Here is a 144179-nt window from a genome sequence, read left to right as displayed (position 1 = left end):
GAGTCTTTATCTATAAGAAAAATCCCCCCCCCCCAAAAAAAAAAAACATCATTCAACAACACAAAGTGATATGTATGATGTACATTACAAAAAAACCAAACAAACTAGACTCCAAATATTGCAAATACTTTCACTGTAATTGTTTCCACATTTTTGAATTTTTTCACATCTGATTTGCTTTTTGATTTGCATTTTTTTTCCTGCATCCTCTATCATGCAATTTATATTAAAATCTAGCAGAAATAAGAAAAACCAAGTACGCCAAAGAAATTCAAACTACTCACTACTTATACTGGCACGTCTGCTTTGAAAATGGAGGGCAAAGTTCGTATTGAATGCCTTTGTTTTTATCTTTGCAATCACTCTTTACAATGAAGACTTAATTAATTTGATACATACAGGATTTTAATTGTCATGGCTTAGGTCCGCCCTTCTTCATCTTCATTATCTATAATGCTTTTCTTTTACGTCATCGTCCAGGACTTATTCTTCGAAATATTGGACGATACTTCAAAATTAATACTGATAAAAGCACTGATGATGTTGAAAATACACAATATTTTGTAGCTTTTTCATAAAATTTTTAGTTTTAAAGGTACGTAAAGAAGATTAGGCATAGTTGATATCATAGTCGAGGGCCCCATTCATTTCAAACTTAATTACTTAATTAATGGCGGTCTCCTGCATTCAGTTATCTCTGTTATCTGCTGCAAAATACTATACCGTATACCTTATTTTACGTTTCTGTATACAATTTGTATGTATACTGCTCACTGCAATTGCTATGTGTACATTGTGTAATGTTTTATTATCGTTTTGAATCACTGCACTTATTAACCTTTGCCTTTGTGCTTTTGAAATTTGTATTCAAATTGTATTTGATTGAATGCGGAAATAAATAGAATAAAATCTGTTCTTTTTCATGAGTCTCGAATGTGTTCCTATGGACTTTTATCCATACAGCGCTGAAGGGAATTTACCAAATACTTTGAAGCAGTTGTGAAACCTTTACCCAACCTTTCCAGATATCTTTTCACCGGCTTTTTTTTTCTTCTTCTTCTGAATCGATCGAGTGGATTTTCGTTGCTCCCGGAAGCGTCGCACGTTACTCGGACACCATCGTATTTCAACGTGACATCACGTGAGGAGCGAGCTGGCGTCCGATACGTTCGTCGGCCGCTACTGTACATGTGACTCCCAATATCATTTGTGCCGGTCCAGTTCCTGCAAATTATACCTCTTGAAGAAATAATATGAAAGATACGTTACAATACATCATATCTGGTCCCATGGGTAGATTTAATAGGCCGGTGGGGGGGGGGGGGGGGGGGGGGAGGGGGGTGTTATGCCAAGACTCTATACTGTGAAGTCACAACACCAGTTCCTCAGTTAATTCATCCAAGGCAATGAGCCAGACCACACCCCATGAAGAGATGCACTGTTTCTGTCATCTTCGTGCTTTGATTGCCGTAAAATCAATGACACTCAGAGTCAATATCTTGCTTCCCATAATGTCTTAGGCTGTATACAATAGGGAAATAGCTACTATACTTTGAAAGAGTGGTGCTGGCCCAACCTATTCATTTCCAGCTCACACGTGATCAAAGCTACCAAATAGGCCTACTATAAGAAGAAAATTCATGTTGACCGCACCGAAACATTGTACTTTCAAACCATGTGTGTCTCGAACTTCAATTAGGTGCTCCAAACGGGAACACTTAAAACACATTGAGACCGAGAAACCACATTCCTGATCGTGTTGTGCGTTTTCAACATACCGTTTTGCTTTTTATTGCTTGTGTTCCGCACAGTAGTGCATGTAAAAAAAGAGAGATACTCACATTTTAGCCGTTGTATGGCATAGATAATGCCACTGAATCCGCAAATCTGTAACTATACTCCCTATTTTCAGCAACACATTCAAGAAGATTTAAGTGTATCCCTCTCATATTGACGATTATGTTAATTATCTAATTTCGTGTATATAGATTTAATGAATTCAACCAATTCTATCATTTAATGTTTCTCAAATTCAAAGTTGCTAATATCTCGACAAACATTGCATGAAGATGACAAACATTGCTTGAAGATAAGATCGTTCATACGCAAAGTGTAAACCCTGCAACGCACCTTCATTTTTTTTTTAAAGACAAACGATAATACAGCCGCATCACCGTCAAACGTTTGGGAGGATAATCTAAAAGAAACTTTATCACACATAAATAAAACAAAAAGAAACTTTATCACTCTAGTACCATGATCTCCTCTTTGTCTCAATTCTTTCAAAAGGATTTTTCATCCTTGTGGGTTTTTCCCGAATTATGTGTGAATACACAATGTATGTAGTCATATTCATGACAAGAGGATAACTTCTGTGATAGCATTTTCTGAACTCGTCAAATCTTAATAATTAACACTATAGGGATAAAAGGTTTTAACGGACGACATTTTTTCTCTCACTATGAAATTATAATTATTCATGTATGTACAATCATAAGAGCACCTTCTCCTTTTCCATTATCAAGAAATAGCAAAAAGAAAACAACATGAAATAAAATGAAATAAAATAAAATAAAATAAAATGAAATGAAACATTCAGCATAATCATTGCGATCTTCCCGATGAGCTATCTATTCATCCTTTTGGTGTGCAAAATTTGACAAAATTTTCATGCTTATTCAAGTTTATTCCATTCCTTTCCATGTATGTTTTCCACTTGATGTTAACTTCTCTGTTTTGCTTTGTTTTGGTATCTATAGTCCATTATTTTCTATTCTGAAAAATTATGAACTGTGTATCATGAAGGAGTAAAAGTTGGTGAATTATATAACAGAGAAATTTTGGTGTATGAACCAACGGAAGAGCTGTTTGGAGATCCAGCTTGGTTGAATGCACACCACTAGTCGATGTTAATACAAACAGACACTGCGACTTCTTGAGAAATAACTTCGAATTTAGTTCTTCATTATTCACTTGCATCAAACTACTGTTTCACCTTGCGACATGTTTAATTCTTTTTTTTCTTTTTGTGGAAGGGATGGAGGGGGACACACACACACATACACACACACACATACAAGCACACACTTACCCGCATACACATATTTTCTTTTGCGTCAGTGGTATAAAGATATGTCATTATTTTTTTCTTCGAAACTTGTTGGTTGTTACAAGATTTATATGTATACATAATACATTTTCTCGCTGTTCAGTCAATTTGTTGATGTTTCATTAGTATCGTGCAGGAATGTACGCCGTGACAAAGCGAGCGTCAAAAGGTCGTATTTCATAATCAAGCGGCCTGCAGGGTTCGATTAGTCTTCCCGGCTGCCCCGCAAAATTTATCATCAGATGGCAATATCTTCAGAGAAACTATTCGTCAAATGTAACGCAAAATAACGACTCCTTGGGCTATATGACATTATGCAGTAAGTGTGCGAGTATACTGTTGTTGCTTCTGTTGTTTTGAGCATATTTTGGTGTCTTCGAGGCAAAATGTTGATTACAATACTTTCATGCAATTCAATTCGTGTCCTCAGCATTCCCAAGCTCCTCGTGGTTCGGCTGCAAGTTGTAATAGTAGTATATCTTAATCGTAGTATATCGAGTCGTCGATACCCATTAGCCTCTTACTGATCGATACAATATACTTTCCGCACTTTCCGCGTATATGAAGAGTTTAGTCGCAAAACAAGGTAACTCCATTCTTGTTAATTTGAAACAAGTTGCGATTTAATCTTTATTCAAGCAATCAAGTTATCTAACTTTCTTTAAGCAATAAAGCCATTTTTTTTTCATCCTACGTTTAATTATTTTGCCGTGATCACATGAAATATTTTTGCGTACTCACAATGATGCCTCGCTCGGATGACTACTTTTTTTGATCAAATTGCTACTTTATTTAGCATTGATACCTTAAGTTTAATCATGAACGTAATATTACATTTTGTACGTTTTGTAGACTTCATTATATTCTCGTGTGTGCATGTTTGTGCATATTTCGTCATTTTTCTTCATTGGCATATTGTAAACGTTTATATTATAACTTTGTAACCTACATCCTACAAGTTATAGTAGGTTTCTCATATTACACATCAAGTGATACATTTTTACAACTTTATTTCAAATTGACTGTTGTCATGGTTGTCGTATTTCTTTAATCAATTGGAATACATGTATAAAACTTGTAGGAAATGTGGAATATGGAACAAGAATAAAAAACTATTAAAGCAAATGATAACAAATATCGGATATTTTTATCATAACTTCAGAACAATTCTTTTCTTTAGGTATCATTGACGAGGTTTTATTTTCCTTTATCTGATGACGGACTCACTGTAAAATGATTAAAGATGGCGCTTGATTTGTTTGCCAATCAAAATCTTCACAGCTATGTATATGAAAAATAATGATAAATACCAGTAAGATGTAATGCAAAAAAAAGAAGACATCGCATACAAGTTTGAGAGCCAAATTCTCCAAAGACAGACAAGGTCACAGATTAAAAAAAAAAGCAGAATATTCATCATATATAATTATGTAGATGGACTCACATCCATCTTTAAGATATAGATGAAAAGAAAAACAAAATTATTCACACCCACCTTAGATCATGTGTTTCCTTGCCTTGGGTCCTCTCTTTGCATTCAGTAACTTGTGTATCAAATTTTCCCCCGGAGACAATCAACGTTAGACACACACTCAAACATAAACACACACACACACACACACACACACACACACACACGATGAATAATATGTGTGTGTGTGTGTATGTGTGTGTATATACACTAATAACTTTTATCTACAGCACGTTAAAACGATCAAAAGGGACAAACCCGGGAGAAAGAGAGGTTAGGCAAGGTCGGCGGAACCGGGGCTTGGACTCGGGGCCCCCTCACTTTTTTTTTTTGCACAATACATAGAAATACATAGGGTGTCACCACTTTGGTACCAGAGCGATTTTTTTTGTGTGGTTTATTTATTGTTTGTTTGTTTTTTTGCCAGCCGATGAAATCTTGAAGGCCTTTTGTTTTGTTTTGTTTTGCCCCCCCCCCCCCTCTTAAAAACGTGGCGGCGGCCATGTTTAGTTCCTATAAAAATATAGGCCATTTTTTATATTCGAGCAATTTCGTCCAGTTATGACATATTAATCATTTGCCGTGTTATTATTTTTTTTTTGGCAATTCTTGCGTACAAGCAAGTATTATGTATGTAGTATCTGTGTATGTGTTGTTGTTTTTTTGTGTGTATGATTTCATGTCAGTGAAAAAAATATAATAAAACGGCAAACAAAAAAGAATTTCGTGTATGTATCATGTTTGGAGGCATGAATATTGATGCAAACTGCACCTGAGAACAGATAATGTGGTCAATGCACTTCCTTTCGCGACATCCGCCGCCTGGGATATCGTGTTTCCGATTGCAGCTCGGTCGTGCCCGGCCCTCCTTCTTCTTTGCTACGAGCATTTTCGTAGCAGAGTGCTAATTTCCGTTCCTCCCAGCCATGACTGTTCAGCTTTCCAGACAGAGGGTAATTATTGTACTCACAAGAATAACAACGCCAAAATGATTGCCGGGGGACGCAAAGTCGAAAGAGGAAATATATTGTCCAGCTTTCAATACCCATCCCTTCCCCTAATTCTCTCTTCTTTTTTTAAAATCAAATTTCTTTTCTAGAAGACATTTATTTTCACATTTTCTTTTCCGCAATATTTTGTTTGACTTCGTTTAGGAGGTTACATAATAGAAAGCGGATGGTTTCTAGAATCGTTCATAACACGCCTATAGAAACATCCCGCATTGCGTGACCATTGTGAAGTGGAATATAAATTGACAAGGGGTTCGTGTGACGCGAATTGGTCATGGTCATCATCTGGTGCGAAGGTGAGAAGAAGGAGGAGGAGGAGAGGAAGCAGAAATAGAAAAAAAAGGAAGATGAAGGAGAACAAGAAAAAAGGGGAGGAGAAAAAAAGAAGATGATGAAGAAGAAGAAGAACAAGAGAAAAAAGAGAAGCGGAAGAAAAACATGAAGAGAAGAACAGGAGGAAGTAGAAGAAGAAGACGAAGGAGAATAATTAGAAGGATGAAGAAGAAGAAGAAGAAGAAGAAGAAGAAGAGATAGAGGAACAAGGATGAGGAGAAAGATGTAAATGAAACAAAACTGATTTTTTTTCACCCTGTGGAAGCACAAATTCTTTCAGCAAATATAATAGTAAAGTATATGTCTATACAGCAGTAAGTCAAGGCCATAATCACAAACACACTCTTTATTGACAAAGACAATTCGACAAACACCTGATTTTTGGCACAATGTTGTATTTTGAGAGTGATGCAAAGTAAGAAAAGGATAGAAATATGTGTTATCGTTACTTTTCCCTAGTGACTAAAGAAGAAAGAAACCGTTGTTGTTGTCGTTTGTTTGTGACCACATGCAACAAGGGGGGGGGGGGGAGGGAGGGGTAAAGAAACTAATTCTGAAGATCAAAGGTAGCTCCTATCGAACAAGAGGAGAAATTGAAATCTTGCGCACTGACGTGATTGTACATTCTAATTCTTAGCAAAATTCTCTCGACGCACGTGTCTTTGATATTACATTATTTGTTCGCTGCGAAGTAAACCGCAGGCAACTCAAAATCAATACGTCTGCATACATAGTTTTAGGGAGGATAACATCATTCCATCGAGTGTGAGATTATCATTAGTGTTCTCAAAAGCAAAGGCAAACTAACCATTTTTTTTTTCGATTTCATGTTACAAAAGCTTGCTGCCAACTTCCCGAGTAGTATCACCTGCATTTTGAATACGAAGAAAATGCAAAAAAAAAAAAAAAAGTGGCGATGAGCAAAACACGAAAAGTTATTTCCTTTCTTTGCCGACATATTTTTGATACCTGATGTAATGGTTTATGGAAGTCGTCCATGCTACTTGTAATCCTAATAATCATGGGCAGCTGTTTCCGATACCGAAAGGATTACTGTACAGGCCAAGTTGAAAGAGGAGGCAAGATTATCAATGCCTTTCCACCCAATTGAAAAGATTAAGACAGCAAGGCTCAATTGGGAAAAAAATCTTTGACGTCAGGACATTTTATATTAAAGCTTCTTCACTTTCTATTTGTAGTCTATTTTCTGTATCATACACTAGCTTGTTGATTTTTTTTTGCGCCAAAACCAACCTCCTTGGAATTAATCTTCACAGCAGGACTACTTTCCTCAGTGCCAATCAGTCCGGAGGGAATTTTGATGTCTATTTTTACTTTATTCAATGGCATTTGTCACTGAAGCACATTTCAATCAATTTGTATGTTTTATATTCTCAAGTGTTTTCTCCTTGCATACGTTTTCACCTCACAACATAAAACTTCTCAACAAACTCAAGTGTATACTAGTACCTTCCTCGACATTCTTACCGTGCATCGAACTAAACGAAGCAAAGATTCCATTTTCATATCTACATTGTATGAGCGTGGCTCTATGATCGATTTGATATATTCCCTTTTCATATTTGCATCAATGATGATGTCTTCGTGTTGAGTGTAAACTATTCTCCCGACTTAAGGCGACGTATAGCGCATCACGAGGGCTGATCTTAAAAAAAAAAAAGCGTTTCGTAAGAGCGAAATTTCGCCAAACGGATACAAACACACACGCACACGCGCACACACTCCAACTCACGCCAGCTCGCCAATTCCATCAATTCCCCGGTGTGTCGGTTTAGAGAACATGATATAGACTAAGGTATACCTCGAGACTGATTCAAGTGCAATTGGAGACAAATCGCAAACCCAAAGACTCCAGCGCAAATATGCTGTGTAATCGCAGACAGAAGTTTGGTGACCCCTCTCTTGAGAATCCGAGGGCTGATGCTAATATCGGTGTTTGTGCCGTGCCCGGAGAGTGAGAGAGTATTTCGAGAGGGGGAAAATGCGGTTTGCCGGGGGTAGCGTGTTCCCGTGAAATGCAGTTTATCAAGTTCGTCAGTCAGTAATTGCTCATCCATTACCCTCTATTGGTCAACATGAATTGGATGTTAACGTTAGTCACTCGTAAACTAATCCCAACGTCGCCCAATCTCTCTCATTCTTTTGTTTTATTATCATCTCCCTTATTATATAATTATCTTTATAGATATGCATTCTTACTTCATCGTTATAGTGGGGGACACAGTGGAAGACGTTCAGACATTCTTTCAAGTACCCATTACCATTTTCGTCTCAAGAGCCTTGCTCGCTAATCAGGGCCAAATCCTCCCAACGTGTTCCCAACATCTCCACCAACCACCAACCGGCGTCCCGAATCTCCCCAAAACCCACCGAGGGAACAAGTTTCCTCGTCAAGAGGAGCTGCTATGGATACCAAGGTTAACTTCATTCGATGCGTCAACTGATCAATCTCGGATCCAGTGGTCCTCTCCATTATCTATCGTGGGACGACATCCGAGATGGTCGTTCTCCAGAGTGAGGAAAACCCACCTGTCTCTCGCAATTACTCCAGAAGGAGGATCGCTAGCCAGACAAACACCAGAGAGATTAAGAGGCTCTTTGGCTTTAAGTCCTGTACAAACTCCACATTATCTCATTAAGAGTCGAGAGCGCTACATCGAGAAGCCGTGTAAACAACATTCAGTCAGCAGTGGTAAAGACAACGATAATGCACTATATACAGTCTGGTTATGTTGCTTTGATTTCGTTCCTGAGAGACCAACACAAACATGAATGTAACGACTTCGACTTATATGAAATGAAGTATAGATTGGATGATATCATACAAAATGAAATATCATACAATGCAGTGATTTGTTGTTGTTGTTGTTGTTGTTGCTACGATGGAGTGATTCAGTATCTATACGGCACGTGAGACCTACACATACTTCCGAGCTTACAAGATTAGAGCAGAAATCATGTGTAGCAAAACAGTGAAATTTAAACCAATCCGAATATCAATATAATCCATTGCAATGCGTCGACTTTCAGTTGGTATTGTATTGTATCACGAACGAAGAAAAAAAATCACTGTTTTTTTAGTTTGACTTTTATTAGGGCAGGGACGACTGGCAGGAAATTGGCAACTTCTTCGTTGTTGGACCCATTCCGCCATGATCAGAGTTAAGCATTATGATCGCAGGACGCAGTAGGAGTTTTGTCTTGATGATTTGTCATTACTAAATAAGGAGCTGACATTTGCTCATGTGCACGGGCTTCATATTGTGTGCTGTAGAAAAAGAAATAAACGTGATTATTCTATAGTGTTAATCAATGAAGAGGATATATTTTGCGGAGAGAATGTTGCTGTAAATATTCCTTCTTCTGCCACTCTATACGATACCCCAAGTAAGATCGGACTCTCGGACCATGCTATTATAAACATTGCGTGGGATATGAACGCTTATCACCTGAGGTAGAACAAAGTATGTATATCAGTACCTCTCTCATTTTTTTCTCCTTGTCTTATAAATTATTCGTCACCCAGCATTTTAGGGAGGCATGTCTTAGTCTATACAGTATCTGTAGTTGTTTTACGAGTAGCTCAGGACGTCGACATCTGCGTTTTCAGAATATTCGTTTCACAGAAGAAGGCGGAAAAGTGGGAACATTAATTCAACTGCCACTTCTATCTTTTGAAGATGGGAATTCCACGCCGGAACGATTCGTTTGAAACCGTCTCCTATAGTACCAAGGGAGTCTTTTTACCTTGATCAACTCACTTCCTTTAGAAACAAACAAGTTGCAAAAAGAAATACAGAAAATTGGTCGGAAAAAAAGCCATCGATAGCGGTGCTTTGAACTGTTTAATGTGCTCGCAACTTTTCATTCTAGTTCTCCCGGCATCGGCATCGGATTTTATAGCATTATCTCTATTTTGGTCTTATTTATTTATTCATTTGTTTTAGCAGAAAGGAAAGGGAAGATTAACGGTGGAAAGGCGTGGGTAACTTAATCAGAAGAGTGCAGTGTCCCCTAAAACTGTCTTTTTACCCGCAACACTGTACATTTAAGCGGTTAATGCGTTCCTTCATGCATGACTTTGTGTTCCACCTTCGCTGTTGGTTCACTGACCGCTGTTCCATGCCCCCTTTGTATAATTGAAAATTATTGCCTCCACAGGTTCTAATTCTTTACTTTTTACAGACTGATATAGCTTCCAATAATTGTCGTATCGGCATGTTATCATCAAGTGGAACGGAACCACAGCGTCCATACTATAATTAGAGACAAACCTGTAGTGCATCTAAGGACTTTGGTCAGATTTGGAAAGGGTTAAATGAAGTAGACAAAATGATTTGTAGATAAAAGCACTTGCATTATTCCCTAACAAAGTAAAGCTGCGAGATAAAACTCAAATTCTTTTGGTGCTGTACAGTAAAATGCTTTCTCAAAACACTGTTGAATATCACATGGAAAGTTTGAAATATTGCTTCTGCGGTCATGATGCTATGCACTATGAGAGTTTTCAGACAACATGAAATATCACATTTGGCAGTTGTCATAAACAATCATCAAGCACATTGACCGTCGATTAAACTTTTATAACTCTACGGACATGAATTGAATTGAATTGAATTGAATTGAATTGAATTGTATTGTATTGTATTGTATTGTATTGTATTGTATTGTATTGTATTGTATTGCATTGTATAGTATTGTATTGTATTGTGTTATGAAGAAGGTAAATGCATCTTCAGCCCTTCTTTGGTTCTTGGCGAGGATTGCAAGCTCAAATGTTAGGAGCTTAAATCATGTATTCCCCCAGTGTAGCGACTCACGTGGTAAATGGGTAGGAAGACTTTATGTCTCTGTACATGTGCAATATAATCTAAAAATACAAGTTAATACGTCTACGTTTCTTCCACATCTTGCATGAAACATATAAACCGAAAATGGCCCACACAAGCTTGAAACGAAACAGACGATAAAACGTACCTGGGAACGCAGAGGTATAACAATGATCTTGTCATGATGCTTCGCGGAATTACGGTCCCTTTCCATGCATGCCGCAGAAGCGATCTTAACCCATTTCATACTGAATTCTGAAATGCCCATTAAGACTTGATACGCAGGCCACCAGGTTCCCGTAAGGAATGGATCAAAGGAACTATGCAATGTAAATGCATGTTGACTTATATCAATTCATGATGCCCTCAACATCACTAAGGTGGTCAAAAAGAGTGTCTAAATACGTGCCATATATTGGGTTTTTTTGTCTTATTTTCCCCCAGATTATACTTGGATACACCCACAAAAAAAAAAGAATTCAAAAACAAAGTCTTGCCAGTCACATCATCTGTCGATTGTTGCTAAAGTACTAATATGAGTAACAAAAGGCATTGATATGCACCTTCCCAAAGACTGTTCATAAGCATAACTTGTCTGTTTCCATATCACTAGTGAAATTATCAAGGACACACATTACAGGTAAACTTGCAAGTTCTCGTCGGCCTAGAATAAAGTGCATCCCTATATCTTTTGATAATCATATTAATATAAAAACTATACTTGGGCAGTGATTTACAGATGACATCACTGTCAGAAAATTGGTTTGAAAGGATTTTTTTTTGTGGACGTATCCAAATAATCTGAAGAAAAATAGCAGAAAACCATCATAATGTATGACGCATATTTAGATATTCTTCCTCAAATTGGCCACATATATTAATGATTATTAGAGTATCATGCATCACAACAAGTCAATATGAATTGCATAGTTCCTTTAATAGATTTGCTTGACCCAAGCTCCCGCAAATTTGTATCTTCAAGCTCAGTACAACTGATGAAACAACATAATTTCCTCTATATCTCTTTATTTCTATTACATTCTCATGCATTCTCTTAGTCTGTCTGGTATATCTATCTTAATCTCTTCATCTTTCTATCTTTTTTTTTCTCGCCCCTCCCTGTCTGTTTCCATCTCCTGATGCTGCGTTATTACATCTTGTCCTCGGGATGAAAAGGGGGTGGGGGAAGTGATGTTAAAAAAAGTCCATCTTCATCGTGAAGGCATTCCCCTAAATTCTTCTTTATTTCCCCGCTAAATTATTGCCTCCACGGGTTCTAATTCTTTACTTTTTACAGACTGATATAGCTTCCAATAATTGTCGTATCGGCATGTTATCATCAAGTGGAACGGAACCACAGCGTCCATACTATAATTAGAGACAAACCTGTAGTGCATCTAAGGACTTTGGTCAGATTTGGAAAGGGTTAAATGAAGTAGACAAAATAATTTGTAGATAAAAGCACTTGCATTATTCCCTAACAAAGTAAAGCTGCGAGATAAAACTCAAATTCTTTTGGTGCTGTACAGTAAAATGCTTTCTCAAAACACTGTTGAATATCACATGGAAAGTTTGAAATATTGCTTCTGCTGTCATGATTCTATGCACTATGAGAGTTTTCAGACAACATGAAATATCACATTTGGCAGTTATCATAAACAACCATCAAGCACATTGACCGTCGATTAAACTTTTATAACTCTACGGACATGAATTGAATTGAATTGAATTGAATTGAATTGAATTGAATTGAATTGAATTGAATTGAATTGAATTGTATTGTATTGTATTGTATTGTATTGTATTGTATTGTATTGTATTGTATTGTATTGCATTGCATTGTATAGTATTGTATTGTATTGTGTTATGAAGAAGGTAAATGCATCTTCAGCCCTTCTTTGGTTCTTGGCGAGGATTGCAAGCTCAAATGTTAGGAGCTTAAATCATGTATTCCCCCAGTGTAGCGACTCACGTGGTAAATGGGTAGGAAGACTTTATGTCTCTGTACATGTGCAATATAATCTAAAAATACAAGTTAATACGTCTACGTTTCTTCCACATCTTGCATGAAACATATAAACCGAAAATGGCCCACACAAGCTTGAAACGAAACAGACGATAAAACGTACCTGGGAACGCAGAGGTATAACAATGATCTTGTCATGATGCTTCGCGGAATTACGGTCCCTTTCCATGCCGCAGAAGCGATCTTAACCCATTTCATACTGAATTCTGAAATGCCCATTAAGACTTGATACACAGGCCACCAGGTTCCCGTAAGGAATGGATCAAAGGAACTATGCAATACAAATGCATGTTGACTTATATCAATTCATGATGCCCTCAACATCACTAAGGTGGTCAAAAAGAGTGTCTAAATACGTGCCATATAGGGTTTTTTTTTGTCTTATTTTCCCCCAGATTATACTTGGATACACCCACAAAAAAAAAAAGAATTCAAAAACAAAGTCTTGCCAGTCACATCATCTGTCGATTGTTGCTAAAGTACTAATATGAGTAACAAAAGGCATTGATATGCACCTTCCCAAAGACTGTTAATAAGCATATCTTGTCTCTTTCCATATCACTAGTGAAATTATCAAGGACACACATTACAGGTAAACTTGCAAGTTCTCGTCGGCCTAGAGTAAAGTGCATCCCTATATCTTTTGATAATCATATTAATATAAAAAATATACTTGGGCAGTGATTTACAGATGACATCACTGTCAGAAAATTGGTTTGAAAGGATTTTTTTGTGGGCGTATCCAAGTAATCTGAAGAAAAATAGCAGAAAACCATCATAATGTATGACGCATATTTAGATATTCTTCCTCAAATTGGCCACATTATATTAATGATTATTAGAGTATCATGCATCAAAACAAGTCAATATGAACTGCATAGTTCCTTTAATAAATTTGCTTGACCCGAGCTCCCGCAAATTTCTATCTACAAGCTCAGTACAACTGATGAAACAACATACTTTCCTCTATATCTCTTTATTTCTACATTCTCATGCATTCTCTTAGTCTGTCTGGTATATCTATCTTAATCTCTTCATCTTTCTATCTTTTTTTCCCGCCCCCTCCCTGTCTGTTTCCATCTCCTGATGCTGCGTTATTACATCTTGTCCTCGGGATGAAAAGGGGGAAAAAAGTGATGTAAAAAAAAAATATCTTCATCGTGAAGGCATGCCCCTAAATTCTGCTTCATTTCCCAGCCAATGCTGTGCATCAAACAATGGCAGTCATAGATTCGGGCGACAACCTCTTAAATTATCCATAAGTTTCGCCTAATACTCGTCCTCGCTCTTATACGATGTGCTTTGTTTGTTTTGTTATTGTTTTCTCCTCTCTAATCCATCAGTTCAGTATCTTCCATTTTTAGTCACCTTGTATGAAAGTCAAAAGGCTTCCCTACAGTGCCCTGATGGGAATGGTTCCCAAAGGTATGTGCAATGTCGGATTTGTCATTTCGAATAGTTCATCTGCCAGCAACGTAATGTAAAGGAGGATGATATACTGAGTAGATGTAGCATACTTAATTCGGATTATGTTTCCTGGCGTGAAGAATCAGAAAGTGACATGAAATAGTGGGGCATGCGTTTGTCATGATTTACGGATTCTGTGAGTTGCTTAAGGTGGTGTGTGTACGTGTTAAAGGACAAGTTCACCTTCATAAACATAAGGATTGAGAGAATGTAGCAATATTAGTAGAACACATCATTGAAAGTTTGAGGAAAATCGGACAATCCGTTCAAAAGTTATGAATTTTTGAAGTTTTTGTGCAGTAACCGCTGGATGAGAAGACTACTGCAGTGTATGAAAAACTTAGATGTCACATGCGTACAACAATATAAGGAAAATATAAAGAGATTTTCACAAAATTTCTTCTTTTGAAAAAAGTACACATTCCCTTGACTCGTTACCGACATATGTTATGGGTAATATTATTCCCCCTGCCCTTTAGAAAAGGGCAAGTCAAGTGCTCTTTTATTATGCGAAAAAAGTGAAAATATGTTAAATTTTCTTTACATTTTCTTTATACTGTTTTACGCATATGACTCATAAGCTATAGTAGTCTCCTCATACAGCGGTTCCAACACAAAAATTTGAAAAATTCATAACTTTTGCATCGATTGTCCAATTTTCCTCAAACTTTCACTGATGTGTTCTACTAATATTGCTGCATTCTCTCAATCCTTATGTTTATAAGGGTGAACTTGTCCTTTAATGGGTTACTTAAGCTTTAAGCTTTATAAACTTCTTTCTCTCTTTACTTGTTCATGATGCATTGCCGATGTAGGGAGTCATCATGCGCTATAATCGTCCATCCTTCCCACATACAATCCCTCAAGACAGAACATTTTTAGCACCAAGAATTTCTGAAAGGATGAACTCCTGCTGATCTGACATTTGCCCGTTTTTCCTAGTTGACGAGAAGGGGCTTTTGAAAACGGTGCATTCCACAGGAGAATTCACATTAGTCGTATGAGCAAACAACGGCTCAAACAAAATTATCGTATTCTTTCTTATTCACCCTGAGAAACATTAGCAATGAATATAGTTAAAAGTTATAATGAAAAGATACCGCAACACTACCGAGGATAACATTTGACTACCGAAAACTCCTTAAAGTCATTCCTTCCCTTTATTTCGACCGCCATATTTATTTTTAGCCGCTCTTGTTTGTATTGTGGAGTCATTTTTATATCATCACTGTTGTTGTTTTCGTCACTATCGGTTTATTTTGTACCGCTCTTTGTGACTGAAGTCTTCCCCTTTTTTTATCAGCATTAGGATGTCGAACCAACACTGAGGTATTGAGTTTGCTTTAGAAAAGAGCGCGATAAAAGCCCGTGAGTGGTTCCACGTTCGGATGCATTACTGTCCACCATTGCAGAAAATCAACAGTTGATAGCTGCCCTCGTTCAGGGCAGTATTTTCATCAAACGTGACTTTTACAGGTGAAATTTCCACAAATAGCACAAGTGTATAGCTCGTGTGCGGGGGAACCGCACTATTAAGAAATATGCATTCACCCCTTCCAAAAACAAACACAAAAAGCAAAACAAAAACAAAAACACAAACAAAAAATACACGAGTGTAAACCCACACACACATAAATGTATATCCCCATATATATTCACTCACAGACACACACACATACGATACGATACACTAAGGTCTTGATCTAATCATATGCTTTGTTTTTAGTTGGATTCAATCCATTTTGGATTTTAATCAATGTAAAGTTTCATAATACAAATCGTATTTGGAAAATATATTACTAGCAATGATAATAGCAATCCATTTGTATGGGGGGGGGGGGGATGGAGAGTTTCATGATACCCTAACCTAACCTAACCAAGTTCGTAAGTAATGATTTTCAACATTCTGTCAATCTGTTCCACTTTCTCGGAAAATGTAAATACCATATATATGTTCATAATTTGCAGATACGATTTCCCACGCGGGGCTCGAAATTAAATTACCACCTATGGCTAAATCTCATCCTATCAAGAAGACTGAACGAATCTTGCCATTTGATAGATTATTACACTCTATAATGTGATAAGCATGCAATCAAATGGACATATCAAGGATGCCATGGATGATAAAAAAAGAGAGATTTTGAACGATCAACGTCAAAGAAAAATAAGCACTGGTTGATAGTACATAATCGAATTAAGAGATGGGTGTGTCTGAATTGATAGATATTTTCGTGATTCATATTTCACGCAATTCCTGGAATGGCTGGCAAGAAATTCTGTTATGACGGTCTATTAAGATATCGTACCATGCATGTACGGATGTGATGCTCACGCCCGTTAGATTTTGTGCTACATCTTACGACATTCCGACTGTCCTCGACTGTTCATCACTTTCTGGCGGGAAACTGAACAATTTATGTTGAAGCTGACTTTGATGAAAAAAAAAGTGATTGGAATCAAAGAAAAACATAAATACATTTCAATAAAGTGAGACATTAAAATGAGGACGGTATGGAAATTTTAACATGATGTTATCTCAATCCAGTCAATCTTTTATCATACCTTTAAAACAAATTCAACATTATTTTTTGAGAAAAAAGTAACATAACAATTGCATATCATGTAAATTAGACTTGGCAGCGGTGTCATGGCCTCTTACTCTCCAATTTTTGTCGATAACCACACAATTCTATCACCTCTCCTTTACAGGATTATTATTGCCACCCCGTTATAACTTTGGAATAACTGGTACTGACGAAAAAAGAAAACACTCTTTATGTTATAAATTTCACAACCTCTTTAAATTCTTTAACTTCTTCAAGTCAACTTTTATACAGAAAACAAAAGAAAATTTTTGAAAATTTTCAAGCGAATTTGAGGCTTGTGGCATGACAGCATCTGCTTTGTACTGTCACGAATAACTATTCTGGACAAAAAAAATACCAAAAAAACCAAACAAAACATGCTGAACCTTAAAATCCAAACACTCATATTGCTCCGGTTTAAGTAATATCTCCTTCTCTCTCTCTCTCTCTCTCTCTCTTCTCTTCTCTCTGCATTCTTCTCTTTCCGCACACAGATTATATGTTTATGTATCATACACTGTAAACTAAATTGGCTTTTCGGTATTGCGTAATTTACTTTTTCCTATTTGTATTGCCCATGTTGAATTCCATTCATTGAGGTTTTGCCCCAAAGATAGAAAAGCAAGAAAAGTGTTTTTAATAAAGATAGTGTCTTTCGCTTTATTTTGGCACCCACAGAACGCGCAGATTTCTCTATAAACAGCGTATGCATTACATTGGCCTATACCCAAGTGGAAGAATTTCGTGTTTAGGTGTTCCTTCAATACATGTAGGTCTACTACTTTATATAGCTGGAGGAATAGACACGGTACATGTAATACCAATTATTATTGTGGATTAAAAATACCTAGATGGACATTGATCCGATTTGTGTATAATATGTAAATACCTGATGTCGATATGGTTTTTAAAGAAAGCAGGCAAAAGATAAAATGAATAGGATACCGAGATTGGGAAAAAAGGGATCTTCTACCCGAGAGAGATATTGACGCAAGACGTTTTAAAATAGCATTTTTAGGGAAAAAATGGTCAAAAACGGTCAACAATGGCGTCCTCGGAGGAACACTACAAGTAGCCGGTTGGAGCCTTTAAGGCTGCTGTAAACACGCCAGTAATAGTTATGCAAGCAAACAAGTTCATTTCTGAGCCACTCCGGAGCCGTTCTTGGTTTGGAGTCCATTCTGATTATCATGCTCTATAATCACAAAGCTGAATTTCATACCTACTGCAAGCTTTATTTCGAATCCCCAAACAGAGCGCTTAGGATTTAATAGAAGCAAGATCAGGCTGATCACTGCTTTCAAATCCGTGCTTGAAATAATGACCTGTTTTGAATTTTCGTTTGATCGTTAGCCATGATAACCAGAACATTTTACTTAAAAAGAAAAGGAGAAACGTAGGCACTATACATGTGTGATTTTTTTTCATCATCTAATAATATCGATGCTGAGCTGATTCCATTGCATAATTACTATAAATGATGCATCTAACGCGTTACAAGCTGTGTGTTGAGCGTTTCCTTACATTATCATGTACCATAGCAGAAAGGTGGTATGGTCCCTGTTCGCGACGGTTACAGCTCGTTGTTCCGAAGGTTCGTTATTCCGAAGGCTCTTTATTCCTAAGATTCGTTATTCCGAAGGTTCATTGTTCCGAATTTCATTTTCGGATTAACCAATTTTCGGAATTACGAACCTTCGGAATAACGCCACAAATTTTCGGATTAACGAACCCTTTTTCATTTTCGAATTAACGAACCTCTAGGTATAGGGAATTTGCGTGTTTCGGATTAACGACCCTTCGGAATAACGAACCTTCGGAATAGCGAACCTTCGGAATAGCGAACCTTCGGAATAACGAACAGCACCCGTTCGCGACATGTTTGGCAAGTGACTCAGCCAAATTTGAATGGAAAGTGCAAGCTGCTTAGATTCTCATCCATGTTCGCGACATATTTGGCAAGTGATTCGGTGAAATTTGACATTAAAAAAATGAAATGTTGTCTATCTATTGATTTTCATGAAAACTCACCATGGTTCCATTCATCGCTTTTTTTTATAACATGACACCATGGTTTTTAATCATCGATATTTTGCGACAGAGCAAATTTGGGCATTATCTCGCATTTCTTGTAGATTTTAGACCGCATTTGGCGAGGCGGCAAACGCAAAATTATCTGCCGGTAATCACACAGCAGCATGATAAATTTGCACTCGCACACGTTAGAACGTAAATTAAACCGGGACAAATTTCCATGTGCCATTTGGGGTTTTTTTTTCTCTTTTCTTTTCTTTTCTTTTTTTTTTTTTTTTGTTTGCAGCGCGTTGATCGCAAAAGCGATTTCGGCGCCTCTTTCAATATTTCGTGTCAACCACACGTTCGACTCCCAGATGTGCCTCCACGCACCGCGAAAATGATATGGCGCGAAAAGGAAAGTTAAAGAAGATTTAGAACTGTGTATAGTGTAACGTGAGTGTAAACATGTGTGTACTTTGTGTCCGAGTGTGTGTGTTGTACTTTATACTTATAGGTCCAATATGAGTTATGTTTACACATTCAAATGAAATATCGTTTCCTAAGCCAACATTTATTCGAACCCATATATTCAAGTGGTATATAATCCATGTTCGCAAAAGTTTCGTTTTATTACTGTTGTTGAGTTGGTTGGACTTATTGATTTATCACTATTATCGATGTTAAAGGTTACTTGGTGGGATTTTGACTGTGTTACCACGTTGTTGATGTTAAAGTGAGAAATTAAGGCAGTCACTGCAAAAAGGTGTGGATTTTGTCTGCAACTGTACTTGTATGTTTTTTTTTTAAATATATATTTTGAATCCGAACGGATTGTTTACTTACGTTTATGATTTGAGAATAAAAGCAATAAGCGTCAAGGAAACATAAAAAGTGTGCGTGTGTGTAAGAGTGTGTGTGCGTGTGTGTGTGTGTGTGTGTGTGTGTGTGTGTGTATTTGATAAGCTAGTAACAGCTTATGTTAAATTTTATGCATCTTGCTTGTGTTTCAGTCTGGGTGGAAAACAATGGGTGAATCCACGACGGCTGTGTAGCTTGAAGAAAACGAGTAGAACAATTACGTGAGAGAAAGATTGAAGGCCATCGCAGAATAGCATTTTCCAATGTCAGCTCGTTTCCAAATGTTAGTTTATGTGCGCTTCTGCGTGATCAATTCACTGTACTCCTTGTGTCATGCGAACCGTTGCTATGTATGCTTGCATGACAAATCCTTCATATGAATGCTTTAACCCTTTGTGCCCCATGTTTATTTCCTATACGTATATACATATAGGTATGTTTGTTACATTACTAAGTGTGCATGTTTGACTCACTGGCACAAACAAAGGGTTAGTATCTAAGGGTGTTTGCAGGCTAGCGTGAAAATAGGTTAGGAAGGAATGTTTTCGTCTCTCATTCCTCTTCTCTGTGTCTGTCTGTCTGTCTGTCTGTCTGTCTCTGTCTCTGTCTCTCTCTCTCTCTCTCTCTCATCTTTTCCCCTTTGTGAACTATTTCGAGCTTGCTAAAACCTGAGAAGAGGGTCAGGGATAGGATAGTCTCCTTCGAGACCCGAATGATGTCAGAGTATCGCTGTCAGTGCCCTAGGGGAGTTCACATTCATGTTCAGAATTTGTCGCTGCTTTTCTCCGCGGAATGGTATGGCGACACGATGATTGTGCCTTTTGCGTCAGTATACAACAATGGGACACTTCGATGCGGGTATTTGGTTTCTTTTATTATTTGGTTGGTACAGCTTTCGTCCGAAATAAGCAAGCTTAAGTAAAACAGAATATGAATAATGTCTCTTTTTTTTCTCTGAGAAGTAAAAAGTGTTTTATGATGTTGCTGTTGTATCGTTAAGAGAGATTTGCGCAAGGCACTATCTTGTAGCGGTGATGCTTTTTGCTTGAATCGGCTCATTTCTGTATGTTTTTATTTTTCTCAGTGATTAAAAGATCGAATTTTTTGGAAACATGTGTACATTCAAGGGAAATAAATTGCAGGTGTTTGTCAAAAGGGACCAATCTAGAAGCCAATTTCCGAGAAAAATAAAGAAAAGAAAATAATGATCTGGAATATTCATAGACAGAAGAAAGTAGGCCTGTAGGGTCAGCAGCTGAAAAGTCCCTCGGATAGGTAGTTAAGGAGAATAACATTTTTTTTTTCGAAATGACGGCATTTTGCATTTTAATTTCGGTCGGAAGGTTTGTGCGTCTATTTCCCGTATTTTTTTTTTCACCTTATTTCTGTCATTTCTTTCTTTGCCATATTCCAATTCTCTTCATGTCTTGATATTATTTGATTCTGTTTGTCATTTTTTCTTTTTTTTTTAACTGTCCCTCCGTTTATTCAGTTCTTTACTCTTTCCCTGATTACTACACTGTAAAAACAGCGGTGTTAGATTTAACACCACGGGTGTTAAATCTAACACCGATCAAACTTCAATAAAGGACCACACCCACAGGTGTTGAAAATGCACTGTGATGGTGTTAATTAAAAATGACACCACATGGTGTTGATTTGATATTTGTTGGTGTTAATATCAATGGTTTAACACCCGTCCAGCTTCAATAAGAGACCACACTAGCTGGTGTTACTTTGGTGTAAATTTATTTTCACATTTTTTTCAAAAATCTAGTATTTTAATGTAAAATTCTTGATCGTCTTGTTTAAATTAAAAATCAACAAGAAGTGCAGTTACTAAGAAACTCTTCAAAAAACAGTTAAAAATTTGGAAGTGACACCCGGAGGTGTTAATTTAACACCATAAATGAGCACCGAAAATCTAACACCAGCTCGGTGTTCACTATTTAACACCGGACTTTTTGCAGTGTAGTAGTTCCTAACTTTTGCAATGATTTCTTTTCCCTTTCCTTTTTGTATTTCATACTTGTGTTCGTCTTTCTGTATTTTCGTCCTCTTCCCTTCTTTATGTTTTCTTTTTTGCTTTCCATCTTACTCGATCCTTATTTCCACGTATTCCAAAATTGATACTTCAGGGCTGATGCTTATACGGTAACTGGGTTGGATCTGCTCGCGGATCAACGATAGAACACCCTTTGATGCCGTGTTGTGTATGCTGCCACCGTATTATTGTATACCGGGAATCGCAGCGGGGTTCCCCGGGGTAATTTCTTTTGCAATGGAAATACGCATTCTTGACTTACACTTCATCTGGCCTCTCACACGCAGCGCGGAAAAGCATGCAGCGACCACCAACGTGGTGGAAAATGTTTTGACACTAGACCGCAAATATATCGTTACATTTCATCTAATGTCCATAATCTATATGTCTGAATTTCAAATCTAGGTAGATATTATCACCTTTTCGGAAAATAAAAGGATAAAAATGCAAGTACGGGAGAGATCGACTGTACACGTACAGAACGAAATGGGTTGACGCTGGCATTAAGTCATATAGGAAAGCGCAATCGAGCCAAAGGCGTTAAAAATACACGATTGCTTTACGGGAATCAAAGATCCAAGAACTTACTCGATGTGCAAAATGATATCAGTTTCAAATAAAATTATCTTCAAGTTCATTCTCTACTTCTTTGCATTTGAAAACAAACCGGAATGTTATATATGTCGAACAATCACCTCTGCAGAATGATATGTGCATTTTGTCACTGTCCATGCTCCTTTATGCGCTTTCTTCGTGATATTTTATATCTCCACCAAAAAATATAAACAGCAGTGATAAAGAAGGAAGATGTAGGACGCATCCTCACTTCGGACAGAGCTCTCCGTGGAATTGGAGTTTTGACATTTTCGCCATGAACATTGGCATAGAATTTCAACGGAGGTGGTATAATATACAAGGGAAATTCGTTTGAGAGATCTCGATTGTCCTCTTGAAAAGAGAGCAGAAATCTTGAAAGAAATAAATGGTAGACGTAAGGAAATACCAGTAGGACATACTCCCTAACTACCTTATTTTGTTCTCTTTGGTGGGGGTAGTCCCTATTTCAAGATCTCTTGCCCGAGTATTCAATGGATAAGTTCGCACACAATGCACGCTTGAAGGCGTTGCAGTTTGTGTTTTTCGTGTTTTTGTTTTTGTTTTTGTTTTGTTTTTTTGTGTTTTTTTTTGGGGGGGGGGTTGTTTTATTTTCGTTTTCTTTTTGTTTTCTTTTGTTTATGTTTTTTGGCCCATTACATGTTTACTGTGGTGAAGGAACATAAATTATATTCCAAAGGGTAATTACGGGACTGTTATGATATGCGATTGGCACTATCGTATAAACAAGAAGAAAAGGAGAAAGAGGGAGTTTGCGTGTTTGTGTGTGAGTGTGTGTGTGTGTGTGTGTGTGTGTTTGTGTGTGTGTGTGTGTATGTGTGTGTGTGTTTGTGTGTGTGTGTGTGTATGTGTGTGTGTGTTTGTGTGTGTGTGCGTGTGTATGTGTGTGTGTGTGTATGTGTGTGTGTGTGTTTGTGTGTGTGTGTGTGTGTGTGTGTGTACGTGTGTGTGCATGAGGAGAGTGAAAAAGTGTGCGGGAGAGAAAGGAGACAGGAATATCTATGAAAAGGAAGTGAAAAGGGAGAGATAGAAACTATTGAAAGAGAGGCGTAACATGCAGGAAACCAATGTGGAAGCTGGATGCCGTCCCCAGACATTTTGATCGAGTTCTCGTGTATGCATTATTATACAAATAGTGAATGGTCACGAGTGCAATGGTACGAGATTTCGCACGAGGTGAAAGATAGAGGCACTTTATACAACACCTCAGAATGATGTCGAATTGTGATTGGCCAAGAACATGTCACGTGACATTCAATAGAAAATACCTATCAAACTCATTGAGAGTGACAGCCATGCAATAGGCCCCTGGCATGGGCCTATTGCACGGCTCGAAGGTACTATAGCACGGCTTCGCGGGGGGCTACTATTGCACGGCCGCTCACTGTAGAGTTCTGTGGCTCACACTAGCAAAGCGCCAGCAAACTACATGTACGTGCTGGTCGGCTGCGCTGCGCTGCCGGTAAGTCTCACAGACCAGGCGCGGCGGAGTACTGCAACGTTAACGTGTACGCGCAGCTACTTTACCTAGCTAGTTGCATGTATTGCGGCCTTACCTACTGTTGTGTTTTTACTTTTGACTCTGATCTGCTACGTGGACCACAGTGATCCCAAAATCAAGACTTCATTTCAAGTTGAGAAACCGTCATTTGATTATTTTTCTGTGTTTTTATACAAAATCATTTTCGGAAATAGACAAAGTCTAGACCTACTACTAGATCTACCGACATCGCAGATCGGCCTAACAGTCAGGCCTAACTCGATCTAATGTTAGTGTAGAATGGGTATAGACCCTGCAGAGTTTGTGATTCCTGTGACTGTGTGGTCGAATCATGACGAGTGTTTGAAAGCAGTACACAGTGTGGTTTACAATTCTCAGCCTAATTGTTACATTTATATTTGGGCCTTCCTGAGTTGGCGGTCACTAATTTAGTACTGTGATTGTGAACAAGGTGTTGTGTAAAACGAATAATTCATGATTTTGTTCATGAATTGGGGCACGTAATATCGCACTCGGCGCGAGATTCGCCACTGGTCTATTCAACGCGGCGCTACGCGCCTTGTTGAATAGACCAGTGGCTTATCTCGCGCCTCGTGCGATATTCGTGCCCTGATGCACTCACAACTCATAAATTATTCGTATACTATTTAACGAGGCGAAGCCGAGTTGAATAGTACGCCTCATCTTTCACCGAGTGCGAAATCTCGTTCCATTGCACGAGTAAAGACCATACACTATTTGTTTTATACAACGTCCAAGTATAGATCTTTTTGGTTGGAGGATTGTTGGGTAGGTCTAAGTAGGCCTAGAAGTCTATATATGTATGAAAAATATAGCCATACTTACATGTGGATCCACTTCGATTCTCTTTCTGGCTGGCTTGTACAATCAATGTAGATACAGGTAGCTCATACACATACACTAGCACTACGTAGGCCTACCTACGCGCATGCATGTACCGCACACGTACACTGCGCTAGCTGCATGCGATCCTCAATATGCAACACACGGTACATGCAGTACCGTACAATTTCTCGAACCGTGGAATAGAACGAAAAAATCGAACCAAGTTGCACGCAAAAATAGAACCAAAATTGCACGGCGCGTTGAATGGAGTACTTATTGAATATCACGTCACCAACAATCCTCCAATCAAATTACAAGGATCTACTTGGATGTTGTATAAAAATTATTTTCGTCTACATGGAAGCACGGGCGGATCAAGGAATTTCGTAAAAGAGGGGGGGGGGGATGCAAAAATATTTCTGGTTCCACTTTCGGGTTTCATCGGCTGACATTTTCTTTTTATTTCTTTTGCTTTAACAAAAAAAAAAAATAAAAGAATAAAGGAGGGGGGCCCGGTGCGCCCCCCCCCCCCCGGATCCGCCACTGATGGAAGTATATGTTTCTGCACATGCGACGTTCCAGGGCGACATTAGATAAAGCCTGATGCAATATCGAGCGACATGCAGATACTATTCAGTATCATGTGATGAAGCCAATGATGTCCAATCCCCGCCCCCCCCCCCCCCCCCAAAAAAAAAGGAATGAAAACGTAAAAAGTACCAAGCCTAGATTAATGGCGAAGAAGTGCAGATAGTACGACAAGCTGCTATGTCGTTCGAGTTAGTTTTACGAGATCAACGTTGGTTAGAACTGGGGGAACATTACACCGAGTTGATACCAAGATCATGTTCTCTCTACAGGTGTTCTCATCCTTTCCGAGTGTTTCTCTCATCAAACGATCGCGAGCAGAGAGAAATTCTAGCTCAATGTGTAATCAGCTAATCGCTCTCGTAATTCTATTTCTTACTCCATTACAAACAGCCCTGTGCTGACAAGTAGCAAGAGAAACTTGTATAGGAGAGGTGTAAGTAGGCCGCTAAAATTGAATTTAACGGGAGACATTGCAAGCGGAAGGCTGCTCAAGCGGAAACGCGAGATGGAAAAATGTGATCAGAAAATTACATTTCACAAATCTTTTTTTTTTTCTTCTTCCTTCTTTGTGGTGTGTGTTCGGTATCGTTTCCGTCTGTTTGTGCAACCCATTTTTATACCAGAGATGAAACTTATATTTCGGCTTTCCTGATGAAGTCAGCACATATCTCCCCTGAGATTGAGGATTACATGTATTACCATAAAATGTCGCCCATCCTTCCTTGTCCACACTCTGTGTAAAGATATCACCATTCCTTCCATCAATATACATGTATAATTAATTACCAATCATTGACGAGGAATTACCAATTGTGCGCCATGCCTGTGTGTGCAAGTGTATGTGTGTGTGCGTGTGTGTGTGTGTGCGTGTGTGTGTGTGTGTGTGTGTGTGGATATCGCTGTATGATTTCATTCTAGTTTTGTATAACGTTCTAGTTTTCCAGTTTTGTATAACGTATTTTTGTTACTTTTTTATGTATATACCCTTGTATATATATACCCTTATATACTCGATTTATAATCGAGTTGTTCATGTTGAAGAGAGATGATTGGCAGTGTAAGTATACCATAGTCGAAGATATTTTTTTTTGTACATGTCAATACTTTCTCGTGAAGAATGGTCAGTAGGATTGATTTATAATCGAGTTGTTATGTTGAAGGGAGATGATTGGCAGTATAAGTTGGTAATGGATTTGTCTTTTGAATGGCATTTGTACCGTTTTTATGTTCATGTTGCACCCAGAATGGGTTGATTTATGAATGATTTAAATGAAATCAATAAGATATCATTGAAAAACAAAAAAAAAAATTGATTACGTTATGGTTTGAATGAAATCTTAATAAATATTCAAAACAAAATCTCATAGAGAGACGAGAGAGAAGGGGGAGCGAAAAATAAATCAGTGCATGTAGAATGGGACAAAGTCACAAGTCAGAGATTTACGTATTTTGTAATGGTGTTGAGGTTTTAATCGTTTGGTGGGCGGGGGATGATAGATTCTTTGTCGATGCTGTTGACTACACACATCTATTTCATCCCTCAGTGAACTATGTAGTCGTGAATATACCATGAGATTTTGATCATACATTCAGGGCGAGGTTCTGATGTTATTCCATTGCTCAACAGTATAGCAATGTCGTCTAAGCACAATGCTGAACATGATTGTTATACGTGTACTAGTATGTGATAGCGAGGCATAAAGACGGTGGTGTCTTTTCGCAAGAGGCAAATCCCGGAGGTAAATGAAAAGATGACGGCTTCATATACACGTACATGGTCCTGATAAATTCAGTCGGGTCTCTTAGCCCGTTTCCACTTCCTCCCTATTTTCTTGGTTTGTTGTTGTTGTTTTTTTCTTTTTTCCCCCATTTCACCCTTGATCAGTGAATCACTATATTTGGAGGCTGCAGAGTTTTACATGTTACGTCCTACCCATGAAATCAATACTTCGCATGCCCTGCTTTTCCCGGCCGTGAAATCGGGCACTTTCTAATCAAGAATTCAAAACGCTCACAGCCAGAACGCTGTATGTTATTTTCTACTTAGCCTATAGACCAGTAACACACATGCCTTCCCGGCGGGCGAAAAAAAAACAAACCACCAACAACAACAAACAAAAATCGCTACACCACGCTCACAGCCAGAACGCTGTATGTTATTTTCTACTTAGCCTATAGACCAGTAACACACATGCCTTTCCGGCGGGCGAAAAAAAAACAACAACCCCACCACCAACAACAAACAAAAATCGCTACATCACGCTCACAGCCAGAACGCTGTATGTTATTTTTTCTCTTCTTAAGATTGAAATTCGCTGCAGACTATAAGATACACACTATTTTCTAAGCAATGACAGAGCAGAGTGCAAACTCATCGTTCAACCTGTCATAACACGGCTCTCTTTATTTCTCAGTCATCGAAATAATATCCATACACAAACATTTTCATCGATATATTGATATCAGAATTATCTAACCCCCAAAAAACACGCATACACACAAACACACGCGCAAACATGCAAACACAATCCTCATGGAAAATAGGTCCCTTAGAAGGGAACAGTCGAGAAAATAGGGTGAAAAAATGGGTGACAAATCCAAATGGACCGGTTTATTAACATATCTAAATTTTATGCATACCTTTCTGACAATGGTTCTTCTTCAAAACCTAAAAGCTTGTCCCAGGCTTACCCGACGTAGCTACAACCAATGTATTCAAACTGGATTCCCAGCATTGTTAGTGTTTTTGAGGGTTTTTTTGAGGGTTTTTTTTTTTCTTTCTCTGTTTGAACAGTTTTATTGCTATAAACCAAATGTCTTGTGTTTATTTTTTGGTGATTACAATATTGATTGCTGTAATAGTAGTAGTAAAAATGGTGGTTTTTATCATAATGATGGTACATGTATATGTTTGATTAGAGATAATAATAATTTATTATTGTGGTCAATTTTATTGTGCAATATTCAAGATGGATTTTTTGGTATACTTTTTTTTTACTCTATGTATCTTTTACTAATCTGTACATATTTCAATGTATTCATGCCGATTCATGTTAAGTGTTTGCAATATTCAGTCTGCGAGCTGGATGTTATTTGATTAATATACTTTTTTCTATTTCAATTACAATTTCAAAAGTTAAATAGAATAGCTCGTTAATACGTCAAGACGGGAAAAAAAATTCCACAAATTTGATTCATTATATCGTTAGTAAACCGGCTCATTCAAGGAAGATTCCAACTGTACGTACACTGAAAATGATGACGTCATAGAGGCTTGTTTTTCATGATTTATCATTTGTTTATTTGATTACACATAATCCTTCGATATTCACAATAAAGAGCAGCAGATAGAAATGCGCCTAAACTCTGTCTCGATCCGGTACTTTTGTGTAAAAAATAACAACTTTGACATTTCCGTGTCCTTTTGAGAACGGCCTATAGGTGTTCTTTTGACACAGCATCGCCCCTAGAACAAATACAAGATTGAATGTTCGTACGATAAAATAGACGACAAAATTATGTTAAACATTTTGAATATATTTCTATAATTAGTCGCACCTCGTACATGTTCATGGTTGTTGTTTGCATAATACACAGTTAAGGCCTAAATGTTACACATCCATAAGTATTTACAGGCTGAAAAATTACAAGCAAATTTAGAGTACTATGAGCTTTCTCTCTTCCCTTCCATCTCGAGTTTATATCACAAAAAAAGTAGTTTTGTACATATTTTGAAACAATATACACATAAAAATCAGCAAACAGCCATAGATACAATGTACAGAAGCATACCAGATGTTAGTGGAAAAACTTGTTTTCATAACTCTGGAGGGAATAATCATATATATACTGTATTGATGATCTAAAATCTGATTGCTATAGAGAAAGAATACCTCTTACCTTCTGCGGGGACAAACAATTTATGTGTGCTTTTAAAATAAAAGTTGAACAATTTGGAGCTTTAGATAGTAAAAACAATATCTGAACATTGTCAGTGCCAAGTTTGACATTATTATGTACATAATATCTTGTTCAACAAATCAAGATTTCTCTTTATTTTCTTTTTCTCTCTTCATGGGAATAAAAATCATATTCACACATTGAGGAAATGAAATAATAATCATAAATTTCAACTGCTACCTAGTATGAGTAGAACAGATTTCTGTCAGGATATACATCAACATAATGAAACAGATGCAACATAATATTTCAATTATAAGCCAATCGATGTAGCCTGATATTGAGGAAATTAGCAGCGCTGAGATACAAAGTATAGAGCAAATCTTAGAGAGCTGAAGGCAGTAAATATCAAAAAACAAAGACATCATCTCGTGTAGAGAAAACATAAATCAGGCACGGTACAGCCGAGGATACAAACTATACCAAGAGAGAATATATATATATCCCATATATTTGAGCAGCAACGTTCTATAGCCAATGACAATACAGGGTTACACAATACAGCACTCTACAAGATGAAAAAAACAAACAAACAAACAAACACACAAACCCACGGGTTCTTTTTTTTTTTCAAAACATACATCACTTGAAGCTTTTCAAACTACGCTATAAATAATGAAGCATATTCAAGCTGTCAATATCTGCTGGTACTTGTTGACCAAAGAAAGTGGCTCTTAACCGTCTAGTCGAATAGAGAAAGCTGATGGACCTAGGGGAGGTTGTCCACTCTGCCAAGCACTCTTTGAACTATTCTTAGTTCTGAGGAGTAACACTCCATATCAAGATTGTATCGTCCAGTTAGAAACGAAACCACCCCAAGAAGGCGAGAGCATCAGCTGAAAGGCAGCAAAAAAATGCTAGAAAGACTAAAGACTAGAGAGGCTAGAGACTGAGAAAGAAAAGAGAAGACAATTCATGGGGTGGAAGGTCTATCTAAGTCTTTGATTGTGAAAAATTGCACGCGTTTCCACAGCTATACATTCTATATTCCCATCGTTGCAATATATTGATAAACACGAGAGCCACGCTGACTGCACTGGTACAGAGCGGACAAAATGAATAGCCTACAGCAAGCATTGTATGCACTTTGCATGACACATTGATCCAAGGTCTCCATCCCCAGGCACCATACAATTTTCCCCTTGAATTTATTGTTTGAGCTTGGACACTGTATTAAAGCTGAACCTTTCTGCGTATTGGCCACTTGTATCCAAATTATGCCACATGCCCCAAAACATATCTACATCTCTAGTTTGTTTTCTGGACTACACAGTGTATTTCTCCCATAAGGAAAAAGGGGGGGGGGTGCAAGGAAAACTCACAAGGGCAAGGAACTCAAGACTTCTTGTATTGGTTTATCATGACATTCCACCATTTCGTCCCCCTCTCTTTTGTATCTAGGCACCATTCTCTGCATTAGTACGTACGTATGTGTAGGTGTAGGTCTATGCTAACCTTGTCTTTGCAAAGCAGATATTGCATTATGGTGGATGGCATTTTCTGCAAATGAAAACTTCCTGCTATGGAGTAGTATTAATGCACATATTTAATGGAATAGAAACATAGTGATAGAAGTTAGTCTAAGATACAGAATGTTGATAATGTATGACCCTTCTGACATGATTGTCTATATTTTTTTCATACACAAATACGGTAAAAAATGTACAAGTAATCTCATGTAAGCATCTGAAGTCCATATGGAAGACAAAAACAACGCCAAAAAAATAATAAACATTCAAATTTGTTCTTTCATCATGGATGTGTTCAAAATAGCATAAATGAGTAAGGGCTGGGCTTTCAATATATGTACAAAAAAACGAAAAAGAACAAGTCAACTGATGCACAAACGATCACTTACGAACAAAGCAAAATCTGCTGGGGGAAAACCATGAAAACCAATCATGAAAACACACAAAAGTAAATTTGTGGGGGAGGTGAAAAAGGACAAGAAAGGCATTACATTGCGGCAAAGCTGTTTAGTGGTCACAGATGAAGCATCACTTTTGAGTGGTCAGAGTAAAGGGGGGAAAGATTGAGGGGCACACTCACGTTTCGTTCGTCTAATATCGAGGCCTTGAGATCGAGAATCAACTGCCCACTGCTGTCTTTGTGAATTATAAAATCTGCTGACTGCGAGATGGCTTGCTAATGGATTGACATTTTCAAACCAAGATACAGTTTGAAAAAAAAAAAGTATCAGTCTTTCTTTTTTTTTCAGACATGGAGATAAGCAATTCAAAGCATTCTGGTGTGGTGTGTGACTCTTGCTATTAGCAGATCTTGTTTCCTGTCCATGGAAAGGCAAAATCTTGTTTAACTGTGGCCACAAGAGCTCAAGTCAAAGTTTTGGGTTACATGTCTGTCCTTTACCAAGGTCTCTTTGCAAATGTCTGTTGCAAATGCAAATAAAACTAAACCATTAGAGACATCTAGAATTAAGCTCTTTTTCTTCTTTTTCCCTCTTTCTCTTTAAGTCCTTTCTAAGAAATGAATGTGTTTAATGGACCAGAATACAGTATACCGTCATCTCACCCGCCTTGACAGTAATTTGATCGAGAAACTCTTTGCATTTGTGGAAGAACCTGCTCCAAAAACCATTGAACTTCTGGGAAAAGACAACTTGATATCAGAGCTTACCAGCCAAAAGTTTAGTCAATTAACCTATTCTTCCAATAGGCACACTCATATAACTAAAACTTTGTGTTTTTGTATTTTACATGTTTTCTTTTATCACTGTCAATGTTCACAGCAAACAAATAGTCACCAAGAGAAAAGTTGGTTATACACAGTATCAAACAATGCATAGACACCAAAATAAAATCCATATTTTCACTGTAAGCCTTACGAACTGCCTTTTTCATTTTGACTCTGTGATAATAATACATGATATTTGAGGAAATCATCCTCCAAATCCAAATTTACTTTTGCAACCTCTAATGAAGGTATGTGGTGGTTGATGCATTAAAGACAATCTGTTTACTTGCATATTCCAAGAGAATTAAAAAAAAAAGGTTTTCCATTCATAAAGAGATGGAAGCAAATAGTTCTTAGTAATACACAAATCTTCTTGAGGCTAAACACAAGTCATGGGAAATGAAACACATTGCTATATATCATAAATGTCTACAAAAAAAAACACTTTTTTTCTTACGAAAGGATGTAATGATATATATTATAACTTAGTGAGCATACAAAAGTTGATGATGGGATATAGATCAGTAAAATCAAATTTTCATATCTACTACAGATATTATGTCATTCCTTACTACAATCATTATCTACAGACACTCATCTTCAGAGAAATATACTACTATAAGCTCTTACCTTTCTATACTAATGCCTTGCCATTGGTAAAGTATTGTGAGGAATTGCAGCTGAGGTATCAGAAGAAAAGACTTGTTTATGGCATGAACGAAAGCAGCTCAAACTCCTTCTAAGGTCAGTATTCTGTGTTCTTCTATCACTATTTTAACGTCAAATATATCAACATCAATATTAACAAATGGGTAAAGAGATACTTATAGCAAAAAAAAAGAAAAAAAAGGGTTCTAGGTAAGCATATACACAGAGCAAGCAAAGTGTGCTGTGCACTTAGCAGTTGAACCCCACCCCCTCCGCCCCCCCCCCCAAAAAAAAGACAACTGGTCCTGAATATCAAATCACCAAATCATTATATGCACCTAAAACTTTGCATAATGATAATTTCACAGTTGTACATGTACTTCTGGACACTTGAAAAGTGTCACACTCACTGACACAAAACATCACAAGGAGGTTCTTGCAAACTTGCACAGTTTGGAGCCAGGTTGCTTTAAACAGAATGCTACAACCTGAAACTCTTGGGCCATGTGACTCAAAATTATGCTCTCTCAAATTGAAGAGGATCTACACATTAAAGGGGTGTTTCACAGAGGTGGAACTTGACCTGTCTACAGAACATGTACCATCCAAGCAGAGTAGCTAGTTTTGCTCAGGTAAATAAGATGGTATAGCTGGGTTACGACTGCGCATTTCTAACACATGAATAAATTCAAGTAAGTATATCAAAACGTTCTGCCATATAAACACGTAAGCTTATAAACTTTTGTAGCAGTGGAGGTTACTTAATCTACTTTAAGAGAGCCTTGCGAATAACCTATAAGTGCATAGACACGTTCTTCTGGGTAAAACAAAAATGAGTATCAAAAAACAAGAATATGTCATGTAACTCCTACTTGATCGAAAGGTCAGTTTTTTGTTTTTGTTTTTAAACTTTTTCCCCATTGCACGCATTGTCACTGGGGTATGGTACCTAACAGCGTAAACATGTTATCTATACAGAATCAACATTCACAGGACAACAGTACAGGGATCAAGAGGAGAATTCACAGAATAGAAACACAAAAAGTTCACAGATGATAATCTGGGAAGGGGACACAAAGAGTAAGTACAGCTTTTTCTTACTGTGTTTATCAAATGCCCTTCCATCACTTTCAAACTATAAAATGGTTTCCTCTGGGACGAAGGCTAACAACCAGGGGGTTGCAAGTTGTGAAAAACAAATTGACTCCCCCTCTTCCCAATGACTTCAAGCACCTTTAATTTACTCATGCCAAAAACTCAACTAGTTTTGAAGTATTTGCTCTGGTCAAACAAGCACTTTTCTATCAGAAAGTTTCAGCACAAGGCAGAAAGTAGAACATGGCATAAACACAGTAATAACAGTACTTATTTTTTTCAGCAAACTCTTCTGAACATAGCACATACACATAGAATCAAATCTTTGTAAGATTTTGGGCACCATATCACGTCAAGTATCAACTGGAAAGCAACAGGAAGAAAGAGAAGAGGGGATCGAAATGATTTAAAGATATACACTGTACTTTGCTGCTCATTGTGCAAACTTTGACAAGGATTCCTGCAAAAAAGGGTAGAGAGATTTCCAAATATGACGTGCAGAATGAAAATGAAATACAATTAATTAAGAAACCAGAAACGTTTATAAATATCTCATTTACATTCTTCAAAAATACATTCCGATCTCCTAAGAGTGACCAAGTAGCAGCATAAGGACAAAACAGATTTTACTTCTTCTTTTATTTGTCCATCTGACATATGAACATAACATTAATAAAGTTTCTCCTGCCTTGGGAACCAACTAGACACCGGCCATGGAATGCATTTTCTGTTCTGCTTCAGTATATGCTGATGTCAAAGTACACCAGTGTCAGGAAAGAAAAACAAAGAAATACAGTACGAGAAAAATGAGAGAAAGCAGAGAGAGAGAGAGAGATTACATATGAATAGAACAGACATTTTGCAGAGCAAAAAAGTAGGACATAAATTGAAAAGAAAAAATACATTCTCAGTTTTTTGTTTGTGTTTTGTTTTGTCTCTCAAACACATCGGTGTGTAATCCCCCCCTGCAGAGCCACCACCACTCACAGGGGTGTGCAAGGCAGACCCTAGGTGTTCAGTTTTCTGACAACAGGTGTCTTTAGGTGGACGGCGCTTCCGGCGGATATGATGGGGAGGCGGTTATTCCGGTGGTAGTTGATGAGGTGGCTGACACTGTCAAACTCCTTGTCCTTCGTTCTGACCTGCATGATGAAAAGAGAACAGTGGAGAACAAGAGCCTGGTTTAAGAGATGAGTTTTCTTTGCAGTATCACTGTCACTTTTTCTCTTTTTTATCTTTTAACTGTCCTATGGCAGGATTGCACACTAACCCATTTTCTCCACTGGTCCGACCTGTCTGCTGGACCAGGTTGCCTACTAGTATAGGAATGGCTGGCAGAAATATTGAACGAAAATGGTAATTTCATGTCAATAAAATGTGTTGAATACGGATCTGATATGGCAATTCTCCTAGCAAATATCATGACTTAGTTTTTTTTTTTTTTCTATAAAGTGCTATGTACAAATTCATCATGTGTGTGATCTCAATGTGTAGAAACAAAAATGGACAAAACACTTGCAAAAACTGTGTCAAAGAACCACACTGCCAAATTGGTAACCGATAGGCATGGTGGTATGATTCCAGTTTTCAGTGGGAAGTCATAGTAAACTGCTGGAAGAGCACCAGTAACATAACTACTTGAAGGAAAAAATTGTGCATGATTATTTTTCTGATTTACTGCGGCGGAATGTCAATACTAAGCAAATTCTCGGTTACATAGATTTCAATTCACTGCGGAGAAATATCAATACTAAACAAATTCTTGGGTTACACAGATTTCTAAATGTACCAATTAAACCTTTCCAATTAATTTTTTTTTTTTTTTCTGGAGAAAAGATTGATGTATTTCAATTTTGGAAGTACTGACATTGGTTCATCTGAAAAATGTTTCTTTTCTTCTCGAACAAAAATTATATGAACCACTGTTCAACAACATTGTCTTTATGCTCTTTGAACTCTATGTTCTTTAAACAATCACTGAATTTGTGTTAAGAGAGCTGCACAACAAGTGCAAGAAGACAAAAGACATAATGCAATCAAGTAACATCAAGCACTTGGTTTCAACGATAAGTCCCATATGTAGTTTTAAATGTGAGGGGCAATATCCTCTGAACTACAGTAATGTATGGTGTGAACAAAAGGAGACATGGAACAAATCGAGTCAACCATGAGTCAATTACCTTTCCCTGCGGATCCACCAGGAGCAGGTGCTTGGGGGCTCCGTTCTGCATGCCACTGAGGACGTACTGATCCTTGGCAGTCGTGCTCTCCCGAACGAGGAAGTCCCCGTCGTTGCTAAGCAACGCCTCTCCCTCTTTGCGCGTCATGGGACCATGGAACCACTCCTCGTTGTACAGGGGGTTGTTGGAAGCCGCAGAGTTGTTGCCACCGGGCGTGGTCGGGGACACCACAGCAACATCGGGTGTGGATGCCCCACCCCCAGCAAGACCAGCTGGCTGTTTGGCTGCCTCTGGGTTAAACGGCTCTGTAGAATCAAAGGAAAAATGTAGCTAAAACATTTAGAATCTTACAACATGGGAAAAATGTGATCTTCTTGATTATGATAACTACATAGAAATGTATGTAACAAAGGTTATGCATCAGTAGTTACTAAAGTACTCTTTAGTTATAGTCTTTGGCATTCTTTTTCCATGACTAACTATTTCACAGAAGCAATCTGATCTGACTTGCAAAAGTGCAAAAGTGGTGAAGTGTATGTGTAACTTCATGTCAGTCGTAATTTTTCATTGGTGAAATGAGTCCCACAGAACACAGGAGGTGAAAAGTGGTTTCAAGGTCACATTACATTTGCATATGAGAGGCAACATCTGCAATTAGTCAACAAACAATTTGTTCCCGCATCTTTAGTCTTAAACTAGTTCAGCACATTCTGATTTATTAAACTGAAATTTGGGTGAATAAACACCAGTCATAAATAATCTCCCTCCCCCCCCCCCTTTCCGTAAGAAGTAAAGTATATCATTTTTGCATTATTTGTTGATGCCCATTTTAGCTCAATCTGATGTCAGAAATATTTCAATTCAATTCAAAGCTATTCAAATCATCTGATATTCCAAATATCACAAATTCTTTCCATTTCAACAATTGCAACAGATCAATTTAGTTTGATACAAAATATATAAACACACATTTGAAATTGGAAAAAAAGAAAAATGAGCAAGTACAAATAAAAATCTACATGAAATTATTTGTTGAAAATCATTGTGTAAAATTGTAAAAAGAGAGGTCCACATAAAAGATGTAGCACTGTAGGCCAAGCAAGATAAAATAATGTATGACCTTCATCAGCTTAATTTTCAACAGTGGTGACTTGAGATTCAGACACAACACAAAATAAGTGGTACACAATCTCTGTTATATTGATATACACGTACAGTACTTCAAAGTGTACTCCTTCCCTTAGTGACTGGATCTTACTCCTAGGGCATATAATACGAAGGGGGAAAATTCATATAAATTTTCCTCTTGTTTAGAAATCTGTGTTGACAAGCATATATTCTTCACTTCATTTCATCGACATGCCTTGGATGTAAACAGAAACCCTTATTTCTTGAAAACCTGCGTGCAAAATGCGCATTTTCAATCCTGCCACCTCATGTTCAAACATACCTGCCTCTTTCTCTTGTCAAAATCATTACCCTTACAACGCAAATGCCTTTACGGAGATAGGGATGCTCTGAAATTAAGTCCACAGGATTCACACGAATCCACATACAAGTGGTCCCCACACACCAAAACATGCACACACTCACAGACGCACACAAATCCAATACATAACTGGTGGAACATTTGAAAAAGTGATAAGAATCAGGTCAAAATAGGAAGAAAAAAAAACCTGCAAAACTAAAATGAGTAGCATCTTGACATTCCAGTCAATTACAGCAAGTGGTGTTCAACATGTAATTCCAGTGGAAGAAATTATTTCAAATATACTTGAATTCTCTGTGCCAGGCAAAAATAAATAAATAAAAAAATAAAGACGGCAAAACAAAGGGAAGAGAAAGAGAAAGAGAACACAAATTAGATGCCACTGGGCAAGTCAGCTCTTCCAAGTAAGGCTGATATTGTTGCTGTACAAACTAGGGTAAAAGACTCCACACACTGGCATTGCCCAGAGGGTTCCATGGAAAGAACTATCAAGTATTGTTGTCAGTGTTCTTGTACTATCTGTCAGCACATCTCTTGCCAGCTAATAGGCCCCAAAGCATTTACCTCGGAATATAAATAGCCATTACGTATCATGGCAAATGCTGGATTAGCAATTGAAATCGAGAGCTTGAATTCATAATGACGTATTTTCTGTAAGGCAGGCTGAAATTCATCTAATAGAAGGGCCCAGTAATTTAAACCGAAGTTGCCTGCCAAGTGAACATTTTGGACAATTTTGGGAGTTGCCAATGGACGATATCTGCATTAACAATTTAAAGAACCTGCAATACACCAGTTAGAGGAGGGATTTTGTAAAAGTTATTTTACCCAGTGAGGAGAAAAGCAATCAAGGATAATTTCAACAATTTACATAGCAGAACTCCCTTGAGGGACAAAAAGTGGCAATTGTAGAGATTCTACAGAATCACACAAGACAAGAAACTTGTGTGAGTTGCAAACAAGGTACAACCTGTCACTAACCATGGTTCTAGAGTGAGAGTTAAGAAGAATTCCAGCCCTACTGTGGAACACTTTTCTCAAAACTAGAATTGATTATCCCTTCTCAAATGTTCTCCACCCCCCCCCCCTTTTCTTGCTGTACTGCCACAAAGGTACCTGTAACAAAAGAATGAGATGCCTAGCAGTTGAAATGCATCTATTTCAATAAATTCCAGCTCAGTTCTTTGTGTGTGGATGCACTTAGTGGAAACTTGCGACGCTTTTTCCATCAGCAGCTACCTCTTTAGTCCTCTAAACTTGGCAAAATTGTAAGTTAGCAAGCCCACTCGGGCATAATAATATGCCTCAGTTGAACAGGAAGGTAATATGAGACAATGGGGATTGAAGGGATCAGGTAATCTGTTTTCATTCGCTGTTTAGTTTCCAAACAATTAACATCTGCACCAATCAGCGTAGAAAACACTCTAGCGGATGTGCCAATCAGTGAAAGAATCCCATATATTCAAGGTTCGAACAAGAACGATTGCTAAAAAAAAACTGAGGACATTTTTGTCAAACACTTTCACGATACCTATGTTTCCATGATCAATGAATAATCCATGTGAAAAGGACAAAATCGTTCCTGAATTACAGCTGGTCTTGAGTCAAAAGTTGACCCACGAGTCATCAAATGCTACACATCATGTTCAGGTGAAAATTGGCAAAAGTACTCAAACACGGAGGGAGCACCAAGCAGGTTAATCAAAGTCCAGAGAAACGGCATGTGAGAAGTTGGGAGGTGTGACGTATCAAAGCGTATCCACTACTGACATGGAATCAGGATATGTCGTTTCCCTGCAATTCACAGGGCAGAAATGGCAGCGACGGGTACATCATAAAAGAAAGAAGGAATCATGAATCATAGGTAGGCCTATGTCAAGGTAATGATCTTAGTGGAAACAGAACTTCTGGTTTTCTACTTCATCACTATAAGGTGGCATTCTAAATTTTCTGTACATACTGCAACAAAAAAAAGGTTTTTAAAGTTAAACTCCGCTACCAAAAGGTCAGAGCTGATGGAGAATCAATGGAGTAATATCGACAAGGGGAAAGACAGTAATGAAAACAAATAAACAGGCTTCAAGGCTGAATTTAAGTTGTCCTTGAGATGTAATATGCGAGGAAATGTGGGTCCACCACCCCCCCCCCCCCCCCCCCCCCCTAAATACAGGAGAAAGATCAATGCTCTCATCTGGAGCACTTTGGAAAATTTCCATGCAAGAGATTTCAAGCAGTTTTCATTTTTGGTTGAGCAATCATCATCTTGAAGGAGATGATCAGGCGTGTTGATTAATTAATGAGCCTGTTGGGTTTACATCTGTGAGAAGTATCTACGCTGCATCTCACATTTCTCTTCGTCTTATTGGTATTAGAGACACTAATGTGTTTGTCTACATGAAGCATTAGGATGTCTTCACATCATGTTAAAGGGACTGTACAGTACTGGTTGAGGTGAGGATTCAGCTTGTAACTTTCTGCGAGATATTTAGAAACCACTCTATGAAATGTTAAAGAGCATACAATTCTAAGGGGAATCAAAAGTTTATTTGATGAAAATCAGTTTTGAAATGACTGAGATATCTAAAAACAAGGTAAAACAAAGAGATCCTAATAAAAGTCGTGGCCTGTCAATTCTATTAGGAACGCTTTTTTTTTTGGATATCTCAGCCATTTCAAGGCCAATTTTCATGAAATTAACGTTGAATCCTTCTTGAAATGACATGCTCTTTCATATTTCATAAGAGGTTTCTCATTGTCTCACCAAAAAAAAATGTTATAAACCTGAACCCTCACCTCAACCAGTACTGTACAGTCCCTTTAATCCATTGAAGACTATCCCAAGTATACTAGGGAAGGTGTCTCTGGGATATGCGTGTTATAGCAAAATCAGATTGTCCTCAACGGGTTAAAAGGCATGACGACAATATCTAGAATTTAGTCTTACTCCACATCTTGTCATATCACTACCAATTATATCTCACTATTAAAATGTAATCATCACCTGCAGTGATATGATCATCACCCTCATTGAATTATAAGCATATCTTTATAGCTTATAGACCTTTTTTTTTTTAATGCCACATCTTTTATTGTTAATCAGAGATGTACTTTTTTGAAGGTGAATGTTTCTAAGCTACAGTTCATGATAGTAAACAATTATTCAATTAATTTAAGAGAAGTTTGCTTAATCTTAACAGCCTGTTATTTCCTCCAAAACAAAATTGCTTTTACATGCTTACCCCCATTTAGTAGTTTTGCATAGACCTACCTAACCATTTTTAAATGGTCTTAATAACTGATCTAGGAACACTGTTCCTTTACAACATGATTCAAATGTTGACTTCTCTGATATATGCTTTATGAACATATTCCTGCTGCACTGAGGGGGTCCATTTCATTGCACAGTTTTTAATTATTGTAAGCTTCGATAAGTGCAGTACAGCGCATCAACAACTGAACATTTGCTTGCACTTTTTTTGTTTTTTTATCTGCCTGCTGCCTTAGTAACTAAAAACATTAAAACCTGCATTAATTGCAAATTGAGATGGGAGCCCCCGACCTCATTGCAGAAGTAATTGATTACATCCTCTGCATGTGGGACATCTCTCCATCCTCTCTTTTGGTTGCCAAGGAAACTCATCCTCTCATCTCTTCTTTCTCCAGATGCCACTAATTTTTGTCCCTCTTTGTGCTTTTTTTGCTCTTTCACCCCTCTCACAATTACAAGGTTTACAGACCATTATCTAAAATTAATATCCAATACTGAACTGAACATTACATTACGATGGAGGAATTGTTTGTCCTATTTATCAACATGAACACCTTAACCATGAAGGAATGATAGGGAAAGCAGGTTTCATGAATGAACAATAATCACATCAGTCCCACTGATACAGAACTGTGCTGGTTCTATCACAGTGAATCATCACTGACAAATTTCTGTGATACAGTATTTCAGCATTGCTTGCGTACATGATCAAAATTATCAAAATGTTTTGGAATTTGAAAATTGAACCACTTAGAATTAAGCTTAGCCAGATTCAGCGGCAATCAGTTTTTTCCTTACATTTGCTAATTACTAAACACTACCTCCTTCAACAGAATCTACTCCAAAGAAAATGTCCAATGGCATGCGGTTAGGAAAAACAAAGATAGACTCAACAGTGCTAGTCAACATCACTCTACGTCTACTGGCCTTTCACATGACAGTAACTCCTCAACTGTGACATCCCTGCAATATTACAGAGAAAACTGCCAGAAAATCCAGACAAGATCTGACCCTAAGAATAAAATTTAGCGAATTACATATGATGAGAGAGTGTAGCATGAAACAACCCAATCTGACCACCAAAATTAGTCGGGAAAGGGTTAAAGGGGATGGCTAGTAACTGATCAGTGGGAATCAGTGGGAATGTTGGGGGATGATTGTTCCAATCCTTGTGGGATTCATTTAAGAGTACATTATATATCTATTGTTGTGTGAAAATTATTTGCTTCAGAATGGTCTCATATTCAAGTAATGTGCAGTTTAATGTTTCCAGGTTACCATGCCTGTACAGTGGCGGGGCATTTAACTGCACATTATTTGAATATGAGAGCGTTCTGAAGCAAATAATTTTCACACAACAATATATATGTACTTTTAAATGAATCCCACAAGAGTAGGAACAATCATCCCCCAGCATTCCCACTGATTCCCACTGATCAGTTACTAGCCATCCCCTTTAAGACTGCCCAAAATGCCACAGGCCCAAATTCATGAAGGTGGCTTAAATTTAGACCATGGTCTATAAAAAATAAGTGTGAAATACAATGTAGGTGTACAAATGTACCTTGGACATGCCCGTATCAATGCCCCATTGTTACAAGACGTCTGCCAGCGTATGAAGTCTGCCAATCGTATTTACGCAGAAGAAATTTGCACAAACCATGGTTTGAATTCAAACCACCTAGAGTTCCCCCTTGCTTTGTTGCAAATCATGGGCACCTGGGCTCCAGCTGCACTCTCACAAAAAAGACATTTAAACAAACGGTGGAACCTGATCAAAACAACTGACATGCAGATAGGATACAGAGGTAGTCTTTTGAGCTTATTTCTTCACATTTAAAAGGTCAGAGGTACCTGACTACCTGAAATTCATGTTATCTTGCTCCAGCTTTATCTTTCTTTACATTCTCTGGCTTATAACAAGAAAAAAAAAACTTCTTCTTTATTTACAGCAATATCACACTCCATGTCATAACCATGATCACTCTGAGGTTACGAACAAGAGAACATTGCATATTACAAACATGGACACAAAGTTTTGGAAATGAGACTTGCATGATGAACAGAATGAAACAGAATTGCTGCATATTAGTACGCAATAGCCCAGTCCCATGTGAGATGTCGCACATAATCTCATGTCAGACAGATTTCCCCAAATGCAAATATCAAATGGTCGATGACAGGATAAGCCTTTGCATAAGGGAAGCTAACGGTTCCCCCACAGTGTCTCAGAAGATCTGAGAACCTCAAAGGAAGCAGGATTAGGTTGTCTTTAAACAAGTAACAGAATTTGGAAACCCAGAATCCAATCACTGTTCTCTTAATTGAGGTAGGATGATTATGATTTGGTCACTTGGGGAAAAAGAAACCAAACTGTGGTGCAAACTGCAATCTCATCTCTTGCACAACTTTTTGGTAAATAAAGACAAAACAGTCAATCCTTACAAACAAGCATTAAGTAATAATAGAACTGGCGGATGCAATGGTTGAAATCAAGCACAAAGATCATTGCTGTTAAAAAGATTACAACATAGCACTTAAGTACGAAGTTCACTCAACATATGTTAAAACAGTACATGACAATGTATATTTGGCAGGTTTGAACTTTTTTTTCTTTTCCCTTTTAGCCTGATTTTGTGATGCGCACATGAAGTTTTCCACCAATATTTCTCATTTACTGTATATATCATATATTTAGCAAGTATAAATTTTCGTGAATCGGGACTTCCCAACGATTTCACGAGTGCTTAAATTCGCGATTGTGGAATCCTGTACTGAACGGAGAATGTATATGCATACGTCACATTCATATCGGGATCAGAGTTGATATTTTTGCATGTCTTGAATTTCCCAAATAGCACCTGACTCGTGAAATTCACAAAAATAAAAACCTCGGAAAATATTCGGCGTATACAGTAAAATACATTCATATCACAAAATTATGGAGTTGATGCAGAGATTGATTGCAAATATGATCAATTCAAACACTGTTTCTTATTGAAATAGCATGTGACCTGTGTCGTATCAGCTCCAAATTTCAAACAATTGTTATAGCGATGGGTCAAAAACTCACCCATATCAAATGGATCGACAGCATTCTGCCCGGTACTGTTTGGCGCCCTCTGTTGTCCGCCGTCGAGATTCAGTGGATGGTTGGGCAGCGATGTGTTGTACATCGGATCCGCCATCTTGCGATCGTTAAACTTGGGGCTCTGCGGATTGTCGTAGTTTGCTGATACGGGTCGGTTGTCGTCAAATACCAAGCAACCAACTGCATAGACAATAAAATCAAGATATTATCATTGACATATAGTGTAAGTATAGTACTTTGAATCCAAAACTTTACTTTACTACAAGGCAAATTTTCTATTCAAAACTTTGTGCAGCAGTTTGCGTGAGAAACATATCAAGGTAATCACTACACAAAGTGCCATTTGCTGTGAGTTTTGATTGTGTACATCCACAAACCTGACATCTTCCATACATGAAATGCATCAGAAACATAAAGAACTGAGAAAACAGATTAATTTTACCGTCAAAAGTTGTGGGATCAAAAGCAATAAAATTCAGTGCAACATTTGCAGCTCAAAATTTGTGATAAATCATGCCGCCAAGTAAAGAATAAGCTTGCAAGTTTAAGTCTCTACCATCGTATTCAAACCCACCAATATACTCAAAATAATAAACAACTACATATGTTCTTTCTTGGAAAGAGATTACAGAAGCCTGGACATCAGAAATAAAAGAACTGAATATTTTTTAGAGCAAAAAAAGAGAATTAACTCTTAACGTGCCATGGTCGCCGAACGGCGACCTTAGTTCTGACGTGCCATGGTCGCCGATCGGCGACTAAGAAGAGTGCGAAAAACATTGGTTATTTAAGTTCTTGTGGTACCATAATTTGTTACACAAAGAAACTGCCACTGATATGTACTGGTAGCTGATTAGCATAGCCATTGTTTCCGCTAAAAATATGAGTATACTTACATAGGAAAATTTTGAGTAAATACGTGTTTTTTCAGCTAGATGTATTTTTTTCAGGTCGGGAAAATCCGCAGTGAGCGCACCCTTTGCGATCTGTGTTTAGATCTAAATTCTCACTGATAAACCACGCGTGTGTATGCTACTATAATCTGCGTGTGTTGTCTATGCATTTCCACTCGCATTGTTCTGCTTGGGTGCTCTCCTGCGGGAGCGACTTTCATTTTGTCCCTCAAAGAGGGTCAAGCTTTCGTTCGTCGGTCAAGTCTTTCATCCTTTTGTCTTGGTGAACTTCACTAATCGTCCCCATGCTAGCATATACGAAGGAAGAACACGCTTTTGTTCTTATCTATGCACATGTATAGTGGACGGAAAATCGGTCTGTAAACAAAGCCTGCCGATTTCAATAGAGTGCACCAGCCGGCAGTCGGCATAGACAAAAGAAGGATTAGTCGGTGCTTCCTTCTCAAGTGGACAAAAGACACTATTCCAGGACCCGGGATTTACTTTAGTTTCAAATACAAGATCTGGGACTAAAGGACTCAGATTGGGGAATGAATTACCGAGGTAAAAAATGAAATTGAAAAGACAAATTGAACTGCCAATATCTTTGTAACTATACAACCCTAGAAGACAATTTTTTTATCATTCGAAAACGGAGATGTAGCACTAAAACTTTCTCACAGAGTCAAGGGAGCGTTCTATTGAAGAAAAACCACGAATGACTCTTTCTTTCCATACTACACAAAAATTTCTAACAATTTTTTGATGATATCAATTATACAACTGCAATATTTCAGGTTGAGATAGATATTACAGCAAACTGACTGCTTGGCATGAAAGACCAATTATTTCTTGATATATGTTGTGTAGACCTCAATTCAAAACAGTCAGTAGTTTCAAAGATATGGCAGTTTTAAATTACATTGTCACTTCAGTTCGCAAACTTTCTGGCGTTGGGTAAAAACGTCTGGCACGTTAGGGGTTTTGGGTCTGGCACATTAAGAGTTAATACATGAATTCATATATCCGCAGACAAAATTTCACTCAAAACAGAAGCATGAATAGATGTTCTGGTTAACGTTATAAGAAACAAGCATCGTACGGAAATGAGAATAACATTAAAGTAACATTAAAGAAATTTTGCAATCTTAAGGTAAGAAGCATATTGTTCATTGTGACATTGCATTTTACTTGATGCATGCTTTAGATCTGCAGCCCTATCATTATTTCATTCAAAACAGTTCTTGACACACACATGCTTGCTGTACATAGAATTTAAAAAAACCACCTTTTTTCAAAGGGAATTCTTCTCTCTTGTGTTGCATGCATCATCTTACAAAAATTGTCAAGCTTTCTAGCACAATTTCTGCACAATTCCAATCAGTTGTCCACATTGGACTGAAACTCTACTAACAGTAAACATGTATATGATTTAATGTTTGTTACATCATTTCTCCATATGCACATGCACATCACCTCAATAACAGTACATTGTACACACACACACACACACACACACATGGGTGTACACAAGTAGTCCAGTCCGCGATGAGATGGATTACTGTATGATGGCAGTGGTAAATCTCAACTTTTGATTATGGCCGTAAAATAAGAGATGACGAATGGGTTGTTTTAATGTGTCGTTATAATTGTGTGCACATAGTGACTCATGAGGTGTGCTTGCAACTACTGGGGTTAACTCCAGCATACATACATGTACAGCATATACATTGTATTTCATGCACCGCTTCCCCCTGCATCTGCATTATTTGTGAAACATGCAGTACCATGCATTTTATTAAAAAGTCAAGCAGTGACATTATGGGAGACTGAAACACAAAGAGAAACAAGATCTTGAGAACAAAACCTAAGAACTGAGATTTCCAGCTAAAAACAGAGTCTAGGAAACAAAAAACAAGAGCAAGTTGATATTTTCTGTTCAGAATGGAGAGAGGATGAAATGAAATGTAGATGAAAAATAAGGTTCATACAAATGTAAACTCATGTGCTTGAATGGTATGCATTGATGAAATTGCCTTGGCCTCTTAAAAGTTTGATTTACTCAACATCACTTGCAAAATAATGTACTGAGTGTCTACATTGTGAAAATAAAATAAAAGAGTCACCAACACTCACGAACACAAAGATGTTGGCATGGATGTTAAAAAAAATATATCAATGTTGTACTTTCATGATCAAAATCTACTTTAAATAGAGGCAATTTCCTTTTTTTTAAATGAAAATAAATAATTGTTAGGTAGCTACAGGAAGCTTACATAATGACAAATATGGAAAGGTTTTACATGCATATTTGCTAAAAACATTTCTTCAAAAATGAACAACGACAGTTTTTGCATATAATTGCTCTGTGATATTCCAAAATGTGAGACAATCAACCAGTCACGTGTAATTCCCACAGAGCAATTCAGGAACCAGGAAATATGGTGTGGATAAAAGATTTGATCTCTGAATTATCTTTTTATTTAAATACACAAGTGGGTGGTATCCAATCACATTACCACTGAGAGTCATGTGTGGTAAGAGAATTTGGCACACCTCAACATCTATTTCATTTAATAACGAAGTAGATATCACACAAAAACAAGTCTCCAGTAACCTCAAGGCTAATGTAGGAATCCAAACAAAGTGGAAGAAATGAAAATAAACTTAAAGGACATAAATGTATTTCATTTCTCAACTGTTACACTAGCTGAATTCTCTAATTCCTACCTATGTCTGTGCCATCTTCTTCCAGATGGAAAAACAAAGGCTTCTCCCAATGCACTTTTACAGAAATCAAAAGAGCCCCCTCCTCCTCCTCCTCCCCCTCCCTTCAACTTTCATCTCCCTGCTGCAGCCCCAAAACTTACAAATCAAGTGCAATAAATTACAGTCAAGGAATGTCTATGCTCCGTTTTTGCACCAAAAACAGTCAGATAAAAGATAAAAATCATCTCTTGCAAAATCATTCTCCTGCCACTTCAAAAGAAAATCCCAGTCTCATTTGCTAGCTTTGAAGCAGGCCCAACAGGATGTCTACGTGGCGTTGGTAAATTTACATACTCGCACAAGGTCTATTAATCTTCCATTGAAGCTGGGGTGGGTGTCCGATTCAACATCTCCTCAAACCTGTTTTTTCATCAATGAAAAACGTTTCCTGTGACGTTAGTGACTAAATCTGGCGTCTTTCTTTCAATTCCTCGTAGCCGACATCTGTTCACCTTCTGGTGGTATTGGTTTTGTGTGTAAGTGGGTGTGTGTGTGTGTGGGGGGGGGGGGGGGGAGTTTGGGATTTCTTATTCAAAGCATCTGGAAATGACAATTTTTCAAGTATACCAGACTCTCGTACCTTCATAATGACATTCACTTTCAAACTGACTGATGAGATATAGGCTGTGGACCTACATTCAGAACACGGTATTCCAAGTTTACACACTTGAGTGTCATTATAGAATTGATCTGTGAGACAAAACTCTGTGACTATTTATTCAAGAACAGATATTCTGCTTTATAAAATTGAATTTGGATACTTTCATATAACAGTTGTTTTCTTTTTCTGTTTGTTTTTATCAGACGTCAAAATATGAAACAGAATATATACACGCTTGCCATGGTCACCATATACGTGCAACTTGAAATGTGCAATTACTGAACTTTGCAAGAGTACTGATGCATGTGCATGATTCCCACACAAGTTTCTTTTTTGAATCTGAGAATTCAAACTGCACTTGTCCAAATGTTATTAATTTCTTTAAGAGTGTGGTTGATTATCTTCTCCTTCTCCACTTTTTCCACCTTCTTTTTCCCTTTCTTTTTCCCCCGTCTCTTTTACCAGTGATTTGGGTTTCACTGAAGTGTTCAGGGACTTTGAATACCCGGTACTTAGATTTATACTAATAGTTTAAAACCGACAGCAAATTCAGAAATTGCATTACCAACATATAAAAAATGACATTAGACAAATGTCTCCAATATCAGAGGACATCACTTAATCAGCTCCACGGCTGGCATTTGTAGCTTGTGACAGAACAACTCAAGGCACACACTTTGGACACATGCACCCAATCAAACATATTTCATAGTGTACAATAAAACTTACATTGTACCAGTATATATCACAAGCCAAGAAAAAAAAATGTTATACACTGCCCATGCATAAATACTTAATACATATTACTTGCAATATATTCTGTCGCTTGTTCCCGACACTTGTAAACTGTTCAAAGATAATATTCTAACCACTTTCAAATTTATTGAATCTAGCAGTGAAGGAGAGGTCAGAGCTAATCTGAAGAACCATAATACCTTGGGGAAAATGAAGTCTGTTGGACATTTTTTTTTTTAATGTTTCAACATTTTTTTTATTGCCAACGCCTTGAGACTACATACATACATTCATACATACATACACTCACAAGTCAATGAACTGACCCGTAACGGCGGCAAGGAGCTTGAAATTCAAATTTTGAGCTCCATAACCGCAACACCCTTGACGACAGAAGAAGAGGCAGATAATCACTCCAACGACGCAAGAGCTCTTAAAAATGCTCCGCACCGTGCGCACTCATTTCTTTTCCCCCCAAGCCTACAATGCCCGGTCAACACCCGCTAACATTTCCTGAGCAGTTCATCACATCGTGACACATCCCATAGGCAGTACAGTGCAATTAAGGGTGACATACGCAAGTTGGTTAACATCAATATTCCAGTTATCAATAAAATCCACTTCTACACAAAAAAAAAACCATCACAAAAACAAGCAAAAACAAACTCAAAGACTGGCAACTGCCACAATTTGCCTTTCAAAACAAATTTGTTTCCAGTGCAAACTTGTTCAAACTTCAAACTTAGAATATGGATACAATCAATCAATTAACAATTCCATCAAACGAACAGCTGGACATAAGCACCCCTCTCTGATCCCCGGCAGTCATTTGCTTGTGTGCCGGCAGCACGCAGGTGAGAATAAGAAATAGAGTTGCATCTATCAACCGCCATGTCCCGCTTTGTTTGCATTAGTTTGACAGGATCCCCCAAACACCTATTCCGTCTCAATCACATGACATGAAAACGGCATTGTGGGAAGGAATTAATGCATAGCTAGGGGCTAATCTCACTATGATTTCTTCAGGGAAATTTCAAAGTATTTCTTTGTTTTCTTTTCTTTTTCTTCCATTTTCTTCTTTTTTTTTGTTAAAGGAACAATACAAAAACTAATTGATGCACATATGGCAAAGGAATTCCCCTGGATATTTGCACAGAAGACGTCAAATTCACCGCAATGCTTCACTCTCAACACACTCGGCCACTTTTTTTGGGCAACAGCTCCCTTTTCAGGCAGAGTATAAAGTTTGAAAAAGCAACGCTTCCAAGTCTTGTCAAATGTTGGGCAAAATCTCTAGCCTTTTAGGTTAGCTCACAGCTCTCTTTTAAACCAGAAATGAATTAGATAGAAAGCAGATGCGATTCCCATGGCAAAACAATTCTCAAGCTACTTGTATGTAATACTCCTGTACTTCAGGCGATGCTGGGTTAGATGTCAATCTATTCAGGCCGGTGTTTTGTGGTGCCGATGACAAATTTGAGTGCTCCCTGAGAGTGCAACAATTGTAGGTTCGTAGATGTGTGAGCAATCATCTCAACTTTTTTGTCATGGGAATTAGCTTTCCAATTTCTTGGCAGTTACTTTTTAACGCCGTTCTGGTTTAATGTGATTTTTTTTTTCAAAATAACGTGTTATATTCACATTTACTTGATTAATAACAAATATAATATATATATATTAAACATGATCTTCTGGCTTCTGTGTATGGTATATTAATTCACTTGTGATGAGTCCATTTTTTAATGGGACAAAGCTTATTAAAGTCAATACATTTCTATTTCTTGGTTCTCTTAACTTTTCTCCTGCTGACGTAGGTTGACGTAAGGTGCAGTCATAGAAAACGCTTTCTTCTGCTTTCTTCTTTCTTTCTGTTGACAGATGTTCACTATTGTGATTGTAGGCATCTTCCCCCTGCCCCCCCCCCCAATTTCTTTTTAAAATCTGATTTCCTTCATCATGTGTGGGTGATATAAGAAGGGAATCTTTCTTGATAGTGTGATTGGCCATTTCTCCCTTGTCACCCTTTGGGGTTTGTTTGTTTGGATTTTGCTTCATTTGTGTATTGTTGTTGTTGTTTGTTTGTTTGTTTGTTTGTTTGTTTGTTTGTTTGTTTGTTTTTTGTCTCCATCCCATCCCACACAGGTTAACATACAATGCAGCTGTCACAGTAATTCACAAGGCCCTGTGGTAGCCATGGCAGAGACAGGTTGAGGGGGAAATAAACATCCAGCGAATTCCCACTGTATGCCTCCCCCTTCCTCCTACGCTCACTCTTCTGATTAAACTAGATGCACCTCGGCGCGGTTCGCTGATGAGCAAAGTGGAGCAATCTGTCACCGAGCCTAAAACACCCAATATCTAGCTTTCACATTTAAATACGTACTTTAACAATGTTACTTTTCTCAAACATCATTCACCCTGCAGTTACAGATGCGTTTGCACTGAACCCTCTCTCACCCCTATTGCCCCCCCCCCCCCCACCTCCCACCAAATAATCAGGACACCAATTACGCTAGTCTCCAACTGTTCCACCTCTCACAACAGAGTGCCACCTTTTCAACATTCCCTCTCTTAAAAAGCCCAGCTGGCATAAACAAGACTTTAAATGAGACAAATTTACACATTTGTGGTGTGACTTGGATGCACTGGAAAAAAAACCAAAAACATAACAAAACATCTAGGAACATACACAGACAAATATAAAAATGTATGGAAGCCAACTATGCGCATACAATGCAGGCATCTGAGTTGGGAGATTTCTTTTTTCAACTGTGTGCCGCCATATTCCAAAACTTTGATTTTTTAATTGTCACAATGCCCCATCTACAGTGACAGATATAGATCATGGGTCATAGTTAGACACACAGCTCATACTAACATCATTTTCACTACCACATTGAGGCTCCTAGAATGTAATGCACATTGTTCAAGGCAGTATGTGTTATTGTAATTTATAATTATAGACTATATTTCAGCATAGTGGATTTCAATCTATCTATTCATTTATCTTTCTTTCTATTTATTTATCTACCTATCTACTATCTATCTATTCATCTATCTATCTATCTATCTATAAAACTATCTATCTATCTATCTATCTATCTATCTATCAATCTATCTATAAAACTATTTATCTATCTATCTATCTATATACCTCTCTTTCTATGTAAATGTCTCCATTGTCTCCCTGAAGTCTACAATTAAAAGTGGAAAAACTTTTCAAACATGTTACTATCTATTTATCTATTTATCTATCTATCTATCTATCTTTTATCTATCTATCTATCTATCTATCTATCTATCTATCTATCTATCTATCTTTTATCTATCTATCTATCTATCTATCTATCTTCAATGCATATGTCTCCATTGTCTCCCTAAAATTAAAAGCAGAAAAACTTTTCAAACTTGAATGTTAAAAGAGATTACAGATATCAAAACCTGAAGTTACTGACACATAAATATATGTGTATTTCTGTTTTTCAACCATGATTTGACAAAAGAAAAAGAAGAGAGAGAAACCTTTCTATTCTGCAGAAAAGAAGAAAGCATTACTGGCATTTGATCAATAATACTCTTTGATATTCGGCCAAAAAAAAATCAAACTTACAAATTGTACATATCAGTAAGATATATTTCATGGAAATATTAACTACAAATATATATGCCTGGGCATCCGGCAAGTTTGGTGTTTTCATTATTTTGTTCGTTTATTTTCACACAGATGCTAATAGACTTGTCCTGTCTCTCTTGCAGGGGTGTGGAGGGATGGCGATGTCTACACAATTAATTGGCTTTCAGGGAGTATCCAATATCTCTGCATCACTTTTTCCAATTGAAGTATATGAATACATGGAGGGTTTTCTGCAGTTATTTGAAATAACACCTACACATTAATAACATTTCTCACAGTGTTGATCCTGGAGGGAATTTTAATAGAAAACGAGACTAGCTCGCCCACTCTCGAGATAATTTCGCCGAAAGACGCGCGTCCTGGGAATAGGAAGGGGTCATGACCTGGAGAGAGAGAGGAAATGATGAAGAGGAAAAGGAAAAGGCACAGAAAAGAAGCCGGTTCATGAGATTGATTGAATGCTTAATTGTCTCGGGGAGCATTGAACTTTGCCATCACCAAAAAGACGACGGAAGATTGAGGGAGGAAAGGACAGGGCTCACATATCCAGGCTTCTCTCCAGTTCTTTCACCTCATTTCTCTTTGTGAATATTCATGAACTTGGTCATGGGTGTGTGCGAGAGGGTGCACGTGTCTGTCTAAAAGTGTCAGACTGTTTGTAACAGTGTCTGTATGCTTCACTTTACCAGCAAGTGACACAAACAGGTTACTTGCGTGTACGTGTCAAACAATTTTACATTTTCTGATGCAGATGGGTGGTAGAATTAAGAGATTTTGCCAAAAAGAAACAGAAATGATCTTTATAAATCATATATGGCATTCAGCATTTTACAGCTGATCGACAAAGTTAAAATGATAATTGACACTTCAAGTCTTTTTGCACATTTCTGGGCTGCCATATTTGGAATTACTCTAGAATACGGTGTCACACACATGGAGGGTAGTTTCAGTCTTTCATCCAAAGAATCTGTGAGATGAAAGATTGACCTCTCATGCTCCATTTTTGTTTTGACAATTCGGATTTAAATACCCGTATGCCATATACAGGGCATTCAGATGCATAAAAATTTATACTAGAACGGTATAGCTATACCAAAACGGTATTGCTATACGATGAATTTAAAAGTCTGAACGGTGACTAAGGAAACGACGTATAGCGAAACGACGGTCAGAGCATCAATTCGAACTAGAACTGGATAACGAATCAGCATTCCCTGTGCGTCTGAACGTACGGCGACCATAGAACGGTATAACTGGGTGGGGCTTAATGGGACCACGCGTGATAGGAGACCCCACAGCTGTCACTCATGACTACAACAGCAAGCACAGTAAGAAAATGCACATCTATACGATGTTTACCAAAATGGTCAAATCAGTGTCTGAACAGTCTGTCGGCTATACGATGATTCTTTATATGTCGTTTCGTTATCGAGTTTTGGTATAAAATGGCATGCGTCTGAAAAGGGGGTGAGAGTAGATTCTTATGGTTCGTTTCAGTCAAAACAAAACAGGCATTATCATCGTTGGATCTCATATTTCACTAGCTGTGTATGTATGCCCAAATCACTACCATTGACATTTCATGCACACTTCATACTATCAAACCTAGTGAATAAATATGTGTACAACTTCGTATGTGCGTACAAAAATCTGCTTTATGGCATGCTCTGAAAATTTGGGCACCCTGCCAAATTATGGAGTATTGCCTAGATTGCAATAACACAGCACGGAAACACCCTAATGACTGTAATGACTTATTCTGTTTCTGAAGCACACTAATTTGGGTCAATAAGGACATGGAATCATGTATAAATCTTTTTGGACAAATTGACCATCAATCTGCAGCACCCATACCCTAATATAGTGTAAAACTATAATGGGAGCAGCTATGAAAAAAAAGGTTAAATAAAAATCATACTATGCATAACATATTGGCAGAATGATACACTAGGTGGGATTTCTTTATGCACTTTCATTTTGCCATACTCCCATGACATAAAATTATCACACTGAAGTTTTCTAAGAAAATTAAGATGAAAATGGGTGACTGATGACTCTATTTTTCCTTCTCCTTACTACATCTGCCCTCTCTTCCCTCCCCCCCCCCCACCCCTTTCTCCCCCAGTCTCTAGTCTGCAAAGAAGAATTGAATTCTTCCAGTTCCCATGACATGGGGGTCAAGGGGGAGGGGGGGGGGGGGGTAGGGGGAGTGGGCGTTCAATCTCCCTGCCCCAGCTTGTTCCTGAGAGTCTGTCAGAGGGGCCCCTGATGAACCAACCATCACGGGGAAAAAGGGCAGTGTAATGGATCCCGACAAGTAAGGAGGGAATTCATCGGGAGTGAGCAGCAGTCAAATACACTTGCAACAACCAGCCTTGAGGGGAGGAAAATGGAAGATATTAATTCACTTCAAAATCTCATTATCTGTACCATTTTCCATTTCCTGAAATGCGATTCTGTGTCAAACTTCTCATAGGACTTGAGTAGTACTATGTATCAAAAGAGAAGGTTTTAAAGTGTGCCTGGAGGGAAGTACTCGGCTGACAAGAAGAAATAACAAATGATTCAGCTTGCGAAATAAAAGAGTGGCTCAGCAACTATTTATCAGCTATTGGAGTCTCACTATGGGCTCGTGTCAAAATCTGACAGATATTGTTTTATGCAAATTGACAGCAAACACGCAAAGGTTCCTATACTGTGCTATGATACATGCATTAGAAAAAATATATATATACTTTTTCACTATCCAACAACCCACTTATCAAGTCTTTCCTTCTTTCTTCCTTCCTTCCTTCCTGGCAGTAATTCCACCTGAGACAAACTATTTTAAAAAATCTTGAGATTAGGGGACTGCTGCTGGCCCTTGGGTCACCACATAATTTGGAATATTTGGGCCCCGCCCCTATAGTCACCATGCGGGTCAATCAAACAACCAGTGCTACATCTGCACCATGTGCCGATGAGCACCGTAGCATGTATACAATGTATAACGCCACAGCAAACACAAGTTCTACACCCCATGCCCTTTTCTTCCCAATTAGTTGCCACATCCACCATGTTGATAGCCTCTCTAAAGTGCCATTTTCCTTCCGGTAAAGGGCCCTCTGAGTAACCCAATACCAATGTCTCAGGATCGCTTTATGCCCCCCTCCCTCTTAAAAACCGCCATCCTCCTCCCCCTCCCCTCCGTCCTCAGCACTTTATAACTTCTCTTTCTGCTTCTGTACAGCTGTGTAACATTCAGCTCCCCAAAATAGTCTTGAATGAACCGATGCCTCCCTCTCTTTTTCCTGTTTTCTATTTGCGTAGCCATTTGAGCTACCTCCCGGTAAAAGGTCGCGCTGCAGATCACTGCATATTGATTTCTCACCGATGCTACTCATTTCGCCGGTCTTCTATTACCCCCCTCCAAGCGGTGCTTGTAGAAAAGCGCATTCTCAACTTTCTGTTCACGGACGCATATATATTTCTCACACGAGTCAAAAAATGTCAATAAACACAATCTGCAGGGCCTCATCTGATGACAATGAAAAACAATAGTGCACTGGCACACAAATCTTCACATTTTACTAAGAAGAAAGAACAAAACATAGCTCTTAACATCAAAGCTCACTCTTGCTCTCGCTCTCTCTTAAAGGCATAATTTACCATTTGCAAATGAAACAAAAATCCAGCTCAAGTGCTTCAAAAATGTGAGTTAGGATAGAAACAGCCAATGTAAAAATTTGAATAAGAAAAATTAATGTTAAGTATTGTTAAATATACAAACTGTGCACAATAGTTATTATAAAAAATGTTTCTAGACTAAACCATCTACAGTTACGGTTTTATTGAGAAAAATAATGATATCTCCTTACATTTTAGGCTTTATGGCAAAATGTTTACATGGTAGGATGTTTTGTGATACAACTAGCCTACACATATGCATCAAATGTGACATCTCGAACTTTTTTTTAATCACTGCTCCCAAAGGTAAACTGTACCTTTAAACACTTTTTTTTCTCTCCCTCCCTTTTGATACATATAATGTAGTTTGGAAAGACATGCCAAAGAAGGTTTGATGCAAAACAGGTGCCTGAGGAGACAAAAATTCTTGTCATTTCAATTTTTAAATCTAGACTATGCCCACACACCTCATTTGAACAAGGCCCTAGGAACACTCTGGGAAAAATTCAGCATATGATATTACTTTGAATTACAAAAATCCTGACTTTGCAGTACTGGAAAACCAACAATTTATGAAAGTGTCAAGATGCCAAAGAGGCCGATGACTCCAATTCACAAGAGTTGTATGCACCGAATGTTTCTGGGTTTGCAGTACTTTATCCAACCTGCTCCTCTCTACCACGACTGTTGAAAATACAGTCAATAAACACCAAGGTTCAATATGCAGGATATGGCAATTCCCATTCGAAGAATCCCAAGATTTGAAAGACTTAGAATTAACACTGCTCAACATGCTCTGAAATACCAGCTGGCATAGTGCCAAAAGTAAGTTTTGGGGGGTTTCTTTTATAGTTTAAAAAAAGAAGAACAACAAAACAGTATTCTTTTTTCAAAGAAAAATCAATTATTGTAACTGTATAGGAATATGTCACAATACTCCGCTATCTTCATAAGGGACAATAGCAACAAACTGATAATATGCTTACAGTTGTATGTGTGCTTACCCACTGTACTGTATGTCACACATCAGAAAATAGACAGCTCCTTGATTCCCACTCACAATGCAGTTTGAACATTTTTGACAAGGCAACACGCCTATCTGGCGAGTTTCTTCTAAGTTTCTACAAACATAAGCACTTGAATCTCTTTGCAACATGGTCATACGACTGAAACCTACTGTGATTGGATAACACACTGTACATAGTAACTGGGCTGGGGGGATGGGGGGGGGGAGGGGTTGTTGAAGTAAAGAAGAATGAACTGCTTTACGAACCCTTTAAAAGAGATCATGGGTGTACTTCTAATTGACACACACTTGTAATGCGAGAGTTGGCGATGAGTAACTAAAATAACAGCGAGAGCCGATACTACCACATATACAGAGTGCTGTATCATGTTGCATCGTTCCTTTCCCAGTCTATCTTACAAAAGCAATGTTCCAAAAGCATGCCTTGTTTTTCCATGAAACAAAAACACTTCACACAGACTTCCTGTAGAAGCAACTCTCAAATCTCAGCCATTTATAATTAATTGGGACCTGAAATATGAGTCTCTGAAGAACGATGGACGCTGATGTCACCTTACTGCTATGTCCAAATATGTCAAAAAAAAAAAATTCCCGCCAGAATTATAACTTTGTGATTCTTAAAAGCATCATGAAGTGCCATGCTATATTGTGCGAGCAAAAAAAGAAAAGAAAAACAACAACAGCATTACTTCTTACATTCTTAATGAACTGAAAAACAACAACAGCATCATTCCTTACATTTTTAATGAACTGTATATAGAATAGAGTTTGTGAAACCCGAGTGACAGAATAAAATGGGAAAAATCAACTCCTTTCCAAGAAGCAAAACTAGCAAATTCTCACCTTGGAATCGGCTCATATTTGTGTAACTGGAGGTAATGTCAGACTGTTATTTGCTTCGTAAATATCGGTCGACGTGCCACATTTGCGAAAGTAAAAAAGTCACATCATACATGGCATGCATAGCAGTTTCCAAGCAAGACGCAGAACTGGGAGTGGACAAGATCCTGTATGATATACAGCATTTCTTACTACAGGAGGGGATGTGTAGGGGGAGGGGAGAGACAAATTTTGAAAAAAAAAGAGCAAAATTCTGCAACTTTTTGTGTTTTGATCACATTAAAGGAAAGCATCACATACGTGTGTGTAAATGAAGCCTTCAACTCATTAGTAAGATTTTTCAAAGGACAATCATGGTCACATTAATATCTGAACATTTGTGACCTGCTACAACAACAGGATCCTAAAGTCGCTGACGGCTGAGCCAAGAAAATCGAGTTTGAAGTCACATCATCAAAATTGGTCAAAACAATCGAATTTCTGTTTTTGGCATAATTCTGATCTCTAATGTTTTGTCTATCATCTGCCGAAATTTCAAAGCTAAATTATCAAAGGAAAGGTAAGAAATCAGCATTTTTCTGGACCATGATTTTCTGACTTTCAACGTAACAGCAACGTGTCCGAAGATTTGGATTTAGCGCCGCAGCTAGACTCTGCCCCTTGCAACGAGGGAGTGATCTTATTGGTCAGTGCGTGGCATCCTAATTACTGATTGGTCGTGCGTAGCCCGCTGGCGCTAAGCTGGAATGAACATCGCGGAGGTTGCTAGGAGCATACCTTCTATTGTCATGATCATGATAGCGTCGGAAGGATAACTTTGAAGGCGTTTTTCTCGAAACTCTGATTTCCTCAACTACTTGATATGCGCTAATAAAACCATCGATATCTCCACAACTGAGTACTTTTATGAGTTGTGCTATATATGAAATTAAAGTACAAGAGTAAGGGAATAATGTCATGCAATTTTCAGAAAATTGTTCTCCCCCGACTTACGGATCCTTTTGTTGTAGCGGGTCACATTTAAACTGCTGACACATTCCTTTAAATGAAGAAAAATAAAGGACAGAAACCCCCAATACCCATATCTGTGCTTTGACACACACACTGTATAGTCACTGGGGGGAATTTCTTTGATTCTGGCTTATCCCTATACTGAATAATTAAAGGCAATTGGAATTCAACCATCCTAAACACTATCAAGTCAGTGTAGCTTGATTAATATATTTTCACAACTGAACTAATTGGTGCTTAACAAGTCATTACACTTGTCAACGTAATGTATCTGCGCTCATGTATACATGAATGTATACATGAGCTCTTTCTAATGGAGAATCCAAAGGAGATCATAATCACTTCACTTAATCTTGACTTGTCGAGGCATCAGGCTTTCATTACAGGACAGGCATGACCACTAAGAGTCTAATATGGTTTTTTCTTAGCTATCTTTTTTTTTTCATGAGGCGGGCTGCAGATGTTTCTCTTGTTGCTAATTTCAAGTCTGTGATGAGTTGCATCAACATACATCTGAGGCTATGGATTAAAAAGCCTGGTTTAAAATCTAATGGCCATCCAAGTCTAAAACATATTTTTCTTCCACATGAAAACTGTGTGTCTCCCTTTTCTGGACCAGGAGGGTGTTTCATAAAGCTGTTCTTAAAGTTAAGAACAACTTAAGAACGACTGGTGATCAGTTCTTGTGCTGAATTATGGAAATTCTGATAAGTGAAGCACATTAGAACTGATCACCAGTCGTTCTTAAGTCGTTTATAACTTTAAGAACAGCTTTATGAAACACCCCCAGTTTGCTAAACTTCACTAGCTCTTGCTTATGGCACAGTCTCATTCTGGGCTTATACTATAGAGTCTTCAAGTGAATAAGAAGCCACTACCACCACAACATAACTTTGATGTCATCCAAATTATGGAATTTAGCTCTACATTATGAAATATTGTTTTGCCTTCCTAGTTAGACTGTGTACTTCATAAGAGTATGCCCAATGTGTGTTGTATTAACTCTTTATGTGCCAAGACACTCAATTGTAACTTTTCATGCTTTATCTTTTTTTAATATCTAAATAATTCCCCCAAACTTGACCTTATTGTAGAGTTAGCCAGCCCTTTTAGGTATACATGCAACAATGTGTCTCAGTCCAATATGAAGGCCGTGGTGACACAATAGGAATTAAAAGGGGACAAAGTTTATCTTTCTCCATTGACAGTTGGTTTTCAGACATCCGTGCCACTCAGCAAAGAAAGTATGCCCCAGTGTGCATGCCAATCAGTCAACATAGCACAGAGAGGGTTAATGGCATAATTTTCTCCATTAATCACTTGCAATAACTTAGCAACCAAAACTACAGCAAAGTTTGCTTTGTCTCAAGTGTGTATATGCAGAGAAGAAATTAACTCGTGGCACTCTCACAACTTTTGTCATAACTCCATTTACTGCCCTTTCCCTTTCATTATCCACATCCAGTGCATGCAGGGCGTATGGTGACATACATCCCCAGGTCCGCATACTTGGTGCAAAGTGGCGAGACAGCCCACGAAATGAGAGAAGACATATTTCACAAAAGGGCCCAACTTGTCAGACAGAGATTAATGAGCAAAATATGTGCAGAGTTACTGCAGGACCCGAGCCACATGAGCCCCTGGGTCTACTAAAAAGCAGGCACGGTAGTACACCATGTTTTCATCCAGAAATTGAATATAGTAATTACCATCACTGACTGGCAGAGAATTTGATACGATTCTCAGAGGATTGGGGATTTTATCTTTATCAAACATATAATAATCATAATAATAATAATCATATTGGATAGCTTTATTTCATGGAATATAGCAGAGTGTTGCCCTTGTTACTCATCTTTGACTCATGCCAAATATGGCTCTAGCAGATGCAATATTTTCTATTATCTATATAGGACGTTTTAGCAGCGCATTAAACACGCGTATTGTTGTCAGTTCAATTTTTACCGTTCAATATCAGAGCATATTGAACAAAATGCATAGGCCAACGCATTAATTCTCCATAGGCTACCGTTGTTACTTGCCGTTCAAGATCCCACCATATTAAATTCGGTCTCGTCTATTGTGCGAGCGCTTGCTGAATGCGCAAACGCTTGCTACTAGTGCGCGTCATTTTGTTACAATTCACAAGCGCGCAAACATCTTGCTACACAGTTTTAGGGGCTTCCCCTTTTCAGCGCTGGGATGTGACTGCCAAATCAACTTCAAAGAAGAGTAGAAGCCCGGTAATTTTGAGCACTTTATGCTTGCTCTACTTGATTGTATAGATGATAATAATTATATTGGATGGCCTTGATTCATGGAATACCAGGGAATATTGTACTCGTTAGGGTCAATATTGCACTCATCTTCGATTCGTGCAATATTGGCCCTAACTCATGCAATATTCCCTGGTATCCCATTCATAGCCATCCAATATAATATAATTATCATCTATACAGCTATACAGCTTAAAAACGGGTATTGTTGTTCGCTCAATTTTTACTGTTCAATACGAGAGCGTATACGAGAGTGTATTGAATGAAATGCATAGGCCAATGTATCAATTCCCCATAGGCTACAGTTGTTACTGGCTGTTCAATAATACATCGTATTACATTTGTCTAATCAGTGCAATTTGTGCAATATTTATATCATCTTGGATGGCAATGAATGGGATACCGCGGAATATTGCACGAGTTACGGCCAATATTGCACGAATCGAAGATGAGTACGACATTGGCCCTAAGGGAGTGCAATATTCCCTGGTATTCCATGAATTAGAGCCATGCAATATAATTACTATCATCAATAATCATTATTAAGAGATGGCATTAACTGTGAAGAAGTATACCATACACTGTACTTCAACTGGAATGAAGTTGACACTGCACTGAAAAAGGAGTGACTTGCACTGTACTTGCGTACTCGAGTATGTAGCGAAATGTTTGTGCGCTTGTGAATTGTCACAATTAGAGTGTGCGCACTTAGTACATACCAAGCATTCGCATTCAGCAAGCACTCAAGCAACTGATGAGACAATGGAACACAGTGTATTATTGAATGGCCAGTAACAATGGTAGCCTATGGGGAATTAATACATCAGCCTATGCATTTTGTCACATATGCTCTCATATGGAACAGAAAAAATTGAGTGGACAACAATACGCGTTTTCAATGTACCGCTAAAACTTCCCATAGGGCTTCATAGATAATAATCCCTGGTATCCCATTCATTGCCATTCAATATAATACAAGTATCTCGCTATATGCCATCAAAGACTAAAAAGATAATATCAATATGGCAAGGTAAACATATCATATGATATATGACCAACACCTACATTTAAGGAGAAAAAGCAAGGAAGAGACACAAAGGAATGCCTACAGACATAAGATCCATCGTGACTTACTCACTAGACGTGTCTTACTTCAGATAGGCAGGTATTTTATCTCCGCTCTTTTTGACAGCTTTCCAAATGTCTGTGAAGTATTGCCTATGTGCATTGCAGTACTCTACTGCAGAGCTAGACTTTGGTATTATATCCAGTCTAATCAAAGGACCAAGGTAACAGTTATACACGCATGTCCAGACACAATAGTCACAGTTACACTAGATAAAACTACCCAGTTTCACTATCCGGTACTTTGCTTGGCATAGTTTGGGGAGAGTGATCGCAAACTTCTCATATAGTTACCAGCAAAACTTCCTGCAAAACTAGCTTCCTGCATGCACTTGTGAAGTTTCTGACTTCTCGTGAAACTACATGTAGTTTTGTTGGTAGTGTGACCGCGTAATCAAACTTTTGACGTTACTGCGAGGTACATCATAAACAACTAGTATGCGTAGTTTCACATAGTGCATCCACGGCTACTGTTACATATTTCATTTCGGTCAGAGGACTTGTTGAAATGGAGCATCTACTTCAAGCAAGTTCCAGCAACCCCATTTCTTTGTATCTCTTTATTCTAATTTTTACTTCACACTACTAGTATTTAATAGTAAAGTAATGAATTTTCTTTCTTTTGAACCCATCTTTGTTGATATACATTTCCTGTTTCAGTTGCAAAATTTTCAAAAGGTCCAATTGTTAAAGTGCTGATTATAATTAGCAGCATATTTTAAAATAGAAGTTCTTACACTTCGCTTCTTGTACCCGTTCCCTACAGGAACCTGGTATACCAGGTTCCCAAAATGTCAACAGGAGCATCTGGATTTTGTGGCATAAATTCACATTTATTTGTGTTATGCTGACCAGAAAAATTACTTTGATCAAAAGAATAGAGTTTCTTCTATAAATATCTGTTCTTTTTCTGTGTTCTTTCCAACATACGAGTGCATTTGATTTGCTATAAAACTTGTAAGAAGACCTACGTAGCAATCGAGGCTGAGCTCACTAGATTTTGACTTTCGCTGACCCCATTCAGAAGCCCTTTACATAGTGTATAACAAAAGAGTTTGCGGGCCCATCAGCGCATGCTCTATTCATAATCTCAGGTGCGATCAATATTTCCCATTGTTCGACGGCACATGCAGGTGACCATGAAAAGGAGATACATGTGCACATACTACATGTACTTGATTGCTTCATTCATGTAGATTACCGACCTGTTTGTTCCTTGTCAACAGGCAAAAAGAATCTTGTTTGGGAGTCTTGATGGTTCTCAGAGAATTGCAGAAGGAACTGGTTACGTTGCATTATTTTTGTTAAATTTCTCCTGACCTTATGCACACTGGATGAAGTTAACCATGCTCCATCAAATCTTTTTCCAGTATAAGATATGCAGTTATATTTGGATTTGACAATTCAATGATGACTAAAAATAATTCTATACTGAAAAGGCCCACGGACGTGATGGTTTAACCCATGCTGTTTACTGGGCCTGCATGAGCCATGCAGTGACTCTTTCGGGAATAAACGTATCTCAGACGCTGCAATGGGGTACGTGTTTGCAAGCATGTCAAAGTTCTCATAAGGGATAGTCACATTAACTGAAACTATATGCATAGTTTTACTACTTGGTATTCTGCTTCGCATAGTTTAGACAGTGTGACCACAAACTTCTCAAAAAGGCGACAGCAAAACTTCCTGCATGCCCTTGGGAAGTTTCTCACTTCTTACAAAACTACACATAGTTTTGTGTAGTGTGACCGCATACAGCTGAAACTTCAAGAAGTTTGTAACATGATAACAGATCTATTCACATTATTTGAGAACATTGTTTATTCTTTCCAATGTTGTTGCGTGTTTGCATTTTTTATTTTTTGTTCTTGTTAGAGACTGAAAATACAGTTCATTTCACATCACTGAAACTACGCATAATTTAGTCTGTAAAATATGTGACCACGTGCTCGAACTTCTGGAAGTTATGTATGAAGTAAACAATGTGTAGTTTTGTGTTGTGTGAGCGGGGTTGCAGCCTTGTCTTGCATAACACGCTGTTATAGTCATGATAGGTGTGATAAAAACTACATGTGGAATACCAGAATTTGATTACCTGGACATTTAAACAGAGGTTGTTAACATGGACAAACTTGTTGCATATTTCAATCGTTTCTAGTCATGTATAGTGTGTAGAGAAAACCACAAAATGAGACTCTTATGCAAACAAGGGAAGCTTAGAAAAAGAAGAACGCTATATACTTTAAAAAAATGATAACAATTACGCATGTACAGTTTTACCTTTTTGCCACTAAGCTTCGACTGAAAACAAACAAACAAACAAGCAAATAAACAAGCAAACAAACCAGCATACGGACATGCATCTTCTCATGCTAACAAACTACGCTAAAATTCAAATTGTAAACTAGGGTTGGGTTAGAAGCCATGATGCAAATCATATATGCAGTAGTGTTGGTATCACGGCATTATGTGTTATCTCCTCACTCATATCCCACTTTAATCAATATTTGTACATTTTTTGCACAAATGTAATATGTATGCCAGAGGCTAATGAAGCACAGGTTAGCAGACTGTGAAATAGAATGAAGAGGTTGGAATTTAGAGCAGTAGGTACAAGTACATTGTAGAGAATGGATGTATTTCATATTATTAATAGGGGCATATTATGGGGCGTAAGTTTTGTATTTCAGTGAGCTACATATTTTAGCCCATAGCTGACTTCACTGACTTAAATCTGCCTGGAATTATAGCCTGGTAAGCAAAATGAGGAAACAATAGCACATGAAAAAAAAAAAAATGCATGCAAAAGAAAAACAATTAAAAAAAGTATTAATATCAATACATACTTTTTATCATAGACAGCATCAAAGCTTTTCAAAGAATTTCATGGATTTCAATTAACGAACAGATGTGATCATAGCTCTACTTGTGAGAATTTCATGGTTTTCAATTAACGAACAGATGTGATCATAGCTGTGCTGCCTCATGCATCTGTTTATTCCTTTAAATTTTAGACCTATATTCTTTTTGACACAGAAATGAATACTCTTTTTGACATGGAAATGAATACTCTTCTATGCCACTTCAAACCTTGAATCACCAATGAATGTCTTTTTTTCCCCCCATCAACTAAATTGCTCACAATCTACAAAGAAAAAAAAAATGGATTTATCAAGATCTTGAAAATTGAGTGGCCGGACTTATTTTTCTCATCTTTTTCTTGGGGTGGGGGTGGGGGGGGGGGGGGGGGGGGAGTATGTTTGTGGACACAATAAGGGATGTGTTACCCTTCTGAACCAATCAAGATTCTCTCCTAGATTACTCTTACCATGTTTGGCAAGAATCTATTCATGTATTTTGAGGAAGAAGATGAAGATTTTACAGGGCTCATGAATGATGCATGAGTAAAAATGGAATGAAAGTTATTTAAAAAAAAAGAATAATCCTACTGGAAATAATGTGCATCAAATGATTTCAAGTCCCATCTGAGGTGTGGAGACACAGAAAAACTGTTTCATTCACTGCTGCAGAACAGATGTGGTCAGCTGATTCTTTGCAGAGAGGATATTTGGAAAACACTTGCATTCACAGCTCTGAAGTACCTTATTCACTTCACTGCAAACAAAGATAGGCAATTGAATAGTAGACGGCTTCTCATCAAAATTTTCGAGGGTGCTTCAAATTTTCAGTGGAATCTGATTTTTTGTCCTTCAAGCATTACCGTGTCAATGACCATTTTCAAGACTGTGAGCAGTCAGTATGGGAACTTTGTGTTTTGATACAGATGTGCTTTATTTTTTCCTTAAACAGCACTTCAAACAGAGTCGTGGCAACAGAAAATATCATGTCATGACCAAGATTTTGATGGCAAACAAAATCCTAACTTGAAATAGCCATACTCAAGATATTTCTTTCATGTGTATATATTGTCTCATTATAAACTGGAAAAGCACTCTAAGAGTGCCAAGCAAGCAGGTTTTTCCAGCACTGATCTTATTCTTCCATAGAGATCAGTGATTTCCACTCATATATATGCATGCTGAAAATACCCCATTCTCCCAATATACAAATGTAGAAGTCTTTTGTTACCTCCACCAAGGAAGGAGGAGGTTAAGTGATCATCGGCGTTGGTTTGCCTGCTTGCAAAATAACTCAAAAAGTTGTGTACGGATTAAAATGAACCTTGCAGAAAAAGTTGATATTGACACAAAGAACACCTCACTCAATTTGGGCAGTGATCTGGGAATTTTTATGGATTTTTGAAGGATTTTTCATCTTTTGGCATATAAGAGGTCAACGAAGTTGAGGTTCAAGCTGTGCATACTGGAGGTTTACATACGCACACTAAAGCGTGTGCTCTGCTCGGGGATCAAGGCACTGTGCAATGAAGCAAACAAAATGCCTCTATCTTGGGATCTCGCAAGCGTGTAAGGGTGGAAATGAGTTGCTGCCTTGACGTTGGTGTGTGTTCTCAAAGTGCTTTTCTAGTTATGTCATCTACTTTCAGCTGTGCGGCACCTTGCCATAACCCTAGCAGAAACTAGAGCACGCACTTCGGTGCACGCATGCAAACCTCAAATACATGCTGCTTGAACTCCCGAGTTCATTGACCCTACCTGCTAAAATATTGAAAATCCTTCATAAAATCCATAAAAATTCTCGGATCACAACCAAAATTTAATCATCTTTTACTTGTGTCATTCTGAACCTTTCTTGTAAGTTTAATCCAAATCCATTCAAAACTTTGTGAGTTATTTTGCACATGGACAAACAAATAAACAAACAAACTATTAAACTAACAATCAAACAAACAAATCAACGCCCATGAAAACATAACCTCCTCCCTTGGCGGAGGTAATAAATGTTAGCATCTGAAAATTCAAGCATTACAAATTACATGGCAAAAGCCATTTTGAGCATTTCTGAGACCTTGAATGACTAGGATTTTAATTGCAATTAACATGTAACTTTTAGTCTACACATTTAGTCATTTTTATTGCATTTTAATACTGAATACTTGTAAATGTATGTTATTTTCACTTAAATAAATTGCCATGCCACTGCTAACTTTGGCAACAAGCAAATTCATGTTCAGCACCTTAAAACAGAGGGAATAGCACTTAAAATCAGATTCTACAAAATATTTTTAGTATTCTGGCAACTTGCCAAATGCTACAATCTGTTTGATATTTTTGTATCTTTTCTCTGAATTTGAATAATGCTATCCCACCTTGCAAATGATACGTGAGTTTCTATTGCTACTCAATCAACTAAAAGAACAGTGTGGGTGGAGGACTTTTTCCTTTGATGTACTAAGACCAAAAAAGAAAAAAAAAAAGGTACAAAAACCAATGTAAGAAGCAGCACTTATTAAGTATATCTATTATAAATGAAACCTTGACTGTCTGTCTGTCTGTCTGTCTGTCTGTTTGTCTGTTTTTGTTCCTGGATTAATGTGGACAGAATTTCATTTCACAGATTGGTCATCCCAAAATAATCCTGTGCAAACGTTCTGCCTAACGGCACAAGCACAGCTACTCGGACTGATGAAGACTCCATTCAATAGATTGATCATTCCAAAATAATCCTGTGCAAATGTTATGCCTCATGGCACGAATGCAGCTCCTCAGAGAGATGAATATCACCACAAAGACGTCGAGGTACAGACTCTCACGGGGAAGACTGTAGCAAATATCCATCTCAAAGTTGAAGGAAACTTGTTATCATGTGCAATGGGTAAAGCAAAGTTTGACGCGTTTCGAAAAATGTGCAAAGGATAAGTGGGCTTTAGAAAGTGCTTGAGTTTAATACAGCAAGCATTCTTCAGTCTCAGAAGCATGGAAAGTAAATATGGCATATTAAAGACAATATCTTTGATAAGAGAACTGGAAAAAAAAAAGTGATATGTGAACAAGAATATATGGGAATCAAATCATAAAACAAGTACTCATACATCTTTTCTATGCAGCAGGAATGTATGTAATGATAAATTGTTTGACTTGACAGTCCATGTACTAGTGGGGTACATCTTTTTTATCTTTTTTAAAAATCTTTTTTATTTTGAAGACTGCTATTACCCCATTGAGGACGAGTCCCGAGTAGCTGTCTATGGAAAATGTGTGTCGTAGCAAAATCAGTCCGTCCCAAATGGGTTAAGGCACTTGCACTGAAAACCAACACACAAGTATTGTAGCCCCAACATTGATGCTTGGCAAGAAAATAATAATTTTGATAAGGGCAAAATAGCCACATGCACTTTTTTTTCTTATTTAGAAAATAGCAAGTTTAAGATGCTACTGCTTTTTCTGATCATGCATGCAAATCTAGCAACTTTGACATACATTCATATAGTCATGGTAGTAATATCATTAAACATATATGAGCAATGACAGATGTATAAATACAAATCCCTGAAAATGAAAAAATAAGACTTGTCAATGGTCACACATCTTGAAAGGGAAAAAAATAAAACTCAATGTTAATTATGGAAAATGCATCTCACTAATAGATGAGATGAATGAACTGAAAATCAAATCAAAACAAACGGAAAAGAAAAAACAGGGATCTGTAACGAGAAGATGAATGAGATGAGAGATGGGCATGCATACGTGCATATTCGTATGGGTTCTCCGTGCCATGCACGTCATCGTATTCATTCAGCACTTCATTCAGCACTTCGACGTCAACATCGTCGTAGGCGAGATCACCACCTTTGTGCAGCACCACCGACTTGCTCTGCTTGAAGCTGTTGAGCATGCGCAGGTTGTCGTAGCCCGACTCCACCAGCTTCTGCCACTCGCGGCTGGAGACGAGGTTCTGGTACTGGGCGAGCTCGGCCGCGGTGAGCTTCCGCGACAGATCCACCTCCTCCTTGGACGGCGGGTTGTCGTAGAGCGAGGGCGTCCTGCGCTTCTCCTTGACGGACAACTTCTTGACGGGGACATTGTTGTTGAGGGGACTGTGCGTGGGGCTTAGCTGGGGTGAAGGACTATCGTGTCTTGCTAATGATAGAAGGAAGGTAGGATGGGCGGACAGGGAGAGGGAAGGACAGGTTAGACAGCAGATGGACAGAAGGAACAGCACAACAGAGGGAGCTTTACAAGTCTACAGACTAACCAATTTTTTCCAACATCACATAAAATCACAAAACAAGCACAAGTACATGTATACGACAAAAACAAGACTTTCACACATAATCAAAAAGGTTACAAAAAGCCGCAGCATAATGAAGAAAAATTTTTACATGAAGAATTGGATATTTCTTTGATAAGAGAAGAATAAATGTTAAGAACAATGAAAGAGTAAATATTATAAGATTGGTGGCATATGATGATATGGCCTTTACAGCATATGTATAGGGAGACTGACTGCAAGTACGAATTGACCATCCCATGATTAATATTTCAGAGGGAGGGAGTGTCGGAAAGAAAGGAGAAAAGAGAGTCAAGAGGAGAAAGAAAAGGAGCTAGAGAAAGACTGAAGCTCTGCATGGCCTTTCACTCTACATCCCAGATATGCCGCTTTGTCTCTGACACCTTGCACAACTCTATATGCCAACTATTTGGTCTCTGCCACTAGCTGGCGCTGTTTACATTATAGATGACTGTAATGTAGGATTTGGCTTGGGAATTTTGTCCCCTCTCTTTCCGTTCTAATAGATAAAGCTTTCTCACTTTGAAAAACAAAAATGTGAAATGGTATCTCCCTGGAAAAACTATAATCTTGATCATTACCTGACAGCAATCTTTTATAAACCCAAATATTCTGCATTATTGCAATGCACATTCGGTCCATTAAATCATTTGTTTCACACTTTCAAACCAAAGGGAAGAACACAAGAGAAATTGCCAGTATAAAGTTGCCTGACTCAGCTCATATGTCCCCTTATACCATTCCCTCTACATACACATTGTACTCTACAATGCTTCATCTTTAAGAAATGTGCAAATCTTCAAAAAGGGTTACCTTTATAGACACCTCCGGGTCTACAGATGTCAAAACAATATTTTTCACATTTTTTGGAAATTCTGTGGCTTTTTATATATTTCTTTGTCTTTCTGTGCATCAGTGCTGCAAGCTATACAATTTTGATAATTTCAAACAACCAAAGGTAGTGGATACTTTGTCCCTTTTATCACTTCTCATACAAATCTTTGGGCAGTGATCTGGAGATATCACTACAGAACCACTACCTACAATTTATAAAATTATATTATACATCACAGCAAATGCTAAAACTTATGTCAGAATGATATGAACAAGGCATTCATGCCACTGTAAACGTTTCTATTCTTTTTTGTTTTGTTTTGTTTTGTTTGTTTGTTTGGTTGGTTTTTTTTTTTTTTTTTTTGGGGGGGGGGGGTGAGTTTATTTGTGGACATGAAAGGTCAGAGAGTGCATTGATATATCTTCAGCCTGCCATATTGTAAATGAAGGCATAATGAATTCTGTACTTTTATTGTGAGGTTGTGGGAAAAGAGGATATGACAGGTATATGCTGGCTTTGCAAGAAAGACACACATGTGACTGAGCATGCTACTCTAATGTGCACACAAAAGCAGGAGTCAATGGGATAGTTTTTGAAAAAGTACTTGCCACAGTAGGCACTTTAACTTCACACCATGCGAGAAAATATTACATAGAACCACATGAACCTCTATTGGTGATACTCCTTTAAGGATACAAACACACTAAGGTGCACTCAAACAGTGACTTTGAATAGACATTGTAAGTACATGTACTACAAGCATGGACACGACACACGCAAACGAATTATGCCACTATATAAATTTACATTCTAACACACTAAATCTACGCACAACACAATAGGGGTTGCTTAAGAAAGGATGCTATCACATCGAGGAATATAGTTCTGAGGAGTATGTTGATGTACTGATTGGTGAGACAGGGCAGAGGTAGGATCTTTGCTTACATGATTTCTGCAAGGGGTTGTCCAGACCAGAAGGAATGTTGGTCCTGGACGGACTGGGACTGCCAGCTGTCGCTCCGTAGACGGCGGGCTCACTGTCGATGTCTATCAACCGCCCCGTTACGGGCTGTGGCACTAGCCCCTGCTGCCCCATCCTCGCGTTGTTGGGCGGCTGCGTGAAGGGTGTGATGTTATTGTCGTAGTACGGTGGGGGGTTGGGGGTGTACCCGGGCGGCGGCCCCATGGGGGTACCAGCAGGAGACGCGGAGGCCCCCGACAATTGCTGCGCCAGGAGTTCTGTGTAAGGTTGCTGGGGTTGCTGCATAAAGAGGGACAGACAAAGGAAAGATACATAAGAAGGAGGGAAAATGGTTGAGAATAAGTGTAAACTGGATATATCGCTTCCTCTGGTGGGAATAGTTTTCGTTCAGCTGCTGAATGACTCTGGGTAGAGTCGCCATGGTGACATCTTGGCAGGGAAGCTAGGAGAGGGGCCCGAAAAAAGAACATGCCAACAGCAGTAAGAATAAAGAAAGAGCACAGAATGATGAAATGCTGTGAGCTTTTTGAACTATGCACAGGAAATGGACACAACATATTAACAATACATTTCACAAAATACACACAGTACACAGATTTTAGTTAGTTGTATGTTTGATGTACAGACTGTCATTTACGACATCATTCTTTTTCTTAGCAAGCTGGTTCTCCACGTTTAAATTCAATGGTCTTGAAAGTTCTACTAAAACCTATCTATCTAAGAGACATTGACATAATACACACATCTGGCTATGACATTTCTGAATCTAAAAGAAGTCTGTATTCAGACTGTTTTGTTTTAAGACACCCAGACTTTTTGTCGGGACCCCATCATAAGGATAGGCTTACCATTTAAGAAAGTGAACTACAACTCAAGCAAGCCCTCCAGTTACAAGACAGATAATTCATGCCAATTTATCTATATAAATTCTTTGAAATCCGTGAAACAATAAACATGTGACTATTTTCACTAAAATGCACCCATGGGATTGATATTGCTTATATTTTCAGATCCAAAAAGGATGACACTTGGATCATCTACAGATAGCATTCTCACACAACAATACCTCTGAATTACTTCACATCCATTCTCCAACTGTTATTAAAGTCATTCAATTCGGAACCAAGAAAAAGTTAGAAACAAAGCAAAACAAAACAAAAACCAAACCATATTTTGTTGATATTTTTCTTAAGTTTTTAGACATAACAAGTGGCATCTCTGTTCGACATACCATGGGAAACTGTAATTCTTAGCCTCCATCCAATAATGTAATGAGAAACTGCAAACGCTTGCTACCATTTCGAATTTCGTTCTTGTCGGTCAATGAACTACATATTTTGGAGTGGGGTCTTCAGCCCTGAACCTTTGAGTGATACAACGTAATCTAAAATTGGACCTCTTTTTGCCTTTATTTATATAATTCATCATCATTTGTCCTTTTGATGGTCAACATACTGGTCCCCTTTCCTTGATGATAAGACGATTTGAAGATTTTGATTGCAAAATGGGATAAGCACCATTTTAAAACAATTTAAATTGGGTCCATGGTCAGGAGCAAAATAACATCTTTTCCAGTCATGCCTCACTTGTTACGTAACACGGAATATTCTTGGAGGTATGATAAAAAATATCTCATATTTTCTTATCATTTTCTTTGTCTTTAAGCAGCTTTAATCACAAATATCTCATTTTATCAAGAATAGAGTAGACTCATTTTGCAATCAAACTCTTCATCTGTTCCTTTCAAATTTGGTAAACATCTAGTACATCCTTTGTTGCAATGTTTTCAGGGAAAGGAATATGGAAAAAGGAGTAGCAGGAGGGGAGGGTGAAGAAGCAGGGGAGACCCTCACAACACGAGTCCCGTCATCAAGATATAGAGAGAAAGAAAAGAAGTACTGTGGGATAGTGACCATGGGTTCAGCTGGTATGTACTGTTCTGATGGAGGTGAGTGTGGTAGAAGAGAAGGGGACCAGAGGGAGGTATCATATAATATTATATACCTCATTTCTAGAATCCTCTCATCTGACTGGTTAAAAGGGAAGTCATGAAAATAACTGTGCCCTATTATTGAGTTACTGTGACCGGGGCCCGGGCACAGTTAGTAAATAGGTTTCGAGACAGTCGCAACCCCATACACATAGATCGCTCATAATGTACGCACCAATGATACGACCGCCGCGCATTCAATCAGTGTGCTGTAATATACGAATAATTTATGAGTTGTGAGTGCATAGGGCACGAATATCGTACGAGGCGCGAGATAAGCCACTGGTCTATTCAACAAGGCGCGTAGCGCCGCATTGAATAGACCAGTGGCGAATCTCGCGCCGAGTGCGGTATTACGTGCCCCAATGCACGAACAAAATCATAAATTATTCGTTTTATACAACACCTTGTCCACAATCACAGTACTAAATTAGTGACCGCTAACTCAGGAAGGCCCAAAAATAAATGTAACAATTAGGCCGAGAATTGTAAACCACCCTGTGTACTGCTTTCAAACACTCGTCATGATTCGACCACACAGTCACAGGAATCACAAACTCCGCAGGGTCTATACCCATTCTACGCTAACGTTAGATCGAGTTTACCTGAGATGTCGGTAGATCTAGTAAGAGGTCTAGACTTTCTCTATTTCCGAAAATGATTTTGTATAAAAACACAGACAAATAATCAAATTACGGTTTCTCAACTTGAAATGAAGTCTTGATTTTGGGATCACTGTGGTCCACGTAGCAGATCAGAGTCAAAACTAAAAACACAGCAGTAGGTAGGCCGCCGCCGCAATACATGCAACTAGCTAGGTAAAGCAGCTGCGCGTACACGTTAACGTTGCAGTACTCCGCCGCGACTGGTCTGTTTACCGGCAGCCCATCGCAGCGCAGCCGGCCAGCACGTACAATGTAGTTTGCTGACGCTTTGCTGCTGTGAGCCACAGAACTCTGTGAGCGGCCATGCATTAGTAGCCCCCCACGAAGCCGTGCTACAGTACCTTCGAGCCGTGCAATAGGCCCATGCCAGGGGCCTATTGTATGGCTGTCACTCTCAATGAGTTTGGTAGGTATTTTCTATTGAATGTCATGTGACATGTTCTTGGCCAATCACAATTCGACATCATTCTGAGGTGTTGTATAAAAGAGACTAGCGGACTGGTTTGGAGACAATCGCAACCCCGTAGTACACGTAACGTACACTGTACACATAGATGATCACTGTACGCACCAATGATACGACCGCCGCGCTGTCGATCAGCATTGATTACGAGTGCTGTAAAAGAAACTAGGATCTATATTTTCGGTATCTATATTTCGGAATCTATATTTTCGGTATATAAAACAAATAATGACTGCTTGATATTCAGGGTACAGTTAAAATTATGTAGGCCCTCGGTGATGTGAAAACCATATCTATGCCCTCAGCTTCGCTTCGGGCATAGTTACAGTTTTCACATCACCTCAGGCCCATAATTTTAACTGTGCCCCTCATAGCAGTCATTATTTGTATACTAACCATTTGTCCAGCTGTAATATACTAACGAGTCCAGTTGTTATTTACTGTTCTGAGGGAGGACATTGAGATTGAAAAAAAAGGAAGGGTTTAAAATAAGATGCAATTTACTAATCATGGGTCTATCTGGTATGTCCTGAGAGAGTGGGTTTGGGTAGAAGAGAAAGGGAAGGAGGTACTGTAAGATACAAACTATGGTTCCAGATGGAATGTACTACAGTTGGGAGGCAGGAGGATGGGATAGAAGAGACGAGGGGAGGAGACACTGTGGGATAGTTACCATGGGTCCAGCAGTGTACTGTCCTGAGGGAAGCGAGCGGGGTATAAGAGAAGGGGAAGGAGGTATCATAGAATATTATACAACACCTATTTAGAATGTAGCTATCTGACTGGTCGATTGCCCATCATGTGACAATTAGTGAAAAGTTCCATTGCACGCTCTGGCTGTCAGCCGTGCAATTTTGTTTGAGCAAAAATGGATAGCCCATGGCTGACGTCACGCATTTCCATTGACTCCTGTGTTAAACTCAAGATTGACTCACAGTTTTTGTTCCATCGCACAGCTCTGATGTCACAATAAACAAACATTTGCCGCGCGCACTCAACAATCACAAGTGCGCTTACAAGCGTCTACTTTTGTCACTCATTTGTTTTTTGTAAACAACTTCGTTTCGCGTACATACATACACTGTGACTGCCACTGCACGGCTACTCATACGTCTTTCATGGAAAATGGTTGCCATTTCTGTGCTAAATTCAAGAACCTGCGTGGACCAAATCTGTTGACGTTCGAGGTGTTGTATAAAACAAATAGTGTATGGTCTTTACTCGTGCAATGGAATAAGATTTCGCACTTGCTGAAAGATGAGACCCACTATTCAACTCGGCTTCCCCTCATTGAATAGAGCGTCTCTAGCTTTCACCTCCTGCAAAATCTTGTACCATTGCACTCGTGACCATTCACTATTTGTATACTAACCATGGGTCCAGGTGGTATGTACTGTCCTGAGTGAGGGGGTTGGGATAGAAGAGAAAGGGAATGAGGTAGTGTAACATACTAATGAGTCCAGCTTGTATGTATGTACTGTCCTGAGGGAGGGAATTGAGGTAAAAGAAAAAGGCAAGGAGGTACTGTAAGATACTTACCATGGGTCCAGTTGATAGATATTGACTGTCATGAGGGAGGGGATCAAAGTAGAAGAAAAAGGGAAGGTGGTACTACAAGATAATAATAATGCATCCAGCTGGTACAAGTGTATATGATATCCTAAGAGAGTGGGTTTGGGTAGAAGAGAAAGGCAATGAGGAACAGTAAGATACTAACCATTGGCCCTGCTGGCATGTACTGTCCTGATGATGGGGGCGGGGGCACTCCTCTGCTGCTCTGGAGGTCAACTGTCAGCTTGCTGATATCATTGTAGTAGTCAGGATCATCTCCCCATGCTGACTCTGCAGTCTGGAAAATGGGGTTCTCCATTCTGTGAGAGGGTGGAGCAATACAAAGGAAGAGAGAAATACACAAGGTTAGCTGGTAATGAAGCTCTTTTAGTAACAACTTTCAAATATATCTTTGACCATGCAATGGTATAATGCACCTGCACAATTATACACACACATATTCCAAACTGAGGCTACAGATAAGGCTGCAGCATTGTAGAAATGGTCTTTACGGTGAGGCAAGTCGAGGGCAAGTGCTTAACCCATTGAAGACGGTTTGACTTTGCTACAACAAACATTTCCCACAGACATCTGCCCCAGTAGTCTCGGGAATCATCCTCAAAGAGTTAATAGAGCAGAACCTGCATCTAAACATTGTCTTTCTCTTCCAGAGATCCTCTGGGTAATTCTTGTGAAGTTTGGCTGCCTAAGAAAGTTTGTGAAGCTCATTCTTCTTTTCCACAACGGAATGAAAGGCCTCGTCCTCTCCAACGGTGGAGCCTCAAAGCCCTTCTCCAATGTCACAGCTTCAAAGCCCTTCTATTAAGTCTCCCATGGCATGAAACAGGGCTGTGTACTGACACCTGTCCCTTCAACCTCTTCTTCACTTGTGTGCAACCACGCTAAACAGGACCTTAAACATGGGGTGCACCTGAGATACAGAATGGATGGCTCAATCCCTGACCTGCCGAGGCTGAGTGTGACGACAAAGACTGTTGAGAGATTCCTGCTAGGAGCACTTTGCACTGATGATCGTGTCCCTCATGGCGCATTCTGAGTCTGACCCCCAAGCCATCGTTAACCCATTGAGGACGGGCTGATTTTGCTACAACATGCATTTCCCATAGACCCCTGCCGAAGTATACTCGTAACTCGTCCTCAACGGGTTAACAGACTTGCTGAAGTGGGTGGATTCCTTGGTCTCCAGACCAGCCTTGGTAAGACAGGAGTTCTCCAGTTTCTACCAGGAACCACACCAACCTCTCCAACCATCTCCCTCCATTGAAGGCGTTCACTTCAAGGCGATTGACCAGTTCAAATACCTTGGGCGCATCATATATTCCGATGGTCCTTGAGGACAAAGAGACATCTGTGCACATCAGCAAAGCAAGTCAGTAGCTGGTTCATCTTTGCTCACGTGTGTTGCCCAGCAGCAAACATCTACGCTGGACACCAAGATCAAGGTGTACAGAGCAGCAGTCCTCACGAGTGTGTTTCATGGCTGTGAAACTTCTAACTCACTATAGAAAACACATGAAGCAGCTTGAGTAGTTCCACACTAGAGTACTGGAGCAATCCTGGGGGAGAAAATAGCAGGACTGAATAACAAACTCGGAAGTCCTGGATGGAGCAGGTCTCATAGAACTGCGGGAGGAGCGGGTTAATAAGCCAGTATCCCTACATCCCTACAATGTAAACATTCTCTCGAAGACACTGCAACAGAAAGTTCAAGCAAAGGGGTTTAATGGGTTGCAACTGCCTCATCAAATTCTCCTTATCATTATATAAACGTAAAGATTTCGTTGCCAGTGGTCGGGTCCGTACGATGGATGACGTGATCTCATGCACCCACGTGCAACACATGGAGGTCAAGCTGAAGCGCAATGTCAGCCTTCACTTGTGCATTTCTGGTAATGCAGAGTTACTGTGCAGCAGGCAAAGACAGAGTGTATAGTGTAAAGCAAGAAATTTTCGCGGCATGAAATTTTCGCAAATGGGAGCTGATGGCCCTTTTTTGTGGCATGAAATTTTCCCAAATTGTCATCGGCATTTAAATGCACACAGTGTAGACAAGAGCTTTCGCATGAATTTTAATTTCACAAACCTTGGCTCTCGCGAAATTCACAAAATTAAAATGCACGCGAAACAAACCTTCCTTGTTTTACAGTAAGCGGCGATGGCATCTAATTTCTCTTTTTATAATGACTGAAACATCTTGAGCATTCAACTTCTTATTTCTTTTCCCAACATGTAGCAATTGCTGAGAAAATCTACAAAACTATGAAAGTTTGGACATAGTGATAGTGCTCTATCCCTTTTGAGAACGATCAAATAGAGCTTGCACTTTGCACCAGCAAAGTGTTGTCAACACATTGTTACAGAAATTAAATAGTGCCACTACTGTTTCAGCTTTTACAATTACATGCAACAGGGAGAATTGTCAAGGCAGTGTACACTCTTGCATAATCAGATGAGGGGGCACTTTCAGATGAGGGGGGCACTCATCTTCCCCTTCAGACAATCTCGTCAACTTTCAGGCTCAGGAAAAATGTGAGATGATACACCCCTTCTGACATTTGTACTTCCTCTATCAGCAAAAGAATTGCAACTAGGTGGAAGTCAGTACACCATTAACATGTCATTTTATGGTAGACCAGAAATACATGTTTTGATAATCTTGGTCTGTATTCTGAGGGCTTAATTAGCATTTAATCAGCACTTTAATTTGCGAATGGGTATTCTGAGAGCTTATTTAAGTAGAGGATTTATTAACTACCATGACAACAAGCATTTTGGCGGGAAAGTCTTATGCGCTTGTGCGTATCAATGGGCGTGCACCTCCGAAAGGACTTAAAGGACAAGTCCACCTTCATATACTTAAGGATTGAGAGAATGCAGCAATATTAATAGAACACATCAGTGAAAGTTTGAGGAAAATTGGACAATCCGTTCAAAAGTTACAAATATTTTAAGTATCTGCGCAGTCACTGCTGGAAGAGAAGACTACTACAGTGTATATGATGTCACATGCGTACAACTATACAAGGAAAATAAAAAGAGAATTTCACAAAACTTTACTTTTTGAATAAAGTGAACAGTTCTTCGACTTGCTACTGACGTATGTTAAGGGTAATATTGTTCCCCTTGCCTTCTGAAAGAGAGAAGTCGAGTGTTCTTTTATTATGCGAGAAAAATGGAAATATGTTGAATTTTCTTTATTCTTTCTTTATATCATTGTACTCATGTGACATCACAAGCTATAGTAGTCTTTTCATCCAGCCGTGACTGAGCAGAAACTTCAAAAATTGATAACTTTTGAACGGATTGTCCGATTTTGCTCAAACTCTCACTGATGTGTTCTACTAATATTGCTGCATTCACTCAACCCACATGTCTATGAAGGTGAACTTGTCCTTTAATTGCAGAGTTAATAACAAATCAATGTTCTGTGCACGTAATAAGCAGTAACAATTGATCAAAGACTTAATGATACCAAAGAATTTCATTAAGTACCCTCGGTATCAAGCACTATGGGGTTTTTTTTCTTGCCCATGATGATGCTTACCCTCTTCGGTTATTAACAAATAGTTGAATCTCATCAAAAGGCCTGTAGAATTCAGACAAAAAGGTTTGGCGAACTTCCAGGAATGTTATCATTTTTAAAAATATATAATTAAGCCCTCAGAACACCAATTTTGCACAATATTCAGGGGTTATTATCTTCCTGATTAAATTACAAAGTTAATCACACACTTAATCAAAACCTGAGAATACCACTCTTGGTCATTAAAAAGAACCACACAAAAAAAAATCACTTTTTCCCTCATACCTCTTTTATCCTACAGTAAAGGAATGACAATACACACACATACAAGGAAAATAATTAGGAATACTTTTCAGCACAAAAATTTTTGGAAGGTGTCTGAGAACACACCACATCATATCTATCTCGAAGAAAATTATTCCTCGAGACATGGCAAAATGAATGAATTTAACAATTTACATGTACAGCATGAAATGCACTTTCTCCACATCTTTTGTCCTTTATTCCATTCAAAATTACTCTGTCTTCTACACTTCAAAAAAAAAAAAAAAATTATTACACACTACTTAGTACACCATCTTCTTCATTGAGTTTACAGCTGTGAGGTGTACCTGTCTTCTGACACGAAGACTGGAGGTGGATTCCGCAGATAGTCCTTGAATCTGATTTCGAAGGCCTGCCCCACGGTGGTGATGACATCTTGTGCCAGGCCAGCCAGACACTCCAATACATGGCATGCTGCAAGGTTCATGGAGAAAAAGAGAAAGGCAAAAGAAATGTTCATTCACTCCAATAAAAACAGACATATGATGCATCACGCGTTACCCCGGGGTACCGTAGTACCCCGGGTTACCACGTTGTGTAGCGCCACCTCACATCCACTCGAGGACAGGCGCAGAGAAATGCATGCACTGTGTGTGCGTACAATTGTACATAGTCATTCCCATGCCACTGCATGTTATACTATGCATGCATGGTACGCTGTGCTAGCAATAGCGTGTGCTTCAGTGCAGTGCAGTGCAGTGGCTAACGCGCGCTAGCTCCAGCTAGCTATCGTGTGTGGCTCACCAAAATAATTTCCCACTTTTTGGCAACCCAGGGTACAACCTTGAAAAAAAAAAATAATTCAACAAAATGGCTGATTTTTTATTTGGTACCCCAGGGTACCATTTATGTCATCATATGCACATCTACAGCTGTACATGGTAGAAAAGTTCCCTAATACACATAGGCAGATAAATGGGGTGTGGACTGCGTAATAAGAAATTGTGATCCTACATTGTCCATCATTCTAATGGTGGAGCCATCTCTTACATGTAACTCCACCTATCAAGAAATTACAGTGTACATCCACATCTCGGTAGACGATGATAATGTATCCTTGTGGTTTATGTCAGGTATACTTACATTGCAATTAAGCTTGCGACCATACAAGCATTGAGAAAATAAAGGGTTTCTGGGACTAACACCGCACTACAGCCTTCCAAAGCTCAGTGGGCACTGCATTGGTCTAGCAATCTGGAGGTTTCAGGTTTGAATCGCCCTCTTTTTTTCTCTCTCTCTCTCAATTTTCATGTACATTTCATGCCTGCTATAGGGCAAAACATTGCATCCTAAAGTTACTTTGCCCTTGGTACAATCATTAAAGGAAGTTGTATTCCCTGTTTATCACTATTAACTACTTCCTATTACATCCAAGGAGATGGGACAAGTTTTGTTCCTATTTTTCTTTCCAGGTAATACACAAAGAAGAAGTCAATTCCTGACATACCAAGCCTATTCTAGGTCTCATGATCCAGCAATAAAGGAATGATAAAGGTCTTCTTCAAGGCAAGCTCTGCGTCCCTCGTTCATGGGAAAAACACTCCAGTCAAAACAAAAACAAAAACAAGAGAGTGTCCAACATTTGTCATAATTAGAAACGGGCTTCAAAGAAGTCTGCGATGCCCTGTGCCTACCATCTATTCTATGCCCACTGTGTCATGCGACCTTCATTCCCCCAAACCACAATCACAGATGTTGGGGAGCTCTAATGGTACCATGTAAAAGATTTTGCCGCATCGATCGTCTCAGTATCAGGTTGTCTGTTCAGAAGATGTCGCATGATTTAAATCAAGTTTGGAGGAACAGGCTGCAACACAATTGAACAGCAAAACTGAAACCCTGTACCCCTAAAATTCCAGTGATGACTAGCAAAGCCATTGGGGTAAAATGACGCCATAAAAAGTACCAAGCAAAATCTAACTCATAACAACTTGAAAATTGAAAAAAAAAAAATTTAAGGAGGGAATATGTTAAAGAATAGGAGACTACTTGGTCAGAGGCAAAAGAAGAGAAGATCTATAGATTCCAATCCTTTTGTCTACCAACTAAGAGTAAAAATTGTCTTTTGACGATGTACTGCATTCACAAAATCTTTGCAATGGAATCTACTATCACAAAATTACTTTCAACTAACTCATGAAGCCGACTCTACATAAACATTACATCCAGCATTTGAAACCTATTTGGCTGAAAAAAGAAAGAGTCCCTGGAAGAGGTATTTTACATACAATGTTCCTCCTGATATTGATGTGCTGCTCACCCCCCCCCCCCTAAAAAAAAAGATGCATGGAATCACTGGGATAATAACAATGCCAGCATCATGTAGAAAGATCAGCACTATAAAACTAGGCCATCAGTGTCGTTCAAAACGTTAAACGAGGCTGCTTTGTGGTGAAACAGACCATATCAGTTTCATTACCGAAAATGAATTATCGCTCTCCCCCAAGGATCTCCAAGCACCTGGTGTGTTACACGATACACCGTAATGGCTCTTCCTTTATTACAGAAAAATTTACTTCCTTGATAATCTCATGTCAAGTCCCAGGCCAGACTCGCATCAAACTTGTTTCGTGCGTGTCTGCTCATAATCACCCTCCACGCATTCTGCCCATGTCTGACATTACCGTTCCGGTGTCAGATGCATCCTACACTTCTCTGATTGCAGACTATCATGGTCGATCCGGGATCTGAACGCCCAATTAATGTCAGCTTGGGATTTGTCATGGCAGTCTACCCTCTGACATTGATGCCATTTAATGATGCGTCTGTCCGCTGCTGCTGTGGTATCTAATACCTCTCTCTCTCTCTCTATCTGTTTCTATGGGATGGGGACCCCAATATAGGAAACAGATGTAGCCATTTCCTCATACTTCTTACATCTCCTCATCTGATGTTGTGGACATTCTACGGATTGCAAATGCCTACAGTGCCACAGACCAGTTGATGGACTATGACAACATGCAACATAATTAACTTCTAAACATGCTGTGTATGTGTACCTACATTCCTACTGTAATACATTAGGTACTTTTTGCTTTATGATATAACATACAGCCTTGGCTACAGACACAGGTGAACCCTTTTCTAATGGGGTGACAGTGCTCCTATCAAGTAATGACTTGCTAGCTTGAAATCTCACTGTTTCCAAATGTATACCATCTGAGAAACAAATTTGTTGCCACAACAGAAAATCCATGCTTTGGCATTTCATGAGAAAATCAGTTGTAGCACAGCCTGCTGTATGACCAGGGACAGTCGATGCTATTGGGATCAAACACCATTGACTGCACCAACAATTGAGAGTAAATTCATGTTTGGCACACGCCACCAATCATCACACATTAAAAACTTATCAAACAGCTCATCATCATGTCATTCATATTGCACAATGTTGCCATAAAACAATGTCCCTGCCTGCCAGGCAAGACTGACTCGCAGCTTTTTTCCTGTCAAGGTCAAAGGTCTGCACAGTTGTTCCAATTTCTATTGACAGAACGAATTTGAATCCTCTTAGATAAAGGGGGCTATTAATATTTTAGGTGCCCATGTTACTATTCTGAATGCTGTGTAATGCTGTTTACATGAAAGAGGCAAGGGTTTTACATTGTATGTGCATGGTATCGTGTGCTACACATCCCTGGGCAAACTTCTATCTTATCCATTGGCATTCTGTCTAAGCAACGCGACATGGTTTGTTGACTCCATGTGACCCGTCCCGTCCCCTCCGCGTTCTGGATGTCACAGTCGGCATCTCGGTCTTGTTGCGCTTATCAATATCCATCACGCAAGGTATCATTTCATATCGGCAATGAAGAGGGAGATAAGAGGTGAGTGCCCCAATGTCATGCCTGGATGCACCCCTCTTCCTTATCTCTCCATGGCAAAGCCCCATTCACATCCAAATATTTAGACTCCATTCCACACCCCCCCCCCCCCCACCCTTGGCTGCAACCTATACAGCAATGATATGCATAAATCCAGCCATTTAGAACCATATCCCAGTTATACAGCTGTACATGTATAGAAATGACCGTTTGACATAGGAAACTTGGTGCTGTCCCTAAACTTAAAAAAAAAAGAGTAAAACTGGCACGACCTACTGTGACATGGGGATCAGGGGGCAATTCCGATTACCATTTCTCCTCCTGAACAGGGTGCACTTGTAGCATATGGGCATTTCACACTCCATCAGTGGTGACTTACTGTAAAAGTCACTATCATAATATTCAGAAACAGGTCAGTCCAACCATACATAACAATGTCAAATTTCCCACCCCCTTGCATGACCTGAATATTTCCAAATCACTGCAGAGCTAAAAATATATCCTCACGCCACTAGCATGCAGGTTTGCGACATGACCAGAGTTCACATTTGTCATTTCCATCCCACACCATGTTAATGGGCGTAGGACTAAAATTTCCCCTCACATAAATGTAAACATAGTTATACTTTGAGGGTAAAGTTAGCAAACCTGGGAAGTACCATGCAGGGATCATACTAAAAAACCACAAGAATGAGCTTTGATAGAGCCTGAACACATTGCTTGAAGAAATGTACATAACTCTGAAGGAATAATGCAATTCTTTCCAAATAAATGCTCGCTGTGTTTGTTAGTAAAACTGCTGCAGCAGTTCGACAAGAAGATCTGTGCCAGTAAAAGTATTCAGAGCACATGACTTCTGTCAATGTCAATATGCTCGTTGGTGGGCTGAATACATTGAAGTTATCATATCATTCATTTCTACCCACCAGCTATATTAAAAAGAGATTTGCATACAATATCAAGCATGTGCATCATGGACCCAAACTTTACTCATGTCAAAATCATATGAAGCAGTTTTTCTTAGTGATGAATGCAGACACAAGGAATTTGGAATACCAGACAAATTTTCAGCTGCGTATGATTGTCTTATCATTACCTCTTTGTCCAGTATACAGTCTTCATAGCAACAGATATCAGTATCTTACCCTCAGTATAAGCAGTGTATCAGTAGAGGCACAATCATCATATTCCACTGTCCTCAAATGGGAAACAGGTGTAGACAGAGTCCTACCTCTCATTAGTTTCTCACTTGCAGGACTGAATGGTTTATCAGCTACAAGTGTATACACTGTACAGTTTTTTCTAATCAAAGGCTAAATAATTTCTTTGTTAAAGGTTGAATAGTTTGTTTCTTAGCCTGTCTCAAACTGAAACCCTGGTGGGGATCTGTGCAAAGTCAGCAGAGTTTCTATAATCTTGTGGGAAAATGGGTTACTATACAGAACTAGGCTTCTTTTCCTTTTTTTTTCTTTTGTCTTTTTAAAGAGGAACCCCTACAAAGCGAGTAGAATGTGATTTCCTCAGTACTATGACACTTTATGTCCCAGCAAAATGAAAGCAATGAATGTTTACCAGTATATAAGGAGTGCTCATTAAAAAAGTAATGAAAACTTTCACAAAAGTATCTATTAAATCTTTGAATGGATACATGAACAGTTTATAATGGCAAGGCATGAATAAAACATACATAATCAAGCTTCAGTAATTCCATAATTTTGTCTTGATCAGAGTTTCAAGGTTTTAGGTTTCAATATTTCAAGTTTTAAGAACATACACGCACTTTATTTGTGTTATGTCTTTATGCACCATGAACTTTGCACGACCTGCGAAACATTTTGCCAGAGCACAGAACTAGGTCAAGTTACCTGTGATCTCGAATAATTGAGTCAAGCTACTTTTGAGCTCATCATGGTCATTTGAATGTCACACATACCAGGATATCCTCCAGGCAGAGTGGTGCACTTTATTCCAGGGGGCACATCCCAATCACATTTCGGTAAGCACTATATGGGCACCCGTCCCACTCCATCATGAATATTCATCATCTACATGTATCCCTAATACCGTGGAAATACATGATTTTTACATTTCCCGGCAGCGTTTTTACATTTCCCGGCAAAACTGAACATTTTTCCATCTCCCGCCGAGACGTTTTAACATTCACAGTTGATGTAATTTTTCGAGATTTTTATATTTCCCGGCAATACGTTTTTACATTCTATGGCACATATCCAGCGTTCTGCCATTTACTAGTACAGTATCTTACTGCCTGATGAATATTCATGATGAAGCTGGACGGGTGCCCAAATAGTGCTTACCTCACTCTTCAACCTCAATCTCATACACTCTCTCCCTCTATCTCTTTCTTATTCTTTCCTCCTTTCTTTATTTCTTTCTATCTTTTTCTTTTCTCTCTCTCTCTCATATTCATTCAGGTTATCTATCTACCTAAGTATGTATACAATCCACCTGTCTATGTACTATGTATCTACTTATCTAATTATCAGGCTATATTTCCATCCACTCATTTTCTACCTACTTATATGTTTATCCATCTACCTATCTTTCTGTCTATGATTCTACATTGTTGTATCTATCTTTTTATTTGTCTACCCACATACCTACATATCTACAGCATTGACAAAAGACACAAACACAAATACTGATAAAATAGATCCTTATTTTTTGCCAGCCCACACTGTAAGTTGTACAACAAACACACAAAATGCCCTCAAATTTCATTCTACTGACGACTACTGATTTTGATTACGAGAATAAGAGATAGGCCACAGCACAGTATAACTTACTGACGATTTGGAAATGAATATGACAAAATACTATGTACGGCATTCTTTTTGTGAACATATTAAAAAAAAACCACACAAAATCAGCTGTTATTCCCCACCATGGGGACAACAGTTCTAGGAGGAATGAAGAATAAATATTATCCCTTTTCAAAGGAAAACTTAGCCACCTTTCAACCTGGAAGATGATATACATTGTATCAATTCAATTGTCATTGTAATTAATTCTTCCAAAAATTTGTAGAAAATGAGTTGACATGTGAAATTCTAATAAAATTAAGACACAACAAAATACATGAAACATTTGCCACACAGCACTGACAGTAACTGACAGTAAAAAGGAGACCTATCTTTGTGGGTCATTCTACCATAATTTTGGAACAAGCTCTTCCTTTGCAGTGATCAACTCTACAAAAAGCAAAATTTACCGTGGTACTTGTAGAAGGGGGTTTTTTTTAAATAGAAAACAACAATGTTGTCCCCTCCCCCCCCCCCTTATTTCTAAATTTCATGGGCTATTGTTTCTCCTGTAAAATTCTTTGCAGCTATAATGTCTGGATGCACATTCATAAAATGTAGTTCCTGAACTACATACATGTAGATACTCATAGGCATACCAGCATCACTAGAGATCATGTGAACACAATACACTTGGCTTACGGGAGCATCGAAGCTTGGTGCTACTTCACATTCAGATGCTCCCACCACTATCTACGAGGTACATTCTTCCACGAGATTATGTTCCCTTATAGTTACATTCGCATCACATGGCAACCAAACATTCCATAAACATACACCCACCCACACGCACAGAGTGGCACAAGCCCTACACAAGCACTCCCTTTCTTTAACTACCCAATCATGTCTGTTTACATATCCCAAACATACAGCTACATTGTAAATTGTATTAATGTGGGAACTACTTAGACAGAGTTCTTAGATGGCAAATGCCATTGGAACTAGATTTCTGCAATATCTCCTGAATGATAAGATGTGAATATTACCTGAGAATCCTGACTGTGCCTTGACAATTTCAAGTTTTCAATAAGTTCCCCACTCTACCCCCTTCCATTGTTTGTTTGCTTTTCTATTAGATCTCTTTCTCTCTCTCTGTATTAAACTATGTTTCACTTTGCACATGTGGCAGCCATACATTCTTTTCTTGATGTAAAGGGGCCACTTAACATCAAGTTTAGATCGCTACAAGTACAAACCTTGAAATCAATTGGGGCTCACATTGAACTCAATGGGGCCTTATATTGAATGGGGGCTTACATTGAATTTCAAGGAAGCACGCCGTTGCTGTTGCAGGTTTTTAAAAATTTTCATTAATGTTTGTGTTTTTGTTTAACTGTTGTCAGGTTGGGGATATATTTGTATAATGTATACATATATGCTTGTATATATAATATGTATATAAATATATGTATATATATTTTTTTTTGGGGGGGTGGAGGAATATCACTCATATACATGTATATAGTTTTTGTGCATGACTGTTTGCAGCCCACCTTTCAGTCAGCATTTGACAAGGCATGACTTATTCTCTGACACAGAGGCCATCACTGGCACACATCATGCAGACATGTGATACATACATGTAAGTCTATCTTCTTCCATGGACCCAGTGGGGAGGGGCAGGGGCAGGGGCAGGGGCAGGGGGAGGAGCAGGGAGAGGGGCAGGGGCAGGGGCAGGGGCAGGGGAAGGGGGTGATGAACCATGTCTGAGCCTCCTTCTCCAGTGGCCAGGGGCCTGTCCCTGAATAATCCCCCATGTAACAACCATCGTCTCCATATTCCAGACGGGGGCTGCGGCGGAAATAAGCCCAGTGGATTTTCGTCCCCCCTGTCCAAACTGAATTGATCTCTGAGGATTCTTCACCTGTGTAGCGGTGCGTTCCTGCAGCCAATCACACCATCTTTGGCTCACCGGGCCTGCCACGTGTGGCGACTGTCAGAACCGCACTACCCCCCAGGTAACCAAGTAGCCCCTGCCGTGGAAACGCTGAGGTTACGAAACATCCGGGTGAAAACAACATTGGGATCGCTGACCATATTCGCCTGCGATCACATAATATGTGGAGGAGAAGATCATATTCCAACCGCAATGAACTTGAGATGTATTTCTTATCGTGACTCATAGACATGTGACAATGCACTGGCATTTCTGCACTGATTTCCTCCTATCTTATTTTGGGGTATGATTATCACTTACTACCAAAGTCCTATTTTGTCTGAACAAATCTGCAGTCACATTGTAAGCATTATTTTAAAGAAGCACTGCGGTAGATCAGCTTTTTGCTATGTAAAAAAAGAAAAGAAAAGACCATTCGGCACTATTAAAATGAACCAGAGAGCAAAATGTTTTTCTAGTCAAGAAAGTGACCCAAAGTTTGCAATTTTGTCTTCCCACCCCCACATGACACAAACCAAACTCAGACATTATGAGTAATTACAGCCGTATGTTGCTTTACACATGTTCTGTGTGACTCATATTGCACCACTGAGAACTACTATAGCTTGCCATTTTACTAACTAGCCTACAACATCCTTCCCCTCCCTCCCACCCCCCCCCCCCCCAACATGGGGGAGGGGGGCTAAGTTTTCTGGAAAAATGCTGTGCTATTTGGATCTCTCAGTACTATGTACTATTTTCTAATTGGGCCTATTCTAGGATGGAGGCAAAAACAGGCGGAATTTTCCATCCACGTTGGGTGCTGAAATCCACCTTTCTGACCTTTCAAGTCTTGGCACTGTTGGATGACGAGCAGCATTTGATTGTTGGTGTTCATTGCAGCTCAATGGCTACTTGTAATGCTGAACAAACTGAGAATCAAGTGTGTTGTTGTTGTTGTTGGGTTTTTTTTAACAATACTGGACACTTGTTTGATGAGGGTGGACATGGACTCGATTCATTCAGGCTAGAGTTCTGGACATTAATCAATTCACACCGAGACAGATTCCTCTTGCCAAATCATCGACTGTTACAAGACCCTTTGCAAAAGTCAACTATAGGCTATCTAATCTAACGAATGATGCACCATGCCATATGCCGCGTACCATCATACCCAAGGTTATGACCCTGTGTAGCGCCATCTTGTGTTCGTAAGATGTAGAGTTACACAATGCTATCATCACGGTCAAGTTATGGCAGTCAGCAATAGCGATCTCAATGCCAATTCAGCCATCGTCTGACATTTTCTTTTAAACCGTAATTACAATAATGATAATAATTTTGATATAATCTTTTTGCAACATGTTATAACAATTTTGAACAGTAATTCAGAATGACAACAGTTTAATCCCTAGACTCATCCAATGATTACTTATTTTACGTATTCCATGGACTGGTGATGCATAGTGTGGTGCTGCTGTATGTGTGTGACACTGAGATCACTGGTGTAGTGCGTGTGACGAGTGCTGATGTTATGATGCTGACCACACAAATTATTTCATTTTGGAACATTCCTTTAAAGGGATCGTACAGTTTTGGTTGAGACCTAATTTCAGGTTTCTAAAATTTTTTTGTGAGATAATGAGAAACCTCTTATGAAATATGAAAGAGCATGTGATTTTATGAGGAATTCTACGTTTATTTGATGAAAATTGGTTTTGAAATGGCCGAGATATTCAAAAAAGGGCAATTCTGATAAAGTGTGGGACCCACACTTTATTACGATTACTTTGTTTTACTTTGTTTTTGGATGTTTCAGTCATTCCAAACCCGATTTTCATCAAATAAACTTTGAATTCCTCTTAAAATGATATGCTCTGTACTATATCATAAGTGTTTTGTTGGTATCTCACAAAAAGTTAAAAGCCCAATTCTCATCTCCGCCAATACTGTACTATCCCTTTAACCATATTTTATTTAATATTTCTCTTAATGAAGAGACAGTGTGGGCAGGTATTTTTTTATTTCTAATCAAATTGAACAGACCTTTCATCCTACTAACAACATAAAAAGCTTAATAACAAAATTCTTCAACTTATATTTGATGGACAAAGCAAAGATGACCCAAAAAAAAGAATAAATCAGCATAATTCGCATACTTTACCTAGTGGAAATAAAAAAAAACCTCTGGTTTTGAGTGCGGCAAAGCACACAAACTTTGATATAATGGTAGAATAGATCCATTTATGGATGGATTTACTGCATAACATTTCACGATTTGGGACTTTATTCAATACAGAATAATTCCCCCCCCCCCAAAAAAAAAAAAAGAATGACACATAACACTTGTAAAAACATCAATATGGCTCTTTGTGTTTTGGTTGCTTATGCGTGTTCATGTATGTTTGCTCGTTTGTTTGCGTTTTGCGCAAACGAGGGAGTCATGTTTCAGCTATGTGGAGGTCTAATGATGGCATACAATGTATTATTTGATGTGGAAAAGAGGGTGGTATTATCACATTACACAGATGATCACCAACACCATTCAGATCTCTTAAGAATGCAAGTAATCGTAATTACCTCTGCCATTGACTGGATCCTTTGCCACGTACGCCACATAGTTCTGTGTTTCCTGCAGACATAGGAAAGGGGGCAGAGATAAAGAGAAAAAGAAAAGAGATAAAAATAATAACCAGTTGATTTAATGACGAGTGCACTATAGTATTCATGTAAAGACCGAGAATGTAACATGAGAATTATACTCCGTAATCAAACCAGATTAAACTTTTGCAAAAATACATCAAACTTATGAGTGCAACCAGAGTACTTCAGTTCCATAAGATGACAACATCCAAATGATGAAATGATTAATACTTACTGATCTAAAGTGGTGCAAAACTCAAAAATGCTTGTTGATGCAAATGACACAAAACAATACAGTTATTACAGCAGATATTGCATCTTTCTGAAAATTTCTATTGTAGTTTAGCCAGTGCAAACTATTTCATTTAAAGTGGAGGCCAAAGACAATGTTATCGAGACTGTGCCCAACATGAATTATGATTGAATTAAACATGATATGCTTAATTACTTTTTCAATCGTCTGGAAGTAAGCAGTTCCTACCAGAGTAGATGCACCACAGTAAATGCCAAGTTAAGTGTGTGCAGACCAGCTAACTCATTTTTTCTCCAGATGGAATAAGTGACCAACTTTGGCACAATAACCTCATGTACATGTACCATTTGTAACTGCTTCAAAATTAGCTTACCTTGATACATGTAGGTGGAAGTGTTTTATTCCTGGCTTTTTGTAGGCGGGTGTATTTCATATAATATCAATAAAACTGTTTTCATCACTGGAATACAACTTTACCTTTCTAACACTTCCTCTATAGATGATCCTTATCAGAGAGCATTTTCTTTGTATGTCTAGAGGTTCTTCCTATAATTTGTATACGTATCTACAGAGGACTGAAGTGGTATAACACGTATCTACCATTTGCTCAATATATGAAAAACAAGCCCCATCCCCTCCCCCCCCAAAAAAAAAAAAAAATGGATGGAAAAAGAGATTTTTTTTCCCTCTCCCCTCCCTCCATGCACTGCACTTTGTAGACGAAAAGAAGACAGAATAAACATTTACATCTGTTTGCCATTCAAGATAATCGAGACCCAACGCTTTCCCGAAGAGAAGGTTGGTTATCAACCCACGTAGGTCTCTTATGTTTACATGAGAGGACTGACGTTACAGCTGTCCACTAATCAACCCCCCCCCCCACCCACCAAAGGTCTACCGAGAAAGCAAGAAGTTACGTCCTCAATTACGCAAACGGAAGCAAGATATGTTTTGTCAGCACTCAACATTCCCAGTAGCGCTAATTATCAAGCTGTATGAATCTTGATAACGGCGATACTTATCCTTGCTGATATGAATGGTAAAACGTATGCACCAGACGTAACTCTGATACGGCCTCAATTTGCCATACATCTTGTGTCAGGGTATAAAAGACTCAATTTTGCTGAAAAGAAGCTTGTCCTGCACCATATTATCCCATCTTAATTTCCTCAAAGCATCTGAAAAACTTGGTTCTCTAACTGGCCAAATCAAAAGATAGCTTGCATCCATTCGCATGCCAGTACAATCTCTGAATCCCCCACAGCATTTTAAGGGGAGATTGACCCAAGCATGCATACCAATTCATTAAATGCAGATAAATGAATGAACTTATCTGTGGAAGTATGAGGATTTTTTTTTTGTCATTAATTCAAAAATCAAGACTTTTTATAAAAGTAGTTGTTAATTCAAGATAAAGATTCATGAAAACTGTATTTTCACTCCGGAACGGACCGTGAAATTTTGTTCAATCTTTCACTGCTGTATTCCTCTATCTTAAATCCTCTGAAATCCAACTGATGACCAAAGAAAATTCCCCCCCCCCCCCTCAAAGAGATACATGTATCATCACAAATACTCTGAAGGCCTGTCAGTACACATCCACTGATTACACTCTTATGCGTGTATGCTTGCACAAACTTGACATTTACAATGTATTGTAACCTAAACTTTTATCTTTATCATGATTGAGACTGAAATGCAATGCTTTCGTTTTTTTTTTTTGATGGTTAAAAATAAAAAATGGGGCTCTGACTGCCCATTTGTATAATGAGACCTGCTAAATAAATTGCCTAGTCAAAGAAACCAAAAATCCTTGACAGCACTTTTACAAGGGTACTACATGCATGTATATTGATTTATTTGCATTGTGAAAAACATGGCATATGCTATCCTTTCAGGGGAAAAACAGACTTTAGAATAAGGGCACAGTTTAATTTCATAAACCTAAGCAAAATAAATCATCCCCACATAGTTAGACATGCATTATGAAATGCTTTCAAAATAATAGTGAGAAACCTCATCATACAAACAAACTTGGGGGCATGTACCGTGTATGTACTTGGGTAGATCTTGAAGAAATCCTTCAAAGTTCCTTTTAAACATGCAACAATGCACAAAGAATAGAAAATCGATCATTTTCCTCAAATCTTTTCATGGACAAAAAACAAAACAAAACTACATATTCCTGTATTCATCTGTATCTTCCTCTGGCTTTTGGTATGGTATGTTTCACTGCGTGCCACAAATGGGGACGTCACCCATGCGTGACCTCTGACGTACAATGTAGTGATGATTTCATTCGAATGTTTCCTTGTGCGGCCTGGTCAGCGTAGGTGCAGCGATGTAACCAGAGAGTCTGAGACTCCAATGTTTTCACTCTCTGTGTTGAATCTCCTTTTTTAAACAGACATTACTCAGTTAATCATTCACTCACGTCTCATTTTCTGTGGTCTTCGTCATTCGTGTACTGTTTCCAATAATTCCCCTCATTAAACCCCCAATCGAACTATCGTGCCGTGACAGCAGCATTACATCACACGTGACGTCAGCAATATTGGCAGAACGTTTGTCTGTTGAAGAATGAGTGCAATCGCAAACCCCAACATAAAACAAGTCAGTGTGTGTATGTGTGTGGGTGTGGGAGGGTGAGGGAGGAAGGGGATTATTGTTGTTTATAATGCATAACCCATCACCTACATGTACAGGGACCTGACAGATATCATACACACTCTATGGCAATTTGGGAATTTCATGTACAATAAATCAAAATGTTGTACCTTTGATGCCATCGCAAATTTTTTTTTTTTTTTTTTTTTTTTGGGGGGGGGGGGGTAAAATGCTTGCAGGTTGTATGTCCCCCTCTGAAGCCACTGTGAAACAAAAGAGTCAAAGGTATGCAACACTTTTGTTGTTGTTTTTGTGGTGGTGGTAGTCATCGCTTCTGAAATCTCCAATACTGGCTAAAAGGGAAAACGGATTGCTCATATGCCTGCAGAAACTCTTGATTTTTGCTCTAAAATTTACACATATGTATGCATATTAGAAATGTGTGAAATAACGCTGTGACAACACAATTTTAGGTGTGAGTTTCTTTAATTTGTCTACCTCTACAAATCAAATTTGTTAAGATCGCAACTGCTGATCTGTAGATTAACAAACATGTGAAAAAAGGAACCAGTGGAACTCGAACCTGTCATCTAATGCTACAAATTCAATTTGCAGAGGGAGACAAATTGAAGAAACTCACACCTGAGCCTTCACACCTCTAAATAATATCTTTCTTTCATTTAACACAATTTTAGTTGGGTAACTACAATAATGCAAAATGTTAGCCTTTTATTGAAGTATGCTGACAGTATTGCAGTCTGAGAACATATCCAATTAAGATTGTTATATAATGTTTTATAATAAATTATCAATGATTGATAATCAGGCCATAGTTGTATCCATCGATCTTCTGTGCCAGGGTGTATCGCATGCAGCTTGTTGGGAAATACTGCTGCTAGGGTACAAACGTTCTACCTACCAACTACTAAATGGAGAGGGCACTTCAGAAATAAAAGTCTGCTACAACGTTATCATTTTATGCTTTAAATTTTCAAGTACTCCACAGCAACTCCTTATCCTAGCATATCACATCCGCCAGACAAGTTTCTTGGTAGAACCTTTTGATGTATTGCAGGCCAATTCCAAATGGTGGAAGATGAATTTTGACCCCTTCTGAAAAACTATGTTTTGGCTTGAACTCTTTCATTTCCACAGATCCCTATCCATGAATGAGATCCCAATCCCAGTGTGAGGTCATGGTCCTGGGAAGGTTAATAACTATGTTTCTCAAGAGTCAGATCTCACTTATCTTCGTACGGCCCGACTCCCCATCTAGCTCGCTGTGTGTGGGAGAGAGCACACACCCTCACACCACATCCTCAATATCGGTATCTCGCAGCACCACCGAGGTGTCAGGAATCTCGCCTGTTAGTGAAAGTGGCACTTTGATACCCACAGGATGTCAGAATTTTTCACGGCTGTTTGGCAAAATATCTGCACTCGGCAAACGCCATTATACCTGTCTCCCAAGCATTCCCTCTCATCTCAATGTTTCCTTTTTGCAGATGTAGAAACTTAACCAGGGTTTACTGAAGGCATTGATACATGAACGGTGGCCTGAAACCGGATTAATATCACATGCTGATGAGTAGTTTCCTGCTTTCCGTTACCCAATCGCAAATAATCAAAGGTTTGAGAGTTTCACACAATCACTGTCAAACCAAAATGACTTTATTGAGACAAGTGGCACTATATACTACAAACCATAAAGAGCAATTACAATTGGTCGGTTTCACATTCACAGCCATTGACTTTCTGTACTAGTGAAAGCAGAATAGCAACTCTTATGAATAATGTATGTATGTCACTACAGGCTATTCATCTCAGAAATGTTTCGCTCTTAAAGGGTTCTCTGAAATGCTAGGATCAGAGGTAGCCATGTTCTTGTATTTTAAATGGGGAATTCACAGATGCCCATCTATTTTTGAACAAATGAAGGGTTAAGAAATGATACAGATTTCAATATATGATCAGGAAGGCCTCCGGAAAAAGAGACTGGGTTTAATCACTAGCATTGTGACCATATCATAATGAGACTACAATGTAATACTTCATATTCAAATACATGTGTAATCATACTTTATGCATACATTTTTTTTTTTTTTTTGCTGTTCTAGATAAGCAAAAAGCTTCTCAAAACTAATGTATGAAAACTGGATTCCAAGTGTTGAAATGCACAAAGTATAGTACTGGAAGATGTAATAGCTTGTTACTAGGTCTTCAGAGGAAAAGTTTGCATAAAGTTGAAATAGTAAACTACTAAATTGAAGGTCCTATTTACCTTTGGGAGCGGTGATTTAAAAAACGTTCAAGATATCACATTTGATGCATACATGTAGGTATGTTGTATCACAAAGCATCCTACCATATAAAGTTTTTGCAATAAATCCTAACATATAAGGAGATATCAGTATTTTTCTCAATAAACCATAACTGTAGACGGTTTAGTTTGGAAACATCTTTATAATAACAATTGTTCACATTTTGTATGTTTATTATACGGATTCAAATTTTTACAGTTGTTGTTTCTATCCCTAACTCACATTTTAGAACTAATTTAAAGCACTAATGCTGGGTTTTTGTTTCATCTGCAAATGGTAAATCATGCCTTTAAACTTTCCTGCTCAGTAATATTTGGAAACTAAAAGACTCACTTCACAGCCTCTTTCACTTGATAATATTGCCACATCTTCATAGCATATGAGGTTGCTACACTGCTACTGTTCATTGGGAACAGGAGACGACTTTCTAGCTAATGTCTGTATAAACATCTACCTTCCTACATGTTTAACTTACTTTTTTTTATCACAGCCACATAAAAGCTGGGTGGATATTCACAGTAATTTTAATACTAACATGAGAGAAGGACTCTAAAGGGACCTTTATTATGCATTACATCCTCTTCCTTCCAAGCTAAGGATGGGAATCAGTGGTGCAGAAGAATAATCCAAGGAGCAAACTTCTTTGCTGGCTTCACTCATTGTTACTAGAGCATCTTGCATTAAACCATCTCTTGTATCCCGTTTAAACTGCAGCCAAAATTTGGAGCCTCCTCAAACCATCTCAAAAACCCTTTCGTAAGAAGTGATCGCTTGTGTATTTATACTGTTCGCACGGCCTGCCCATAGCAGGCTCTGGCTGGCTCCGTTTTCATGGCAACCGACCTGCCCCTCCAATAAACAGCACGGGCTTTTGAATTTCTTATGTAACCACAAAAGTGATTGAGCACGAAAGTGTGCAAGTGGTGCAGTATTTTATTAGCGGCAGTCGGTCGTGACAGCTGATTTTTTCACGCTAACTGGCAATGACCTTCAATGATAAGACTTCCGGGTCAACAAAAAGCCGCTTCTTGGAATCTGTGGTGTTTATACTGCAGCCGAGGCTCTTCGAAGCAGCTACAGGAGGCTCTGAAACCACCCCTCAGGTGATATCAGAACCTGAACAGAACGGATCTCCTTTTTCGTATTCTGTCTGTTCATACCGAGCTGGCATGGTGCTCGAGGCTGCGCTGCTTGAGGAGGCCTAAGAACTCACTTTTTGCTTACAGGTTTGTAGTATAAATGGGATATAGGAGTTTACATGGAGTAAACATCAGCAAGTATTTACCTATCGACAATGCAGTGGAGAGAGTGTGCATATGTTTTTGCACAGTGAGGGTGGCTAACAGTTGTCGTACAGTTAGATCTAATCTTACAATGCAGGAGATATACATATTCACATTATCCCCCCCCCCCCCAACTGTAATCTTTTTAAAGGTGATAACTACCATCACATTCATAGAGCATGCAGCCAAATATTTCAGTTCATTTCATACTGTTAAGAAGTTTATTCAATAAAAGAGAATGATTATCCTCCTTAAAACAGGTATTTCATAACATGAAATATCACACCAAAAGCATCGTACATTGAATGTCTCACTTTCTAAAAGCAATCTCCATTTCAATGCCCTAGTTTAATTTCCCCCTTTTGATATGTTTGAAGAGTATGATATCAATTGCTTTTTTCAGGAAAGAGCCACTATAATGTTTAGTTTTCCTTGTTTGTTTTATGGTTGACTCCATACAAGTGTATGCACCTTGCAATATCACTGATCCAGTGCAGGGTGATGATTTGTAAAAAAAAAAAATAATAATAATAAAAAAAATAAAATGAAAATAAATAAATAAATAAATAAATAAATAAATAAATAGAAAAATGAATACATAAATGAATAAAGAAATAAATGAATGAATGAATGAAGAAATAAATAAATGAATAATTAAATAAATACATAAATACATAATAAATATTTATTAAAAACAAAATATGTGTGGATCAGGCCTCAGTCTAATGGCTTCTCAGTGTTAATCTGAAGCAGTGAACTACTAAGATCTAATTTACGTCTCTTCAACAGTCAGGTATAAATGTCAAACAGATGTAATCCTTCTTAATACCAATTTAGGGTTCCACAGGACCTTAATAGCTGAAGGTGGCACTGGAAAATACAATTTGTAACCTCGACCTAGTGACCTTCGATTCCTACTTTGATCTTCCATTCCCAATTTTCACATCTACATAATTTGTCATTCATTTTTCCACATCTAATCAAATAACTTTCAATATGATCCTACTGTTCTACCTCCGAACATTTAGCACTTATTGCTTAAACTACTACTCTATGCAAATATTACGTTCATCCCCCCTACCAAATTGCATTGCCGCTGAACATTCCTACGGGGAGTTGTTGCTCAAAAAATGACTTTATCAAAACTTCCCTTCACTTTTCACTTTGAGGAATTTCAAGCCCCAAATCTAATCAGTATGTATACACCTCAAGTAGCATACCTGCACTAAGTATTAAGAAAATCAACCGAACATTTTCCCCCTACAGGGTTGTAGTTGCAATAACAAGAGACCCGCGGGTCTAGCGCTCACCTGAGTATCGCAAGTTCACCTTTCACGCAGTCACTAATCTAAATTATTCACAGCTCTACCAAAATTTGACCAGGCATTCTCAAGTACAACTGTAGAAGAGGAAAATGTACAATAAGGGCCCAAATCTTTTAAGATTCCTTAATTTGGGGGGATGGGGGCCCCCTGGGGCCCTCTGGGTGGGGCATGGAGCCCATTTTGATAAATTGAGATCCTAATCCCAAGGGATGCTACCTGCCAAGTTTGGTGAAAATCCATCATGAGGTTTTCAGGAAGAAGATGAAAATGTACAATTTAGGCTCAGGTGAGCTAAAAAGATCTGGGAGAGACAAACAGACAGATGGACAGACAGACAACCAAACAACACACCTTTGTCTCTCTTCAGAGCAGAGGTATAATCAAGTGATAGATTACAAATATAAATCAACCTATCCAAACTGCTTAAAAAGGAAGTAAAAGCAGTTACCACAAATGGCAATTAATCACCAAGTGCAAAGTTGCAGAGCCCTAAATGCCAAGACCAGAAGGAAAGCATGCTTTGATGAATGCCAGTATTTTTTCACATTATTTTTGTGTGTGTGTGTGTGACTGCAGATACCAAACAGAAACAAGCACAGAACAGCACAGCATATAAAGTTCAAGCTTCATTTCATCATTTCAGAAAGTGAAAATATTTGTTTTATCTGTTGTACTATGTATTTGTAGACTGCGACCCGAGCTTGAAAAAATATGTCGAATATTTGATACGTTTGACATATGAGATCATGAGACTCACAAATAGGACATCTTCAGTACATCACCTCTAGTTGACAAATTTGTTTCAATGGCAAGCTTGTGTTCATGTACCCTGTCCCTCTTGTTTTCTACATTAAAGATTCATGTTATTTTGATCACATCAGCGTTTGTTCTGGTCATGCTCCTATAAAGAGTTTCCTTTCATGAAACGTGTGGATATTTGGCATGTACCAAAGGGATAAGAAAAGAAAACAAAGGTGTAACTAGCACTGCTGTTTTCATGAGGAAGGAAGAGATAAAAAAGCTGTGTCCTGGCTGGAACAACAGAAACATAAAAATGAGCCACGCATTTTAGAAGGAAATTGAAAGGACAATTCTGTACCAGAAATGACTTGATTTCCAAAAGAGAAAAACAATTTACAAGCATAGCAATGGATTTTTTTTTTAATGAAAATTGGGTTGAAAACGAGGACAAATTGAAAAAGTTTAAAGATTAGCTAATTTGTACTAGCGATTGTGATCTGTTCAGCATGTGTGTTACCGTCACTCATCAGGTTCATGGGAAACTGTTCCTGTCCAGTATCAATCTGCAATTCTTTACTTCAAACAGCTACAGTGTAAAATCAACATCAGGCACCAGAGCATATATATCCCAGAGTCTTCAGCCTTATATGCGAAGTAGAGTATATTATTATAGTAACTGCGCAGTATAAATGTCCTTTATTATTATTATCATTATAATCTATGTCCGCATTACATCATTCCAGAGAAATCCTGCCAACTTTGAGATGAACATCATAAGTTGAATGGCGTTTTCCACTAATATTGACAAGTTTTTCTTTGTTCTTTTCTTTCTCAAAATGAATACAGAGATTGGATGATAATGACAGGCATCAGAAATTCATCTATTCCACCCCTTCACAGTTAAAGACCCTGTTTACCTTTGGGAGCAGTGATTTTAAAAATGTTCAAGATATCACATTTGATGCATATTATGTGTACATGTAGGTCAGTTGCATCACAAAACATCCTTCCATATAAAATGTTTGCAATAAAGCCTAATATATAAGGAGATATCACTATTTTTATCAATAAACCATAACTGTAGACGGTTTAGTCTGGAAACATTTTTATCATAACTATTGTTCACATTTTGTATATTTAACAATACTTAACATCGATTAAATACCAATTCAGATTTTTACATGATTGTTTCTATCCCTAACTCGAATTTTAGAACTATTTGAAGCACTAATGCTATGTTTTTGTTTCATCTGCAAATGGTAAATTATGCCTTTGACACTGCAGAAAATTCTTGGAAGGAAAGGTCTTTGTTTATAGCGACCGGCCGCCTCGTCTGAATGTTTTATCATTGCCACCCTGTGCGTCAGTCATTCAACTGAACTAGATCTGCTCTCTCTACCACGTAAACTGTATCAATCCCTCGACTCCATCACTGCCAAGACACATGCTAGACAGGGCATTGAAGTATACATGAGATATATGCGGACTGATTAAAAGGTGCAGGTGTGGTACCCACTGCGCCGCAATTCATCACCCGAGGTCTCCCGAATACAAATATCAAGGGGAGAATGTAGTCTAGCCCAGTTCCATGGTATTACGAGGGATATCAGTATTACATGTATGATTCCACATAAAAAAATCCACGATTTGGGGATGCTTTCCAGGATTTCCCTTTGTATGTGAGAATCAGTGAAGAAAAAAAGTTATTTAGCTCAAATCACTTCATTTTTCTTATTGACCAAACTTAAATGTATCTTACATGTACTACTCTTAAATAATAAATTCTATATGGTATCCCCCACTATGTAGTTGCTGGTCTACAAGCCCCTTTGACATATTTAGCAAATCAAAGTAAATCACATATCACTGCTTTAACACAACTTTAAAGTTGCGTTCACGATGTTATGCTTACACACAAAATAAAATGTTTATGTCCGATGATACAATGAATGGAAGATGCCTCAAGCTATCAGAGAAAACATGTAATGGAACACTTTTTTTCTTTTTTTCTACAAATGGAGAAAATGTGATCTAGAATTTCACACTTGCCAATTACAAGCCCATTTCTATCTCTCTCACTATGGCAACCTTCAAGAATTTCAAGAATAACGAGGTGGGGGGGGGGGACCTGTGAGAGACAGCTAGTGGCCGTCTCTTGTGGCCAAAAGCCGGTAGGGTGGGGTGGGGCAGGGGGGTACTTACTGCATCACCGCCCGATGCGAACGAGATACCTTGCATCTGATGATTGGCAATGGGCTGTGTCAAGAGAAGCAAGAGAACAAAAACGTTGCAGCCAATTAATGACATCGTGGTGTAAAATCTTGGGGGAAAAAAAGAGAGAGACGTTGCAGACAGAGATTATTTTGACAGCTCAAAAAGACCTTCAAAGAGAGACAAATGGATGAATATTATTTCACAGAAACTAGGGAGACAAGATGACAAGATGATTGAAGTGCTAGGGGAGAGAACACAACTTTCTTTCAAAAAGACAACTAGAGACTATAAAAACAATGTTATCTCATCCAAGTCCGAGAAAAAAATTTCTGTGGTTGAATGTTGTATCTGCTGTTATCATTATTATTGTTGCTGTTGTTATTTTATTGTAATAATTATAGTATCATTATATCATTATCATTATTATTAGTAGTAGTAGTAGTAGTAGTAGTAGTAGTAGTAGTAGTAGTAGTAGTAGTAGTAGTGGTAATAATAGTAGTAGTAGTAGTAGTAGTAGTAGTAGCAGTAGCAATAGTATCATCATTGCTATCATTCCTTGATAATATTTCATCAGGTAGAATAAAAGCTTGGTCTTGGTCTCATTTTTATCATATACCACTGGTAATTTCAGTTGCACAATCATTTATTAGTAGATATTAGTAATCTATAACTGATCCTTATATGGATAACATAGTTTTAAAAAAACATAAAGTCATCATTTCTGCCTGGCAAATAGGCAACTTTGTTACCTTTTTCCTCTGTGCAGATTTAATACTGTAATGAAATTTTCGCGACTTGCCACTGGCATTCAACGCATATTGTGAAGGCAACAACTTTCGCTTGCATTTTAATTTCGCGAATGTTGCCACTCGCGAAATTCACGAAATTAAAATGTAAGCGAACATTCGTTTTACAGTAAATGTGCCAAGTAGGCCCTACTATCTACTACAACCGTAATCTACTTCCAATAAAAGATATCAGAGTTGGGAACTGCAGATTTTAAACAAAGACAAGACAGTAATTTCTGCCTTCATTCTACCCCAAGACTTGATGGGTCAGTATGAAAACAGGACAAAACATAACAAAGTTTGGGCAAGAATATCTCACTGTCAAGATACTGTGTGTGTCTACTGGTCACTAAATAATTCAGCCCTGTAATTCGTCAACATATGGACGATCTGTCGGCAGGAATAATTACTCCCAAGACCGGGAGAAATCCCGGGGCTGTCAGTGTGCATATCGCATTTCCCGCTGAGGCCCCGAGCGTGATACCCAGACCACTAATAGACACACAAATTCAAATGACTGGGTCGGTCATTCAATACCAGGCATTAAATGAAAGAGGAGCATGCATGTGTCTTAATGCAAAATAATGGAAGAACGACCTTTAAGTCACAAAGCCTACTTTTCCCTTTATAAGATTAGGTTCATTACTGGCAGCATATTCTCTTTATCCGTATTTAGAAACCACTCTCTGTGTTTATGAGTTTTACTCTCAAAACATTCGTGCCCTCTCAAATTCCTGACTTTTTTATGCAGTTCCACTCAATAATTGGCCTTTACTTACAGTAGAATGGGTTATTTTTCACCAGAAGTATTAACAATGCCAGTTTGTTACTTTTTCGCTGGGATACAGTAATTGTTAACCCATTGTTATACAGAGAAAAGAAAAAAATATTATTTAGGTAACATGAAGATGCTACAGTAGGAACATTAGGCCTACTATAAACAAACAGAATTTCAACCTCTTTTTAACGATACTTCCTGAAAAAAAAAAAAGATGTACCGAACATCTCCATGACCATGTACAACGCTGCACACTGGCACTGGTCCAACCGTCCAGGACCAGTAAAAAGCACTGTCGGACCAATAACTTTTCAGGAATTGGCCGGTAAAAAATGGAAAAACTGGGTGCCTACTAGTCCGACAAACAGGTCGGACCAGTAGAAAAAATGGGTTAGTGTGCAGCCCTGCCACATAACATTTGTATCGATATATTTCCAATTTGATGGAGTGACAACAGTCATAAGTCAGTTAGCAGGAAAATATGGTCACATGATATAAGCCATTACCCTTTCAAGAGCATAATGAGATGGGAAACATAAGAGGTCACAGAAATACAATTATCCATAATCACGAGGACATTACAACTAATCAAAGTTGTTTTCAATGGTAGATGAGAGCTACACTCTCAATAGTATGACACAAAAACATGCTAGCCGATCCCTATACCGATAACTGATTACAACGTATATAATAACTTCTCAAGACCGGCATCACAACCCGACTAGAAGCTATGAGGACACTAATGCTCATTAGTAAAAAGTGTCCGGCCGGCCAGTGAGTCACACTCATATGTCTCATTACGCTTAATAATGATCATGGATTTGAAATCTGCAGGCCGGCTGTGCCGCAAATTGGGAGACGGGGGTTAGAGAAGTAATTGGTCCTATTCATTCAAGGAAACCACAAAGGATTTTAGTTCTTCAAGCTATTATCTTGTTAACCAAGAGATGTGGGCTTCCATCACACACTGCACTTTGTTCTGTTGATGTGATTATTTCTACCGTCTTAAAATTTGTGTTCAATCCTGATAGAGAGCGTCCCCTTCATTTACTGTTGAAAGGAAAGTTTTCTCTGGGAGCAAATTGTCTCAAATAAAGGTAACAGCAGTAGATTTAAAATGAATTTCACTAGAAAAAGAGTCAGGATGAATAACTCAGACATAAAAAAGTTTTAATATTTGAATTTCTGTATATGGAATGGAATGGGAAGAAATGGAATGGAACAATTTTATTATCAAACTTCACAGCCCGAAGGGCTGAATTGTATCTGAATTGCAATGATAGAAAGTATATATACACAAAATAAATTACATAAGGAAACACGTTCAGAAATACCGTCCAACAGATAACTACCATGAAGAGAATGAAAATTGAAATAAGAAATTATACACATTGAAATCTGATAAAAAATAAAGATGACTGAATTGTCGGAGAATACAATCTATACCAAACTTAAACAACGTTAAAAAGGTGTCTGTTCAAAATCTTTTTAACCCGTCGAAGACGAGTCCCGAGTATACTCGGGCAGGTGTCTATGAGAAATGTGTGTTGTAGCAATATCAACCCATCCTTGACGGGTTAATAGATGCAGTGACCTTTGAACCTTTAACAGAGCTTTCAATTTCATCTTCTGATGTTTTGCCACAATCGTGCAAAATAGCATAAAATATACCAATATTTATATGACAGACGACAGATTTTTTTTCTTTTTTTTTTATCCAGAGATTCATCAACATTACCTTTCCCGTTTCTTTTATTCTGATGTTGATACTTGATGTAGATATCGTGAGATTAACGTTGGCTCCCCCGAAGAGAATGTTGGGATTCTCGCCGACAATTTTGGAAATGTTCTTGTTTGCCTGCAAAACAAGTACAAAGACGGAAAAGACACAAATTATGAATCTATGTGCTCTCAGTCAAACATAAATACAAATTTTTACTAGTGTCTGGTATGAAACACTTTTTAGTATCAAAGACACAGAGGATTAGATCCTGGGATCGTAAAAAAAGAAAAATAATAATAAATGAATAAATAAATAAATAAATAAGTTCAACAAATTTCAATCTCACCCATTCAAGGCAGGAGACAGTCTGAATCTTAGGTGCATTACATTAGAGTTATTTACTCTGACAAATACACCTACAAATCCCTCTACTCTGCACCTTTGACCTTGAAGTGACCCCCCCCCCCCCAAAAAAAAAAAAAAAAAAATGTTAAAAGCAATTGCTTATGTTGCTACTCTCATAAGTTGACTAACATGGGCTTTATCACAGAGAGTTAGATATATGATTTGCTATACCATAACCTGGTGCACTGTCATACCCTGGGTTAGTGTTTTTAAAGATGTACAGTTATGCATTTCTATCCGTATCAGGGCAATTAACCCCCCCCCCCCCCCCCCACCCCCAAATACTGCTTAGTGGTAAGGTTAAGGTTAGAGTAAAGATTACGGTTAGGGTTAGGTTTAGGGTTAGAGTTTGGGTTAGGGTTAGGATTAGGTTCAGGATTAGGATCAGGGTTAGGGTCAGGGGAAGGGTCTGGGGTAATTGCCCTAGACACATTTCTATCATGGCGGACACTATAGCAACTGCTGACAACACTCCAAATGCAAATTTATCCCTATTATAAAATGATGTATTAAATGTTTTTTATAATAATGATGACTTTTTTCCAGAATTTTTATCATAATTTTGGAAGGTAATTCAGAAAGAGATACTATCAATCCACAAACTCAGCCCATGATTAAATATTTTTGTTTGTGGACTACTTAGTAATATCATGCATAGTGCAGTGGTACTGGTGCAGCTGCTGTTGAGTGCTGTTGCTGAGCTGCAGACGCATGCTCTGCCTATGCCACCACTATAGCAGCTGAGCATTTGCTTTAAACCATAATAGGTTCCTACTGTAATTTTGAAAAAGGAAAAGGAAGATTAAATTACAGGATTAATTTCATGTTTTAGCATTCATTCATTCATTGTGTTAAGATCATTAATATATGATAAAATCTTTTTGCACAAAGCACTAAAAATCACTGTCACCTATTTTTGGGTGACCCCAGGTATAATGCTAAAAAAGAATAGAGGCAAGAGATAATAATTAATGAAAAAAAAAATGGTGAATTTCTTGTTGTAAATGTGGAGCAGAGGCCCACTCGATTACACTTCTCTGCCCGCCTGAAGCATGCATCCCAAAACGATGCCGAAGAAACCAGGGATCTGTTCTTGGTGCAATAATAATGTGTCCGAACACACAAGAGCTTAATGCACATGATAGTAGACGCACTCAAGCTGACACGCCCATATTTAATGTGTGTGTGTGTGAATGGTGGTCAAAACTGAAAAAGAGATGTAATTCCTGGTCTCTTTTTCTCTTAGAGATGCAAAGCCAAAGAACTTTAGACGAATTGTCTAGGGGGAGGTAGAAGTAATTAGAAAGGAAAAGACATATCTCACAGAGGAGAACAGCTCCAGAAGAGTGTAATCCTGCAGTATATAGAAAGATGTGTTTTTACACGACATCAGTTGACACATCAGAAAGGGAAGAGTACCTGTAAATGGTGGGTTAGGGGTTAAAAGGTCAGGTAGATAGTCTGGGACCCAGACCATACTATTTGGATGTAACTCAGGAGGAACACTTTTTCTGTCTTCTTAATTTTTCGACATCCACAGGGTCTGGTCGATGGAAATAGCATCTTTGTCTTTCAAGGACATACAGGTGGGTGATTATCCTGATAATAGATCAAACAAATCAAATGCAGTTTTTATGTAATTTGCAAAGTTTTTCAACAGTTAAAAGGCAGCATGTGTAAGAAATGGAGATAAAGAGAGAGAGAGAGAGACAGAGAGGAAAAGAGAGTGATGTTACTAACAAGACAGCTGCTTTCTTTGTGGCAATCTAATGCATAATTATCAAAAAATAGTAAACTAGATAAATTACTAAATAAATATTAAAAAACAAATGACTAGAATGCATTAAATGCAAGCAGTGTCTTCTGGTTACAGCTAAAGATACAGCAATCCTGCAAAAAGAGAATGATCTGGTGTTATCGTACAGAATAAATGCATAGAGACCCAAGCAATAAGCTCACAGCAATGGTCGATGAACGAAGACAAACCAAAATATATCGCATCCTGTCTGAGGATACACATAGGATTTGCCCAATATGGACGTAAAAAACAAAAAACAAAAACAAAAACAAAACAAAACAACAAAAACACACACAGAAAATATCCTTCTGAGAGAAAATCCTGAAACCCAATCTACGGTATAACAAGAGGCATTAAACCCTTTAGCAACTGAAGATTCTGTACATAATGGCCTATGGTTCCCTGGCAGGTAGAGCAACTTTGCTCTCATTTCAAAAACTTTCTAAATTATACCTCACTGCATCATCGTTTTTTTGTCTATAAGATATGATTATTTGAAAGCCTTTAGACTTTAACAAGAGAACGGTGTGTAACGGACATAATTCTGACATACTTTCGTTGACCTTTGACCTCTTTCAAATTACATAACTGTAAAAGTGGATATTTTCGCGCGACTAATTTTTCGCGCTTGGCTGGCCGAGAAGAGTTTCGTGTGTTTTTAATTCCGCAGAATCAAGACATCATGCACAGGAACATATGGCAAGCAAAAATATTCGTGTGCTTTTATTGTTGCGCTAGTTTCTGATTGCGCGAAATGCGCGAAAATTTCAACACCGCAAAAATTTATACTTTTACAGTAATTGAAACAAAAATGGTATTTAAGAATAAAACAATCGTGCAACTCTCTCTAACAAGCTGAATCAGAACTTTCCATGGAGAAACAGGGCAGCAAGGTCTATTGAGTCAGTTCACAGAAAGCTGCAAATGTGTCTATGTCTTCTTCTTTTTTTTTTGGCAAACCAGCACAGTGGATTTACATCAATAATTCAACTCAACTTTTGTTTTTAAGAGGAAACAAGGATACATGCATGAACCACTCCAAAAAAAAATCACAATTTGCCTTGCCAGTATGATGTTTGGGGAATTACACATGAAATGTGAGCATAATAACTTTTTTTCTCTCTCTCTTCAACTTCAAATGGATCATTGCAAAATTTACGTTCACAGCTCCTGGACTAATTGTGCAATTTTGCAAAAATGCCAGAGAAATATCAAAACTTGCATATAAATTCCCTTTTTTATTGTATATGAGCTCCATAGCCCTCTAGATGGTTCAAAAGAATTTTTAGGTCAAATAAAGCTGTCAAGAATAATATCGACCACTTCAAGTGACAGAGGACACAATGAAATTTGGAGTAGGTCAATTTCATTACAGCGAAAATCCTCCATTAAAGTTTACTTTCAAGTCCTTTCCAATCTAAATTGAGATGTGCAGATTTGGTGAATGACATTTGAAAAGCTAATTTAGGTGCAATATATCAAACTGAGAGAAGAACAACAGAAACTATACAGTAAACTTTCACTTTCATTCTTGGTTTGTAAAAAGGGGATAGATAGCCTACTGGGTTAGAATGGTTGACACACTCGTGGGAAATGATGGGTATGACAGGAATTTACATGCGTCCAGTCACCCTGCAGGGCACGATACGAGACATGGCACGGACCGTTTCATAGTCATTATTGTGTTTAAAGGGACTGTACGGTACTGGGTGAGGTAGGGATTTATGTTTTGAACATTCCTAAGTGAGATAATGAAAAGCCTCTTATGAAATATAAAAGAGCATGTAATTTTAAGAAGGATTCAATGTTTATTTGATGAAAATTGGTTTTCAAATGGCTGAGATATCCCAAAAAGTGCTAATAATAAAAGACGACATGCCCCAACTTTATTAGTATCTCTTTGTTTCACCTTGTTTTTGGATATCTCAGCCATTTCAAAACAGATTTTCATCGAATAAACTTTTGATACCCCTTGGAACTGCATGCTCTTTGACATCTCATAGAGTGGTTTCTGAATATCTCACAAAACGTTAAAAGCTAAATCTTCACCTTGACCAGAACTGTACACACCCTTTAAATGCACCTACAGTTGTATGTAGCACCGATGCTATCAACAAGCACTCTGTCACGATGACTACTAGACTCTCACAGACTCTCAACAGATTCTCAAAGTCCTGCTAACACTATGAAGTACTCTGGACGGCTCGACAATTCAGTAACCACTTCCACTTTCATATCCTCAACTTGTGTCCTCTGAAATGGATTATCATCTAATTCACTGAGAAAGAATGAACACATTAGCTATTTTTCATTTCACCTTATCTCGAAGCAACTTAACGATAGCCTGAAAATGAAAATTTTGCAATTTTGCAGACCATTTTTAGTATTTTAAACCATGAGGGTATGTGCAATGGTTAAAGTGAGAAGAATCTGCATTAGGGATTTCCTTAAAACGACTGACGTCAAATCCATAGTGACAGATTCCACAAGTTGACTCTCTTTCGATACTTACAATTAAAGCTAACACGCCGTCCTGTAGAAACCTTTCCAAAAGATTTACCTTAAATTTGACAAATCAAAATCATTGATATAAAGACAGCGATACCATCTTCATGATAAGCTTAGTACAACAGATGAACAAAAAACTGCTTTTTCACAGGTCACAATGACCGACATCTGCACAAACCCTTATAAAACATGCTGATACAGAAAAGTAGAGATTTGGGGGAAAAAAAACTATTATAAAATTCTATCATGCAAATTATAAATCTTCAAACTTCAAAACAACACAAAATATGACATTTCACATGCAACACTGTATGCGCCCTATATTTCATGGGACTTTTATTTTCGCAACTTCAGCAAGTCAGGTGCTACTTGTGAATTGAACAACTAGCGGATATATTGACTCTGATTCCGACATGAATGCGACGTGCACGTATTGTACTCCAAGATCACAAATTCAACCTCTTGCAAAATTGACGGGAAGTCCTGATTTGCGAAATATTGGACCCCTCAAATGTATGGCGTATACAGTATTGTGAATTGGATAAATGGTGAACAGTATCACTAATGATTTTGGGAATCCATTTCAGAAGAAAATCACAAGATTCCATCATCATTTGATCATCCAACCAAAGAGACATTACATAACATAAAGCATATAAATGTACAGTTCAGCCATGTGTTAGTATTCACTTGCCAAACTATGAATTTTTTTTTTTTTTTTTTTTTTTTTTGGGGGGGGGGGTAGAACCAATGAAATTTGATGTCACTCATGCATTCTGCCCATTTCCAAACCCAGGAAGCCTTTGAAACCTTTTGATGTGGGCATCACAGCTCCTAATTACTTTTTGGAGTTCTGCTTGAACTTGTATGACTTATCACCACAAAACATGACAGACCTTGTTTGAAAGACCATGCAAAGTCCTTTTATATTTGAAGTATCTATATCTACATTTATCTACGTACATTTTTCTTGTTTTCATTCATCTTCATTCTGATGTGGAACTAAAAGAAAGTAGCTAAAAAATAACAAGAACACTAATTTGAAAATTTGACTAAACACTGAAATGAAAAAGGCTATTAAAACACACATGCCTCCCAGTACGATTAAAAAAAGTATGTAAGGATGACATAATTTACCTTTTTCTTTCTGCTGTACTTGAATCCTGCAGCATCACATACCCTGAAGATGGCTTCTCTGACAAAACAAACAGAAAGTTAAGAAAGTTTATTACATGTACTACATAAATACTGCATTATTTGTGGGATAAAGGCAATTTCTCTTTCTTAGAATTTGATATCATTTATACATGTGGATACTGGCAAAATTTGATCACCAAATATGATGGCCATCTGTCATGAAATTGTGCTCCAGGCAGATAGATACTCATAACAGCATTTGACACAGAAAAATTATAATTGTTTTGAAAGACCCTTTCTGATGCAGGGTGCAAAATTGTTGCAACACTATATTTGAACTGAAAGGGGCACGACACCAGTAGGATTTCCTTCACTTTAAACTCTGAGTGGCTCACTTTATGATTCTTTGCATGTTTCCACGGATAAACATATCCTTTCACATAATTTTTGTATCATAATCTTTTTAAAATATTAACCCATTGAGGAAACGTCCCGAATTGTAAATACGTCGACTGTTTACAAATAAACGCTGAAAATTAAATTCTTCTGCTAAATAGTGCAAAAACATAATATTGTCCTTGGCTGAATAATTTAAAAATACAATGATTAGTCAGAGACATATTACTGTAGGATTAGAGACTGGAGCATAAATGCATTTGAACAAAAAATTCTGGACATTTCAAGATTTTTATGTATAAGCTATAGGGCAATTTGTGAGGTGATGACTTCATTGACTCTATAGCTGCATAATCATATTGACTGTTCAAGAACTGTCATGTGAAAATTAGTGAAACTTTCCAATTTTCCCAAGTGCCCTAATTTTCATCCGATTTTCATCAAAATTTCACTGTTGTGCTTGTAAAATCTAGCTCTTTCTTGACGCCTTAACTGGTCTGGAATTCTCCTTGAAGAAAATTGGAGGGCTGTTTTTCAGAAAGCATATTCAGTCAATGCAAATCTTGAAGAAAATCTCCATACATCAGTGGGTAAGTTGTGTGTAAAAATGTCAAGGCTTCATCTACTCTGCATAGTGACCTCTTCAATATTACAATGTAATGAAAAGACATGGAGCTTCAAAAATCCATTTACTGCTGGGCAAGCAAAATGAACAGACACTTGTCTGTCCAAGAATTATTAGGCCCTTGAGTGAATAACCACTTGGACATGTGGGCATACAATGTAAATACCATTTCTCGCAATGCCATATGTGGTTGGGACTGCATTGTAATATCATTGTTTCCCACAATTACATAAAACTCTCACCATAATTTATATCTTCTGTTCATCCATGATTGATGACATTTCCAAAATTCTGTTTGTCTGACTTTATTTAATGTATATCCAACAAAACTAACTGGAAAATGAGAGGTAATGGCAAAAATCACTTCAAAGCAGATGTATGTTGTATACTTTAATAACATTAACTTTGTATGTGGTAGCAACTACTATGTATTATCATCATTTCACAGTATCAAGCTAAACTTTAACCATAATACCCATCTTACGTTCCAATTGAAATTTCTGCAAAGTTTACAAGTTTACATGTGATATTGCTCTATCAAGCAAAACTACAACCGTAACTTTAAAATGGAGTCCAACTGCACTTTAAGGTTCCCAGACTGAACTTGGCTGGGTGTCTTTCGGAAAGACCCCAAGACCAGTGCACTGCATGGGCAGAGGTCAACAAACTTGGGGACCACACCCAGAATCAGTACCATGGGTCATGTTGCAGGATCTAGGCTGACAGTAGGCCCATTTACACTTGCTTGGAAAAATCGCGATTTTTCTAAAATCGCGACATTTGGGTGTAAGTTGCTAAGCAACTACACCCAAACACCCTCGAAACATCGCCAGAAAAATCGCCAGCCGGAGTGCGATTTTTTGAAACATCGCGAAGTTTGAGGCAAAGTTAGCGAGTGTAAACCCAAGCTGCAGAAATATCGCGATTTTTCATCACGTGACTCTCGGTATCGGATTGCACCGGGAGTTTACGCGCGCTCCCGATCCCTCTTTGGAACGTGTAGAGAGCAACGGTATAGACAGCTGTGTACAGCCACAGGTCGATAAACGGCCGATCCTCGGTCGGCTCGTGGTCTCTCACCTCCCCCTCCCTGATGAAACTAGTACACTGTACGTGAAAACTACTATTGGTAGCAAACCTGAAGTTCTCCAACCACGTATCATCACCCCATGACAACTTAACAAAATAATGTTCTCCCAGAAATGCGTTGATTCAGATTGTGGGAGTGCCCGTACTGCTCTCGAGAATTATATACGTTGTTTGTGGAATACAGGACTCAGGAGTACGTCACAAGTGTAAGTTCTTGCTGTCGCCCGATAAAATACCAGTCCTAACTTCCAAGTCTTACTTCCCACTTTCGTCATATCGGCGAAATTTCATGATCCTCCTGAATGCTGCTGTAGATGAAGTTTTACACACCTACTACGTATGTGATCTAATGTAGCAAGCTATATAGTTTTACCGTAAGTAAACAGTCTCAAGAAGCACAAATTTATGTGTGCATTGTACTGATAAAAAGCCCTGGCTCAACGTTCCAACCAGCCAGCTGTGATCAAAATATACTGCACTGCAGTGAAAACGAACAGAATAGCGCGCGCTTCCATTCAGCTACCGTGTTGAAAACAGGTAAATTACGCATGCGCACTACCGACCAAAAAATCGCGATGTTTCGTGAAGCTCAAACATCGCGTGCTTTTGCGCAAGTGTAAACGGTGGAACCAAAATATCGCGATTTTAAAAATCGCGATGTTAGTAAGTGTAAATGCGGCTAGTGTCAAAGTAGAAGCTTGCTAGAAGTACGTCGGCTCACATTTAGTATAGAGCCACAGTACAACACACACAGGTGAGCGAGATGGTTGACTGCTTATATCTCACTTCACAATGGATGAGCAAATATTACTATTGTCACTAGAAACTGTATGCACCAAATCAAACTAAAAATTGCAGTGTATGCTATCCAGCCTGACTTTAAATGTAGCATGAAGTGAGCAGAACTAAAGCCATAACTGGTACAAGGAAGTGAAAGAAAAACAAAATAGGAAACACAGTAATATATTACCGGTACGTGAAATATCACATTATTTCTCAAACTGCATATCTGTTCACTTCAGTTACATAGCATTTTCGAATCCCGAAAGGTTCTATTTTCCAAGGACAGGAAGAACATGCTTACCCAAACATCGAGATTGAGTAGTATATGTACATGTACACGTGTAGGTCTTTTTTAGGACCATACTCACAGCTAAGAAAGAATACATGGTGTGCCATGAAACCAACTATCAGTAAATATTACAGATAGTACTTAATTATTTATTATATTTCATTCATTTCAATAATGGTTTAAAAGACAACTACAATGGCAGCCCACAGGTTGAACCGAGGTAGCTTAAACACAGTGACAAAACATATCGATATTCTATGCAATTTGCCTGTAAAATAAGTAACATTTTAAAACAACATAATTTTACATATGATATCAAACAGGATTACATGTACATTTTACAACTCAATTCACAAATACAGATGTAACATTAAAAAGAAAAATTACATCCCTTGAATGTGCCATTACAATGAGTATCTCTTTTTTTGTAACAAACATCCCAAGGTGTCAGAGCTGAGTTAACATTTGCAAACTCCATCTCTGAGGGGGCAGAAAAATATCAGTAGATCAGTACTGTCATTGCAGGCTCATAGCCATTTGATTACTTTCTTGATGGCCACATACAATAAACTCAAACTCAACTGAATTACACATGTCCAGAAATCTACTTCAGAGACAACATATTATTGTAATTTTCAAGGAAAAAAAGAAGAAATATGGTAATGTACAAACTTGATTGTTAATTTCAGAGCAATTCTATGAAAATTATACACAAAGAGCATATTGCATAAAGTGTAATGCATCTCGTAATGCATTGACAAAATTCTCTGTGCTGTTTTTTTTTTTGCCTCATTCATGATCAATTGTTATATAATAATGACAACTTATGTCTGTTGTTTAATGCTACATTTCACTATTTCTCAGACTTGTATTAAGTACAAAAACATTCTAATTTGCAAAATCATCAAAGTGCATCTAACAGTTCATAGAAAATGGCCCAACATGAAAAAATAACTAATCAATGCAAAAATGTTCACTATCACAGTAACATTTAATATTTCATAAAGTAACCTTCCCAAGGTGCCCCACAGAATATGGTAGAATTCATCATCAAATTTAATGTTTTGGATATTATGATCCATATCTCATTAAAAAGCAGCTATTGTCATACCATCCGTAATTTCCCAAAACAGCAGGAAGCTATAGAGTGTTAATAATGGCCATGATGAAAGCAAGTAACTTCCTTAGACACAGCTGTACTTTGTATACCGCTTTTAATGCTGAAACTGCAGGGTCAATTGTTTAAAGGGAAACTTGATGAGATTCTTGTAAGATTCCCTCCCCTCCCCTCCCCTCTCCTCCCCTCCAGTCCCATTAACATTTCCTTTTTGTGCACCACTTTTCTCCAAGGGTGTAGGGGAAGGAGTTTGATATAATTTGTGATATACAGTATGTCCCCCCCCCAAAAAAAAAAAAAAAAAAACTAGAAATGTTGCTATGGCGACTGATGCCTCCGCCATAATGCATGATTCTCCCAATAGGTGTATAGTACAATGTCTTTACAATGTGTGATGACAGTTTCACATAACTGGCAAAATATCGAAATGACAGGTTTGTCAGAAATATCTTGAATGTTCACTTTCCATGATCTGAGTTTGCTATAATTGTCTATTAAAGAGTGCAGGTACACATATTTGGGAACTGAACATTTTTACTGGACTTCTGACCGACCTTATTATAAGTTTATGCATTGAGTATAATTTTCAAGGTATGAAGAAAGAGTGTAATTACAGTACAAAATATATCTTTTTTTTCATTTAAACCTGACCTTTGACCCTTAACCTTTGACCTTTGACCTTCTGGCCGGAAATTTCCAAGAGAATCTCCATTAAGTAATACATGTACATATATTGAATTTTAAAACTAATAATGCAATCATTGCATAAACTAGTATGAGGGAAAGAGTAACATTTTGAGGAGTTGACCTTGACCTTTGACCCCCTGACTATTGACCCATAACCCCTAAATTCCCTAGATAATCCCTGACAGTCAGTAGATGCATATGTACCAAGTTCCATGAAGATACATTGAACCATTTGCGAGAAAAGTGATATTGCAACATTTTCACCTAACCTTTGACCTTTTGACCTTTGACCTTATGACATGAAACTCTCTCTGGAGAGTCTTTACGCAGTAGTACATGTCTATACTAAGTTTCAAGAAAATAACTGCGGGCATTGCATAGATATGGGGGAAATTAGCAACATTTTTAGCATTTGACCTTGACCTTTTGACCTTTGACCTCTTGCCAATGTCACTAAAATCTACTCAACTAATTGTCCCATCATACATCATCCTTGGACCAAATATGGTGAAAGCTGCTTCATCCAGTTTTGAGTTATCACGTAAACAGATAAATTTTAGGATTTGACCTTGATCTTTGACCTTTGACCTCTGTCTGATTTCACTGAAAAACTCATCAAGTAATTGTCCCATCATACATCATCCTCCAACAAAGTTTGGTGAAATTTGCTCCATCCAGTCTTGAGTTATCGCGTAAACGGATGCAATTTCATGATTTGACCTTGACCTTTGACCTTTGACCTTTAGCCGATTTCACCCAAAATCTAATCAAATCATTGCCCCATCATACTTCATACTTCGACCAAGTTTGATAAAATTCCAGTAAATATTACTCAAGTTATCGCGTAAACGAAAGCGGACGGACGTACGTACGGACGTACGTACGGACGTACGTACGGACGGACAACCCGAAAACATAATGCCTCCGGCACCACTTCGTGGCGGAGGCATAAAAAAAAAATTACAATCGGATTTTTGCCTTGATAACTTCCAATATGATCACACTGTCTGAATGCTATTTCAGGCTCTAAAAATATATTTGCAGAAAACCCCATTCAATTTGGTTAAGTGGTCACAGAGAAATGTGAATCATTGTGAAGAATGTCGTGGATGTGATTTTTTCCCAGTATACATGTACAGTAGCACTTGGATGCTCTTGGAACTGCATATTAATGTGTGAACACAATGGACAGAACTTGGAGGGAAGGGATTCCTGACATGTTCTACAAAAATCCTAATTTCTCTTTGACCACTAAAGCGATTTGGATGGGGTTTTCTGCAAGACATGGGTAATAAGTTATAGTTTCATACCCTGAAATTGTATTTGGATTCATTCTCTATTTTTAAAGTTATCATTGCGGAGGGTCCCTTTGTAATTTTGGAGGGACATATGGTCCCTCCTGCATATCATCACCATCCACCACACATTCTGCCACTGCATATTTTGTGAAACCTGGAGCTCTCCATAAGCACATTGTGTCCACGGAGTACAGCTGTACTCCACCGCACATGACTGGACTGGCTACTACTAGATGGTGATCCAGCCATCACGATGATGTCAGTAATCAAACATGTACGTGTGACTATGTGTGTGTGTGTGTGTGTGTGTGTGTGTGTGTGTGTGTGTGACTCCAGACATCAATGACAACTGTCACTCGAGGGGCGCAAACGGAACGCTTCATCGGCAAATTGAGGAATATCTTGACCCACTCAAACCATTTGATTTTATGAAAACATGTGGTTCCCAACAGGCTCCTGCTTAGCACGAGTGTCCCAGAACAACATGCTCATGTCGACGTCACAGTTAGTGTCCTTCATGACTTCAAAGAACAAGTCTCCAAAAATGGGACAAAGACAAAAAAAATAATGATACTAGTAATGCTACTATCCATAAATCCTGTTTATGATTTGTATTGTACTTTTGTCATAATCAAAACTTGCTTTAAAAAAAACACACTTTTCTTTGAAAAAAGAAACACAGGAATATCTAAGTTATGAAAAGCCTGTAAGACCATATCGATTTCTTGGGATGACAAAATATCAATGAAAACAAAAAGCATTTCCACAATAACAAGAAAGAGTTTATACAGCACCGACTATGTACACTAAATTATCTTTCTTTATAAGTATAGAATTGCATGGACTATCAACAGGGGAATATGATCTTGCAATAACTGTTCACACGCAAAATCGAGGCAGTGCAGATTTGCTCGAACTCCACCGTTGCCTTTCTTCATACTACAGCAGAGAATTCAGTTATTAATTGTGTAGTGAACATTTCTACATTAATAGCCCTGCTGATATCTGCTCCCGAAACTGACTAAAAAATATCTATTACTGCCAATGCTTTTAGCTTTTCAATGCCAGCTATCCTGCTCACACCCAAAAGACCAACTTTCAACAGGTTAAGGACAAGTTCACCTTCATAGACATGGGGGTTGAGTGAATGCAGCAAGTACAGCACATCATTGAGAGTTTGAGGAAAATTGGACAATCCGTTCAAAAGTTATGAATTTTTGAAGTTTCTGCTCACTCAAGGCTGGATGAGAAGACTACTATAGCTTGTGATGTCACATGAGTACAACGATATAAAGAAAGAAAAAAGAAAATTCAACGTATTCTCACTTTTCTCGCATAACAAAAAAACACTTGACTTCTCTCTTTCAGAAGGCAGGGGGAATAATATTACCCTTAACATATGTCAGTAACAAGTCTAAGAAATGTTCACTTAATTCAAAAAGTAAAGTTTTGTGAAATTCTCTTTTTATTTTCTTTATATGGTTGTATGCATATGACATCATACACTATAGTAGTCTTCTCATCCAGCAGTGACTACGCAGATACTTTAAAAATTCATAACTTTTGAACAGATTGTCTGATTTTCCCCAAACTTTCACTGATGTGTTGTGTTCTACTATTATTGCTGCATTCACTCAATCCACATGTATATGAAGGTGGACTTGTCCTTTAAACACAAAAAGAAACAACACATTTGCAAATTATCACTAAATCAGATATATCTCACTAAAAGTTGAATTTCAAGGACAGGATTACATTGAATGTCAAACTGTACATTCAAATTTCTGATATACTATTGTAGACAGTTCACACACATTGTATAGCATGCATGTAACATGTACATGTATACCATGAATGTTCTACTCACATCCTACAATGCAGACATTTATTGGATATTTTGAACAGTACTTTCCTACATTGTACCTTACACAATGTTAGCCATCTTTGAAAACAATGTTAAAATTGATTTCACTGGTGTTTATAGTGTATCAAGCCATCCTAGGGCCTGCAAATCTCCCATCGGTGTTAAAGGCCATATGGAACAGGAACACATGTGATCCCTTTGTGCAATAAAGATGCTATCACAGTCAGTCTCACGGTACTGCATCACCCTAATTGATTCACAAAGAAATAGCCTTGTATTTCCTATTCCATTCTCCTTCCGCACCTTCAATTAAACAGCATCATGGACTCCTCTTAAAAATGCGATGTAATTTGGACGCATCAACAGAGAAGTTGGAAGGAGAGGAAATAGGACAGAAACATAATGAAAGTCTTGTGTATGCAAAGCAATCCCGAGTGCATTAGAGATGCCCTCATTTACATTTCTTGGGCCTCACAATCCGCTCGGATTGCAAGAGCAGACATAGGATGCTGTGTAGTGCATGATGCCAGTTGCGCAATCTTATCTGGCGCTAGAAGTTGCAAAGTGCAATGCATTTGCTTGGGAAACATACAAGATGTAGGTACTGTACTGCATAAAAAGGTTGCTTATTCTTGCTACCACACTGCTCTGTCTGTGACAAGCAGCAATTTGGTCTACCTTTGCCTGAGAGCCTAAATCTTATTTCCATTTATTAGCAATCATTTCTCACCAAATTTACATAGTATTACCCTACATATTACTAGCATTATTGTTTAATCTACGTATTTCCATTTAATGCTACAGTTCCATCCAGTTTTAAACTTGACACCAACTCTTCACCTAATTGAGCCTGATGATTTACCCAAGGATATTTCATCAAGTCACTTCTGGCAGAGATTCTGAATTGCAAAGGTTTCCAGACAACTTTCATGGAGATTTGGGCAGATGATAGTTTTGATTATGGGATTAGAAATGCTGAAAAAAAAGCGTGATTGCAACTGCATTAGAGCCCAAAATGCATTTCTGTGGAGATAACTGACGCAAAGTCATTGTGCCAGTTTTTTAAAAGTAGTTAAAACATTGTAGCTCATAGATCAGACCTGCCCTCATTAACCACGGCAAACTGGACACCTCCACTGTCCACAGGCAATACAGTACCACTGCAAAAATTTTGTTGCCATCTCACACACAGAAAAACTGACTGTAGGTATAAAGATGATCATCAAAAATTTGTATTAATGATGATGTGCCCAGGGTCACACTCTGGTTATTTAGGCATGCACAGTCTTGAGATAAAACACGCTTTAATTTGCAACTAAGTGGTCTTTTGGGGGCATGTGTGAACAAGATCAAATTTTGGCAACATGCTACAAATACCAATAACTCTAGCATGTAAGTGCAATAAGAGAGAGAGAAAGGAGAAACGTGATAACTGACTTTCTTATCTACATTCATATAGCTCTTTCTTTATCCCTCCTCGCACAACTTTTTTTTTTGGAGGGGAATTTCTATTTTCTTCTTCATCAATCATTGCAGTGTCCATCTTTCACCTGTCTTGGCACTTTTTCCATCCCCATCCCCAATCCATCCCCTTCCGTCCAGCCTTCCTCCTGTTCAGATCACTCTTGCCACCACGGTGATCTTGTTACCTGCATTTGGCAGAGAAATATCATGGGCCCTACATCCGGCATTAGTGAAGCCAGACATGAAATACTGTCCTCCGGCCCTCCTCTGCTCACTCTCTAGCTCCTGAGGAAGGATTCCAGCGGATGAGAACCGATGACATTCTACCCCGATACGGGATTTGAATGGATGTGCATGTGGGTCAGAGGATATGTATGCAATCTTTTGTCCATAAGTCCAGGAAGTCTGTTTTTTTTTTCCTGCTGTTTTTGCCAGTACACGCTTGTCAAAATGATATGCTTCTAATCATGTTAGTGTCAGTCAAAAGAAGTTTGTGCTAATGTTGTGCAGTCCAAAAGTTTCCTTGCAAGATCCTTCCTATACAGAGGAACACATTTATATGACATTGTCTGTCATATAAAGACAAAACGTAGCAGCTACATGTTCACATCCCCCCCCCCCCCCCAAGCCACAAACAGTAGATTGGCATATCAAAGTTATGCTGTATTACTAGGTCTCTAAGAGTGCCAAGGACACGTTGAAAATCATACCACTTGTAGTGCATCAAAATAGTTCTGGAAACAAAATCATAATTTGGAGGACTGTCTTCAATCTTTTCTGAATGTGATTCATAGTGCTCTTACAAAAAATATACTAAGCTGGTATTGACCATTGAGGACAAAACACTTTTAACATATGGAAGACTTGTCAAGCACTCTAGATTGTACATATGTATATTTACCCTTTAGAATTTGTAAGTATTTCATCATGCTCTGTAATTGAAAAGGATCTAAATGGTTTAAGCACATTAACCTCAATCCATATTCTTGTCTAGATGTGCTGTACATGTACACCTTACAATTACTAGTATTTCAGAAAATGGGATCCTTCCAAAAACTGTGATCCTGAAGAAATGTACTGTACATCATCTTGAATTTCTCAATTGTAAAGTTGTATGTGGCAGTGAAAGTTGTGGTGATGGTTTCAGTCAATGCTGACCATTTGCTATCCACAATTTACCTATTCCATTACTGAAGCTTAGGTCTGATGTGTATTTGTACTAATTTTGCACTGTATTTTTCATTCTCATGCACATATTCAGTGTTATCGTACATGGATTTTAGTTGTGAATTCTGTGAGTCTGCTGTAAAGCAACAATATCAGTGTTCGAGCTGCTGGATTTTTATTTCATATTTCAACAATAAATCATGATATCATTACCATTATTATAATAAATTTGTACTCATATTGTATGAGAGGATGTAAGACATTTTGATCTGCTGATATTGGTTTCTTACATTCATGAGCTTAAATTCAAACATTCTGCACACTTATATCTTGACGCTATAGGAGCACTTTGCCATTTCATGTGCTGGGAAATAAGAAAAACAAAAATGTTACCCACATAAAAGAATACACAATAGCATCATCTGTTATCAGGTCTGAAATATTTACATTTAGCCAAATAAAACAAACTAAAACCAAGTAAATAAAAGTGTGAATATTCTGCTCACCTCAGATCTTACTGAATTCAACCCTTGCATCAATGATCTAAAAGGGGAAGGCTAGTAACTGATCAGTGGGAATCAGTGGAAATGCTGGGAGATGATTGTTCCAATCCTTATGGGATTCATTCAAGAGTACATTATCTATTGTTGTTTGAAAATTATTTGCTTCAGAATGGTCTCATATTCAAGTAATGTGCAGTTTAATGTTTCCAGGTTAGCATGCCTGGTCAGTGACGGAGCATTAAGCTGCACATTACTTAAATATGAGACCGTTCTGAAGCAAATTATTTTCACACAACAATAGATATATAATGTATTCTTAAATGAATCCCACAAGAATTGGAACAATCATCCCCCAGCATTCGCACTGATTCCCACTGATCAGTTACTAGCTTTCCCCTTTAACCTGCCTTGATTTCAACGGTAAATTTGTGACTGGATTGCCAATCTTGCCAGGATTATGACACAAAACAAAAATGCATAATTTCCTGAAATGCTCACACTGCAAATATTTGCAATGAAGAAAACAAGGCATCATTGAAATATTACATGCCTGGGAAGATATCATGTGACTATACTAACAAAATGAGACCCGACTGAACACTTTAAGCCTGAACTATACTAAAAGGTACTTCTATCATTACTGCATGTAATGTACTGCTGAGAACTAGAGTCAGGTTTACTATAGAGACGAGAAAAATAAACCCATTACAGTTCTTCCTGGAGCACAAGCAGCACCTAAAACCTACATACAAGTGGTCAAATGGCTAGATGCTGTTTTATTAAATCGCATGACAGACACAGAGTACATGAGTTTTTCCATGGGAGGACAGTTATTTCAAATCATCCCTCTCGAAATTTAGTTTCACTGTTTTGCTTACACAATGGCAAGAAAAGGAAGATAACACTTGAGTTTGCATTCCACAGCTCAGTCAATCAAGGAAATGGAAGGAAAAGACATTTTCAAGAGAATGCAGGGTCAAAAAGCATGTTACAACATAATGCATGCATGTACGTACTCTCTCTTTTAAAAAAATAGTGAAAATGTTCACTCTTAAAGGAGTTAATAACAGAATAGAGTGAGATTACAGTGAAATTGGAATGAATTTAGAGTGAAAATGTTCAATTTTTGCTTATTCTGGAGTGACCTCAGTGATCACTCAAAGATTTTGTCATACAATCACTGTATATATTAAAGTAGTTACTATGAAGGCACAGTGTTTCCAGTTTAAAAATCTGAGTACTCTGCATGGTTCTATGACATGCTGCCAGAATCTGTGATATTCTGTAAAAATGAATGTCAAACCCTGATACACCGACAACATCTGGATAACATCCAGAGAACAAAATTTCTCGCCTTGGGCAATAAAACCACATAGGTGAGAGAGCAAGGTGTACCGTTTTAATAGACACACACTGAAAACCTTCTCCGGGTAGAGATCTAAACAACCTACAAGGCATCTGTTCATGTGCGAAGGGGGTGTTTAACAATCCATGCACGTGCTTGGGGTGCGGGGTGTCATTCTGTTTGGGCTATTGTAAATTTGATGCGTGTTGAGTGTATCAAGGGAATGTTAACGAGTGTTTTAACAAAAGGGTTGTCGTGGTAATGTCAGGGTAATTACACTAGCTGACTAGGGTAGAATTCGGCAAAAGTTACCATGCCAACGTTCAAGGAACATTTTGAGGGGACCATTTTAACAGGCAGGGTTTAAAAAAAAAAGATTGCCCGGAAGTTGTTGAGGTACACTGTAACTCTGTTTGAAAGGCTCTGTTATGACAGGGCTTATGTGAGGAGAATTTATAGGTTGAAAATGAACTCAAAATGCTTCAAAACAGTGAAAACCTGTGTGTGAGTGAAGGTTTGAACTCTATATCTTCTTTAGATTGCAGGGGTACAGTATAATAGTTTTTTAGCATTTGTGATACAGCTGTATTTATCCAAGTAGATCTCTTGATAGTGACAGCGAACATTGTAATTGTCAAAATGTTTGGGTGTTTGATTTTTGTTGTTCATACAGCTCAGACAACAAAGGTCGACTATAAACTACGCACATGTACATGTAGGCCTACATGTACACATATTTGATATTTACAATCTTAAACAGCATTTTGAGAAGAAAATGAATCCACAGTTTATGAGGTTATGCTAATATGTACAGTATGTACACCTGTACTCTTATATTTTGTTGCCAAACTTTATGGTTGTTGTATCTGACATAAATTTCTAGAGGCTTTCATGGTGATGCGTGCTCTTATCAAGGGCCTATCCTGTCAAAATGTCATGGATAACAGTGGTGCTTGTTAATACACTGTAGGAGGCACTAAATATATAATATGACCTTGGTAATCTTTGGCATGACTGTACATATTCAGTTCAGACACCAAGCTTATGCTTTTTGTTACAGGCAACTTATTGCAAAGAGTTTTGCTTCTTACTATCAACTTACAAGACAGACATTTGTAAAGTCCTTGCAGTACTGTATTATATTTCCGATGGTATGGAGGACATTTGAATTTAAATCCTCTAGTATCTGCAGCTCAAGTATGTTATGGGGACACTGCAAGACATAAAAAGAATGTGAATCTTCTCCATTCATTTGTATAAAGATATTTAAGATACCTGTAATAGATGATGATATTCGTGTTGGTGAACATTTCAAGGAAATCACTCGAAAAAAACTTGATGGCCAGAAGGATTGACCTCTTTGTTTTAAAAGCAATGTCAAGTAAAAGATTGCTATTGAACATACTAGACTCTGGCTTGTTTGGTATTTCAATCAACACAATGCTGATTAAAGAACATTATACATGATAGTGGTACACAACACTTTGTGACCTCATGTATGGAAAACACAACATACTAGACATACTAGACAAATAGACCATCTGTCCACTGACTATACTTCTTTTTAACACATTGCTGCATTGATAATGATCTTCTTTTTAGAAATAATTGACACATCACTCAATTACTGAACTCTTAACCAGTATAAACTCTGCTGCATCTTTATCCTTAATGACACAAATATCTTAACAGGCATAAACTCATTATTTAAATTTATGATACGGTAAATCACTATCTGCCCATTAGCTGGACAGTGAAGATTTAGCTGCATTGATATTGATCTTTCATAATCTTAGTAATATCCTAATTAAAAATCATTACACTGCCTTACAATATAGTGACAAGTGTTGGGAAAAAATTAGCCATGATGACTATTTTTAGCTTCTTGTTCTTTTTAATCTTTATGGTGAATTATTGGCACGAGGTACATACACTAAAAAAGCAAAGGTAGATATGCATAGACTGCATGTTCTGCCTGTGACAGAGCAGCACACACTTTGAATCAATGTCATCAACCTATCCTACTTGAATGAAGAAACCCTTTTTGACAAGCAAGACCTAAAAAATTTCCACAACAAGTTATTTGGCAATGGCACTGTGTATCAAAATAGCAGTGTCAAATTTAGATCATACTGCGTTTTTATGCACTTCCTTTTCGTCGAGTGTGACCTTCATATTGACCTGGCGTCTCTGTTTATTTAAAGACTCAGCAAAAACTATTCACATTTTCATGATAGTATAATGCACACAAATTACATGCTTTTGCATTAAAATAAGCTTAATCAATGCTTAGACCGAAGCTTTGAACATCTCTTCCAATATTCCACTTACATCAATTTCAACCAACTTACATCAGTTTCAACCAAAGGGTGTAAAATACTGTGCAATTTTTTTCTTCCAAGACTTTAGCACTGGATCAATACTTGCGTGCATCATTTACTGAGCATGTGTGGGATCGAAATTCAACTTCCTGGAATGATGTAATTCTTTGCATCCTACAGGTCTATAATCAATAGTGATGAATTGAAACTTATGTATCATAGCCTAAATTCATTGCATGTTTTTCATACAAAGGAAATTCCGGCTGAGGGGAAGCAAAAGAGTGCCACATTACATTCAGAGTATAAGTTTCTAGGACTACTGTATGTGCCATATATTTCGCATGGTTATTATTTTCCAAGTTTTGCAAACGCGTTGCTTTTCACAAATTCAACAACATACAAAAATATCACCTCTCATCCTAACATGAATGCAGCATGCATGTATACAATGCTCCATTGATTACTCGCACTCATTGATCGCGAATTTGTCCACTTACGAAATTGTTGGGAAGTCCCTATTCGTGAAAAATTAGACGCACTATACACTGTATATCAGTATGGCATATATTACTGTATACGCTATAATTTTCGCGTACATAAATTTTCGCGAGTGGTTGAATTCGCTATTGGGGGACCAGAGAAAATATGAAGTGGCAAAGAAAGTGTGAATTTTCAACTTACTAGCAAATAAGAATGATACTAGTTATACACTGCATGAAAAAAAACTTACCAAACTCTGCAACCTAGTAAGTTAGAATTCAACATTTTTGAAGTGGTTAAGTCCATCGCGCTAGATTTCTGACGAGTGGTCCCCTTGCAATAATGGATTGGCTCTCTACAGTATTCGTAAGTAGACGTGGACGTGCTATATGTACGTAAACAAGCTTAGCCAGTATGGTCTGTTCGGTAAGCCATGACATGGTATACTAGTACTGAAATGTTCGTATCATCAAGGCAAGGGATTCATTTTGGAAGGTAATATTTTCGCGTGTTGTTAATTTCGCGAATAGCTCCTGACTCGCGAAATTCGCGAAAATAAAACCCCCGCGAAATATATAGCGTATACAGTATACAGCATATACAGCTGTAGAAATAACGAGAATGGTGGAATACGGCTTTCAAAAGTTCTGTCTTGATTGCTGATTGCACTCACAAGAAACTGATCAAGAAGTGTTGAAGTCAGCAGAGGCCATACTGATTGATATAAATTCGTTATCATCATCACTTGTGAGCACCTGACTTACAATCCCCACACATCCCCAACCGCATCCATTTTGATTTCCTTCACTTCTTCAAACCACCACCCAACACTGAACCAGACGCTTTTTGACCTAGCATTTGGTCTTGTCAGAAATGAGGATGAGAAAAAAAAAATGATACTCACTTTGTGACTTGGCCTCTATCCTCAAAGGGTAGTGTTCTCATGGACTGCTTAACCTCCACGCATCCAACGTACTGCACAAAAAAAAAATACCATAAACATACATCAAAGTATAAAGCTTGCATGAAAATATATCGTAATCCTCGCATTTTCTGTTGATCACAATGAAATCAATTAAATGAAAACACACTCTGCTTTAAAATAACAATGATAAAAAATATTCCTGTATTCGATACTTATCATGTACATGATACAAGTGTACATCTATCAAATGTTGCGAATATACAAGAAACCAAACAATAATCTGCTATCACAAAAAAATCCCACAAATCACAATAACCATTATCCAAATTATCGCTGTCATCATTACAATTTCTGATGCAATAAAAAGAAGATGAAGAAAATATAAGATCATTTGTATTCAAGGAACAAATATCATCATCATAACTTCTGCAAACCTTTACATTAAACTGTTCAAAATATATGTTTTTTGCCCATGATACCGTTAGTACCTTTCTTTCCCCATTTTTTCCCCATTTTTTTTTTTTTTTTTTTTTTGGGGGGGGGGAGGGGGAGACACAAAGTTTGATACAACCATGTCTGTGAATAATATACAATATACATGTCATTCATAAATGTCTTTTCAATCTGAAGCTTAATGAATTCACTGTGTGTGTGTAGTGACTGGGATGCCTGCACTGTGCCGGTGTGCCTCAGTCAACCACACGGTCAGAAAAACATTTCATTCATAAAAAAAGGGAGAGTTGCCGGCTGGAGTGTGTGATGCGCATGAATGAAACCCACAAATTAATTCTATTCATCAGCGTGGCCATTCACTGCCGAGAGCTTGATCCGCCTCTAACAAGGCAAAAGGCATAAATGCATTACCTGCACTCCTCTCTAAATTGATAAAAAAAATCATGCATAACAGTTTCGCAATTGGATGAGTACGACACTGGATAAATAATGTATGTGCGGCTCATGTACGCGTATGCACACTGAAAGCATAGTGGCAGGTTGAATTTTGCTCCGACATCAGTCTTACAGCACTTTACTCATTTGCAGTGCTCCCATCCTCCCCCATCCCCCTCTCACCCCATTCACCTGTGGTACTACAGAGGAATGGGGGGGGGGGGCTTCTTTTGACGATATGTTTTCCAAGAAACAGGCAAAGACTAATTTGTCTGGAGCTTTGACGCATGGTCAGGTCCATTTAGTATACAAGTCTGCTCGCCGAGATTTTGCAAGATGACGTCACTTCACGCTAGGTAGTGTTTACTTTCCATACCACTGCATAGTCAACCACTGGGGGAGGAATGATGTAAGCACTATGAGATGGGTGGCATGAGCCATACTTCATTATAATAACACCAGAACATGAAGGCAAGGTTGATGATAGTAGGAATGCCAACAGTCACATGTTAAAACTCAGGGAGTTTACAACACAGAGCAATCAGGAAGATGCAGCATGTCAAATACAGTACATGTATGTCCCCCCCCCCCCCAAAAAAAAAAAAAAAAAAAAAAAATTACAACTGGATTTCCGCATTGATAACTTTCAAAGTGCTCAAATCCCATTTGATTTGGTTAAGTGGTCACAGAGAAACGTGAATGATTGTAAAGCGTGTCATGGATACGTTCTTCCAAGTTTAGCACTAGGATGCTCTTGCCATTTTGTAAGGTGTGAACACAATGGACAAAACTCAGAGGGAGAGGCTCAACAAAGATCCAAATTTCTCTGTGACCACAGAAGCAAATTGAGTGGGGTTTTCTGTAAGATGTACGCAATAAGTTATAGTTTCACACCTTGAAAATGCATGTTTATTCGTTCACCATTTTTAAAGTCATTATTGCAGAAAGTCCGACTGTAATTTTTTGGGGGGACATGTGGTACTATATGTGTTTCAACAGGTAACAATAATTCCTGAATAAACGAGGCTTACAGTGTATGTATGTCACTGCAAGCGAAGAGACTTAAGCTTTCAGGACGCTCACTGCAGAAGCAGGGATTTCGGCGGAATTGGGAATGAAAATTGATATGGAGTATACATTGTGACAGCCAGGTTTCAAAGTGCTCTCTTCTGCATGGATCCTCCTTCTCCTCTTCCAAGTTTTCATCTACATCTAGTTTTCCTCTATCTCCTCTCCCTCTATTCAAACTCCAGCATCATCCTCTACATACAGTGGAAGTCTGAAGAAAGTAAAACAATACTTTGGTACTTCTTGAATGCCGTCCACATTATCACACACAAACCTGGACACATGTTCTCCTGCAGCACAACACAACATTGTGAATCTAAAGATGAGCAATCATGATCAACCCTCTACCATCATCATCACCCTTGATACTTTTTTCGGTAAACAGCTTAAAGGTCCAGTTTACCTTTGGGAGCAGTGATTCTAAAAATGTTCAAGATATACACTTTTGATGCATATGTGTAGGTCTGTTGTATCACAAAACATCCTACCCAGGGAGGTGGGAACCCACCTCCCTGTCCTACCATATAAATTTTTCACAATAAAGCCTAAATATAAGGAGATATCAGCATTCTTCTCACTAAACCATAACTGTAGACGGTTTAGTCTGAAGCATTCTTATTATAACTATTGTTCACATTTTGTGTATTTAACAATACTTAACATTGATTATACGGATTCAAATTTTCACAGTGGTTGTTTCTATCCCTAACTCACATTTTAGAACTATTTTGAAGCACTAATGCTGGTTTTTTGTTTCATCTGCAAATGGTAAATTATGTCTTTAAACTTAATAGCAGTTCCTGTGCGGCCAAAGACAAATGGGATGTCCCGATTCCTCATGCACTTCAATGAAGGAATGACAGCAAAGAGCAAAATATCTCATGGCTGGAAGTATTAAGTGCAATAAAACAACACCAACTGAAGAAATTAAGAATAAAAACCCACTCTGAATTTCACATGTGGCATGACCCTTGCCTTTTCCCTTGGATTCTGTATTCCAATCTCATCAACCATGGTCTTGCCACTGGGGACACAGATAGATTCACAGTGCATTATCGTGTCTGATACAACTATGGTTCTGTAGTCTAGGTGGAACACTAGTGTTCATCAAACAGTGAAATGTTTACATCCCTGCCCTCGAAAGGGCCAGAGTGCACATTCCTGAGAGCTTCACTTTGCCATAACATTAGGTACAACATATCATGGCCTGCTAAAACAAAACAGAACAACAACAAAAAAAAAATAGTGACTCTCCTTGCTTTCACACGTCCACCCCCTAAAACACGATTGGAGGTCAATTGTGTTCACACGGTCATTTGCTGCTTAATTCCGGCGAAACATGATGGAAAACACCTCCTGACCGTCATTTGAAACATGACTGGAATTACGATTCTGATCACCGTCCGCGATTCCAGTTTGCATTCACACGGTGGCAACAACGCTTTAATTTGAAACTTGATTCTAGTGACGCATCATTACAATCGTGTTTCAAACTAAGCACTCTCGGTACATGTGAAAGCTACTAGGTAAGTACTGTAAAACGAGGAATGTTCGTGTGCATTTTTAATTTCGTGAATTTCGCGAGCGTCAACATTCGCAAAATTAAAATGCGCGCGAAAGTTCTTTTCTACATAATGTGCATTGGATGCCAGTAGCAATTCATGAAAATTTCTTGCTGTGAGAAAGGCAGTCGCCTCCAATTCACGAAATTTTCATGCCGCGAATATATCATGTTTTACAGTACCCTGATATCTGTGAGTTTGCGACTGTCAGACATGTAGTACAGGCAAGAAGTACAACAGTACAGATACTTTGTGTCTGGGAGTTTTGCGGTGAGGCCAACAAGCAATAGGAGGGAACTGGCTGTTGCCATGACTACACCCTGAGCATCATGATGTCTGACCTGCCCACTGGCAGGCAAGTGGTAATTTTTGTGAACAAAGGTCATGCAGTGGTAGAAAACAAGGCACTCTTTTCAACAGCAGTTATAAAACCACTGTGCAAAACCTCCACTGATATTTAATACTTCTCAGCAAACACAAAAACACATCTGAGCTTTAGTCTATACAACTCTTTTTGATCCAGGTGAAACAAGATGAGAACAGTTAAAATGATTAAAAAGCCTGTCAGTAGAATTATTGTTTTTAATATAGTAAATGTACATAATATAAAGCGTTTTTATATTACATGATGTACAACCGTTGTACATTGAATTACATGTATTCTAAAATTCTCCTAAATACTCCAGAAGCTTTTAATGGCATGCTCCAGACCATAATGTATCATTTGTCAGTAAATCACTCATGGGTTTTCTCAGAAAGGTTTCTGGGTTAAAAATAAAGATGTATACACCATGAGTTTGGTTACATATAAACACAGTGGTTTTCCCCCATGAAAGGTATTATTCAGAAGAAAACCTCTGGAAGTACTGTAAAGTGCAGCGGATCATACAAAGAATACCCATTGTGTGAAAAGCTATCACAGACATGCTTCATTGCACATGTGATTTGCAGTTATTCAATACCCTTTTATAAACATTATGGCAGATGTGCCCAATTCATAAGTTATGTTTAGACAACAAACCCTAACCTCGAGGTCAGGAAACCTCGAGGTTAAAGCTCTTGCCCCCTAACTTGACGTGTGTCCACACGACGAATCTTAACCTCAAGGTTACGAAACCTCCAGGTTAAATTCCTGCCCCTTTGAGTGCGTTGATTTTTGTGTCCACACGGTGCTAAAAGGACAAGTTCACCTTCATAGACATGTGGGTTGAATGAATGCAGCAATATCAATAGTAGAACACATCAGTGAGAGTTTGAGCAAAATCGGACAATCCGTTAAAAATGTATGAATTTTTGAAGTTTCTGCTAAGTCACGGCTGGATGAAAAGACTACTATAGCTTGAGATGTCACATGAGTACAACGATATACAGAAAGAATAAAGAAAATTCAACATATTTCCATTTTTCTCGCATAACAAAAGAACACTCAACTTCTCTCTGTCAGAAGGCAGGGGGAATAATATTACCCTTAACATACGTCAGTAGCAAGTCGAAGAAATGAGCACTTTATTCAAAAAGTAAAGTTCTGTGAAATTCTTTTTTTATTTTCCTTATATAGTTGTATGCATGTGACATCATACACTGTAGTAGTCTTCTCTTCCAGCACTGACTGCGCAGATACTTAAAATATTCGTAACTTTTGAACGGATTGTCCGATTTTCCTCAAATTTTCACTGATATGTTCTACTATTGCTGCATTCTCTCAATCTTTGTGTATCATGAAGGTGGACTTGTCCTTTAACTATGAGTGGGAACCCCCACGCCTCGTGGTTAGAGCGCTGACCATAAGATTTCTTGTGGCTCTTAACATCAAGCTATCCTTGAGGTTAGCTAACTACGAGTGCGTCTTCACGGTCCCTAACTACAAGCTCAAACCTCGATGTTAAGGCTTGTTGTCTGAAAGTAACTATTGATAGCTTGTTTCATATGGCGCAGACGTAATAATGCATTAATCCATCTGATCTTTCTCCAATAAAAGATAATGCGGCAGAATGCACTGGACCCAATTTAAAGATGAAAAGATGATGGTTTATGCTATACAATTCCCCCAAAACTTACATTTGTAATGGATTACAGCATTGAAAAAATTATACTTTGTACTTGTTGTGACATAATATTGTCATAAGAAATCTTTTTCTGAAGTACTCACAGGCCTATAGAAGTTTTACTGTGCCTGTACATCTTTGTTAGAAAATTACGTGATAAAGTTCCCAGAACTGATTGCGGTTTGGAAGAGTTATCCACACACACAACCTGAAAGGCGCAGTCAGACTGGCAAAAGCTATTTTGCTAATTTGCCAACAAGACTGTATCATGCATGTGGATGCAAATTCAAATAAAAGTCTTCAATCCAACCTTCTTTTCTAAAGCATTCATTGATTAATCTTTTGAAATAAAGTGACAACTGATTTGGGTGAATAGCATGGCTTACATACCCCAGGACTACACGTACTTATCAAATTCCAATGTTAATGAAGTTTTACTGGGTAATACTAGAAGATACTGCTATAGGCAAGTTATATATGCCTACAATTGCAGCAATTGCTCCATAAGTGATTGATAAGAAGTTGTAAATCTGTCACAGAAATTAACTCTGGGCTGTTGTCATGGCAACAGACTACTACAGGTGTACAGACCAAAGTCCCAACTAACAGATGACATAGGCGACATACAGGGTATACACAAACCTTTTTCTCCTTTTCAGCTACCTTGGAAACAACTGCAATGATGCCATCTGATTGGCTATCACTATGGCAACTGCAAATACCATCAGTTGTTCGCCTGGGATGATTCTTATACCTTACCTACCTGTGTATCATGTGCCAATGCCATGCAATGTTCTGCACAGAACAAAAATCTATTTTAAGACACAGATCTTATGATTGAACTCCAGTCAGTTGTGCACTACAAATGTGTACTTGTATTGTCTACAAAAACAGAAATAAAACAAAACCAAAAAACAGGGTACAGAGTACAAATGAACAATTAGTGAGCGGCTTTCATTTTCGTTGCCTCTAATTCTGAGTGCCATTATGGCAGGAAACCCTCAACTTCCTTCAGTGGATATGGCCTATGGCCTATAGTGTGTGTAGCTGTATGCTTACCCTATGAAAGGGTAGGACATGGGCTAATTCTTGCAGGCACTTCAGCAATGTCATGCTCAACTCACTCTAAACTGGGGCACAAGAGTGGACATGGCAGATATCATTGAATGTGTTTGATACTGTGTAATACATTTATATGTAAATGTACACATTGTAGCACATTTTCAGCTGTACCTTCTTCGTATAGACTGACACATTAGCCCTATATTTAGTTTGATTTTTATATTTGTGTGTGTGTGTGTGTGTGTGTGTGTGTGTGTGTGTGCATGTGTGTGTTTTTTGTTTTGTTTTGTTTTTTTACTGGTTGCACACCCACATTTTGATGTTTTCATTCCACTCATTCTTTTTGAATATTTCAGATAGAAATATATGGCATTTTTATTTTCATTGCATCTGCTGAGACTGTGTGAAGCAGATTTGAATTTTATACAATCCTAACAATCAGCATTAATTCTATTCCTTGATCGATACTAATGAAGGGGCAATTGCATTTTCATCTCAGTGCAATGTCTTGAGACATGAATGGATTTCTTTCCTTTGTTTAATTTTGTAAATCATTATTTAGTTGCTCATACAATTGTAGTGTGGGGCATTAACATCTCATTAAATGACATTCCAACTTTCATGAAATCTCATCAGTCAATTTCACTTTGATTTTAATAGTAATCTCCTTTGCTTTGATGGTGTTATTATTAGGAATAATTTCTTGATGAGATAGCTTCCCCACAATGGCAAATGCTGGCTTCATAGACTGCAATTACTGGAAACATGATTGTGTATTCAAGATAACATCCTAGTCGACTTGAATACAGCCAGTCTTCCACACAACAATTCCTATAACACGTAGAAATTTATGTCACGTAGAAATTTATGCTGCGTAGATGATTGCTTTTTGTCTTCTTCTCCTTCTCTCTCTTTCTCATTCAATGTAACTTTTACATGAAAAGAGCAACACTTATGTGAATAGATCACTGTAACTTGTAACTTGTATAAATATGTGCATGTATGTATGTGTCTAGTTATATAGGTATGTCGAGTTGATCTGGCAAGACTAGTATCGGGAGGTTTTTCATCATCTCCTCCCCTTCCATTCTTCTCTCTCTCTCTCCCTCTCTCTCTCACCCTTATTCCACGAGCATCATGTTGGACCCTCTTGTTTTTCTTCTTTGTAATGTTATTTGTTATCGGTTGCCAAACAGTCAAGCTTTGTGCTTATTCTTGGCAATCGTTCTGTATGCAAATTATTAAGATGTTACTCATGTAATTATATTGATGTAATGTATAATTGATGAAAAAGATGATAATTGTTGAAAGTATACTACCATTATTTCGTACTTTGTAGATGAAATTGCAGAAAGCTGAAGTATTTGAAAAAGAAAATGGCATACAGGGAATTAATAAATCAAATCAAATCAAATCAAATCAAATAAGTATAGATGTCTTTAAAGGACCACACTCTGCCATGAAAATTCAGCGGATGTTAGTGTTGTTTACTTTGAATTCTACACCGATTCTCAAGTGGTGTGCGGCTCTGATAGCACTTCGCATCCTCTCTCTTGGCAGAACTGACAGGAAATACAGCATGCACTGATACTGGTGCCTGTGTTTTTATTCATCTCAGCTGTACTTGAACAAAGACATTAAACCTGTCACGATCAGGGCACTTGATATGTCTATCATATAGCTCTATGTTGCATGCCACTTGTGCTCACTCTTGCTATAATATTATATCTCTCTTCCTGTCTTATCTCCCTCTGTCCATGTGTCTGTTTTTTCATCCATGCATGGTAAGTATCTTCTGTACCTATCTCCCCATCTACACACTACACACACACACACACTATACAGTAGGTAGACAAACAAAAAGAGAATAGTATATATCAAATCATTTCGATTGTATTTCATAACATTTTGCTGTTGTTCGAAGTTTTGCATACTATCCCATTCATTTATCAACTTAGTAGCTAGCTGCTATCTTATTGCTTCTTCTGTAAAAGGTAGAAGATCAAGTGCAAAACACACACAGAGTTGATATCAATTGTCAAAGTGGGTTTGTTTGTTTGTTTTGTTTATCTACACGCGTGTACCACTGCGGCGGCAGACTCAACCTCAGTGTCTGCCACCCTAAACAATGGCCATGGGGAAGGTAAAGAATATAGCACCATTCATTTTATAGCACATAATCATTATCCTTGAAAAAAAAATTTTAATAACTGAACATTAGCTGCAAGGTTCCAACTGTTTTTGAATGCTTATCCGTAATACATTGGCATGACAAAAATGAAAACAAAGGAGCTCTAATGACTGCTGAAGTGAGAGACCTTTAGGGGGCATTTTTACTTTGGTTTTGGTGTGCCTTGTTCACTTGCTCAGTATTTTTTTTTAAAAGGCCCTACTTCTTGAATGAATTTTTTTTCCTGTCCCATTGACAGATCTACACAAACACACACACAAGCACACCCTTGACCTTACAAGACCATTCTAGAGCCAGGTGATTCAACGCCCAAAACTTTAGGATGCTTGTCCAGCTCTCAATGGTCAGACAGAACCCTGACCATAATGATAGCCAGGACAAGCCTCTCTGGACAATGCTCTTTCTCATGAACCGACACCAGTTCGTGACAAGCTCTCCTCTTACACTGGTCTCATCCAGAACAGGGGGGACAATTGTGTCCTGGAACAAGGACCCTAATATTGCTCACAATGATATTGTTCTCATGCACAACCAGAAACACAACGCTCTTTACAGTATTTCACATACTGAAACTGCCTATAAATTTTTAATAAATTCTACCACAGCCAAATCCTATCATAACTAGAGATTGTAATTTGTCATCACTGACAAATTAAGGTGATCCGATTTTTTTTTAATCAATGATTCGAGGTCTGATCGCAATAGGCAACACCATACAGGTTTCATCTGTGTTTAGAGACATTGGTTGTGTGATGTTTGGATTCTCATTTAGAAAAGGGAGTCAAATCTGTCATCTTTGGTTCCAAATTCTGTATACACTAGATAACGAAGATACAGCAACAAATATATAATTTAGGCATGACCATACAGGTTTCATCTGTGTTTAGGGACATTCGCCGTGTGATATTCGGAATCTCATTTAGGAAAGCGAGTCAGATCTGCCATCTTTGGTACCATATTCCGTATAACACGTCGTAATAAAGAGACAGAATGAAGTATATTTGACCACTGACCTCACTTTGCACAGCCAGGATGGCATCTAAGCAAAATGTGGTTATTTTGTAAAATGATTCTTGTAACATGGTCTTTGCGTGTGCAAAATATGGAAGAGACAGGACATGTATTCACTAAGATACAGAATGAAACATTTATGACCTTTGACCCTAATTTACATACCCAAGATGGTGTCTGATCAAGAAGTTGTTATTTTATGAAATAATGTACGTGACATGAACTAAACATGTGCAAAATTTGAGGGTGATAGATGCTGTTTTTCTTGAGTTATTGCAAAGAAAGTTGCAGAAAGAAAAGAAACATCTCAATACATTGAAGATAAGCTTTAAATTAGACCACGTTTTTTAACGTGATCCCGACATCGTATGAAAAAAACGAAGGGTAAAATACAATAGCCCAAAGTCTCAGCTACAACATATTAAGATCTGGGAGAAATTCACCGAAGCATAAGTGAGCTATTGCTCGAAAAAGATTGTCATAGCTTCATTCGCAGAAAAACTGCACTCCCATAGAGATAACACGTCATAATGAAGATACAGAAAGAATATATGACCTTTGACCCCACTTTGCACAGACATGATGGCATCTGAGCAAAAAGTGGTTATTTTGTGAAATGATTCTTGTAACATGGTCTTTGTGTGTGCAAAATATGGGAGAGATAGGACATGTATTCACCAAGATACAGGATAAAACATTTATGACCTTTGACCCTAATTTACATACCCAAGATGGTGTCCGATCAAGTAATTGTTATTTTATGAAATAATGTACGTGACATGAACAAAACATGTGCAAAATATGGGATTAATAGCCATTGTTGTTGTTCATCTATTGCACAGAAAGTAGTAGAAAGAAAGAAAAATAAAGAAAAAATTATGTTATTTTTATAGAAATTTGAAGGAGAAGCATGAAAAAATCAGAAAAAGATAAAGTTAGGAAAGGAGATTAAGACTAACTAAAGAAAAAAAAGGAAAAAAAGTGTTCGAAAAAAAAAAAAAACTGGCAGGGGTGAGCATCGAACCAGGGACCTTAGGATTACGAGTCGGATGCGCTATGCAATGACCTATTTCATGCTCCATAGGCCCTGTGTATTAAGCAAAATAACGCTGCATCGAAGCCACATGCAATTTTTCAACCAAGTTTTTCGATGTGATACCAACGTTGTATGAAAAAATGGAGGGCACACTTACGATAGCCCAAAGTCTCAGCTACAACATACTAAAATCTGGGAGAAATTCACCGAAGCATAAGTGAGCTAGTGCTCGAAAAAGAGAGTCATGTCAATTTTCACTGCCAGAAAAACTGCACTCCCATAGAGATAACACGTAAACTGGTGAAATTTTACAAGGATACTTTCAATCCATTTTTACGAGGTGATGACGTTATCCAATCAAAATGTTGTTATCACATTGATGAAAGAACATTTCATAAGCTACAACATACTGAAATCTGGGTGAAAATTGGCGAAATTTAAGTGAGATACGCTCGAGTGAATTTGAAATTTGATGACGTCATTTGGAAAATTTACTTTGTTTACTTTATTAAGAAATTTGATATCTTTTAATCATTTTTTCAGTATCGCCAACCCATGAAATGACATGTACAACTCATCAGCTTTTAGAATATGTCAAGAAAATGGGGGGTCATCGTCCATCCTGACGAGTAAAATCCGATTTAAAATTGGCGGTTTTTTGGCATAGTTGCACAGTGTATCCCCATTGACGCACGCGCGGAATTTTGAATTTGACGGGCCCGTATGATGTCATATTGAGTCGGATTGACTTGAAACTTGATAGAAATATTCCTTGACATTGTGGACATCCGATCCGTGTGAAAAAACTGAAAATTTCTATTGCATATGAGCTGTGCGTGCGTATATGCGCGCGCGCGTACGCGTCCGTCCGATTTTTTCAATTTTTCAAAAAATGCTCTAAATGGTCTGAAACGTGTGCAAAAAAAATTTGAGCTCGATTTGAGCATACAAATATTTCAACGCGCGCGTACGCGCACGTACCAAGAGAAAATGTGAATTTTGAGAATATGAGTAGAATGCGCATAACTTGAAATAAATGTGACGTGAATTTCATTGAAAAACTTCATTCCATTAATGAGATATGATTGAGAATGTGTTTTCATATAATGACGTCATAGTGACGTCACGGTCGACTGATCACTTTGATTTTAGTTCGATTGCCGTCTTTGGGACACGATACATACATGGTATAAGTTTGAACTTGATAGGCATAGTACTTTCTGAGCTAACCTCTGCACAACTTTTGGGGAGAAATAAAGAAAGAAGAAGAAGAAGAAGAAGAAAGAATCCGTACAGATACAATAGGTGATCCGAGAGGATACTCGGATCACCTAATGAAGTCCTCAGGACTGGCACTAGCATTTTTCTTTAGTCGAAATTTTGGGACCTGAATTTTTACTTCAATGTTTGAACAGGAATTTCATTAGGTGATCCAAGTATCCTTCGGATCACCTTCTGTATCTGTACTGATTCTTTCTTTATTTCTCCTCAAAAGTTGTGCAGAGGTTAGCTCAGAAAGTGCATTGCCTCTCAATGTCAAACTTATACCATATATGTATCATGTCGCAAAGACGACAGCGCAAGTAAAATCATAGTGATCAGTCGACCGTGACGTCACTATGACGTCACTATATGAAAACACATTTTCATGCATATCTCATTAATGGAATGGAATATTTCAATGAAATTTACGTCACATATATTTCAAGTCAAGTGAATTCTACTCATATTCTCAAAATTCATTTTTATTTCAAAACGCGCGCGTACGCGCGCGTTGAAATATTTGTATGCTCAAATCGAGCTCAAATTTTTTTTGCACACGTTTCGGACCATTTGGAGCATTTTTTGAAAAATTGAAAAAATTGGACGGACGCGTACGCGCGCGCACATATTCGCACGCACAGCTAATAGGAAATAGAAATTTTCCATTTTTTCACACGGATCGGATGTCCGAAATGTGAAGGAATATTTCTACCAAGTATCAAGTCAATCCGACACAATATGACGTCATACGGGCCCGTCAAAGTTGAAATTCCGCGCGCGCGTCAATGGCGATATACAGTGCAACTATGCCAAAAAACCGCTAATTTTAAATCCGATTTTACTCGTCAGGATGGACGGTGACCCCCCATTTTCTTTACATATTCTGAAAGCTGATGAGTTCTACATGTCATTTCATGGGCTGGCTATGCTGACAAAATGATTAAAAGATATCAAATTTCTTAACAAAGTAAAAAAAGTAAATTTTCAAAATGACGTCATCAAATTTCACATTTACTCGAGCGTATCTCACTCATCCTTTGCCAATTTTCACCTAAATATCCATATGTTGTAGCTTATGAAATGCTCTTTCATAATTGTAATTAGACAATTTTGATTAGATGACGACATCACCTCGAAAAAATGGATTGAAGTAACCTTGTCAAATTTGACCAGTTTACGTGTAATCTCTATGGGAGTGCAATTTTTATGGAAATGAAAATTGACATGACTATCTTTATCGAGCACTAGCTCATTTATGCTTCAGTGAATTTCCTTAAGATTTTAGTATGTTGTAGCTGAGACGTAGCGCTATCGCCAATGTGCCCTTCGTTTTTTCATACGTTGTCGGGATCACGTGAAAAAACTTGGTTGAAATTAAAGCTTATCTTCGATGTATTGAAATGTTTCTTTCTTTCTGCAACTTTCTTTGCAACAACTCAAGAAAACCATACCCTACCACCACCATATTTTGCATATGTTTAGTTCATGTCACGGACATTATTTCACAAAATAACAACTACTTGACCAGACGCCATCTTGGGTATGTAAATTAGGGTCAAAGGTCATAAATTTTTCATCCTGTATCTTGGTAAATATATGTCCTATCTTTCTCATATTTTGCACACGTAAAGACCATGTTACAATGATCATTTCAAGAAATAACCACTAATTGCTCAGATGCCATCTTGGGTGTGCAAAGTGGGGTCAAAGGTCATATGTGCTTCTTTCTCAATCTTCGCTATTACGTGTTATCTCTATGGGAGGGAGTTTTTCTAGATGTGAAAATTGACATGACTATCTTTATCAAGCACTGTCTCACTTATGCTTCAGTGAATTTCTCCTACATTTTAATATGTTGTAGCTGAGACTTTGTGCTATCATATAAGTGCCCTTTGTTTTTCACACGATGTCGGCATCACGTCAAAATACTTGGTTGAAATTAAAGCTCATCAACGATGTATTGAAATATTTCTTTCTTTGCGCAACTTTCTTTGCAAAAACTCAAGAAAAACATGCTCTATCACCACCATATTTTGCACATGTTTAGTTCATGTCACCTACATTATTTCATAAAATAACGACTTCTTGATCAGACGCCATCTTGGGTATGTAAATAAGGATCAAAGGTCACATATGTTTCATCCTGTATCTTGGTGAATACCTGTACTATCTTTCCCATATTTTGCACACGTATAGACGATGTCGCAAGAATCATTTCACAAAATAAACACTTTTTCCTCAGATGCCATCTTGGGAGTGTAAAGGTGGGTCAGAGGTCATATGTATTTGTTGCTGTATCTTTGTTATCTAGTGTATACAGAATTTGGTACCACAGATGGCAGATACGACTCCCTTTTCTAAATGAGAATCCAAACATCAAACGGCCAATGTCTCTAGAAAAGCACAGATGAAACCTGTATGGTCATGCCTATTGCGATCAGGACTCGAATTATTGATTAAAAAAAATCGGATCACCTTAATTTGTCAGTAATGACAAATTACAATCTCTAGTTATAACTATATTCCTTAATGGGAGTGCACTGCACAGTGTACCTTGGTCTGGTAAAAGAAGTCTGCAATTTTAAAAAAAGGTCAAAAAGTTTGGAAAAAAAAAACACTTTTACTTTTATGCTTATAGAAAATTGAAACTGTACATTAAATGTATACAGCAATGGTCCATTAACTCTACATAATACAGTCACACGACCATTTGCTCTATCAAAACATTGTGCAATGGGCAGTATTAACAGTAGTGTAATCAAACTTTGTAGCTTATTGTCATTTTATTTAACATTTTCATGATGGAATTCTTATATGGTTCAACTGCCACTACTATCATTTAATGCAGTGCTCAGTGAATTTTCCTCTTCATGATTCATTTTATAATTCAAACAAGTGGCATCTGATCTCTTTCAAAAGAAAAAAACCTCAAAAGAGGTATACATGGAAATGCAATGTGTACATGGTTCTGTATGCGATGCATGATCCATTCATAATGCATAATACTGGGGGGGGGGGGGGGGGGGGGAATAGTGCTGTGCAGCTGTTAACACTACAAGGTAATGTACACATGTATGAGCCAGAGATAGAACCTCTGGGCTTTACTCTCACAAGAAGATGACCCTTTTGCATCCAAGCGGTCATTCCCCTCTCATTTCCTTTCACTTGAAGAAGGGCATGTGATGTCCAGCAGACGTATTAGAGTGGGACATATTTAGGATACATTAATATCAGATGATCTATGTGGTTTTACCCTGTTCGATGGGGTCATACCAAAAGTCATCCCAGTCATGTATATTGTATATGTACCTCAAACATGGTACAAAATGACTCAATTTGCATAAGGCAAAAAAAAAAAAATTGTTGCATTGGCGTAACATGAGATTTTCAAATAGGGTCGGTCGGGCGGATTTTTTTTTTTTTTTTTTTTTTTGCTACCTGCATTTTACGTGTAAAACTCGTGCTCAGCTCAGTAAACAGTTACAACTGCTGCACCGAATGTGCTGTGTTCATCTATTCTACAAATCATTTATGAGGCCGATATTACTGGAATTATACCCCTTCACAGAATTTAAAGATGTTGAAATCCCTATCCTGAATGTTTTCACTTCATATTTTACTATTTTGACTTAGATAAGATAGATGCAAATTGACCCATATGTACGATCTTTTCATCGCACACGGCGATCTCTATTACAGTCCCACATATACAGATTCGTGTAAGTTCTCCACACAAGAAACCTACGGCAAAACTGTGCACAATACATCGCAGTCTGAATGCTATGTATACACTGAATAAATCTTGTTAGAGTACGTGTCCGTGTTGGAAACAGATGACGTACTGATCAAGGAAGGCTTACAGTGTATGCGAGGCGCTAGATCTCTCCCTCGTACATCCGATATCCCCAGAGCCGTTTCCACTTCCGGTGTTTGTGCGATCGCGATCGCAATCAACAAGATATTTGATATCGATAGCAAAAAAATAATAATAAAAAAACATGGGGTCAGCGGAATTTTTAGGGTCGGGCGGGTTACGCCAATGCAACAATTTTTTTTTTTTTGCCTAAGACTTCTCCTTCAATGACTCCAAAGTTCAAACTTTCTTAGCAGACATTTTCCCACCATGTACAGTGTATACATTAGAATGAAAGAATGTGCTAAAGATCACTTTACAGCACACAACTTCCTGAAAAGAAGGGAACAATCATCAGGATTCCAAACACACACACACAAATAAAGTCTTTTAAGTGCACATGATAGAAATTTCTGCACAATAATTTTGAATAGAGACAGACACACCTACTGCAAAGTTTCCCTACAGTGTCAAGAAACACCCTGAATGCAGTTTATGCATTATACGTTGAAATCAGTTTTCAATTGGAAACAGCAATGCCTTGAAAAAGATACACACTTATTGTATCATACGTCACAACTGTTTGCACCAAGTTAAATGCAGAGCAGAAACCAAGGTCACTCGCTGTCTAGTCTCCGGAAAAGAACTGCTAAGATTATCATCGAAAAATTTTTCATTGTCGCTCTGGATTTCCATGACTCTGGTCATTAACAATGGACATTGTTCTCATGCAATCATATAAAAGTCGTAACAATTTGTTAGATTTTGTAGGAAGGTTCAAGGCAACATTTTGCCTTGAATGCAAAGTGTTAATTATACAATGTATGCAGAGACATCAACAGTCACAACACAAACAATGCTATTTCTAGGTATCCACAGCAAAATATGTGTACATGTTATGGCACTGAAACAAATAGCCTTTATTTGAACATGCATGCACAGAGCTTCAATATGTTTGCTTTTTTTCT

General features: G+C 38.1%; 2 protein-coding genes across 2 annotated transcripts; both read right to left on the bottom strand.

Annotated features, from left to right (window-relative positions):
• Positions 1 to 34152: 34152 nt before the first annotated feature.
• On the bottom strand, positions 34153 to 88183 carry LOC139712979 (SHC-transforming protein 1-like). The gene is made up of 8 exons (XM_071624759.1): positions 88060 to 88183; positions 80121 to 80247; positions 76132 to 76285; positions 71260 to 71575; positions 69038 to 69328; positions 43733 to 43930; positions 35903 to 36207; positions 34153 to 34864 (listed from the first exon to the last, which is right to left on the bottom strand). The coding sequence occupies exons 1-8, from the start codon at positions 88181 to 88183 to the stop codon at positions 34730 to 34732; spliced, it is 1650 nt and encodes a 549-aa protein (XP_071480860.1). The 3' UTR covers positions 34153 to 34729.
• Positions 88184 to 90726: 2543 nt separating this feature from the next.
• Positions 90727 to 127313, bottom strand: LOC139712978 (SHC-transforming protein 3-like). Its single transcript, XM_071624758.1, has 5 exons — positions 127212 to 127313; positions 110880 to 110937; positions 105047 to 105166; positions 101731 to 101784; positions 90727 to 90987 (listed from the first exon to the last, which is right to left on the bottom strand). The coding sequence occupies exons 1-5, from the start codon at positions 127250 to 127252 to the stop codon at positions 90910 to 90912; spliced, it is 351 nt and encodes a 116-aa protein (XP_071480859.1). The 5' UTR covers positions 127253 to 127313; the 3' UTR covers positions 90727 to 90909.
• Positions 127314 to 144179: the final 16866 nt, after the last annotated feature.

The sequence above is a fragment of the Diadema antillarum genome, unplaced genomic scaffold (assembly GCF_040938485.1).
Source record: "Diadema antillarum isolate AM-2024a unplaced genomic scaffold, OU_Dant_1.0 seq00001886_RagTag, whole genome shotgun sequence".
Taxonomy (NCBI): Eukaryota; Metazoa; Echinodermata; class Echinoidea; order Diadematoida; family Diadematidae; genus Diadema; species Diadema antillarum.
Note: the sequence above shows the minus strand (reverse complement) of the source record. Positions and strands in the feature narration are given on the sequence as shown.

What these genes read in the sequence shown, in the direction of transcription:
- LOC139712979 (XM_071624759.1), bottom strand. Translation starts at nt 88,183, where the DNA reads ATGGTTCATCACCCCCTTCCCCTGCCCCTGCCCCTGCCCCTGCCCCTC. An exon ending in CAACCCCTTGCAGAAATCAT is followed by an intron (nt 69,329 to 71,259) that starts GTAAGCAAAGAT and finishes TTCTATCATTAG; the next exon opens with CAAGACACGATAGTCCTTCA. An exon ending in TGTCGATCCATTTGATATGG is followed by an intron (nt 36,208 to 43,732) that starts GTGAGTTTTTGA and finishes TTGATTCTACAG; the next exon opens with AGCCGTTTAACCCAGAGGCA.
- LOC139712978 (XM_071624758.1), bottom strand. Translation starts at nt 127,252, where the DNA reads ATGAGAACACTACCCTTTGAGGATAGAGGCCAAGTCACAAA. An exon ending in GATAGAGGCCAAGTCACAAA is followed by an intron (nt 110,938 to 127,211) that starts GTGAGTATCATT and finishes TTGTTTTGTCAG; the next exon opens with AGAAGCCATCTTCAGGGTAT. An exon ending in TCGCATCGGGCGGTGATGCA is followed by an intron (nt 90,988 to 101,730) that starts GTAAGTACCCCC and finishes CTATGTCTGCAG; the next exon opens with GAAACACAGAACTATGTGGC.